The sequence below is a fragment of the Gossypium hirsutum genome, chromosome D11, assembly GCF_007990345.1.
Source record: "Gossypium hirsutum isolate 1008001.06 chromosome D11, Gossypium_hirsutum_v2.1, whole genome shotgun sequence".
Taxonomy (NCBI): domain Eukaryota; kingdom Viridiplantae; phylum Streptophyta; class Magnoliopsida; order Malvales; family Malvaceae; genus Gossypium; species Gossypium hirsutum.
In genome coordinates, this window is record NC_053447.1 from 45,082,962 (window position 1) to 45,227,140 (window position 144,179).

The 144,179-nt window shown below is 35.8% G+C and overlaps 1 protein-coding gene across 1 annotated transcript; it reads right to left on the bottom strand.

Moving 5' to 3' along the window:
- Positions 1-111,898: 111,898 nt before the first annotated feature.
- LOC107944199 (uncharacterized) lies at positions 111,899-114,535 on the bottom strand. The gene is made up of 2 exons (XM_016878025.1): positions 112,901-114,535; positions 111,899-112,573 (listed from the first exon to the last, which is right to left on the bottom strand). Exons 1-2 carry the CDS (start codon positions 114,533-114,535, stop codon positions 111,899-111,901), a joined length of 2,310 nt encoding a protein of 769 aa, XP_016733514.1.
- Positions 114,536-144,179: the final 29,644 nt, after the last annotated feature.

Here is a 144,179-nt window from a genome sequence, read left to right on the forward strand (position 1 = left end):
ACTCGATGCCACATTCAAGGCAAGGTATGTAGTATGATCATTGATGGTGGTAGCTGTACTAATGTAGCTAGTATTATGTTGGTGGAAAAGCTAGGTTTGGCTACAACTAAACATCCAACTCCATACAAGTTGCAATGGCTAAATGATGGAGGTGAGTTGAAAGTAACAAAACAAGCTGTGGTGGCATTTTCTATTGGAAAGTACCAAGATGAAGTGGTGTGCGATGTAGTTCCTATGCATGAGGGACATCTACTTTTGGGACGTCCATGGCAGTTTGATAGGCGCGTGATCTATGATGGTTATACAAATCACTATACATTCAAGCATCGAGGCAAGAATGTAACTTTAGCGCCATTGACTCCAAAGCAAGTGTACCAAGATCAATTGAAGTTGAAGGAAAAGATTGAAAAAGAGAGACACAAGAAAAATGAAAAAAAGAAAGAAAAAATTGAGGGAGTAGAGGTAAAAGTACGAGAGGAACAAGAAAGTCAAAAAGAAATTGAGAGTGGTAAAATGAGCGTATTTGCGAGAGAAAAAGAGATAAGAAAATCATTGTTTTTGCATCAACCCGTACTTGTACTTATGTACAAGGAATGCTTATTTGATGCTAACGAACTTGATAATTCTTTACCTTTGTCTATTGTTTCTTTGCTTCAGGAATTCAAAGACGTTTTCCCAGAAGATGTGCCAAGTGGATTGCCTCCTTTTCGAGGTATTGAACACCAAATAGACTTTATTCCCGGAGCTACAATTCCAAATCGACCAGCTTATCGAAGCAACCCAGAGGAAACTAAAGAGTTGCAACGACAAGTGGCAGAATTAATGGAAAAAGGCTATATACGGGAGAGTTTAAGTCCATGTGCAGTTCCCGTTCTGTTGGTGCCTAAAAAAGATGGTTCATGGAGGATGTGCGTAGATTGCCGAGCTATCAACAAAATTATTGTCAAATACCGACATCCCATTCCTAGACTTGATGATATGTTAGACGAGCTTAGTGGAGCAAAATTGTTCTCTAAGATTGATCTGAAAAGCGGGTATCATCAAATTCGTATGCGGGAGGGGGACGAGTGGAAGACTGCGTTTAAGACTAAATACGGTTTGTATGAGTGGTTAGTGATGCCTTTTGGCCTCACCAATGCACCGAGTACTTTCATGAGGTTGATGAACCACGTTTTGAGGTCATTCATTGGTCGTTTTTGCGTAGTTTATTTTGATGATATTTTAATTTACAGCAAATCATTAACTGAACATCTTGAACATTTGCATGCTATTTTGAAGGTTTTACGAAAGGAAGTATTGTATGCAAACCTTAAGAAATGTAACTTTTGTACTGACAAAGTTGTTTTGCTAGGTTTTGTTGTAAGTGCGAATGGATTAGAGGTGGACCAAGAGAAGATTAAAGCAATACAAGAATGGCCACGACCGAATAACATCAGCCAAGTTAGAAGCTTTCATGGCCTTGCAAGCTTCTATAGGAGGTTTGTACCGAATTTTAGCACTCTTGCTGCCCCATTAACCGGTATTATAAAAAAAATTTACCTTTTATTTGGTCTGATGAACAAGAATCTGCTTTTGTTAAAATCAAAGATTGCTTGACTAATGCTCCACTTTTATGTTTGCCGAATTTTAAAAAAATTTTCGAGGTAGAATGTGATGCTTCTGGAATAGGAATAGGTGCGGTTTTAACGCAAGATGGGCGACCGGTGGCTTATTTTAGCGAGAAACTTAATGGAGCTACGCTCAATTATCCCACATATGACAAAGAAACGTACGCATTGATACGTGCATTAGAAACATGGCAGCATTACCTTTGGCCTAAGGAGTTCGTTATACACACGGACCATGAGGCTTTGAAGCATTTGAGAGGGCAAACTAAGCTTAACAAACGACATGCAAAATGGGTAGAATTCTTAGAATCCTTTCCATATGTGATTAAGTATAAGCAAGGTAAGGAAAATATCGTTGCAGATGCTTTATCGCGAAGGTATGCTCTTTTAAATTATTTGGATGTTAAGTTACTTGGTTTTGCTTATTTAAAGGAATTATATGCTGATGATTCTGATTTTGGAGAAGTTTACAAGTTATGTGTGCAAGGTGCGTATGACAGGTACTATCAGCAAGATGGATTCCTATTTCGAGAAAATAAGTTGTGCATACCCCAAGGATCAACTAGAAATTTGCTGGTTCATGAAGCACATAGTGGGGGTTTAATGGGACATTTTGGTATTGCCAAAACTTTGGCTGTTCTTCAAGAACACTTTTATTGGCCAAAGATGAAACGAGATGTGGCTAAAGTGTGCAATCGCTGTATTGTTTGCAAGAAGGCGAAATCAAGGGTCCAGCCACATGGACTCTATACTCCATTACCGATTCCAGAAATGCCATGGATGGATATTTCTATGGACTTTGTTTTGGGCCTTCCTAGAACAAAGAATGGCAAAGATTCTGTGTTTGTTGTAGTTGATCGGTTTTCAAAAATGGCTCATTTCATTGCATGTAACAAAACTGATGATGCTTTAAATGTTGCCAATCTATTTTTTAGGGAGATTGTACGATTGCATGGAATTCCAAGAACCATTGTTTCGGATCGAGACACTAAATTTCTCAGCCACTTTTGGAGGACTTTATGGGGAAAGATTGGAACTAAGCTATTATTTTCCACAACAAGTCATCCCCAAACTGATGGCCAAACAGAGGTTGTTAATAGAGTTCTGTCAACACTACTGCGGGCCATTATACGTAAGAATTTAAAAACTTGGGAGGAGTGTCTACCTCACATTGAATTTGCATACAATCGATCGGTACATTCAGCTACCAAGTTTTCACCATTTGAGGTAGTGTATGGATTTAATCCCTTAACTCCATTGGATTTATTGCCTTTACCTTTTGATAAATTGGTGCATGTAGATGGAAAGAAAAAGGCAGATTTTGTGAAACAATTACATCAGCGAGTGGGACAGCCCAAAATTGACCCTAGTCGGGAAGTGGTTTCGGGACCGCTAAACCGAGTCATAAAAATAATTAGCTGTCATATTTGATGCTTATTATATGTATATATGCATGTGTGAAAATTTCATATTTGAATTTTGTTTAATTGTAGGTGAATTTTAGTAAATAGGACTTATGTGAGAAAATTTTGAAATGTGATAAGTTAATTTATAAGGACCTATTAAAGCATGTAGTGAGAATGATGGGTTTGCATGTCAAATTACCCAAAATTTGAGCTAGTGGCCGGCCATGCTATGAGTGGGAACATGTTGGGAACATGTTGGCTTAGTGAGGTATGTTAGAAAAAAATAAAATAGGGAGTATGGGTAATAAAGAAATAAAAACAAAAAAAATGTGTGGTTGTTTCCCCCCCCATGGCCGTGAGCTAAAGAAAAGAAAAAGAAAGGATAATAGAAAAACAAAAGAAAGACAAAATGTTGGTTTCATCTTCTCCCTTAGTAGCCGAACTTTAAAGAAGAAAAGGGATATAGCATTCGGCCATCTTAAGCTTAAAACAAGGTTAGTAATTCATGTTAGATTTTGAAATTTTAGCTTATTTTAAGTTAGTTACTAAGTTCCTTACTTTGCCCATGTTAAAAATTTGGATTTGGGTGGTGAATGGAGCATTCGGCCATGGTGGTTAATGAAGAGATTTGATTATTTTCTTTATGTTTTAATGAATAAATGTTGATGAGAGATGTTTGATCTAGTTAAAATTTTAATTTGATAGTATTTATATGTGTAATAGCCGAACTTGGACTTGCTTAGTTACTTGAATAAATGTTTTGTATTTAAATGCTAGAATGTGAGTGTTGCCGTTTAGATGATTTGAAAAGAATAGGGTAGATGTTTGAATGTCTAAAGGTTCGGTATTGTACATGAATTCTAATGGTATGATTTTGTGAATGCCGAATGAGCTATAGGAGGTGTGGATGACTTTTATGCATGTGAGTGTGTGTATGCCATTTAGTTGGTGACATTCGGCATTTCTTAATTAACATTAGAGATGAGTGAATGAAATCGGCATGTGTATTTGTGAAAATGCCGAATGTGAACTTGGATAATATTGAGTAATGTATGTGCTTTAAAATGATGGAATGGAGTGGATGCTTTAAATGTGTTATGAACAATTATAAGTTAAATTAAGGTTTGCTAAATTACCATTGTCATTGCCGAATATACAAACATACATATGCATGTGTAATTGAAGTATGAATGTTTAGCAAGAGGGTTAAACTAATTGATTTATTGATTAAGCACAAGGAGAATCAAGCAAAGGTAAAGAAAAGATCATCGAGTAGCCGAGTTGGAACCGTCTTACCCAACATAAAGTAAGTCATCAAGCATATATTTTGTATTGATCTAAATAGACATAATGTCTATGTAATTATGCCGAATGGAATGATAAATTTATATACATGTATGCATGTGGTGATGAAAGTGTTGAATGAAAAGAAAAGAGGTGAGAGGTATTGAGTTGTTGATCTCGGCACTAAGTGTGCGGGTATAAACATTTATGATCATGAGATTGGCACTAAGTGTGCGGGTTTAAATTGTTCAGCACTAAGTGTGCGAGTTTGATTATATAGCACTAAGTGTGCGAGTTGATTATATAGCACTGAGTGTGCGGACTTAATATATATATTTTTGAATCACTATGGGCACTAAGTGTGCGACATTATTGAGTTGATCACGGACGGCGGATCGGGTAAGTACCTTGAGTTCATGACTACTAGGCGCTATGTTTATATTTGAAGTTGAGCTTGGTAAGTTTGAACCTATGTGACAATTATAATTGAAGTCACGTACATAAGATTTATCGTGGAATAGGTGAAAGGTCGTTTAGTTGTATGATGGTAACGAAAATAAAATGATGTATGAAAATGCCTCAAATATCCTATTGATTAGTATATGGAATGTGAATGCATGACTTGGTATGAGATTGAACCGATAGGCCTGAGGAACTATGGTATGGTTCGGTGTGGATGGAGTAACTAGCCTCGTTCCATTTTGTTTCCTCTTGTGATAATGTTATTAATGTATGGTAGTGCGTTGCTTATGACTTACTGAGTTATATACTCACTCAGTGTTTGCTTGTCGCCTACTTTAGGTTTCTTGGACTCGTCATTTTGCGTGCTTGGGACCGTCATCGAAGCCATCACACCGGCTAGCAAGTTTTGGTACTTTCTTATTAGTCGGCTTAGGAGAACATTTCGGCATGTATAGGCTATTATGTTGTGTTGAACTTTGGTATGTAAACTTTTAGCCATGCGAAAATGGCATAAATGTCGGTTGGGTTTGGTTTTATAACGCTAGGTCGTAAGCCTTGATAATTCGACTTTTCTTTTTATGCCATATGTCATGGTTGATTATTTTGGTGTTAAAATTCATGATATGGCAATAGTGTAGTAGGGGGATGTTTGACAATGATTAGCCTTTGGCATGGCTAGTCATGATCATAATTTGTGATATGTATGATGAATTACTAGTTAGATCAAGGAGAAATCACGAAATGGGCATAGTTGCTTTCGTAACAGATGCTGGCAGCAGCAGTGACGTGAGATTGAAAAATCACTAAAAATAGTAGGAGTGGAATTAATTGATGAATAAATTATTTAATCGAAGCTCGATGAGTCTATTTTCATATAGAAGTAACGAAACGATCATATGGATAGTATGTTAAGAGATATTCAGGTTCTCGTGAGACAGGGCCAGAACGGTTTCTGGATTCCCTGTTCCGAATTTGGAAATTCATTATAAATTAACCAGAGATAATTAGGAGTCATGGCATATATGTACAGATTCCTCTCTGAGTCTAGTTTCTATAGAAACAAACGACATCAGTATTGAAGCTCTGTGCAGGGAGATATCCAATTCGTAATGCGCAAGGGTCAGTGTAGTCGATCCCTGTAACATGGGAGACTTTGACTAATAAACTGTACTAATTGGCCCGACCAAAAATTCTACAAAAATTCTAATATATAGTTATATGAGTCTAGTTCCAGGGAAAATTTACGGAACTGGATTTCGAGTTTCAGAACTCAAGATATGATTTTTAAAGCGACTAGTACGCAGATTGACAGCTTGTCTGGGAAATGTCAAATAAGTGGTTTGAAGTCTGTTAACACCTCGTGTTCGACTCTGGCGACGGTCTCGGGTTCGGGGTGTTACAGCGAGTTAGGGATAATATTGAATGAAGAATGGAGCAATATGCACATCAAGTTAACAAGGGCCGTAAACGAGTAATATTTGAACCTGGTGATTGGGTTTGGATTCACATGCGCAAGGAGAGATTTCCCGTTCAAAGACGATCCAAACTATTACCACGAGGAGATGGACCTTTTCAAGTCTTGGAGAGAATTAATGATAACGCTTATAAGTTAGATTTACCTGGTGAGTATGGGGTTAGTGCTACTTTTAATGTTGCTGATTTATCTCTTTTCGATGTAGGTGACGATTTGGGAGCAAATCGCCTCGAAGAGGGGGGGAATGATGCAACCTTAGCCCGGGAAATTACTACCAAATCCATTGAGCTGCCACGAGGACCAATAACTCGATCACGAGCTAAGAGATTTCGAAATGCAATAGCAAGCTATGTGGAACGAGCTTGGGAAGAGGGAGTGGCCGGATTTGATAGTCGTGCTTCAAACCGTTCAAAAGGCGTTACTTGCAATTTATTGCAAGCTGTATTTGTTTCTTTTAATTAACTTGTTTTAGTTTAATAAATAAGTTGCTGATCAATTAATTTAACTTATCTTAAAGTTTTAATACATGAGTTAGTTATTGAACTTTATTAAATAAGATGCTTCTTAATTGATCTAGTTCCTAGGATTATTTATTGATGCATAAATTAAGTTCTTTAAATTATGCTTCTTTAATTAAACTAGTTGCTGGAATAATTATTGCATATATGTTTTAGTTCATTTATTTAAGTAAGTTTAATATGTGTTATGATTAATAAGTGTTTTAATGTGTTTAATAAACTCATTTTAATGTGTTTATTGCAGGTGACTTTTTAGCTTATAGTGGTTACAATTCAAGGCTATTACACATTTAATAAGTGGCTGTTCAAGTTCTTTTGAGTTACAATTAAAGGGGCTGTTAAAAAAATGAGCTTAAAGATAATTAAAAGGAGTTTTTAAAAAGCATTTTATGCCCTTTAAAATTCAGCAGCAACTCTTCCACTTCCAGCCGTTTTTGGAGCTTTTAAGAGAAATTAATCAAGCCTTTGAATGTCATTAAGGAGCTGGTAAGAGATGGTGTCTATTCAACTAGCCAAGGACAACTCAAGAGTCATTTTCTAAGCCATTAAAGACATTCAAATCAGCTGAATTAAAGTGATTTTATGGAAAGAGTTATTTGGTTCAAAGAATAAGAAAAGACATCAGTTTTTTATGGCACATTAAGTGGATGTTTTTGACCATTCGGTTACCTTGTTCTAGCATTATAAATAGATGTAATCAGCCATAGAGGGAACAACTTTTTGCTGAATATAGATGAAATATTTGAATTGTGAGCTATCCAATTCTCTTTGTTCTTTCGGAATTGATTTGACTTATCAAGCATAGCTTGTGGCGTCCATCTTTTCTTTGTTGCTGAACTTATCACCTTTGGTGTGGCGTTCAATATACCTTTGGTTCCTATCATAGTTGATAGTGGGTCAAGGTTCCTTTCCTGTTTCCTTTAACCGAAAACACCTAAAGACCATTTTGAGATTCGGGTCAACAATTCGTTATTGTTGGTTCATTTTCGGTCTTAGCCAATTAATTTGTTATTGTTTCCTCTTTATTTTGTTTATTACCTTTGTTTGAAGCCATTATCTCTATTTTGTTTCATTTTAAAACCGAAACGAATCCATCCTTACTCAATTCACGATTGGGCAACACATACGACTCAAAACATCACGAGACGAGTTCGTATCAGTAATAAATCAAATGGTAAACATAATCGTCACAAGTAGGTATTTGAAAAGATTCACATTGTTCACAGAGTTGCATAATCATACCATGCATTAATCGACGGTCTATAGATTCACTCACACATGCATTATCAAAAACAAGAATCTTTTTATCAACCATCAAAACAGATAGATCATCAATAAATAAAATAGGACAGTCAAGCACGTTTCGATCTAAGTGTTCATCAACACGATCTTTATCACTATCCGAGGAGTACAAAAGTGTTTCAAAGGTTTCAAGCATTTTACCTTGATAAGCAGAAGAATAAGGGTCGATTTTATCTTTTTCATTTAAAACAAACCTTCACTCATCAGGGGCATAGTGTATTCGAAGCTCCGTTGTTGAGTTAACCTTTGTCAAATGGAACTCAAACTTCATGTACAACCACATAAACTGTTTAAGGCACGAATATAAATTGAAAACAAACTTGGCAAATTTCGTTACCTTATTCACCATAACAGATTTGCACAAATTCAAGGATTTTACATAAGGCAAATCAAGAGAATAACAACTCACGCTTCCTTTCGTAATGACTTTATCAACCACAATCGAAGAATAACAATTAATCGGATCAAAATGAAGGGATCTTTTAAGAACTAAGTCACCAAAAGTTTTATCAATAATTTTCAAATCTGCACGGGACTCAGTTGCTAAAAATTCCTTACCTCGCTTACCTTCTGATGTGATCTCAATCGCATCATGTTGTGGCACCACTCGTTGCTATCATTGATGTGATCCGGCCCAGGTTAATCGAGTCGTTTCACAAAGTTGCCCGATCGTCGACGAGAAGTTCGTTCGAAATTGTTTTAAGATGAAGATTGTTTTCAGTTTAAGCGGAAGACTTTTAAAAGGGTTCAAAAGATAGGCTAAATTCGGATATTTTGTAGGTTCGGTTTAATAAGAAAAGAAATAAAGTTTATATTTAATAAATAGGATGGAGATGAAAAAAATGAACTTAAGTATTAAGAACGATTCAATACTATGTAAAGTATTGCCCCGGGACTTATATTGCTTAAGGTGAAATTTGTGGAAGGATAGAAGCGAACCTTGACCCAATACCTATATAGAGGTAAGAACCAAAGGTATAAAAATATGGTTGAACGCCACACCGATTCGGTGATAAGTTCAATGGAGTTCGGATTGACACCACTAGCAAGCTAGATAAGTCGCTTCGAGACTCGAACGAAAGAAGAGAGGAGGTAACCTCACAAGAACAATAGTTCATTCAAAAATTTGACAAAAAGTCCTCTCACAAAATGAAATAGCAAACTATTTATAGACTAAGTACTAGCTAGCCGAATGGTCATCTTCATGGCTAAGCAAATTAAGCTAGAAAATTCTAGAATTGAAGCATTAAGTTGTTGTAGCTAAATTCAGCTGATTGAAGTCCAATAGGCAGCTTCTTGACTAAGCAAATGAACTTGGAATGCTTGGAAAGGTGCATGGCAGCAGCTAGGTTCGGCCAATGAGCTTAAATGAGCTCATTAAGATGCAACTCTTGGCTGAAAAAATACCAGCATTAAAGGAGAACGTGAATGGCCAAAATAAGTGTGAAAAGTCAGCCTTGAAGAGTCCTTTAGGTGTGAACATGGCCAACTGAATAGACATGGGTGTGAACTCCAAGTGTGAACGGCATTATGCTGTTTTGGGGAATGAATTCGGTCAGCTGAACATTCACTTGAAGATCCATGTATGTGTCATCAAGTTCATTGAATCTGATGTGAATGCACCTTGCTAAATGTCTCTTCCAAATTCGGCTCACTTGAGGGCTGATGAATGCATGGGATGCCAATAGCTTTGTCTAGATTTGGCCAAGGTGTGAATGGACACTTCAAAAGATATCTTTTGGCCGAATAGGTGCATAGGAAATTCAATGGTCAGCCACCGATGCATGTAGGTGGATATTCATGCACTCTTCCATTCATTGTATTGAACCATTCATGCATCATCTTTAAGGCAACCATTCGTTGTAGGTAGTCATGCATGTACCCGAACATACATTGAACCAGAAATGTTCATGAATCCTCATTAATTGTGTTCCCACATGTGGATGTACCTACAAAAGATATAAACAAATTAGATTCAAGGTACATTCAGCTTAAATTAAATAATATCAAGACATATTTAACAAATTAAAATAAAGACATAAATAAAATATAATTAATAATAAATTCGGCTAGCTCAATGATAGTCAAAATTCTTGATGAGCTGAATTGAGCTAGAAAATTCAGTTATGAGCTGTAGTAAAAATAATTAAAATAAAACTATCACTCAAATTATTCAAATAATAAAATTAACGAGCTGGAAAGAAGCTAAATTGAGCTCGATTGAGCTGACTTGAGCTCGAGTGAGCTGGAAACGAGCTAAACGTAGCTCAACGAAAAGAAATTGAACTATTTCAGCTTGCATGGATTTGCAAGCAATGCTTAGGGAGCTGGTCCAAAAGTGTGCCCGAGGCGTGGCCGTATCATCCCCTCCCTCTTTAAAGCGATTTGTCCCCAAATCGAGCCATTGGTTCATTCGATCGCAGCAACTTTTACTTAGCTTTCCTCGGTCGAACGGGATGGATTGGAATTGGGACAACTGAAAGGAATAACCATGAGTTAACAAAAATGGTTTCAAATAAATTTGTAATCCAAATGCAAGCAAAATAGAATAAGAAAATCCCATGGGAGTGGACGGATGCAAAACAACATGTTCACAACCATGCAAACAAACTAATGTACTCGTTAATGCCTCGTCAATTATTCGAAACGAAAATAAACATGTTCTAAGGCATTCAAATGTCTCAAATCGTTTCCACAAGTCATAACCAATATGTGAATAACGAATCAAATCAACAAAACAATCTTTGGCACCACCTAAAGAGAACAACGATGTTTCAAAAAGTTCATGAGCCTTACCTTTAAAAGTAGTAAAACAAAGATCATTTTTAAATAAAGCTGAACAGTTAAACACATCACAATTTAAATTCCTTGCAACAACCAATTCTTCAACAAAAATTTTATTACCAACCGAATAGGGCAGAGAAATTTTAAAGTTATCGTAAATCATACCTTGTTTACCTCGAGGGATGGAAAAACAAGGATCATTTTTACCTTTGTCAATCATCATAAATCTTCTCTCCTCGGAAATGTAGTCTAGTCGAATCTCTGTGGCTGAATTAACCTTAACGAAATGAAATGCGAACTTCAAATACAACCACAAAAATGGATTAAGGAATGAATTTAAATTGAAATCAAAATTTTCATACCTCAGTTCCTTATTCAACACCCAATTATCAAAACAATAGAAATTGTTCACACAAAATTGATGAAGCTTGACTTTCCCATAAAACGAATTTTTGCATACACAGGGACAAACAATTAAAACTTTTTACATTCATCAATTCATACTTGCACAAATTCATGGATTTTCCACAAAGCGTTAATTGGTGCACAAAATTGTCACAAATGAAGAATTTAATCGCCTTTCGTGAAAAACCGTCATCACGCAAAATTAAACCTTTGGTTTGTTGATTGGAACAAAAATCAACCACATTCAGGGAGTAGCAATTAATCAGACCAAAATAAGGAGAGCGTTTAGAAATTAAGTCACTAAAAAGTATTTCAACAATTTTCAAACCTGGGGGTCGTGACTCGATCGTTAACATTTCCTCACCTCTCTTACCTTTGAACTCTTGAGGCACGTTTTCATCTTCAACCTTACCTATACTGACCATATGAAAATGTCTTTCATCAGAAAGGTAGTGAAGTTGAAAATTATCGTTTGATATCTCGGGCACCTGGAAAGAAGAAACAGAACAAGAACAAGTTTCATATGGATTAGTCGAAATGCTCCTCACTTTTTCTGGTTCGTTTATCTCTTTTTCTCTCGTTTCTTTTCTAATCTCGACTTCTTTTTTTCTCTTTTCATTTCCTCTCTCATTTTCACTTTTATTTTCGACCTCACTCTCTTTTTGGATTTCTTTTTCTTTTTCAATCTCTTTTTCTTTTCTTTCGATTTCTTTTTCTCGCTCGTACTCTTGTACAATCTCAATTTCTTTTTCGAATTCTTTCTCTTCATTTTCTTTTTCTCTCGCTTTTTCGATTTCATTACAATGTGCAGTCGACACGAAAGAATCAAAAATATAATCATTTGCCCCGAAGGAAGAGAAAATATTTTCATAGGCTTCTCGTCCATTTCTTCGGGAATAATCCTCCGGGAAGGACTTATTTGAGTCATACGATGAATAACTCATCCTCTCTCGTTTGTCATGTCGAGAAGTTGCAAGCTCTAGGTTGTCGCGTCTTGAATTCCTTGACGAATAGGAATCCCGATAAGAATCTCTTAGCGAGTAGTCTTTGGACGCGTATCGCCGTGATGATCTCAACTCCGTTTCTCGACTTGGTGGATTTTGTTTTCGTCTGGCTCTTTCCTCCACTCGATCCAATCGATCATGCAATTTATCAAAATTTGATTTCACAATTCTACGTATCTCTTGCTTCAAATATTGGAAATCTAATTCAGAAAATTCTTGTGACATTTTTTTTAAAATGATTAAAATAAAATAGAAAGTAAATACCTCACCACAAAAAATCTCACGTTTCACTCACAATGAAAATTGGATAACACTCCACTCGTGTTTACACTCTTCTAGGCTTTTTCTTTGATGTAAAAACACACGTGCCTTTTACCTCTCGACCTCGTCTCACAATTTCGTAATTCGTCTCGATAGACTTAATTTGCTGCTTGAGGGTCGGTTTCAAAATAGGTTACAAAGGAATGATGTGGGTGTAGGGTAGGCTAAACAAAATAAAATCAAGGCTAAGTGTGGCGTTGGGATGGTAAATAATGGTAGGAAGGGAAACTTGATGATTGGAGAAAATAAGAGGAAAAAAAAATAAAAACTCGCAAGACTTTTCACTTTTTTTTAACTTGATTTTTTTTGCTCACCTTTTTTTTTGCTCGATTATTTTTTTCACTTTTTTTTTGAATTTTTTTTTTCAATCAATTTTTTTTTCGAATTTTTTTTGATTTTTTTTTGTTACTCCAATACAATAGTAAGCTAAATACAAGGGAAAAAAATTAAATTACAACTCAATTTTTTTTTTTTTGATTTTTTTTTCACGTTTCGAACCTACTTGCGGCCTTATTACGAACGTCGGCGCTCCTCGTTTTAGTAGCTCTGATACCAAATGATGTGATCCGGCCCAGGTTAATCGAGTCGTTTCACAAAGTTGCCCGATCGTCGACGAGAAGTTCGTTCGAAATTGTTTTAAGATGAAGATTGTTTTCAGTTTAAGCGGAAGACTTTTAAAAGGGTTCAAAAGATAGGCTAAATTCGGATATTTTGTAGGTTCGGTTTAATAAGAAAAGAAATAAAGTTTATATTTAATAAATAGGATGGAGATGAAAAAAATGAACTTAAGTATTAAGAACGATTCAATACTATGTAAAGTATTGCCCCGGGACTTATATTGCTTAAGGTGAAATTTGTGGAAGGATAGAAGCGAACCTTGACCCAATACCTATATAGAGGTAAGAACCAAAGGTATAAAAATATGGTTGAACGCCACATCGATTCGGTGATAAGTTCAATGGAGTTCGGATTGACACCACTAGCAAGCTAGATAAGTCGCTTCGAGACTCGAACGAAAGAAGAGAGGAGGTAACCTCACAAGAACAATAGTTCATTCAAAAATTTGACAAAAAGTCCTCTCGCAAAATGAAATAGCAAACTATTTATAGACTAAGTACTAGCTAGCCGAATGGTCATCTTCATGGCTAAGCAAATTAAGCTAGAAAATTCTAGAATTGAAGCATTAAGTTGTTGTAGCTAAATTCAGCTGATTGAAGTCCAATAGGCAGCTTCTTGACTAAGCAAATGAACTTGGAATGCTTGGAAAGGTGCATGGCAGCAGCTAGGTTCGGCCAATGAGCTTAAATGAGCTCATTAAGATGCAACTCTTGGCTGAAAAAATACCAGCATTAAAGGAGAACGTGAATGGCCAAAATAAGTGTGAAAAGTCAGCCTTGAAGAGTCCTTTAGGTGTGAACATGGCCAACTGAATAGACATGGGTGTGAACTCCAAGTGTGAACGGCATTATGCTGTTTTGGGGAATGAATTCGGTCAGCTGAACATTCACTTGAAGGTCCATGTATGTGTCATCAAGTTCATTGAATCTGATGTGAATGCACCTTGCTAAATGTCTCTTCCAAATTCGGCTCACTTGAGGGCTGATGAATGCATGGGATGCCAATAGCTTTGTCTAGATTCGGCCAAGGTGTGAATGGACACTTCAAAAGATATCTTTTGGCCGAATAGGTGCATAGGAAATTCAATGGTCAGCCACCGATGCATGTAGGTGGATATTCATGCACTCTTCCATTCATTGTATTGAATCATTCATGCATCATCTTTAAGGCAACCATTCGTTGTAGGTAGTCATGCATGTACCCGAACATACATTGAACCAGAAATGTTCATGAATCCTCATTAATTGTGTTCCCACATGTGGATGTACCTACAAAAGATATAAACAAATTAGATTCAAGGTACATTCAGCTTAAATTAAATAATATCAAGACATATTTAACAAATTAAAATAAAGACATAAATAAAATATAATTAATAATAAATTCGGCTAGCTCAATGATAGTCAAAATTCTTGATGAGCTGAATTGAGCTAGAAAATTCAGTTATGAGCTGTAGTAAAAATAATTAAAATAAAACTATCACTCAAATTATTCAAATAATAAAATTAACGAGCTGGAAAGAAGCTAAATTGAGCTCGATTGAGCTGACTTGAGCTCGAGTGAGCTGGAAACGAGCTAAACGGAGCTCAACGAAAAGAAATTGAACTATTTCAGCTTGCATGGATTTGCAAGCAATGCTTAGGGAGCTGGTCCAAAAGTGTGCCCGAGGCGTGGCCGTATCAATCATGATTGGCCTAAACACGAGGGTCCCAAGTGCAAGATGAAGCTCAATCTCAACTCAACAAGCTCAATCTTAGTTTTTCCCAGCTCGATTTAGCTCACATGAGCTTAATTTAGCTCGTTTGAGCTCAATTTAGCTTACTTTAGCTCGTTTGAGCTTGGCTTAAGTTTATTTCAACTCATTTATTTTAATGTCTGAATAAATTAAGTAATTTATTAATTTAGTTTAAATTACTACAGCTCATAATTATGTTTTGACTTATTACATGTTTTAAATGTGTCTTGGCCAAATTTAATATGTCTTGTTAAGACTTTATTAAATTTGTCTAATTTAATTTATGTTTAATTAGTGTGTCTAAATTATATTAATGTTTGTTCAGCTGAATTTTATGTGATTTAATTTTGGTTCATGTGTTTTTGTAGGTGAGCTGAATTTGGAGAGTAATTAAACAAGGTTCATGCATGATAGGTTCAATGTATGGGACGGTGCATGTAAGGCCTCTTTCAATGAATGGTGGCTTATCCATTTGGCTCCCCAAGGCACCTATTTGGCCAAAAGGTGTCCAGCAATTTAAAGCACAAGCTTGGCCGATCGTATTCCCAAGGCAGCATCTAAGCCATTCACACCTCAATTTGACCAATCAGCTCCTATACATGTATGGGTGGATTCATGAACGTCCAAAGGGAGGAAATATTACCTTAATTCATCACATTGAATGTATAATGTGCATGTACAAAGGGGAGAACGAATTTAGAAGGTACATGCTTCCATTCATGAACCAGCCCATCATTAAAGCTTTAATTAAGAGAGATACATGACCCATGCACCTAGCATTTGTCCAAGAGGGGTTGGATATGAATTGAAGATGCACATTCATGGAACAAGGAAGCTTTCTTATTGGTTAAGCATGCATGAACGGGTTTTGGGAAGAAACATGATTATTCAACCATGCATGAACTTACACTATCCATGAACAGAGATTTAATGCTTGAAGTGTGAACATTTTTAATTGTTGTGTGAACACATTAGTAGCTGAATTTTAATAGGCATTAGAGAGCCTATAAATAGTTTATTTTGTTTATTGTAAAAGGTTACAGAATTTGATTATTGAAAACTTGATTGTGAGGTTTCCTCCTATCCTATTTCGTTCGAGTCTCGAAGCGACTTATCTAGCTTGCTAGTGGTGTCAATCAGAACTCCATTGAACTTATCACCGAATCGGTGTGGCGTTCAACCATATTTTTATACCTTTGGTTCTTACCTCCATATAGGTATTGGGTCAAGGTTCGCTTCTATCCTTCCACAAATTTCACCTTAAGCAATATAAGACTCGGGCAATACTTTTTAGTATTGAACATTCTTGACGTTTAAGTTTTATTTTCCATCTCCATCAATTACCTTTTTCTAACCTACCTTGTTTCTATTCTAAACCGAATTTATCAACACCAAACCACTCATCTAAACCCTCTCAAAGCTTCCGCAACCCTTAGCCTAAATCACCCAATTTTGACAACTCCAACTACTCCTCGTAGACGATCGGGCAACTTTGTGAAACGACTCGATTAACCTGGGCCGGATCACATCATTTGGTATCAGAGCTACTAAAACGAGGAGCGCCGACGTTCGTAATAAGGCCGTAAGTAGGTTCGAAACGTGAAAAAAAAAATCAAAAAAAAGAAGTTTGAGTTGTAATTTAAATTTTTTTTTCCCTTGTATTTAGCTTACTATTGTATTGGAGTAACAAAAAAATCAAAAAAAAAAATTCGAAAAAAAAAATTGATTGAAAAAAAATTCAAAAAAAAAAGTGAAAAAAAAATCGAGCAAAAAAAAGGTGACCAAAAAAAATCAAGTTAAAAAAAAGTGAAAAGTCTTGCGAGTTTTTATTTTTATTTTTTCTCTCTTATTTGCTCCGATCATCAAGTTTCCCTTCCTACCATTATTTACCCATCCCAACGCCACACTTAGCCTTGATTTTATTTTGTTTAGCCTACCTTACACCCACATCATTCCTTTGTAACCTATTTTGAAACCGACCCTCAAGCAGCAAATTAAGTCTATCGAGACGAATTACGAAATTGTGAGATGAGGTCGAGAGGTAAAAGGCACGTGTGTTTTACATCAAAGAAAAAGCCTAGAAGAGTGTAAACACGAGTGGAGTGCTATCCAATTTCCATTGTGAGTGAAACGTGAGATTTTTGTGGTGAGGTATTTACTTTCTATTTTATTTTAATCATTTTTAAAAAAAAAAATCATGTCACAAGAATTTTCCGAATCAGATTTCCAATATTTGAAGCAAGAGATACGTAGAATTGTGAAATCAAATTTTGATAAATTGCATGATAGATTGGATCGAATAGAGACAAGAGCCCAACAAAAGCAAATTTCATCGAGTCATGAGACGGAGTTAAGATCATCCCGACGACACTACTCGACAAGAGACTCTTATCAAGACATTTATTCAACAAGGTGTTCGAGACCAAGAGAAGCAAACTCTGAGTTTGAGTCCTTCCGAGATGATAAACGAAAAAGTAAACGTGTCTCTACAAGTGCCTCAATTTATTCATCTACAAAGGATTATTTACGAAGAGGCGAACGTGCTTCAAGAGTGTCAAAGTACTCGGCTACGGAAGATCTATCACAAAGAGAAGATTGCCATTTGTGTGAAGAACCCTTTTCTTATTCTCAACAAAAGGTTTCTCTTTTTGATGATTTATACTTTTGTAATGAAATCGAAACATCATGTGAAAAAGAAAAAGAGTGTGAGCGAGAAAATGAAAAAGAAAAAGAAATGAAAGAAAAAGAAGATGAGTGTGAGATAGAAAAGAAAATTGAAAATGAGATTGAGAATAAAAACGAGTGCGAAAAAGAAAAGGAAACTGAAAAAGAGTGAGATTGAAGGAAGAAACGAGAGTGAAGAAGAAAGGAGTGTTGTTACTAACCATCCTATGAATTTTCCTTGTTTTGTTTCTACTTTTCAGGTTTCTCGAAATCCCATCGATCAATTTCAACTTCAATACTTTTCTAAGGAGAAACGATTTCGATTAGTCGAGAAAGGTAAGATCGTAGATGACCCTAGTTCACAAGTGCTTAAAGGTAAGCCATGTAAGGGAGCTACTGTATTTGAGTCTTCTCAATCTTACTTGATTCTTGATGACGAGATTAGCAAAGACTTAGTTTGTGAGAAAGTTTTTCATCTTGATCTGATTGGAAATCATAATTTGATTATTGATAAATGTGTTTTACATAGTAATGTGAAATATCTTTCTGCTCATGAGCCTATCATTGTCAAGATTGATCAAGAAGTAAGTCCAGGTAAGCCCAAACAAAATTTGGGATTGTGTGATGAAAAGTTGACATCTAATCTGTGTGCTTGTGATGATCATGTGAATTATCTAAATTGTGGTGTGAACTTTTCTTGTTTACGTGTGCGAATGAAATATGAAGGATTTGATTGCTCGAATGTATGTATGCCTAACTCCTATTTGCTTGACATGTGTGAAGTCTTGGTGAAGAAGAAATTTTTGTTGCGTTGCGAAACGACCAATGAAAATCGCGTTTTTAAACCCGGGATATACATTCCTAAGTTAACGTCAAGCCAAGCAAGAGGAAGCTTTATTTTTGACCCCGGAGATTATTATTCTTTGTTCTTGTTAAAAGGGTTTGGATTTTGCAATTTTGATTTTCGAGATTATGCTTTTCGACTGACTTGTGATTTAGGTTTGTGTCCATTGGAGAAAAAGGTAAGAACGGTTTTTACTTTTGATCCCGGCACTGGTTCATTGGTTCAATTTTTGCATAAGATCTTAAGAAGACCTTTTGAACTTATAAACCATGGTGTCACTAATCTATTTAATTTTTGTGTAGGTGACACTTCGAAGTGGTTCCCTCCTAAAGAGGGAGGGTATAAACATAAATTGTGTCCTACTCAAGGCATGTCTGATTTCCAGGTTTTTGGGAGCAACTATGCCAATTCCATCGACAAAGGGGCTGGTGACGATGTAAAATTTTTTTTGAGAAAATGGCCCGATTTGAGGACAAATCGTCTTCAAGAGGGAGGGTATGATGTGATCTCAATCGCATCATGTTGTGGCACCACTCGTTGCTATCATGATTGGCCTAAACACGAGGGCCCCAAGTGCAAGATGAAGCTTAATCTCAACTCAACAAGCTCAATCTTAGTTTTTCCCAGCTCGATTTAGCTCACATGAGCTTAATTTAGCTCGTTTGAGCTCAATTTAGCTTACTTTAGCTCGTTTGAGCTTGGCTTAAGTTTATTTCAACTCATTTATTTTAATGTCTGAATAAATTAAGTAATTTATTAATTTAGTTTAAATTACTACAGCTCATAATTATGTTTTGACTTATTACATGTTTTAAATGTGTCTTGGCCAAATTTAATATGTCTTGTTAAGACTTTATTAAATTTGTCTAATTTAATTTATGTTTAATTAGTGTGTCTAAATTATATTAATGTTTGTTCAGCTGAATTTTATGTGATTTAATTTTGGTTCATGTGTTTTTGTAGGTGAGCTGAATTTGGAGAGTAATTAAACAAGGTTCATGCATGATAGGTTCAATGTATGGGACGGTGCATGTAAGGCCTCTTTCAATGAATGGTGGCTTATCCATTTGGCTCCCCAAGGCACCTATTTGGCCAAAAGGTGTCCAGCAATTTAAAGCACAAGCTTGGCCGATCGTATTCCCAAGGCAGCATCTAAGCCATTCACACCTCAATTTGACCAATCAGCTCCTATACATGTATGGGTGGATTCATGAACGTCCAAAGGGAGGAAATATTACCTTAATTCATCACATTGAATGTATAATGTGCATGTACAAAGGGGAGAACGAATTTAGAAGGTACATGCTTCCATTCATGAACCAGCCCATCATTAAAGCTTTAATTAAGAGAGATACATGACCCATGCACCTAGCATTTGTCCAAGAGGGGTTGGATATGAATTGAAGATGCACATTCATGGAACAAGGAAGCTTTCTTATTGGTTAAGCATGCATGAACGGGTTTTGGGAAGAAACATGATTATTCAACCATGCATGAACTTACACTATCCATGAACAGAGATTTAATGCTTGAAGTGTGAACATTTTTAATTGTTGTGTGAACACATTAGTAGCTGAATTTTAATAGGCATTAGAGAGCCTATAAATAGTTTATTTTGTTTATTGTAAAAGGTTACAGAATTTGATTATTGAAAACTTGATTGTGAGGTTTCCTCCTATCCTATTTCGTTCGAGTCTCGAAGCGACTTATCTAGCTTGCTAGTGGTGTCAATCCGAACTCCATTGAACTTATCACCGAATCGGTGTGGCGTTCAACCATATTTTTATACCTTTGGTTCTTACCTCCATATAGGTATTGGGTCAAGGTTCGCTTCTATCCTTCCACAAATTTCACCTTAAGCAATATAAGACTCGGGCAATACTTTTTAGTATTGAACATTCTTGACGTTTAAGTTTTATTTTCCATCTCCATCAATTACCTTTTTCTAACCTACCTTGTTTCTATTCTAAACCGAATTTATCAACACCAAACCACTCATCTAAACCCTCTCAAAGCTTCCGCAACCCTTAGCCTAAATCACCCAATTTTGACAACTCCAACTACTCCTCGTAGACGATCGGGCAACTTTGTGAAACGACTCGATTAACCTGGGCCGGATCACATCACCTTCAGGCTCATGTAGTGTGATTTCATCTTCAACCTTGCCTATGTTGATCGTATGAAAGCGTCTTTCATCGAAAAGGTATTGAAGTTGAAAGTTATCTTTCGTATGTGGCCAATGGAAGTGTTCTATCCCACGTAAAGGTGGTAAACCTTTAGGGGTCTTACTAAAAACATTCTCATAATCCTGCAAAAAACATTGAAACACACTAGGCAAATTTTCGTTAATGTTAGATAAAGATAAATAGTTTTGCCTAAACCTCACAAGGATACAAGGCTGTTTATTGAGTAGGGCTCTCCGCACATCTTTTTTTGTTGCCATCAAATTTTTCACTCTCATTTTACCACTTGCGGATTCACTCACCTTTGGGCTATTTAGATTTTGACTTTTTTCACTACTAGCCTCTTTTCTCTCTGTCTTTTGTATTTGTCCTTTCTCCCTTACCCCCTCACAAAATTTCATCATTTTTAATTGATCTTTATATACATCACTGGGATTTAAAGGAGCAAGAGTGAATTTTCGGCCTTTAAACACAAGAGAGTATCTATTAAGCTTGCCTTGGTGTGTAACATCACGATCAAATTGCCAAGGCCGTCCAAGGAGCAAGTGTGCCGCATGCATTGGGACCACATCACACCATACCTCATCCTCATAATTCCCGAGCTTAAAAGTGATCAAGGACTGTTTTGTAACTTTAACTTCTGAGCATTCATTAAGCCATTGAAGGTGATACGGCTTAGGGTGCTCGATACAAGGTAACGTTAAGGAATCCACCAAATAACTGCTAACTAGATTCGAACAACTCCCACTATCAACAATAAGTGAATATAAGTTACCTTTCATAAAACACCTAGAATGGAAAATATTGGTCCTTTGGTTATCAAAATCGTCTCCCATTTGGCTATTAAGGGTTCGGCGGACTACCATCTTATTTTTTTCCTCTATTTTTTTTGAAATACCTGCAAAATAAACACTCAACACTCAAAAATAAAAGTTAGCAAATCTCACCGTTAATCACTCAAAAAGAAAATTCAAATTCTCAATGAGGTAGAATTCAATCTTTTGAGTTCTTTATCAGAGTTTATATCAACCAATTAGAGAGTGGATGAACCGATCTACCAAAGAATCCTAATTTGCACTAGGATGCCAAAAACTGACGAGACACCAATTGATTCGTGTTGCACTGAGGAAGAAGTTGTGCACACGTTTAAATCCTACTAACACAAGAAATAAGAAGGTGTTAGATAACGTAAAGGAAGAATAAAAGAAAACAAATGAAAACCTACAGCTAAGAATCAATAAAAATTGCTGAAAACAGAAAACTCGAAAAACTGCGGAGTAACTTGACAACTTTGTTTGAGGTGTTCCCGATCTCAAAAAATCATGAAATTAAATCTGGAATGTCCTTAAATATTTAATTTTTGATCTGGAAATTTTGGGCACCAAATTCAACCCGCTGAATCTTTTTTTAAATTTTTTATTGAATTTCATCTTTTTTGAGTTTTTTTACTTTTTTGACTGATTTTTTGCAGGATTAATTTTTTTATATTCAATCACAATGCCACAATTATGTATGTAAAATTTCAGATCAATTGGATAATGTTTACCCACTTAAATGAATTTTTTTCGAACAATTTTTGATACGAACTCGTTTTGTGATTGATTTGAGTCGTTAGTGTTTGGTCGATCGTGAATTTGAGTAAGGTTAAGTTTGTTTCAAAATAGAAGAAAGGCTACAAACAAATGTTTAAAAGGGAAATGGGTTTAACAACGAATGGAAAATTTTGGCTAAGGGCAGAGAATGAACCAACAATAGAGGTTGTTGACCCGAGACTCAAAGTAGCTCTTAGGTGAATGACAGTATAGGAAAACAACAAAGAAAAGACCTCGACCCACTATCAAGAATGATAGGAACCTTGGTATATGATGAACGCCACACTATGAAAGTGATAAGTTCGAAAACAAGAAATGGATAGACGCCACAAGCTAAGCTTGATAAGTCAAATCAATTCCGTAAGAACAAAGGGAATTGGATAGCTCACAATTCAAATATTTCATCTATACTCATCCAAAAGTTCTTTTTCTCTATGGCTGATTACATCTATTTATAATGCTAAAACAAGGTAACCGAATGGTCAAAAACATCCACTTAATGTGCCATAAAAACTGATGTCTTTTCTTATTCTTTGAACCAAATAACTCCTTCCATAAAATCACTTTAATTCAGCTGATTTGAATGTCTTTAATCGCTTAGAAAATGACTCTTGAGTTGTCCTTGGCTAGTTGAATAGACACCATCTCTTAACCAGCTCCTTAATGACATTCAAAGGCTTGATTAATTTCTCTTGAAAGCTCCAAAAACGGCTGGAAGTGGAAGAGTTGCTGCTGAATTTTAAAGGGCATAAAATGCTCTTTAAAAACTCCTTTAATGATTTTAAGCTCCCTTTATAACAGCCCCTTTAATTGTAACTCAAAAGAACTTGAACAACCACTTAATTAAATGTGTAACAGCCTTGATTGTAACCACTATAAGCTAAAAAGTCACCTGCAATAAACACATTAAAATGAGTTTATTAAACAAATGAAAACACTTATTAATCATAACAAACATTAAACTTACTTAAATAAATGAACTAAAACATATATGCAATAATGATTCCAGCAACTAGTTTAATTAAAGAAGCATAATTAAATGAACTTAACTCATGCATCAATAAATAATCCTAGGAACTAGATTAATTAAGAACAACACTTATTAAATAAAGTTCAACAAAAACACTTATTAATTAAAACTAAGATGAGTTGAATAAATGTCCAGCAACTCATTTATTAAACTAAGATGCTTAAATGCATGGTTTTGAAATGCAAATTTAACTAACATGAAAGTTACATAATTAAACTAACTTGACTTAATTTAATGATGCAAACTTAACTAACATGAAAGTTACATAATGCATGCCTTTATTAAATGCAGAACACATATTAATGATGTGCAAACTATGACATAATTAAAAAACACAAACTAAAATAACTAAAAATTAATGAATCAAAGTCCTTATTTTCCAGCTGCCAAATTGACAAACTGAAATTAAAAACTTCATTTTGCACTTGGGCCCCTCGAGTTTGGGCCAATCTCGGTAGCATCGAGTTGTGTTGTAACATGATGCGACCTGGATCGCATCATACCCTCCCTCTTGAAAACGATTTGTCCTCAAATCGGGCCATTTGCTCGCGACAAACCTCTCAAGGTCACAAACCTCGTTGGTCATAAACCTGACAAAGTCACTTTCAAGAACGTGTGAATCATATATGGCTCGACAAGAAAGTAGGTTATTTGCATGCCCTCCCTCTTTAGGAGGGTACCACCTAACAACGCCACCTACAAAACAATAAAACAAATTAGTGACACAATGAAGGTTAATGATAGAGGAATGCGCGCGGACCAAGATCGAGTCGTCAAGTCATGGGAAACTCCTACGAAAGCTCTAAACGAACAGATCTGAAATCAAACAAAGTACGAGATTAAATCTGGAAAATTAAAATCTGGAATAAGAACCCTAAAAATCAGCAAGATCTAATCAAGGAACGAAACACTTATGAAAGAGGTTTCTTGAAACCAAGAACACGAAATTGATTCCCAAGAATGAACTCCCACAAGCCGAATCTGTCAAAGAACACCAAATCAGCAAGCAAATTAGATCGACCAGAATTTCTTGAAACAAATTAGGGTTTATGCGTCAATGAGAAAGAAAGAAATTGAAGGCATAAAATGGCTATTGAGGCTGAGAAAGCGAGGGTGATCTGCTCAATTGACCACCACGAAAGTTTCCCCTAAGTTTCCACAACCAAATTCACCCAAGAAGAATAAGTGTGCATTCGGCAAGAACCCTAGAATTTGGGGATTTAGGGCTGATTGTCGAACTCCAGCAAAAAGTGAAATTGATCATGATACGGGGTTGCGCGCAGACCAAGATCGAGTTGCCAAGTCACGAGAAACTCCTACGAAAACCCTAAACAATTAGATCTGAAACGAAACAGAAAATTAAAAGATTAGATTTTTGAATTTTCAGATCTGAAATAAAATCCCCAAAACAGTAAAGAATCAAATAGAGAATAGAAATAAGTGTTAATAAGGAATCTTGAAACCCTAGACGAGATTGCGATTCTACCCAATTGAACACCCAGATAGTTTTCCCCAAATTTCGGCAATCTAATTTCTCCCAAAAAGAGTATGGATGAATCGGCAAGAACCCTAGAAATTGGAGATTTTTGGGCTAATTCCTTAAGATAGAAAAAGGCTGAAAACACAATAAGAACAGAAAATAAATTAGATAAAGATTCGGCACAAGCAGAAATAAAGAAAGAATTGACAGTAAGAAATTAAAAGATAAGTCCTAAGAAGCCTTGAAATCTCGAAAGATCTCACAACTCCCTTCAAACGGCTCTAATCTCCCCTCCAAAGAATATCAATGGCAAGAAGAAGGTTGAAGATGGCTCCCACAATCACAAGATTGTTAAAACAACTTCTAAAGAAAACTCAAGAGAGAAATCTTGGAGAAAACTCAAAGAAAATTCTGCTCTCAACAAATCTGAAATTTTAATAATAATGATAAGTGTTTAACAAGGTGGACAGCCATGCCTTTAAATAGGCCTTATAACTAGTCCTAATCTAATTAGAAAACTAAAATAAAAAAACTCCTAATTACTTTAATATGGAAATTCGGTCAAAGGTCATTTTATCTGGGACTCTTGGACTGAATATTGACATAAAAATTTAAACTAAGTAAATAAATAAATAAATAAATAAAAATAAAATAAAACTTTACAACTTGGGCCACTTTGACAATTTGGCCTGATTTTCAACTAAGTATGGATGGATTTCTTGATTGGGCTGGGAATTTGCTTATTGGGCCTCGCCTTCAAGAATTTGGGCTTTTGTGACTCGTATCATTCCCCCTTCCTCAAAAAGATTCGTCCTCGAATCTGAAAAATCAAATGAACTCGACTTTCCTCTATCGAACGGGACTAATGGCAATTGAGTCCACTGAGAAGAATAGCCATGAGATAGTAAATAGCAACGGAAATAAGCTTGTAGTCCAATCATAAGCATAATAGAACAGGTATAACGCATGTGAATGGACAGATTCAGATTACCATGCAAACAATCTAATTTACTCACCACTGCCTCGTCAAATATTTGAAACAAAGATGGACATGTTTTAAGGCATTCAGTCGTCTCACATTGTTCCCACAAACCATGAATAAATTGCGAGTAATAAATCAAATGGTAAACATAATCGTCACAAGTAGGTATTTGAAAAGATTCACATGGTTCACAGAGTTGCATAATCATACCATGCATTAATCGACGGTCTATAGATTCACTCACACATGCATTATCAAAAACAAGAATCTTTTTATCAACTATCAAAACAGATAGATCATCAATAAATAAAATAGGACAGTCAAGCACGTTTCGATCTAAGTGTTCATCAACACGATCTTTATCACTATCCGAGGAGTACAAAAGTGTTTCAAAGGTTTCAAGCATCTTACCTCGATAAGTAGAAGAATAAGGGTCGATTTTACCTTTTTCATTTAAAACAAACCTTCGCTCATCGGGGGCATAGTGTAGTCGAATCTTCGTTGTTGAGTTAACGTTTGTCAAATGGAACTCAAACTTCATGTACAACCACATAAACTGTTTAAGGCACGAATATAAATTGAAAACAAATTTGGAAATTTTCGTTACCTTATTCTCCAAAACAGATTTGGACAAATTCAAGGATTTTACACAAGGTAAATCAAGAGAATAACAAATCACGCTTCTTTTCGTAATGACTTTATCAACCACAATCGAAGAGTAACAATTAATCGGATCAAAATGAAGGGATCTTTTAAGAACTAAGTCACCAAAAGTTTTATCAATAATTTTCAAATCTGCACTGGACTCGGTTTCTAAAATTTCCTTACCTCGCTTACCTTCGGATCATGTAGTGTGATTTCATCTTTGCTTAAGTTGATCGTATGAAAGCGTCTTTCATTTGAGAGGTATTGAAGTTGAAAGTTATCTTTCGATCTTCCGGGAACTTGAAAAGTAGCAACACAAGAAAAATTCATATCTTGGTTAGTGGAAACATTCCTCACTACCCTTTCCACGTCTTTTTCTTTTGTTTCTTTTTCTAATTCATTTTCTATTCTTTCTTCAATTTCTTTTTCACTCTCAATCTCTTTTTCTCTTTTTCATTCTCTTTTTCTTTTTCCTCACTTGTTTTAACAGAATTTTTTAGTTTGATTTGGTCCTCATGGACTTGTTCCAGAGTGAGCGGCACTAAGGTGAGTTTCTTTCCTTGATGCTTGAAAGAATACCTATTGGTACGACCATCGTGAGTGACTTTTCGATCCAGTTGCCACGGTTCTCCTAGCAACAAATGGCAGGCTTGAATAGGCATTACGTCGCACACAACTTCGTCTTGATACTTACCGATAGAAAAGGCGATGCGCACTTGTTGAATGACCCTAAATTGGCCTTCGTTGCTAAGCCCTTGTAGTTGATAAGGTTGTGGATGCTTGGTAGTGGTTAAGCAAAGCTTTTCCACCATCGTCGTGCTGGCTATGTTCGAGCAACTTTCACCATCAATAATAACTCTACAAAGCTTACCTTGTACGTGGCAGTGAGTATGAAAGAGATGTTCTCGTTGCTGCTCGCTCTTTGGTTTTGCCAAAGATGATTGTCCATGATCATGACAATCATCATCCATTCTAGGGACACGTTGAGGGTTGCACCTATGGGGCTGGTTATCCCTATCTTCCTTAATTGGATCTCGATATTGATGTTTTTGATTCACTCGTACCTCATTCAAAGTAGTATTCAATGCTTGAAGTGTAGCATTTATTTGTGTGATTGCAGCAGTATGTCTGTCTAACTGTTGTTGGACTTTCATAAGTGCATCATTATTATCACCTTTAGACATCTTCAAAACCTGTAAAAAATAAACACTCAACACTCAAAAATAAAAGTTAGCAAACCTCACCATTAATCACTCAAAAAGAAAAATCAAATTCTCAATGAGGTCGAATTCAATCTTGTGAGTTCTTTATCAGAGTTTATATCAACCAATTAGAGAGTGTGAACCAAACTACCAAAGAATCCTAATTTGCACTAGGATGCCAAAAACTGACGAGACACCAATTGATTCGTGTTGCACCGAGGAAGAATTGGGCACACGTTTAAATCCTACTAACACAAAAAACAAGAAGGTGTTAGATATTGTAAAGGGAGAATAAAAAGCAAACAAATGAAAACCTACAGCTAAGAATCAATAAAAATTGTTGAAAACAGAAAACCCGAAAAACTGCGGAGTAACTTGACAACTTCGTTCGAGGTGTTCCCGATCTCAAAAAATCACAAAATTAAATCTGGAATGTCTTCAAATATTAAATTTTTGATCTGGAAAATTTGGGCACCAAATTCAACCCACTGAATATTTTTTAATTTTTTATTGGATTTCGTCTTTTTTCAATTTTTTGACTTTTTTGACTTATTTTTTTTGCGGGAAATATTTTTGTATATTCAATAACAGTGCCAAAAATATGTATGTAAAATTTCAGATCAATCAGAAAACGTTTACCCACTCAAATGAATTTTTTTTCGAAAATTTTTCTGGGTAAAACTGCTGTTTGTAATTTAAAAAATAGAGATCAGTTTAGAAATCAACCAAGAACACCCAAAACGCCCAAAATCTGATACCAAATGATACGGGGTTGCGCATGGACCAAGATCGAGTTGCCAAGTCACGAGAAACTCCTACGAAAACCCTAAACAATTAGATCTGAAATGAAACAGAAAATTAAAAGATTAGATTTTTAAATTTTCAGATCTGAAATAAAATCCCCAAAACAGTAAAGAATCAAATAGAGAATAGAAATAAGTGTTAATAAGGAATCTTGAAACCCTAGAAGAGATTGCGATTCTGCCCAATTGAACACCCAGATAGTTTTCCCCAAATTTCGGCAATCTAATTTCTCCCAAAAAGAGTATGAATCAATCGGCAAGAACCCTAGAAATTGGGGATTTTTGGGCTAATTCCTTAAGATAGAAAAAGGCTGAAAACACAATAAGAACAGAAAATAAATTAGATAAAGATTCGGCACAAGCAGAAATAAAGAAAGAATTGACAGTAAGAAATTAAAAGATAAGTCCTAAGAAGCCTTGAAATATCGAAAGATCTCACAACTCCCTTCAAACGGCTCTAATCTCCCCTCCAAAGAATATCAATGGCAAGAAGAAGGTTGAAGATGGCTCCCACAATCACAAGATTGTTAAAACAACTTCTAAAGAAAACTCAAGAGAGAAATCTTGGAGAAAACTCAAAGAAAATTCTGCTCTCAACAAATCTGAAATTTTAATAATAATGATAAGTATTTAACAAGGTAGACAGCCATGCCTTTAAATAGGCCTTATAACTAGTCCTAATCTAATTAGAAAACTAAAATAAAAAAAACTCCTAATTATTTGAATATGGAAATTCGGTCAAAGGTCATTTTATCTGGGACTCTTGGACTGAATATTGACATAAAAATTTAAACTAAGTAAATAAATAAATAAATAAATAAAAATAAAAATAAAACTTTACAACTTGGGCCACTTTGACAATTTGGCCTGATTTTCAACTAAGTATGGATGGATTTCTTGATTGGGCTGGGAATTTGCTTATTGGGCCTCGCCTTCAAGAATTTGGGCTTTTGTGACTCGTATCAGATCAATTCTTTAAGATAAACGAGGGCTGGAAACACAAATAAAACAGCAAACAGATTAGAATTGAGATTCGGCAGAAGTAGAATTAAATAAAAGAAATTGAACAGCAAAAATTAAAGGATAAGTCCTAAAGATCCTTGAAATCCCAAAAGATTTCACAAATCTCTTCAAACGGCTCTAATCTCCCCTCCAAAGAATATCGATGGCAAGAAGAAGGTTGAAGATGGCTCCCACAATCAAAAGATTGTTAAAACAACTTCTAAAGAAAGCTCAAGAGAGAATTTTTGGAGAAAACCCCAAAAAAAATTCTACACTCAACAAATCTAAAATTTGATAGAAAAATAATAATAAGATCTTTACAAAGGGTGGCTGGCCAATGCTTATATAGGCCTCCAACAAATCCTAATCTAATTAGAAAACTTAAAAAATTTAAACTTAATTAAAAAAACAAAGGAAAATTCGGCCATGCATCCTATTGGGCTGTTTTGGGCCGAATTTAACATGTGATATTCCTAAAACTTAAAAATTAACTTAAACAGCTAAAATGTTTACAAATTGGGCCCTTTGACATTTTGGCCTGATTTTCAACTAAATATGTATGGATTTCTTGATTGGGCTGGGAATTTGCTTATTGGGCCTCGCCTTTAAGAATTTGGGCTTGTGATCCATCTCCTACCGAAATTGGGTTGTTGACGCTCGTAATGGAGATCCAACGTGCTTTGGCTGCAAGATTTGGTTTCTTGGACCAAGATTTCCAAGATTTGAAATCTTGATTTTCTTGATTCTTCAAATCGCTCCGAACAGCAAAATTGGGCCAAGATTCGATTTCTTGATTTTCTTGAAAACAAGAAAGTGAATCTTGATTTTCTTGATTTGAGCCCATCACCTTCTTAAGCTTGGGTTGGGCCTTTGTGACTCGTATCAGTTAAACACAAAAGAACTTTCCAAGATTTTAGTCACAACTTGAGCAAATAAACTCAAAAGAACAACATATGAATCAATGCCGGGATCAAAAACAGAAATTGGTATTACTTTTTTCTTCAATGGAAACAAACCTGATTCACAAGATATTTGAAGATTATAGTTTCGAAAATTAGAATTCCATGGTCCAAATCCCTTGAACAATGATATGGAACAGCATTCACCGGGATCAAAGACAAAGTTTTTGTTCACCATTTCAGTTTGACCAGAAAAATTTATGGCTAGTAACTTATGAAGAACTTGAAGCACATTAAAGTTAAAATCATGCAACACATGTTCGAATCCATTAAGCAACAATATACAACAACCTCCAGAATCAAAAATTTGATTTTGACTTGGCAAGCCAACGAAATTCACATGTTTGGTTTTCGAACTAAATAAAGATAAAACTTGAAGCAAATAGAAGGGGTCAACACATTGATTCAAAATACAATTTTGATACTCACCTTCGCTTGACGTCAACTTAGGAATACAGGCTCCGGGTTTAAAAACATGGTTTTGATCGGTCGTTCCGTAACGTAACAAAAACTTCACTTTCACCAAGACATCACACATGCCAAATAAAGAAGATGTAGGCAAAAATAAATTCAAACAATCAAATCTCTCAAATCTCATGCAAATATACGAAGATCTCACACTAAGAGTTAAAAATTTTCATTACCATCATGATCAAACAGATTGAGCGTTTCACATGAAAGCTCTTTATCAAACATGATCAGATTTTGTATTTGTGGATTTAATCGAACAACATCAAAAGATTTTTCAACACAAAACTTATTGAGTGAACAACTCTTCATGCCTCCACTTAAAACGAATTTATCAACCACAAATAGCGAGTAACAATTAACCAAATCAAAATAAAGAGATCTTTTTAAAACTAAGTTATCGAAAATTTTATCAACAACTTTCATACCTGATTGCCATGATTCATTGACTAAAAACTTCTTACCTTGCTTATCTTTAAGCGCTTGAACCTTACCTTTTTCGATCAAATGGAATCGTCTCTCATCAGGAAGGTAATGAAGTTGAAACTTGTCATTTGAATCTCTAGAAACCTGGAAAGAAGAAACAATATGAGGACAACTTGCAGATTGGTTAGTAAAAACATTCCTCGCTTTTTCTTGTTGACTTTCATCTTTTCCACTCGTTTCTTTTTCAACTTCTCTTTCTTTTTCCACAATCTCTTTGTTTGTTGAAAACTCACTTTCACTCATCAATTCTCTTTCATTTTCAACAACACTTGTTTCTCGCACTCTTTCTTTTCTTTCTCGCACTCTTTTTCTCTTTTTCAATTTTTGTTTCTTTTTCGGTTTCTTTTTCTTTCGTCACTCTTTTTCTTCTCTCAACTTTATTACAAAATGGAGATAATACAAAAGAATTAGAACAATAGACTTTTCGTTGGAAAGAAGTGGAAGAATCTTCATAAGAGTCACGATCAACTCTTCGTGAATAAACCTCCATGGATGAGTTCTTATATGAAGCACATTCACTTCTTCGTAAGGATTTTTCCGTAGATGAATACTTTGATGCATACGAAGAATGACTTGTACTTTCTCGTTCGTTACCTTGATAGGCTTCAAACTCATAGCTGGATTTATTTCAGCCTAAATTCCTTGAAGAATAGGAATCTGGATAAATGTCTCTTTTCACATATTCGTCGAATGTTCATCTCCTTGATGATCTCATTTCCGTCCTTTCATTTGGATAAATTTTCTCCCACTGGGTTCTTGCTCGATGACTCCGCTCTTCGACACGATCCAATGGTTTCTTGATGGGTTTGAGTTTTCGATCAAATAGATGCTCCATTTCATGCGTAAAGGCTTGGAGTGTAAAATCTGGCAGACTTCCTCCAACAATTCTTACAGGACGGAATCCAACTCCCTTGTCTGAATTTTTTTCCAAACTTCGTGACATTTTTTTCTAAGAACTCACAACAAAGAATCTCACTATCTACTCACAATGAAATCTCACACACTTGGCTTTTTTCTCTTGAATAAACTCACTACTCTCTTGCCTCTTTCCACTCACTCCTCCTCTCTAAGTTCTTAGGAATTATTTAAACTTAAAAAGCAATTGTTGTGGGTCGGCTTACAAACTTGATGTTTGGGCTTGGTAAGATTATTGTAGGACAAAGGAAGGTAGGCTTGAAACAAAGAAATGAAAAGGTTGGGTGTGGCGAAATAGTAGAAGGTAATAATGACTAAAATTTGGGCAACAAACAAAAACTAAATTTCAAAACTAGCTCTCTTTTTTTCACAATTTTTTTTTTTCACAATTTTTTTTTTCAAAATTTTTTTTCACAACTTGATATCCAATCTTTTAAGTTTGAATGGAAACCAAAATTTTTTTTTTGAATTTTTTTTTCAAGTTTTTTTTCGAGAAACTACTATACCGTAATGCTGACAACGTCGATTCTTACTCCAAATTCGCTAGCTCTGATACCAATTTGATACGAACTCGTTTTGTGATTGATTTGAGTCGTTAGTGTTTGCTCGATCGTGAATTTGAGTAAGGCTAAGTTTGTTTCAAAATAGAAGAAAGGCTACAAACAAACGTTTAAAAGGGAAAAATGGGTTTAACAACGAATGGAAAAATTTGGCTAAGGGCAGAGAATGAACCAACAATAGAGGTTGTTGACCCGAGACTCAAAGTAGCTCTTAGGTGAATGACAGTATAGGAAAACAGCAAAGAAAAGACCTCGACCCACTATCAAGAATGATAGGAACCTTGGTATATGATGAACGCCACACTATGAAAGTGATAAGTTCGAAAACAAGAAATGGATAGACGCCACAAGCTAAGCTTGATAAGTCAAATCAATTCCGTAAGAACAAAGAGAATTGGATAGCTCACAATTCAAATATTTCATCTATATTCATCCAAAAGTTCTTTTTCTCTATGGCTGGTTACATCTATTTATAATGCTAAAACAAGGTAACCGAATGGTCAAAAACATCCACTTAATGTGCCATAAAAACTAATGTCTTTTCTTATTCTTTGAACCAAATAACTCCTTCCATAAAATCACTTTAATTCAGCTGATTTGAATGTCTTTAATTGCTTAGAAAATGACTCTTGAGTTGTCCTTGGCTAGTTGAATAGACACCATCTCTTAACCAGCTCCTTAATGACATTCAAAGGCTTGATTAATTTCTCTTTAAAGCTCCAAAAACGGCTGGAAGTGGAAGAGTTGCTGCTGAATTTTAAAGGGCATAAAATGCTCTTTAAAAACTCCTTTAATGATTTTAAGCTCCCTTTATAACAGCCCCTTTAATTGTAACTCAAAAGAACTTGAACAACCACTTAATTAAATGTGTAACAGCCTTGATTGTAACCACTATAAGCTAAAAAGTCACCTGCAATAAACACATTAAAATGAGTTTATTAAACAAATGAAAACACTTATTAATCATAACAAACATTAAACTTACTTAAATAAATGAACTAAAACATATATGCAATAATTATTCCAGCAACTAGTTTAATTAAAGAAGCATAATTAAATGAACTTAACTCATGCATCAATAAATAATCCTAGGAACTAGATTAATTAAGAACAACACTTATTAAATAAAGTTCAACAAAAACACTTATTAATTAAAACTAAGATGAGTTGAATAAATGTCCAGCAACTCATTTATTAAACTAAGATGCTTAAATGCATGGTTTTGAAATGCAAATTTAACTAACATGAAAGTTACATAATTAAACTAACTTGACTTAATTTAATGATGCAAACTTAACTAACATGAAAGTTACATAATGCATGACTTTATTAAATGCAGAACACATATTAATGATGTGCAAACTATGACATAATTAAAAAACACAAACTAAAATAACTAAAAATTAATGAATCAAAGTCCTTATTTTCCAGCTGCCAAATTGACAAACTGAAATTAAAAACTTCATTTTGCACTTGGGCCCCTCGAGTTTGGGCCAATCTCGGTAGCATCGAGTTGTGTCGTAACATGATGCGACCGGGATCGCATCAATTTTTCTGGGTAAAACTGATGTTTTTGCTTTAAAAAATTGACATCAGTTTAGAAATCAACCAAGAACACCCAAAACACCCAAAATCTGATACCAAATGATATAGAGGTGCGCGCGGACCAAGATCGAGTTGCCAAGTCACGGGAAACTCCTACGAAAGCTCTAAACGAACAGATCTGAAAATTAAAACAAAGAACAAGATTAAACTAATCAGATCTGAAATTAAATCCCCAAATTCAATTAAAGGAGCAGCAAGAAACAAAGAAATAGAATAGATGAATCAAACGAAATTGGAAGTATAAAAAGATTGCGAATCGGTCAACAAATTGATTCGGCCAAGAATGCCCAATTTCCAGCAATCAATTGATTCCCAAATTGAAAGAAATCCAATCGGCCAAACCCTAGGAATTTGGGATTTTTGGGTTCGAATGGGTGCTGCCAATAGGAGAACAACTTTAACGATGAGATCTTGAGTTTAATCAATGCTGGAAAACAAACAAGAACAGCAAAATATTAGATGAGAAATCGGCACAAGTATAAGCAAAGAAAAGTAAAGAAAGAAATCGAAAACAGCAAGAATTAAAGGATAAGTCCTAAAGATCCTTGAAATCCCGAAAGATCTCACAAATCTCTTCAAACGGCTCTAATCTCCCCTCCAAAGAATATCGATGGCAAGAAGAAGGTTGAAGATGGCTCCCACAATCAAAAGATTGTTAAAACAACTTCTAAAGAAAACTCAAGAGAGAAATCTTGGAGAAAACTCAAAGAAAATTCTGCTCTCTCAAATCTGAAATTTAAGAATGAATCTAAGTGTTATGTACAAGGTGATACAGCCACGCTTCAAGTCCAACCTAGCTCGAGCAAGGAGCCTTTGGAGCTGCCTCAAGGTCCAATCACCCGATCACGAGCTAAACAATTCAAGGAGGCTATTTCGGCCTTAGTAGATCAAGTTTGGGGCGAGACTTTGGTTGGACGCATTGACGAAGCTTGGACAAACTCGATGAGCCTTCCTTGCACTTTAATACGAGCTGAATTAACTTCCATTTCAGCTCAATAAGCTCGACTTAGCTCAACTTCAGCTCAAACATTTTCAATTCAGCTCAATATCAACTAGACATTAATTTAATAGCTGAATATTTATTTAAGTCGATTTAATTAGTTTATTACAGCTTATTAATATGTTTGTTGCATGTTTTTAATATGTCAAGTTTTATTACATGATTTAAAATTGCTTTAAAGCTGCCGAATTTAATGAACTGATTTTAGTGTCATTGTTGACCGAATTAATGTGTCTTGTTTTTATTCTTAATTTAGTTCAGCTAAATACCACATTAATCTTAGTTCTTCCTATTTTTGTAGGTTGGCCGAATGTGGGGGTTCATTTAGCAAGGTGAGCCGAATGTGGAGATTCATTTAGCTTGGTGCATGCACAATAGATTCAATGAACCTGGAGATACATGCATCAAATTGGTGAGCTGAATTTGGCATTCCTAGGTGACTATTCAGTCAAGAGAGCTAATGTTTCCAACTCCAAAGCTGTCAATTAATCCTTTCACATTTGCTGGATGCATCTTGGCTTTTCGGTTCCATGTGTTCACACTCCATGACTCTTCAATGTTGAGCTTTCACACTTAAATTGGCTGCTCATTACCCTCTTAATTGCTGGTCACTTTTCAGCCAAGAGTTGCAACATAAATGAGCTAATTTATGCCCATTGGCCGAACCTAGCTATCCATGCATCATCCAAATTTTTCCAAGTCCAATGCTTCATCTAGAAGGTGTCTAATGGAGCTCCATGTTCAGCCAAATTTAGCTAGTTCATTTAAGTGATTCATTTGCTTAATTTTTAAGGAATGTAAGTGACCATTCGGCTAGCTTAGGTGTTGCTTATAAATAGCTGAAATTTTACTTTGTAAAGGACTTTTTGACATTTTTAATTAGCGAATTGCTGCCAAATTTGTGAGGTATTTTCTCTCAAATTTCGTTCGAGACCCGTAAGACTTATCTAAGCTTTTAGTGGCGTCTTTCCGAGTCTTTTTCGAACTTATCACTCCTAAAACCCGAGTGTGGCGTTCACCTTTGATACCTTTGGTTCATACTTTACTAAGTATCGGGTCAAGGTCCTTATTAACCATTTCCAACTCAATTTGGTCCTATAAGTTTCGGGTCGACACTTTTCTTCAGTGTTGGTTCACTCTTGACCTTTTGAACCATTACCATTTCGTACCAAATCCTTTACCATTTAGTACCAATTCCCAAATACCAAAACGTACCAAAACCAAATACCATTTTCTAATTAATCTTAAACCGAACTCGACCATTCTAGTCATACCATTTCGACTTAAACCAAATCCATATCCAACTTTGCACGGACTTACTTTACTTCTTGAAACTCAATTATATTCTATCTTCTTCTCGTCTATTCTACTTCTTCGTTTATGATCGGGAACTAAACGACTCGGGTTCAACTACTAAACCGAGGTCGTATCATTTGGTATCAGAGCTGGTAAAAACGAGAAGTACGAGCACTCGAAGTCAATTTGAAATAGGTACGTAAAAAAAAAGTTCAAAAAAAAAATTGAAAAAAAAATTGAAAAGAAAAAAAAAATTGCATACGGTTTAGGTGCGGACGAAAAGAACGTGAAATATCCGTAAAAAAAAGAAAATTCAAAAAAAGAGAATGAAAAGAGAGCGATAAAAGAAAAAGAAGAAAAAGAAAAAGTGAGTGAAAAATTGAATGTCTTTGCAAAAGCAAGTGATGTTCGAAAAGCGTTTTTGGCAAAACAATCGATCCTTGTACTTATGTATAAGGAAAATTTGTTTAATACTAACGACTTATCCGGAGATCCCCCTTCTTCTATTTTGTCTCTCTTGCAGGATTTCAAAGACGTTTTTCCGGATGAAGTGCCAAGTGGTTTGCCACCACTTCGTGGGATTGAGCACTAAATCGATTTAATGCCCGGAGCTGTTATTCCTAATCGACCAGCATACCGAACCAATCCCGAAGAAACCAAAGAGCTTCAACGTCAAATCAACAAACTCATGGAAAAGGGCTATATTCGAGAGAGCCTTAGCCCATGCGCTGTACCGGTTTTGTTGGTACCAAAGAAGGACGGAACATGGCGCATGTGCGTCGATTGCCGTGCCGTAAATAAAATCACCATCAAGTATAGGCATCCCATACCGCGTTTAGATGATATGCTCGATGAGTTAAGTGGTGCCAAGTTATTCTCAAAAATTGATCTCAAAAGCGGATACCATCAGATTCGAATGCGCGAAGGTGACGAGTGGAAAACCACTTTTAAAACGAAACATGGTTTGTATGAATGGTTAGTAATGCCATTCGGCTTAACCAACGCCCCTAGCACTTTTATGAGACTTATGAACTATGTTTTACGGAATTTCATTGGTAAGTTTTGCGTTGTGTATTTTGATGATATCCTCATTTATAGCAAATCGATGGATGAGCATGTAATTCATTTGCGAGCTGTTTTGGAAGTTCTTAGAAAAGAGACTTTGTATGCTAATCTTAAAAAGTGTACATTTTGTTCTGACAAAGTTATTTTTTTAGGTTTCGTGGTTAGCTCGGAGGGCCTCGAAGTAGATAGCGAAAAGATTAAGGCGATTCAAGAATGGCCGAGACCGACGAGCATAAGTCAAGTGCGAAGCTTCCATGGCCTAGCAAGTTTCTATAGGCGATTTGTACCCAACTTTAGCACGTTGGCTGCACCGTTGACAAGCACTATCAAGAAGAATTCGACTTTTCATTGGGGCGAAGAGCAAGAAAATTCTTTTAATATTATTAAAGATTGTCTTACTAAAGCTCCGTTGTTAGCACTGCCTGATTTTTCTAAAACATTTGAAATTGAGTGTGATGCCTCAGGTGTTGGAATAGGTGCCGTGTTAACTCAAGACGGGAGGCCGATCGCTTACTTTAGTGAAAAGTTGAATGGTGCCGTGCTAAACTACCCCGTTTATGACAAGGAGATGTATGCACTTATCCGCGCTCTCGAGACTTGGCAACACTATTTGTGGCCGAAGGAGTTCATGATCCATTCGGATCATGAAGTGTTAAAGCACATTAAAGGACAACACAAATTAAACAAACGCCATGCTAAGTGGGTAGAGTATTTGGAGTCATTTCCCTATGTCATTAAGTATAAAAAGGGTAAGGAAAATATCGTAGCTGATGCTCTTTCAAGAAGGTATACCCTTTTGTCGTACTTGGACTCTAAACTGCTTGGTTTTGCATTGTTAAAAGACTTATATCCTGCTGATGATGATTTTGGAGAAATATTTGTTGCTTGTGAAAGTGTTGCTATTGATAAGTTTTATAGGAGCGACGGATTCCTTTTTAGAGAAGGAAAATTATGTGTGCCGCGGAGTTCCATACGAGACCTATTAGTACATGAGGCGCATGGTGGAGGCCTTATGGGCCATTTTGGCGTTGGGAAAACCTTAGCAACCCTCCAAGAGCATTTTTATTGGCCGAAAATGAAAAGGGACGTTGAACGAGTGTGTGCGCGATGTGTGACGTGCAAGAAGGCCAAATCCAAGATTAAGCCGCACGGGTTGTATACGCTGCTTCCTATACCCGATGCACCTTGGGAGGACATTTCCATGGATTTTGTCCTTGGATTGCCTAGGACTAAAACGGGGAAGGACTCTATTTTTGTTGTTGTTGATCGCTTTTCCAAAATGTCTCATTTTATTCCTTGTTCAAAAACTGATGATGCCATTCACATTGCTAATCTTTTCTTTAAGGAAATTGTTCGTTTACATGGCATCCCGAGGACGATTGTTTCTGATCGAGATGCGAAGTTTTTGAGCCATTTTTGGAGATCGCTTTGGGGAAAGCTTGGAACTAAGTTGTTGTTTTCAACCACTTGCCACCCCCAAACAGATGGACAAACGGAAGTGGTCAACCGGGTGCTATCAACTTTGTTACGAGCCATCATACAGAAAAATCTTAAGTCGTGGGAGGAGTGTTTGCCACATGTAGAATTTGCGTATAATCGATCCGTTCACTCGGCAACCAAACATTCTCCTTTTGAAATTGTTTATGGATTTAATCCGTTAACTCCTTTAGATTTAGTATCTTTACCTAACGATCAACTTATTCATGCAGATGCTAAAAAGAAGTCCGAGTATGTAAAGGAGTTACATCGGAAAGTTCGAGCCAACATTGAAGCAAGAACCGAAAGTTATGCTAGGAAAGCGAACAAGGGTCGTAAAAGAATTATCTTCGAACCTGGTGATTGGGTTTGGGTTCACATGAGAAAGGAACGTTTTCCCGCCCAACGAAGGTCAAAGCTACTACCGCGTGGTGATGGCCCTTTTCAAGTCTTGGAATGAATCAACTAGAATTCTTATCGACTTGATCTACCAGGTGAGTATAACATAAGTGCAAGTTTTAATGTCTCTGACTTATCCCCTTTTGATGCAGATTTCGATTTGAGGGCAAATCGCTTTGAAGAGGGGGAGGATGATACTGCCACGCTTCAAGTCCAACCTAGCTCGAGCAAGGAGCCTTTGGAGCTGCCTCAAGGTCCAATCACCCGATCACGAGCTAAACAATTCAAGGAGGCTATTTCGGCCTTAGTAGATCAAGTTTGGGGCGAGACTTTGGTTGGACGCATTGATGAAGCTTGGACAAACTCGATGAGCCTTCCTTGCACTTTAATACGAGCTGAATTAACTTCCATTTCAGCTCAATAAGCTCGACTTAGCTCAACTTCAGCTCAAACATTTTCAATTCAGCTCAATATCAACTAGACATTAATTTAATAGCTGAATATTTATTTAAGTCGTTTAATTAGTTTATTACAGCTTATTAATATGTTTGTTGCATGTTTTTAATATGTCAAGTTTTATTACATGATTTAAAATTGCTTTAAAGCTGCCGAATTTAATGAACTGATTTTAGTGTCATTGTTGACCGAATTAATGTGTCTTGTTTTTATTCTTAATTTAGTTCAGCTAAATACCACATTAATCTTAGTTCTTCCTATTTTTGTAGGTTGGCCGAATGTGGGGGTTCATTTAGCAAGGTGAGCCGAATGTGGAGATTCATTTAGCTTGGTGCATGCACAATAGATTCAATGAACCTGGAGATACATGCATCAAATTGGTGAGCTGAATTTGGCATTCCTAGGTGACTATTCAGTCAAGAGAGCTAATGTTTCCAACTCCAAAGCTGTCAATTAATCCTTTCACATTTGCTGGATGCATCTTGGCTTTTCGGTTCCATGTGTTCACACTCCATGACTCTTCAATGTTGAGCTTTCACACTTAAATTGGCTGCTCATTACCCTCTTAATTGCTGGTCACTTTTCAGCCAAGAGTTGCAACATAAATGAGCTAATTTATGCCCATTGGCCGAACCTAGCTATCCATGCATCATCCAAATTTTTCCAAGTCCAATGCTTCATCTAGAAGGTGTCTAATGGAGCTCCATGTTCAGCCGAATTTAGCTAGTTCATTTAAGTGATTCATTTGCTTAATTTTTAAGGAATGTAAGTGACCATTCGGCTAGCTTAGGTGTTGCTTATAAATAGCTGAAATTTTACTTTGTAAAGGACTTTTTGACATTTTTAATTAGCGAATTGCTGCCAAATTTGTGAGGCATTTTCTCTCAAATTTCGTTCGAGACCCGTAAGACTTATCTAAGCTTTTAGTGGCGTCTTTCCGTGTCTTTTTCGAACTTATCACTCCTAAAACCCGAGTGTGGCGTTCACCTTTGATACCTTTGGTTCATACTTTACTAAGTATCGGGTCAAGGTCCTTATTAACCATTTCCAACTCAATTTGGTCCTATAAGTTTCGGGTCGACACTTTTCTTCAGTGTTGGTTCACTCTTGACCTTTTGAACCATTACCATTTCGTACCAAATCCTTTACCATTTAGTACCAATTCCCAAATACCAAAACGTACCAAAACCAAATACCATTTTCTAATTAATCTTAAACCGAACTCGACCATTCTAGTCATACCATTTCGACTTAAACCAAATCCATATCCAACTTTGCACGGACTTACTTTACTTCTTGAAACTCAATTATATTCTATCTTCTTCTCGTCTATTCTACTTCTTCGTTTACGATCGGGAACTAAACGACTCGGGTTCAACTACTAAACCGAGGTCGTATCACAAGGGGTGGCCGTCCATGCCTTTAAATAGGCCTCAAGTAATCCTAATCTAACAAGTAACTAATAAAATTAAACCTAATTAATAGAACAAATAAAGGAAAATTCGGCCAAGCATATATATGGGCTGTTTTTGGGCCGAATTTTACATGTATGTTCCTAAAGCTTAAAAATTTAAATTAAACAATTAAAATGTTTATAAATTGGGCCCTTTGACATTTTGGCCTGATTTTCAACTAAGTATGAAAGAATTTCTTAATTGGGCTGGAATTTGGTTATTGGGCCTCGCCTTCAAGAATTTGGGCTCGTGATCCATCTCCTACCGAAATTGGGTCGTTGATGCTCATAACGGAGATCCAATGCACTTTGGTTGCAAGATTCGGTTTCTTGGACCAAGATTTCCAAGATTTGAAATCTTGACTTTCTTGATTCTTGAAATCGCTCCAAACAGCAAAATTGGGCCAAGATTCAGTTTCTTGACTTTCTTGAAAACAAGAAAGTGAATCTTGATTTTCTTGATTTGAGCCCATCACCTTCTTGAGCTTGGGTTGGGCCTTTGTGACTCGTATCAATTCTTCTACTTTTGAAACACCTTTGTACTCCGCAGATAGGGACAAAGATCGTGTTGATGATTTAATTTTTATAAAACACTCAGATCGAAACGTGCTTGACTATCCTATTTTATTTATTGATGATCTATCTGTTTTAATGATTGATAAAAAGATTATTGTTTTTGATGCATGTGTGAGTGAATCCATAGTCCGTCGATTAATGCATGGTATGATTATGCAACTCTGTGAACCGTGTGAATCTTTTCAAATACCTGCTTGTGACGATTATGTTTACCATTTGATTTATTACTCGCAATTTATTCATGGTTTGTGGAAACAATTTGAGACGACTGAATGCCTTAAAACATATCCATCTTTGTTTCGAATATTTGACGAGGCATTGGCGAGTAAATTAGCTTGTTTGCATGGTAATCTGAATCTGTCAATTCGCATGCATTATACTTGTTTTGTTATGCTTATGATTGGGCTACAATTTTGTTTGCGTTGCTATTTACTAACTCATGGCTATTCTTTTCAGTGGATTCAATTGCCATTAGTCCCATTCGATCGAGGAAAGTCGAGTCCATTTGATTTTTCAGATTCAACGACGAATCTTTTTGAGGAAGGGGGAATGATACAAGTCACAAAGGCCCAACCCAAGCCCAAACAAGAAGACAAACCATGCTTACTTGAAAATCAGGCCAAATTGTCAAAGTGACCCAATTTGTAAAGTTTTATTTTTTTTAAATACTTAGTTTAAATTTTTATGTAAAATTCAGTCCAAGAGGCCCAATTAAAAGCCCTTGGCCGAATTTCCATTTAAAATTAAAATAATTAGAAGTTTGTTTAGTTTTAGTTTTCTAATTAGATTAGGAAAATATTTGAAAAGCCTATATAAAGGCTTGGCCAGCCACCGTGTTAGATACTTCTCAATTATATCAAAAATTTCAGATTTGTTTAAAGTGCAGAATTCTCTTTGAGTTTTTCTCCAAGAATTCTATCTTGGGTTTTCTTTAGAAGTTGTTTTAACAATCTTTTGATTGTGGGAGCCATCTTCAGCCTTCTTCTTGCCATTGATATTCTTTGGAGGGGAGATTAGAGCCGTTTGAAGGGAGTTGTGAGATCTTTCGGGATTTCAAGGCTTCTTAGGACTTATCTTTTAATTTCTTGCTGTCAATTCTTTCTTTATTTCTGCTTGTGCCGAATCTTTATCTAATTTATTTGCTGTTCTTATTGTGTTTCCAGCCTTTTTTCTATCTTAAAGAATCAGCCAAAAATCCCCAATTTCTAGGGTTTTTGCTGATTCATCCTTACTCTTTTTGGGTGAAATTAGATTGCCGAAATTTGGGGAAAACTATCTTGGTGTTCAATTGGGCAGAATCGCAATCTCCTTTAGGGTTTCAAGAACCCGTATTAACACTTATTTCTATTCTCAATTTAATTCTTTGCTGATTTGGGGATTTTATTTCAGATCTAAAAATTCAAAGTTCTAATATTTTAATTTTCTGTTTCGTTTCAGATCTGATTGTTTAGGGTTTTCGTAGGAGTTTCCCGTGACTTGGCAACTCGATCTTGGTCCGCACGCAACCCCCGTATCAGAAGATTGATTTTCGGTTATCAAGAAGAGTTTTAAAAACTTCCCAAACGAATCTGAAACAAATTAAATTTCCAAAATAGTAAACCAATTTTAAATTCCAGCAAACCGATCTCAACCAGTATTTGAAGGGAAATTCGACAAGAATAATTGGGGAAGATGAATCAGAAATCGATTCTTGCGGCCAAAGGAAAGATGTCGATCAATCTTTAATGTCGAATAGGGCTAGAAACAAAACAAGAACAGCAAATAGATTAGATAAAGACTCGGCACAACCAGAATTAAAGGAAAGGAATTGAACAGCAAATAATTTAAAGATAAGTCCTAAGAAGCCTTGAAATCCCGAAAGATCTCATAACTCCCTTCAAACGGCTCTAATCTCCCCTCCAAAGAATATCAATGACAAGAAGAAGGCTGAAGATGGCTCCCACAATCAAAAGATTGTTAAAACAACTTCTAAAGAAAACTCAAGAGAGAATTCTTGGAAAACCCCTCAAAGAAAATTTTGCACTCAACAAATCTGAAATTTCAATAAAATTCTAAGTAGTGAATACGTGGCCGACCATGCCTTTAAATAGGCCTTAGACTAATCCTAATCTTATTAGAAAACTTAAAAATTAAACCTAATTAATAAAAATAATAGGCAAATTCGGCCATGCACTTAAATGGACTGTTTTGGGCCGAATTTTAATATGTAACATTCCTAAAGCCTAAAATTTAAATTAACAATTAAAATGTTTACAAATTGGGCCCTTTGACAATTTGGCCTGATTTTCAACTAAATATGGGTGTATTTCTTGATTGGGCTTGGAATATTCTTATTGGGCCTTGCCTTCAAGAACTTGGGCTTGTGATCCATCTTTTACCGAAATTGAGTCGTTGATGCTTGTGACGGAGATCCAATGTGCTTTGGCTGCAAGATTTGGTTTCTTGGACCAAGATTTCCAAGATTTGAAATCTTAATTTTCTTGATTCTTGAAATCACTCCAAACAGCAAAATTGGGCCAAGATTCGGTTTCTTGATTTTCTTGAAAACAAGAAAGTGAATCTTGATTTTCTTGTTCTTTTGTGTACGCATCTAAGGCTTTGCTAACGAACTCCTGAATGGTCCCATTTAGTTTGGAACGCATTTGTCGGGCCTTTGATCTCATTATTGGGCCTTGTGGTGATTTGAGCCGATCACGTTCTTGAACTTGGGTTGGGCCTTTGTGACTCGTATCAATCACCTTGACCAACCTTAGACATTTTCAAAAACCTGCAAAACAAACACTCAACACTCAAAAAGAAAAATTAGCAAACCTCACCGTTAATCACTCAAAAAGAAAAATTAAATTCTTAATGAGGTAGAATTCAGTCTTGTGAGTTCTTTAGAAGAGTCTATATCAACCAATTAGAAAGTGTATGAATCGAAACTACCAAAGAGTCCTAATTTGCACTAAGATGCCAAAAAAAACTGACGAGACACCAATTAATTTGTGTCGCACCAAGGAAGAATTGTGCACACCTTAAAATCCTATTGACACAAGAAACAAGAAGGTGTTAGATAATGTAAAGGAAAAATAAAGGCAAACAAATGAAAACCTACAGCTAAGAATCAATAAAAATTGCTGAAATCGAAAAACCTGAAAAATTGCGAGTAACTTGACAACTTCGTTCGAGGTGTTCCCGATCTCGAAAAATCATGAAATTAATCTGTAATGTCCTTAAATATTGAATTTTTTATCTGGAAAGTTTGGGCACCAAACTCAACCCGCTGACTCTTTTTTTAAATTTTTAATGGATTTCATCTTTTTCAATTTTTTTACTTTTTTGACTGAATTTTTTTCAGGAAATATTTTTTTATATTCAATAACAGTGCCAAAAATATGCATGTAAAATTTCAGATCAATCGGACAATGTTTACCTACTCAAATGAATTTTTTCGAAAAATTTTTCTGGGTAAAACTGCTGTTTGTAGTTAAAAAATAGAGATCAGTTTAGAAATCAACCAAGAACATCCAAAAGACCCAAAATCTGATACCAAATGATAGGGGGTTACGTGCGGACCAAGATCGAGTTGTTAAGTCACGGGAAACTCCTACGAAAATTCTAAATGCTTGGAGCTGCAATGAAACAGCAAAACTTAATTAGAATCAATTAGATCTGGAAACTAAAAATCCCCAAATCAATAAAGAACAGCCAAGAATCAAAGCACTTATGAATAGATGTTCTTGGAAGCCAAGCACACGAAATTAAGCCCCAATGATACGAGTCACAAAGGCCCAACCCAAGCTCAAGAATGTAATGGGCTCAAATTACCACAAGGCCCAATAACGATGTGAAAGGCCCGACAAATGCGTTCCAAACTAAATGGGACCATTTAAGAATTTTTTAGCAAGGCCTTAGATGCGTACATGAAAGAATAAGAAAATCAAGATTCACTTTCTTATTTTCAAGAAAATCAAGAAACCGAATCTTGGCCCAATCTTGCTGTTTGGAGCGATTTCAAGAATCAAGAAAATCAAGATTTCAAATCTTGGAAATCTTGGTCCAAGAATCCGAATCTTGCAGCCAAGGCGCATTGGATCTCTGTTACGAGCATCAACGAACCAATTTCGGTGGGAGATGGACTACAAGCCCAAGTTCTTGAAGGCAAGGCCCAATAAGACGATTCCAAGCCCAACCAAGAAGTCAAAATCATACTTAGTTGAAAATCAGGTCAAATCGTTAAAGTGGCCCAATTTGTAAAAATTTAACTCTTAGTTTCAATTTTAGACTTTCTAAATTAATTGTTATGTAATTATTCAGTCCAAGAGGCCCAATTTAAGGCCCTTGACCGAATTTCTCTTTAATATTTAATTAGGAGTTTTTTTAGTTTTAGTTTTCTAATAGGATTAGGAAAATATTAAGGCCTATAAATAGGCATGGCCGGCCACCCTTGTACACACATTAGAATACATTGAAATTTTAGATTTGCTGAGTAAAAAATTCTCTTTGAGTTTTCTCCAAGAATTCTCTCTTGAGTTTTCTTTAGAAGTTGTTTTAACAATCTTTTTGATTGTGGGAGCCATCTTCAGCCTTCTTCTTGCCATTGATCTTCATTGGAGGGGATATTAGAGCCGCTTGAAGGGAGTTGTGAAATCTTTCAGGATTTCAAGGCTTCTTAGGACTTTATCTTTAATTACTTGCTGTTCACTTTCTTTCTTTTAAATTCTGCTTGTTTCGATTTTTATTAACTAACTTGTTTGCTGTTCTTGTTGCGTTTCAACCTTTCCAAAACTCCAAGATCTCTTCATCATTCAAAATCGGATCGGCCCCCTTTGTTCTTGGCAGTAAAGATCGTTCAAGATCCCTAAATTCCATTGTTCTTGCTGATTTCTCCTTTTCAAATTTGGTTGAATTCGGTTGCTGGAATTTTGGGGAAAATGAATTTGCTGTTTCAATTTGGGCAAATCGACATCTCCTTGGGCTCCAGGAACCGTTTTCAATTCTTAAATCTTTCTTTTGTTCTTGTCGTCCATACCCTATCTTTTATTCCATCAATTTGCTGGACTTTTAAAATTAACTACTGTTTGTGATTGTTCTTTTCAGATTCGGCAGATTGGGGTTGAATTTGATTACCAATCCGTGTTCTTGACATCCAAGATTTGTTATTCTTTAGGGCATTTGTTTCTTGGTTGTTCTTTATTGTTTTGGATACTATCTATTTAGATCTAATCGAATCTAATCTTAGTTTTCTATTTCGTTTTCAGATCCGATCGTCTAGAGCCTCGTAAGAATTTTCCTGTGACTTGACAACTCGATCTTGGTCTGCGCGCAACCCTCTATCACCCAAGATTAACTTCCAATCAACCGAATCTATCAAAGAACACAAAATAGCAAATAAATTAAAACAGATTACGAAATCAATTAAAACTAATTCTAGGGATTGGACGGCAAGAAAAGAGGGGTTTTTGTGAAATCAAAAATGTTTCTTTATGTCCAAGGAAGTGCCGAATCAGATCTCGGAGTTTTAGAAAGGCTAAAATGCAACAAGAACAGCAAACAGATTAGCTAATAAAAATCGACACAAGAAAAAATTTAAAAGAGATTGAACAGCAAGAAAATAAAGATAAAGTCCTAAGAAGCCTTGAAATCCCGAAAGATTTCACAACTCCCTTCAAACGGCTCTAATCTCCCCTCTAATGAAGAACAATGGCAAAAAGAAGGCTGAAGATGGCTACCACAATCAAAAAGATTGTTAAAACTACTGCTAAAGAAAATCAAGAGAAAATTCTTGGAGAAAACTCTAAGAGAATTTTTTACTTAGCAAAAATCTGAAATTTTAATGTATTGTAATGTGTCTAACAAGGGTGGCCAGCCATGCCTATAAATAGGCCTTATAACTTGATAGAGGGTTGCGTGCGGACTAAGATCGAGTTGTCAAGTCACGGGAAACTCCTACGAAGCTCTAGACGATCAGATCTAAAAATGAAACAGCAACACTTAATTAGAATCAATTAGATTTGGAAACTAAAAATCCCCAAATCAATAAAGAACAACCAAGAATCAAAACACTTATGAATAGATGTTCTTGGAAGCCAAGAACACGAAATTAAGCCCCAAGATTAACTTCCAATCAGCCAAAACTATCAAAGAACACAAAACAGCAAGTAAATTAAAAATAGATTGTGAAATCAATGGACACTAGTTCTAGGGATTGGACGGCAAGAAAAGGGGGATTTTTGTGAATCAAAAATGTATCTTTATGTCCAAGGAAGTGCCGAATCGATCTTGAAGTTTGGAATGGCTGAAACGAAACAAGAACAATTAATCCCAAATTATTCAACAAAACGGCACAAGTAGAATTTAATAAAGAAGAATGAACAACAAAAGAAAAAAGAAAAGTCCTAAGAAGCCTTGAAATCGATAAATGATACGAACTCGTCTCGTGATGTTTTGAGTCGTATGTGTTGCCCAATCGTGAATTGAGTAAGGATGGATTCGTTTCGGTTTTAAAATGAAACAAAATAGAGATAATGGTTTAAAACAAAGGTAATAAACAAAATAAAGAGGAAACAATAACAAATTAATTGGCTAAGACCGAAAATGAACCAACAATAACTAATTGTTGACCCGAATCTCAAAATGGTCTTTAGGTGTTTTTCGGTTAAAGGAAACAGGAAAAGAACCTTGACCCACTATCAACTATGATAGGAACCAAAGGTATATTGAACGCCACACCAAAGGTGATAAGTTCAGCAACAAAGAAAAGATGGACGCCACAAGCAATGCTTGATAAGTCAAATCAATTCCGAAAGAACAAAGAGAATTGGATAGCTCACAATTCAAATATTTCATCTATATTCAGCAAAAAGTTCTCTCTCTATGGCTGATTACATCTATTTATAATGCTAAAACAAGGTAACCGAATGGTCAAAAACATCCACTTAATGTGCCATAAAATGATGTGATCCGGCTCGGTTGATGGAGTCGAGTTCACTTAAGTTGCCCGATCGTCGACGAGAAGTATTGGTTGATGTCGAATGGAGATAACTTTATGGAGTTGTTTTAAGCGGAAGTAATTAAAAGGGTTCAAAAATGGCTTGGTTTGGAGAATGGATAGGTTCGGTTTAACAAAGAAAATAAAGTTTAAGTAGATAGATAAAATGGAATGGAAATTGAACTCAAGCGAAGAACGATTCAATACCATGTAAAGTATTGCCCCGGGACTTATATTGCTTAAGGTGGGTTTAATGGAAGTCGAAGATGGACCTTGAACCGTTACCTATAGAGAGGTAGGAACCAAAGGTATAAAAAGGTGGATGAGCGCCACACCAGGATGGTGATAAGTTCAAGGAGTCGGGTTGACGCCACTAGCGAGCTAGATAAGTCAGAACGAGACTCGTACGAAATAGGATAGGAGGAAACCTCACAATCAAGTTTAATAATCAGAATTGTCTAACCTTTTTACAAAGAGAAATGAACTATTTATAGAGTTCAGATGATAGCCAAATAGTCATACTAAACAAGCTTAAAGACTAAGTAATTCGGCTTTAAATGTGTAAAACTAAACTAGAAATGTATCCATTAAAAGTGATGTCCAAATTCGGCTGTATGGATGTTCAATGGCCAACTTCATGAGTAAGGAAATGTACTTGAGGGCTGATGAATGCATGGGATGCCAATAGCTTTGTCTAGATTCGGCCAAGGTGTGAATGGACACTTCAAAAGATGTCTTTTGGCCGAATAGGTGCATAGGAAATTCAATGGTCAGCAACCGATGCATGTAGGTGGATATTCATGCACTCTTCCATTCATTGTATTGAATCATTCATGCATCATCTTTAAGGCAACCATTCGTTGTAGGTAGTCATGCATGTACCCGAACATACATTGAACCAGAAATGTTCATGAATCCTCATTAATTGTGTTCCCACATGTGGATGTACCTACAAAAGATATAAACAAATTAGATTCAAGGTACATTCAGCTTAAATTAAATAATATCAAGACATATTTAACAAATTAAAATAAAGACATAAATAAAATATAATTAATAATAAATTCGGCTAGCTCAATGATAGTCAAAATTCTTGATGAGCTGAATTGAGCTAGAAAATTCGGTTATGAGCTGTAGTAAAAATAATTAAAATAAAACTCACTCAAATTATTCAAATAATAAAATTAACGAGCTGGAAAGAAGCTAAATTGAGCTCATATAGGTGGAATTGAGCTCAAGTGAGCTGATTGAAGTCGAATTGAGCTAAGGGAGCTAGAATTGAGCTGAAATTAGCTTGCACTAAGGTGCATGGTTTCTTCAAGGAGTTGGATCGAGCTTCCCCATCTTCAACGAGCTGATTCTCCTTCCAAAACTTGAACAATAAAGCTAAAATAGCTTCATGAATTTGCTTGGACCTAACTCGAGTCATTGGTCCCTTTGGGAGCTCGAGGGAAACAAGATTCAAGCTTGGTGGTGCTTGGGACGTGGTCACATCATAAAAAAACTGATGTCTTTTCTTATTCTTTGAACCAAATAACTCCTTCCATAAAATCACTTTAATTCAGCTGATTTGAATGTCTTTAATGGCTTAGAAAATGACTCTTGAGTTGTCCTTGGCTAGTTGAATAGACACCATCTCTTAACCAGCTCCTTAATGACATTTAAAGGCTTGAATAATTTCTCTTGAAAGCTCCAAAAACGGTTGGAAGTGGAAGAGTTGCTGCTGAATTTTAAAGGGCATAAAATGCTCTTTAAAAACTCCTTTTAATGACCTTTAAGCTCCTTTTTTAACAGCCCCTTTAATTGTAACTCAAAAGAACTTGAACAGCCACTTAATTAAATGTGTAACAGCCTTGAATTGTAACCACTATAAGCTAAAAAGTCACCTGCAATAAACACATTAAAATGAGTTTATTAAACAAATGAAAACACTTGTTAATCATAACAAACATTAAACTTACTTAAATAAATGAACTAAAACATATATACAATAATTATTCCAGCAACTAGTTTAATTAAAGAAGCATAATTTAAAAAAACTTAATTTATGCATCAATAAATAATCCTAGGAACTAGATCAATTAAGAACAACACTTATTAAATAAAGTTCAGCAAAAAACACTTATTAATTAAAACTAAGATGAGTTGAATAAATGTCTAGCAACTCATTTATTAAACTAAGATGCTTAAATGCATGGTTTTGAAATGCAAATTTAACTAACATGAAAGTTACATAATTAAACTAACTTGACTTAATTTAATGATGCAAACTTAACTAACATGAAAGTTACATAATGCATGACTTTATTAAATGCAGAACACATATTAATGATGTGCAAACTATGACATAATTAAAAACACAAACTAAAATAACTAAAAATTAATGAATCATAGTCCTTATTTTCCAGCAGCCAAATTGACAAACTAAAATTAAAAACTTCATTTTGCACTTGGGCCCCTCGAGTTTGGACCAATCTCGGTAGCATTGAGTTGTGTCGTAACATGATGCGACCGGGATCGCATCAATAAATATTTCACAACTCCCTTCAAACGGCTCTAATCTCCCCTCCAATGAAGAACAATGGTAAGAAGAAGGCTGAAGATGGCTCCCACAATCAAAAAGATTGTTAAAACTACTTCTAAAGAAAACTCAAGAGAAAATTCTTGAAGAACTCAAAGAGAATTTTCACTCAAAGCAAATCTGAAATTTTCAAAGTAATTGTAATGTGTGTGTCAAGGGTGGCCGGCCATGCCTATAACTAGGCCTTATAACTATTTCCTAATCTCATTAGGAAAACTTAAAAAAACCTAATTAACAAATTTAAGAGGGAAATTCAGTCAAATGGGTTGCTTGAGCCTAATTTTTACATATAATACTCCTAAAGTCTAAAAATTAAATTAAACAATTAAAATTTTTACAAATTGGGCCACTTTAACAATTTGGCCTGATTTTTAACTAAGTATGGTTTGACTTCTTGGTTGGGTTTGGAATCCTCTTATTGGGCCTTGCCTTCAAGAACTTGGGCTTGTAGTCCATCTCCTACCGAAATTAGTTCGTTGATGCTCGTAACGGAGATCCAATGCGCTTTGGCTGCAAGATTCGGTTTCTTGGACCAAGATTTCCAAGATTTGAAATCTTAATTTTCTTGAGTCTTGAAATCTCTCCAAATAGCAAAATTGGGCCAAGATTCGGTTTCTTGATTTTCTTGAAAACAAGAAAGTGAATCTTGATTTTCTCTTTCTTTCGTGTACGCATCTAAGGCCTTTGTGACTCGTATCATTCCCCCTTCCTCAAAAAGATTCGTCCTCGAATCTAAAAAATCAAATGGAGATAAGTCAACCACATTGAATAAATCGCGAGTAATCATCTCAAACTGTTTCCACAAACCATGAATAAATTGCGAGTAATAAATCAAATGGTAAACGTAATCGTCACAAGTAGGTATTTGAAAAGGTTCACACGGTTCATAGAGTTGCACAATCATACCATGCATTAATCGATGGACTATAGATTCACTCACACATGCATCAAAAACAATAATATTTTTATCAACCATTAAAACAGATAGATCATCAAGAAATAAAATAGGATAGTCAAGCACATTTCGATCTAAGTGTTTTACAAAAATTAAATCATCAATACGATCTTGGTCACTATCAGAGGAGTACAAAGGTGTTTCAAAAGTTTGAAGCATCTTACCTTTATAAGCAGAAGAATAAGGGTCGATTTTACCTTTTTCATTTAATACAAACCTTCGCTCATCGGGGGCATAGTGTAGTCGAAGCTCCATTGTTGAGTTAAGCTTTGTCAAATGGAACTCAAATTTTATGTATAACCACAGAAATTGTTTAAGGTACAAATATAAATTGAAAACAAACTTGGCAAATTTCGTTACCTTATTCAAAAACCAAGTATCAAAACAATAGAGAGTATTTGCCAAAACAGATTTGCACAAATTCGAGAATTTTACACAAGGCAAATTAAGAGAATAACAACTCATGCTTCCTTTTGTAATGATTTTATCAACCACAATCGAAGAATAACAATTAATCGGATCAAAATGAAGGGATCTTTTAAGAACTAAGTCACCAATAATTTTCAAATCTGCACGGGACTCTGTTGCTAAAATTTCCTTACCTCGCTTACCTTCGGGCTCATGTAGTGTGATTTCATCTTCAACCTTGCCTATGTTGATCGTATGAAAGCATCTTTCATTGGAAAGGTATTGAAGTTGAAAGTTATCTTTCGGTATTTCGGGAACCTGAAAAGTAGCAACACAAGAAAAATTCATATATTGGTTAGTGGAAACATTCCTCACTACCCTTTCCTCGTCTTTTTCTTTTGTTTCTTCAATTTCCTTTTCAATTTTCTTGTCTGTATCACATTCCTTTCCATTCTCAATCCCTTTTTGCTCTTTTTCATTCTCTTTTTCTTTTTTGATTTCTTTTTCAGTCTTTATTTCATTACAAGATAGAGATGTTACAAATGAATCAGAACGAAAAGACTCTCGTTGGGTATGTACGGAATGACTTGCATACGAACAATGATCCCCTTGAAAAACTTCACTCTCGAAACTTGCTTTGCATCGTCTTGAATTCCTCGTTGAATAGGAGTCATGATATGAATCTCTTCTCGAATATTCATTGGATGTTCGCCTTCTTGGCACACTTATTTCTACCCTTTCACTTGAATTAAGTTGTCCTCGTTGGGCTCTTTTCTCCACTCGCATCTCATTGATAGTAGCACTCAATGTTCGAAGTATGGCAGCCCATTCGTCTAACTATTGTTGGATCATTTTCAATTTATTATGGACATCATTCTCACCTTGACCAACCTTAGACATTTTGATACGAGTCATAAAGGCCCAATCCAAGTTCAAGAACGTGATGGGCTCAAATTGCCACAAGGCCCAATAACGAGATCAAAGGCCCGACAAATGCGGTCCAAACTAAATGGGACCATTCAAGAGCTTGTTAGCAAGGCCTTAGATGCATACACGAGAGAACAAGAAAATCAAGATTCACTTTCTTGTTTTCAAGAAAATCAAGAAATCGAATCTTGGCCCAATTTTGCTGTTCGAAGAGATTTCAAGAATCAAGAAAATCAAGATTTCAAATCTTGGAAATCTTGGTCCAAGAAACCAAATCTTGCAGCCAAAATGCATTGGATCTCCATTACGAGCGTCAACGACCCAATTTTGGTAGGAGATGGATCACGAGCCCAAATTCTTGAAGGTGAGGCCCAATAACCAAAATCCAGCCCAATCAAGAAATTTCTTCATACTTAGTTGAAAATCAGGCCAAAATGTCAAATGGCCCAATTTGTAAACATCTTACTTGTTTAATTTAATTTTTTTTTTATCTTTAGGAGCATTACATGTAAAATTCAGCCCAAAACAGCCCATATAAGTGCATGGCTGAATTTACCTTGTTATTTTATTAATTAGGTTTAATTTTTATTAGTTACTTGTGAGATTAGGATTTGTTGGAGGCCTATATAAGCCTTGGCCAGCCACCATTTGTAAAAACATCTTATTATCATTCAATATATTAAATTTCAGTTTGTTAGAGTGCAGAATTTTCTTTGGGGTTTTCTCCAAGAATTCTCTCTTGAGCTTTCTTTAGAAGTTGTTTTAACAATCTTTTGATTGTGGGAGCCATCTTCAACCTTCTTCTTGCCATCGATATTCTTTGGAGGGGAGATTAGAGCCGTTTGAAGAGATTTGTGAAATCTTTCGGGATTTCAAGGATCTTTAGGACTTATCCTTTAATTTTTGTTGTTCAATTTCTTTTCTTTATTTCTGTTGATGCCGAATCTATATCTAATATTTTGCTGTTCTTGTTTGTTTTCCAGCATTGATTAAACTCAAGATCTCATCGTTTAAGTTGTTCTCCTATTGGCAGCACCCATTCGAACCCAAAAATCCCCAATTCCTAGGGTTTGGCCGATTGGATTTCTTTCAATTTGGGAATCAATTGATTGCTGGAAATTGGGCATTCTTGGCCGAATCAATCCCTTGGCAGATTCGCATCTTTTCTTTCTTCTCAATTTCGTTTGATTCATCGATTCTATTTCTTTTCTTCTTGCTGCTCTTTTAATTGAATTTGGGAATTTTAAATTCAAATCTGATTCGGTTTAATCTTGTTCTTTGTTTTTGATTTCAGATCTGTTCGTCTAGGATCTTTCGTAGGAGTTTCTTGTGACTTGGCAACTCGATCTTGGTCCGCGTGCAACCCTTTATCACATTTTCAAAAACCTGCAAAATAAACACTCAATCACTCAAAAAGAAAGTTAGCAAACCTCACCGTTAATCACTCAAAAAGAAAAATCAAATTCTCAATGAGGTAGAATTCAGTCTTGTGAGTTCTTTAGTAGAGTCTATATCAACCAATTAGAAAGTGTATGAACCAAACTACCAAAGAATCCTAATTTGCACTAGGAGTCCAAAAATTAACGAGACACCAATTGATTCGTGTTGCACCGAGGAAGAATTGTGCACACGTTTAAATCCTACTAACACAATAAACAAGAAGGTGTTAGATATTGTAAAGGAATAATAAAAAGAAAACAAATGAAAACCTACAGCTAAGAATCAATAAAAATTGCTGAAATCCAAAAACCTGAAAAACTGCGGAGTAACTTGACAACTTCGTCCGAGGTGTTCCTGATCTCCAAAATTCACAAAATTAAATTTGGAAAGTCCTTAAATATTTAATTTTTGATCTGGAAAGTTTGGGCACCAAAATCAACCCGCTGAATCTTTTCTAAATTTTTATTGGATTTCATCTTTTTCAATTTTTTGACTTTTTTGCGGGAAATATTTTTTTATATTCAATAACAATGCCAAAAATATGTATGTAAAATTTTAGATCAATCAGACAACGTTTACCCACTCAAATGATTTTTTTTCAAAAAAAATTTCTGGGTAAAACTGCTGTTTGTAGTTTAAAAAATAGATATCAGTTTGTGAATTCTAATTTTCAAAACTATAATCTTCAAATACCTTGTGAATCAGGTTTGTTTCCATCAAAGAAAAAGGTAAAACCAATTTCTGTTTTTGATCCCGGTATTGATTCATGTGTTGTTCTTTTGAGTTTATTTGTTCAAGTTGTGACTAAAATCCTGGAAAGTTCTTTTGTGTTTAACCTTCATTGTGTAACTAATTTGTTTTATTGTTTTGTAGGTGACGATGTTAGGTGGTACCCTTCTAAAGAGGGATGGCATGCAAATGACCTTCTTTCTTGCCGAGCCATTTGTGGTTCTTAGAATTTTGAAAATAATTCTTTCCGGATCATGAACAAAGGGGGTCATGATCTTGAAAACTTTTTCTCGAGCAAGTGGCCCGATTTGAGGACAAATTATTTTCAAGAGGGAGGGTATGATGCGATCCCGGTCGCATCATGTTACGACACAACTCGACGCTACCGAGATTGGTCCAAACTCGAGGGGCCCAAGTGCAAAATGAAGTTTTTAATTTTAGTTTGTCAATTTGGCTGCTGGAAAATAAGGACTTTGATTCATTAATTTTTAGTTATTTTAGTTTGTGTTTTTAATTATGTCATAGTTTGCACATCATTAATATGTGTTCTGCAATTAATAAAGTCATGCATTATGTAACTTTCATGTTAGTTAAGTTTGCATCATTAAATTAAGTCAAGTTAGTTTAATTATGTAACTTTCATGTTAGTTAAATTTGCATTTCAAAACCATGCATTTAAGCATCTTAGTTTAATAAATGAGTTGCTGGACATTTATTCAACTCATCTTAGTTTTAATTAATAAGTGTTTTTGTTGAACTTTATTTAATAAGTGTTGTTCTTAATTGATCTAGTTCCTAGGATTATTTATTGATGCATAAATTAAGTTTTTTTTAAATTATGCTTCTTTAATTAAACTAGTTGCTGGAATAATTATTGCATATATGTTTTAGTTCATTTATTTAAGTAAGTTTAATGTTCGTTATGATTAATAAGTGTTTTCATTTGTTTAATAAACTCATTTTAATGTGTTTATTACAGGTGACTTTTTAGCTTATAGTGGTTACAATTCAAGGCTGTTACACATTTAATTAAGTGGCTGTTCAAGTTCTTTTGAGTTACAATTAAAGGGGCTGTTATAAAGGGAGCTTAAAAATCATTAAAGGAGTTTTTAAAGAGCATTTTATGCCCTTTAAAATTCAGCAGCAACTCTTCCACTTCCAGCCGTTTTTGGAGCTTTCAAGAGAAATTAATCAAGCCTTTGGATGTCATTAAGGAGCTGGTTAAGAGATGGTGTCTATTCAACTAGCCAAGGACAACTCAAGAGTCATTTTCTAAGCCATTAAAGACATTCAAATCAGCTGAATTAAACTGATTTTATGGAAGGAGTTATTTGGTTCAAAGAATAAGAAAAGACATCAGTTTTTATGTCACATTAAGTGGATGTTTTTGACCATTCGGTTACCTTGTTTTAGCATTATAAATAGATGTAATCAGCCATAGAGAGAGAACTTTTTTGGTGAATATAGATGAAATATTTGAATTGTGAGCTATCCAATTCTCTTTGTTCTTTCGGAATTGATTTGACTTATCAAGCATTGCTTGTGGCGTCCATCTTTTCTTTGTTGCTGAACTTATCACCTTTGGTGTGGCATTCAATATGCCTTTGGTTCCTATCATAGTTGATAGTGGGTCAAGGTTCCTTTCCTGATTCCTTTAACTGAAAAACACCTAAAGACCATTTTGAGATTCGGGTCAACAATTCGTTATTGTTGGTTCATTTTCGGTCTTAGCCAATTAATTTGTTATTGTTTCCTCTTTATTTTGTTTATTACCTTTGTTTGAAGCCATTATCTCTATTTTGTTTCATTTTAAAACCGAAACGAATCCATCCTTACTCAATTCAGGATTGGGCAACACATACGACTCAAAACATCACGAGACGAGTTCGTATCAAATTGGTATCAGAGCTAGCGAATTTGGAGTAAGAATCGATGTTGTCGGCATTACGGTATAGTAGTTTCTCGAAAAAAACTCAAAAAAAATTCAAAAAAAAATTCGAAAAAAACTAGTTTCCATTCAAACTTAAAAGATTGGATATCAAGTTGTGAAAAAAAAAATTTAAAAAAAAATCGTAAAAAAAATTTCGTGAAAAAAAGAAGAAGCTAGTTTTGAAATTTTGTTGTTGTTTACTGCCCAAATTTTAGTCATTACTACCTTCTACTATTTCACCACACCCAAACATTTACATTTCTTTATTTCAAGCCTACTTTCCTTTGTCCTATAATATTCTTTCCAAGCCCAAACATCAAGTTTGTAAGCCGACCCGCATCAACTGCCTATTAAGTTTAAATAATTCCTAAGAACTTAGAGAGGAGGAGTGAGTGGAAAGAGGCAAGAGAGTAGTGAGTTTATTCGAGAGAAAAAAAAGCCAAGGAAGTGAGATTTCTTTGTGAGTGGATAGTGAGATTTTCTTTGTTGTGAGTTCTTTAAAAAATGTCACGAAGTCTGGAAAAAAATTCAGACAAGGGAGTTGGATTCCATCCTGTAAGAATTGTTGGAGGAAGTGTGCCAGATTTTACACTGCAAGCCTTTACACATGAAATGGAGCATCTATTTGATCGAAAACTCAAACCCATCAAGAAACGATTGGATCGTGTCAAAGAGCGGAGTCATCGAGCAAGAACCCAACGGGAGAAAATTTATCCAAATGAAAGGACGAAAATGAGATCATCAAGGAGACAAACATTCGACGAATATGTGAAAAGAGACCCTTATCTAGATTCCTATTCTTCAAGGAATTTAGGCCGAAATAAATCCAGCTACAAGTTTGAAGCCTATCAAGGTAACGAACGAGAAATCACAAGTCACTCTTCGTATGCAACAAAGTATTCATCTACGGAAAAATCCTTACGAAGAAGTGAATGTGTTTCGTATAAGAACTCATCCATGGAGGTTTATTCACGAAGAGTTGATCGTGACTCTTATGAAGATTCTTCCACTTCTTTCCAACGAAAAGTCTATTGTTCTGATTCTTTTGTATTATCGCCATTTTGTAATAAAGTTGAGAGAAGAAAAAGAGTGATGAGAGAAAAAGAAACCGAAAAAGAAACAAAAATTGAAAAAGAGAAAAAGATTGGAGAAAGAAAAGAAAGAGTGCGAGAAACAAGTGTTGTTGAAAATGAAAGAGAATTGATGAGTGAAAGTGAGTTTTCAACAAACAAAGAGATTGTGGAAAAAGAAAGAGAAGTTGAAAAAGAAACGAGTGAAAAAGATGAAAGTCAACAAGAAAAAGCGAGGAATGTTTTTACTAACCAATCTGCAAGTTGTCCTCATATTGTTTCTTCTTTCCAGGTTTCTAGAAATTCAAATGACAAGTTTCAACTTCATTACCTTCTTGATGAGAGACGATTCCATTTGATCGAAAAAGGTAAGGTTCAAGCGCTTAAAGGTAAGCAAGGTAAGGAGTTTTTAGTCAATGAATCATGGCAATCAGGTTTGAAAGTTGTTGATAAAATCTCCGATAACTTAGTTTTAAAAACATCTCCTTATTTTGATTTGGTTAATTGTTACTCGCTATTTGTGGTTGATAAATTCGTTTTAAGTGGAGGCATGAAGAGTTGTTCACTCAATAAGTTTTGTGTTGAAAAATCTTTTGATGTTGTTCGATTAAATCCACAAATACAAAATCTGATCATGTTTGATAAAGAGCTTTCATGTGAAACGCTCAATCTGTTTGATCGTGATGGTAATGAAAATTTTTTAACTCTTAGTGTGAGATCTTCGTATATTTGCATGAGATTTGAGAGATTTGATTGTGTGAATTTATTTTTGCCTACATCTTCTTTATTTGGCATGTGTGATGTCTTGGTGAAAGTGAAGTTTTTGTTACGTTACGGAACGACCGATCAAAACCATGTTTTTAAACCCGGAGCCTGTATTCCTAAGTTGACCTCAAGCGAAGGTGAGTATCAAAATTGTATTTTGAATCAATGTGTTGACCCCTTCTATTTGCTTCAACTTTTATCTTTATTTAGTTCGAAAACCAAACATGTTAATTTCGTTGGCTTGCCAAGTCAAAATCAAATTTTTTATTCTAGAGGTTGTTGTATATTGTTGCTTAATGGATTCGAACATGTGTTGCATGATTTTAACTTTAATGTGCTTCAAGTTCTTCATAAGTTACTAGCCATAAATTTTTCTGGTCAAATTGAAATGGTGAACAAAAATTTTGTCTTTGATCCCGGTGAATGTTGTTTCATATCATTGTTAAAGGGATTTGGACCATGGAATTCTAATTTTCAAAACTATAATCTTCAAATACCTTGTGAATCAGGTTTGTTTCCATCAAAGAAAAAGGTAAAACCAATTTCTGTTTTTGATCCCGGTATTGATTCATGTGTTGTTCTTTTGAGTTTATTTGTTCAAGTTGTGACTAAAATCCTGGAAAGTTCTTTTGTGTTTAACCTTCATTGTGTAACTAATTTGTTTTATTGTTTTGTAGGTGACGATGTTAGGTGGTACCCTTCTAAAGAGGGATGGCATGCAAATGACCTTCTTTCTTGCCGAGCCATTTGTGGTTCTTAGAATTTTGAAAATAATTCTTTCCGGATCATGAACAAAGGGGGTCATGATCTTGAAAACTTTTTCTCGAGCAAGTGGCCCGATTTGAGGACAAATTATTTTCAAGAGGGAGGGTATGATGCGATCCCGGTCGCATCATGTTACGACACAACTCGACGCTACCGAGATTGGTCCAAACTCGAGGGGCCCAAGTGCAAAATGAAGTTTTTAATTTTAGTTTGTCAATTTGGCTGCTGGAAAATAAGGACTTTGATTCATTAATTTTTAGTTATTTTAGTTTGTGTTTTTAATTATGTCATAGTTTGCACATCATTAATATGTGTTCTGCAATTAATAAAGTCATGCATTATGTAACTTTCATGTTAGTTAAGTTTGCATCATTAAATTAAGTCAAGTTAGTTTAATTATGTAACTTTCATGTTAGTTAAATTTGCATTTCAAAACCATGCATTTAAGCATCTTAGTTTAATAAATGAGTTGCTGGACATTTATTCAACTCATCTTAGTTTTAATTAATAAGTGTTTTTGTTGAACTTTATTTAATAAGTGTTGTTCTTAATTGATCTAGTTCCTAGGATTATTTATTGATGCATAAATTAAGTTTTTTTTTAAATTATGCTTCTTTAATTAAACTAGTTGCTGGAATAATTATTGCATATATGTTTTAGTTCATTTATTTAAGTAAGTTTAATGTTTGTTATGATTAATAAGTGTTTTCATTTGTTTAATAAACTCATTTTTTAATTGTTTATTACATGTGACTTTTTAGCTTATAGTGGTTACAATTCAAGGCTGTTACACATTTAATTAAGTGGCTGTTCAAGTTCTTTTGAGTTACAATTAAAGGGGCTGTTATAAAGGGAGCTTAAAAATCATTAAAGGAGTTTTTAAAGAGCATTTTATGCCCTTTAAAATTCAGCAGCAACTCTTCCACTTCCAGCCATTTTTGGAGCTTTCAAGAGAAATTAATCAAGCCTTTGAATGTCATTAAGGAGCTGGTTAAGAGATGGTGTCTATTCAACTAGCCAAGGACAACTCAAGAGTCATTTTCTAAGCCATTAAAGACATTCAAATCAGCTGAATTAAACTGATTTTATGGAAGGAGTTATTTGGTTCAAAGAATAAGAAAAGACATCAGTTTTTATGTCACATTAAGTGGATGTTTTTGACCATTCGGTTACCTTGTTTTAGCATTATAAATAGATGTAATCAGCCATAGAGAGAGAACTTTTTTGGTGAATATAGATGAAATATTTGAATTGTGAGCTATCCAATTCTCTTTGTTCTTTCGGAATTGATTTGACTTATCAAGCATTGCTTGTGGCGTCCATCTTTTCTTTGTTGCTGAACTTATCACCTTTGGTGTGGCATTCAATATGCCTTTGGTTCCTATCATAGTTGATAGTGGGTCAAGGTTCCTTTCCTGATTCCTTTAACTGAAAAACACCTAAAGACCATTTTGAGATTCGGGTCAACAATTCGTTATTGTTGGTTCATTTTCGGTCTTAGCCAATTAATTTGTTATTGTTTCCTCTTTATTTTGTTTATTACCTTTGTTTGAAGCCATTATCTCTATTTTGTTTCATTTTAAAACCGAAACGAATCCATCCTTACTCAATTCACGATTGGGCAACACATACGACTTAAAACATCACGAGACGAGTTCGTATCATAGTAACAAAAGGGGATTTTGAACTTTTAAAATCAGAATTGGAATTGTTACCTCGGTAATATTGTGAAGTAGAGAAGGAACCAAACCTTTGTTCCTTTAATTGTTGCTTGATCTCAATGGCTTTGTGAACTGCTTCTTCCAAATCAATGTAAGTTTGTAGCCTCAATGTATTAGCTATCGGTCTATTCAAACCATCAATAAATCGAACCATAGTTATTTCCTCATCCTCCTCCACATTAGCTCTTTGAATGAGCATCTCCATTTCCTTAAAATATTCATCCACCGTCCTACTACATTGAACAAGTCTTCTAAGCTTTGTTTTAATCTCTCTATAGTAGTGAGGTGGAATAAATCTTTTACGCATTATCTATTTCAACTCATCCCATGTCGAAATCTCACCTTCATAATTCCGATGACGATTAACCCCAAGTTGAGTCCACCAACTTAATGCATAATCTGAAAATTCCAGCATTGCTAATGCTACCTTTTCATTATCTGAACATTTATAATATCGAAACATAAGTTCAATTTTAGATTCCCATTCACAATAAGCTTCTGGATCATTCTTACCACGAAATTGGGGAATTGTGAACTTCGGTTTTGCCAAAGAGGGTTGCCCACGATCATGAAAATCAGAATCAGTTCTAGGGACACGTCGAGGATCGTGCCTATGAGCAGGAGGCTGGTTATCCATATCTTCTTTAATTGGATCTCGATATTGAGGTTCTTGATTCAATCTCACCTCATTGATAGTAGCACTCAAAGTTCGAAGTGTGGCAGCCTGTTCGTCTAACTATTGTTGGAATTTTTTAAATGTGTCATAGACATCATTATGGTCATTATCACCTTGACCAACCTTAGACATTTTCAAAAACCTGCAAAACAAACACTCAACACTCAAAAATAAAAATTAGCAAACCTCACCTTTAATCACTGAAAAAGAAAAATTAAATTCTCAATGAGGTAGAATTCAGTCTTTTGAGTTCTTTAGTAGAGTCTATATCAACCAATTAGAAAGTGTATGAACTGAAACTACCAAAGAGTCCTAATTTGCACTAAGATGCCAAAAAAAAAAACTGACGAGATACCAATTAATTTGTGTTGCACCGAGGAAGAATTGTGCACACCTTAAAATCCTACTAACACAAGAAACAAGAAGGTGTTAGATAGTGTAAAGGAAAAATAAAGGCAAAAAAATGAAAACCTACAGCTAAGAATCAATAAAAATTGTTGAAATCGAAAAACCTGAAAACTGCGGAGTAACTTGACAACTTTGTTTGAGGTGTTCCCGATCTCCAAAAATCATGAAATTAAATTTGGAATGTCCTTAAATATTTAATTTTTGATCTGGAAAGTTTCGGCACCAAACTCAACCCGCTGAATCTTTTTTTAAAATTTTTATTGGATTTCGTCTTTTTCAATTTTTTTTGACTTTTTTGACTGAATTTTTTGTGGGAAATATTTTTCATATTCAATTACAGTGCCACAAATATGTATGTAAAATTTCAGACCAATCAGAAAATTTTTACCCACTCAAATGAATTTTTTTCCAAAAATTTTTCTGGGTAAAAACTGCTGTTTGTTGTTTAAAAAAAAGAGATCAATTTAGAAATCAACCAAGAATACCCAAAACGCCCAAAATCTGATACCAAATGATAGACGGTTGTGCGCGGACCAAGATCGAGTTATCAAGTCACGGGAAACTCCTACGAAAACTCTAAACGCTTGGATCTGACGAAACAAAAAATTCGGCTTAGAATCAATTAGATCTGAAATAGAAATACCCAAATCAATAAATGATCAGCCAAGAATTAAAAACACTTATGAATAGCTAATCTTGGAAGCCAAGAACACGGAATTAAATTCAAGATAGGTTCCACACAGCCAAATTTGAAAAGAAGAACACAAAACAGCAAGTTAATTTCAAAAAAACTCAGTAGATCATGAAATCAACTAGATTTAGGGTTTGGACGGCAATAAAGCGAGTTTTTATGAAATCAAAACGTTTCTTGTTGTCCAAGGTTGGTGCCGAATAGTTTCTTGAAGGTTGAACGGGGCCGGAGACGCAACAAGAGAGTTTAAACAAGTTAGATAATGAAATCGACACAAACAGAAAATTAAAAATATTGAACAGCAAGAAAAATAAAGATAAAGTCCTGAGAAGCCTTGAAATCAAGAAAGATTTCACAACTCCCTTCAAACGGCTCTAATCTTCCCTCCAATGAAGAACAATGGTAAGAAGAAGGCTGAAGATGGCTCCCACAATCAAAAAGATTGTTAAAACTACTTCTAAAGAAAACTCAAGATAAAATTCTTGAAGAACTCAAAGACAATTTTCACTCAAAGCAAATCTGAAATTTTCAATGTAATTGTAATGTGTTCAATAAGGTGGCCGGCAATGCCTATTAATAGGCCTTCTATCTATTTCCTAATCTCATTAGGAAAACTTAAAAAAGACCTAATTAATAAATTAAGAGGGAAATTAGGCCAAGGCATTTTAATGGGCTGCTTGGGCCGAATTTTTACATATAATAATCCTAAAGTCTAAAAATTAAACTTAGATATTTAAACAATTAAAATTTTTACAAATTGGGCCACTTTAACAATTTGGCCTAATTTCAACTAAGTATGGTTTGACTTCTTGGTTGGGCTTGGAATCATCTTATTGGGCCTTGCCTTCAAGAACTTGGGCTTGTAGTCCATCTCCTACCGGAATTGGTTCGTTGATGCTCGTAACGGAATCCAATGCGCTTTGGCTGCAAGATTTGGTTTCTTGGACGAAGATTTCCAAGATTTGAAATCTTGATTTTCTTGATTCTTGAAATCGCTCCAAACAGCAAAATTGGGCCAAGATTCGGTTTCTTGATTTTCTTGAAAACAAGAAACTGAATCTTGATTTTCTCTTTCTTTCGTGTACGCATCTAAGGCCTTGCTAACAAATTCCTGAATGGTCCCATTTAGTTTTGAAAGCATTTGTCTGGCCTTTGACCTCGTTACTAGGCCTTGTGGTAATTTGAGCCGATCACGTTCTTGAGCTTGGGTTGGGCCTTTGTGACTTGTATCAACATCAGTATGGTCATCATCGACTTGACCTATTCTATGCATTTTTTTCTATTTTTTTTCTTTTCTTTTTTTTTGTTCTTTATTTTCTTTTTTTATACCTGTAAAACAAACACTAAAAAAAACAAAATTAACAAATCTCACCGTTAATCACTCAAAAAGAAAAATCAAATTCTCAAAGAGGTAGAATTCAGTCTTGTGAGTTCTTTAGTAGAGTCTATATCAATCAATTAGAAAGTGTATGAACCGAAACCACCAAAGAATCCTAATTTGCATTAGGAGTCCAAAAAGTGACGAGACACCAATTGATTTGTGTCGCACCGAGGAAGAATTGTGCACACTTTTAAATCCTACTAGCACAAGAAACAAGAAGGTGTTAGATAGTGTAAAGGAAGAATAAAAGAAAAACAAATGAAAACCTACAGCTAAGAATCAATAAAAATTGCTGACACCCGAAAGCCTGAAAAACTGCGGAGTAACTTGACAACTTTGTTTGAGGTGTTCCTGATCTCAAAAAATCACGAAATTTAAACTGGAATGTCCTTAAATATTTTATATTTGATATGGAAAGTTTCGGCATTAAACTCAACCTGCTGAATATTTTTTTTAATTTTTTTCTAATTTTGTATTTTTTCTATTTTTTGTCATTTTTGACTGATTTTTTTTCGGGAAATATTTTTTTATATTCTATCACAGTGCCACAAATATGTATATAAAATTTAAGATCAATCGGATGACGGTTACCTGCTCAAATGAATTTTTTTCGAAAAAATTTTCTAGGTAAAAAACTGTGATATGCTGATTTTAAAGGAAATCAGTTTAGAAATCAACCAAGAACACCCAAAACACCCAAAATTTGATACCAAATGATAGACGGTTGCGAGCGGACCAAGATCGAGTTGTCAAGTCACGGAAAACTCTTACGAAAACTCTAAACGAATGGATCTGAAACGAAACAGAGAATTAATATTAGATTCGATTAGATCTGAAAATGAAAATTTCCAAATCAATAAATGAACAGCAAGGATCAAAGGCCCTTAGGGATGACTAATCTTGGAAGCCAAGAACACAGGATTGCGTTCAAGGTCGGCTCCAATCTGCCGAATCTGAAAAGAATAACACAAAACAGCAAGTTAATTTTAAAAATCCAGCAAATCGATTGAATCAGAAAATAAGGAATTGGGGTGGCAAGATCAATTGAAATTGAAGATTGGAGAACGTTTTCTTGATGCCAAAGATTGTTGCAAGATAGATTTTTGAACTTTGGGAATCGCTGAAATGAAACAAGAACATCAAACAAGTTAGCTAACAAAACCGACACAATCAGAAAAAAAACTAAGAAGATTGAACAGCAAGAAAATTAAAGATAAAGTCCTAAGAAGCCTTGAAATCCCGAAAGATCTCACAACTCCCTTCAAACGGCTTTAATCTTCCCTCCAATGAAGAACAATGGCAAGAAGAAGGCTGAAGATGGCTCCCACAATCAAAAAGATTGTTAAAACAACTTCTAAAGAAAACTCAAGAGAAAATTCTTGAAAACAAGAAAGTGAATCTTGATTTTATTTTTCCTTCGTGTACGCATCTAAGGCCTTGCTAATAAATTCTTGAATGGTTCATTTAGTTTTGAACGCATTTGTCTAGCCTTTGACCTCGTTATTGGGCCTTGTGGTAATTTGAGCCCATCACTTTCTTGAGCTTAAGTTGGGCCTTTGTGACTCGTATCACGTGGCCAATGGATGTGTTCTATCCCATGTAAAGGTGGTAAACCTTTAGGGGCCTCACTAAAAACATCCTCATAATCCTGCAAAAGACATTGAAACACACTAGGCAAATTTTCATTAATGTTAGATAGAGAATAAATAGTTTTGCCTAAACCTCACAAGGATACAAGGCTGTTTATTGAGTAGGGCTCTCCACACATCTTTTTGTGTTGCAATGAAATTTTTCCCTCTAGTTTTACCACTTGCGGATTCACTCACCTTTGGGGCATTTAAATTTTGACTTTTTTCACTACTAGCCTCTTTTCTCTCTGTCTTTTTTATTTGTCTTTTCTCCCTCACCCCTCACAAAATTTCATCATCTTTAATTGATCTTTATATACATCATTGGGATTTAATGGAGCAAAAGTGAATTTTCGGCCTTTAAACACAAGAGAGTATCTATTGAGCTTTCCTTGGTGTGTAACATCACGATCAAATTGCCAAGGCCGTCCAAGGAGCAAGTGTGTCGCATGCATTGGGAGCACATCACACCATACCTCATTCTCGTAATTCTTGAGCTTAAAAGTGATCAACGCCTGTTTTGTAACTTTAACTTCTGAGCATTCATTAAGCCACTGAAGGTGATACAGCTTAGGGTGCTCGGTACAAGGTAACTTTAAAGAATCCACCAAATAACTGCTCACTACATTCGAACAACTCCTACTATCAATAATAAGTGAACATAATTACCTTTTATAAAACACCTAGAATGGAAAATATTGGTCCTTTGATTATCAACATCGTCTCTCATTTGGATGTTAAGCGTGCGGTGGACTACAAGGACCTCATTATGGTCATTATTCTCATCATCGACTTGACCAATTCTAGACATCTTATTTTAAAACCTGCAAAACAAACACTCAACACTCAAAAAAAATTTAACAAACCTCACCGTTAATCACTCAAAAAGAAAAATCAAATTCTTAAAGAGGTAGAATTCAGTCTTGTGAGTTCTTTAGTAGAGTCTATATCAATCAATTAGAAAGTGTATGAACCGAAACTACCAAAGAATCGTAATTTGCACCAGGAGTCCAAAAAGTGACGAGACACCAATTGATTTGTGTCGCACCGAGGAAGAATTGTGCACACTTTTAAATCCTACTAACACAAGAAACAAGAAGGTGTTAGATAGTGTAAAGGAAGAATAAAAGCAAAATAAATGAAAACCTACAGCTAAGAATCAATAAAAATTGCTGACACCTGAAAGCCCGAAAAACTGCAGAGTAACTTGACAACTTCGTTTGAGGTGTTCCTGATCTCCAAAAATCATGAAATTGAAAATGGAATGTCCTTAAATATTGTATATTTGATCTGGAAATTTTTGGCACTAAAATCAACTCGCTGAATATTTTTTTTAATTTTTACTTGATTTCATATTTTTCAATTTTTTTTACTTTTTCTACTAATTTTTTTTGTGGGAAATATTTTTTAATATTCTAGCACAGTTCCAAAAGTATGCATGTAAAATTTCAGACCAATCGAAAAACATTTACCCACTCAAATGAATTTTTTTCCAAAAATTTTTCTGGGTAAAAATTGCTGTTTAATGTTTTTAAAAGGAGATCAGTTTAGAAATTACCCAAGAACACCCAAAACACCCAAAATCTAATACCAAATGATAGGGGGTTACGTGCAGACCAAGATCGAGTTGTCAAGTCACGGGAAAATCCTACGAAAGCTTTAGACGCTTAGATCTGAAACGAATCAGAAAAAATTAAATCTTAGAATTCCAGGTCTGAAACAAAAACCCCAAAACAATAAAAGATCAGCCAAGAATTAAAAACACTTAGGAATAGCTAATATTGGAAGCCAAGAACACGGAATTGAATTCAAGATAGGTTCCAAACAACCGAATCTGAAAAGAAGAACACAAAACAGCAAGTTAATTTCAAAAAAAAACTCAGCAGATCACGAAATCAATTGGATCTAGGGTTTGGACGGTAATAAAGTGGGGTTTTGTGAAATCAAAACGTTTCTTGTTGTCCAAGTGATACGAGTCACAAAGGCCCAACCTAAGCTCAAGAACGTGATGGGCTCAAATTACCACAAGGCCTAATAATGAGGTTAAAGGCCCGACAAATGCGTTCCAAACTAAATGGGACCATTCAGGAATTTGTTAGCAAGGCCTTAGATGGGTACACGAAAGAAAGAGAAAATCAAGATTCACTTTCTTGTTTTCAAGAAAATCAAGAAACCGAATCTTGGCCCAATCTTGCTGTTTGGAGCGATTTCAAGAATAAAAAAAATCAAGATTTCAAATCTTGTAAATCTTGGTCCAAGACACCGAATCTTGCAGCCAAAGCGCATTGGATCTCCGTTATGAGCATCAACGAACCAATTTCGGTAGGAGATGGACTACAAGCCCAAGTTCTTGAAGGCAAGGCCCAATAAGAGGATTCCAAGCCCAACATAGAAGTCAAACTATACTTAGTTGAAAATCAGGCCAAATTGTTAAAGTGGCCCAATTTGTAAAAAATTAATTGTTTAATTTAATTTTTAGACTTTAGGAGTATTATATGTAAAAATTCGGCCCAAGCAACCTATTAAAATGACTTGGCCGAATTTCCCTCTTAAATTTGTTAATTAGGTTTTTTTTAAGTTTTCCTGATGAGATTAGGAAATAGTTATAAGGCCTATTTATAGGCATGGCCGGCCACCCTTGTTACAGACATTACAATTACATTGAAAATTTCAGATTTGCTTTGAGTGAAAATTCTCTTTGAGTTCTCCAAGAATTTTCTCTTGAGTTTTCTTTAGAAGTTGTTTTAACAATCTTTTTGATTATGGGAGCCATCTTCACCGTTCTTCTTGCCATTGATCTTCATTGGAGGGGAGATTAGAGCCGTTTGAAGGGAGTTGTGAAATCTTTTGAGATTTCCAGGCTTCTTAGGACTTTTCTTTATTCTATTGCTGTTCATTCTTCTTTATTAAATTCTGCTTGTGCCGATTTGTTGAATAATTTGGGATTAATTGTTCTTGTTTTGTTTCAGCCATTCCAAACTTCAAGATCTGATTCGACACTTCGTTGGACATAAAGAAATGTTTTTGATTCACAAAAATCCCCCTTTTCTTGCCATCCAATCCCTAGAATTAGTTTCGATTGATTTCGCAATCTATTTTTAATTTATTTGCTATTTAGTGCTCTTTGACAGTTTCGGCTGATTGGAAGTTAATCTTGGGGCTTAATTTTGTGTTCTTGGCTTCCAAGAACATCTATTCATAAGTGTTTTGATCCTTGGTTGTTCTTTATTGATTTGGGGATTTTTAGTTTTCAGATCTAATTGATTCTAATTAAGTTTTGCTATTTTGTTTCAGATCTTATCGTCTAGAGTTTCTTAGGGAGTTTCCCGTGACTTGACAACTCGATCTTGGTCCGCGCACAACTCTCTATCATTTGGTATCTGATTTTGGGCATTTGGGTGTTCTTGGTTGATTTTTAAACTGATCTCTTTTTTTTTAAAACAACAAATAGCAGTTTTACCCAGAAAATTTTTGGGAAAAAAATTCATTTGAGTGGGTAAACATTTTCCGATTGATCTGAAATTTTACATGAATATTTTTGGAACTATTATTGAATATTAAAAAATATTTACCGCAAAAAAATCAGTCGAAAAAGTGAAAAAAAATTGAAAAATATGAAATCCAATAAAAATTAATAACAATATTCAGCGGGTTGATTTTAGTGCCCAAGCTTTCCAGATCAAAAATTAAATATTTAAGGACATTCAAAATTTAATTTTGTGATTTTTGGAGGTCGGGAACACTTCGAACGAAGTTGTCAAGTTACTCCGCAGTTTTTTGGGTTTTTCGATTTCAGCAATTTTTATTGATTCTTAGCTATAGGTTTTCATTTGTTTGCCTTTATTTTTCCTTTACACTATCTAACACCTTCTTGTTTCTTGTGTTAGTAGGATTTTAAGGTGTGCACAATTCTTCCTCGGTGCGACACAAATCAATTGGTGTCTCGTCAGTTTTTGGCATCCTAGTGCAAATTAGGACTCTTTGGTAGTTTAGGTTCATACAATTTCTAATTGGTTGATATAGACTCTACTAAAGAACTCACAAGTCTGAATTCTACCTCATTGAGAGTTTGATTTTCCTTTTTGAGTGTTGAGTGTTTGTTTTGCAGGTTGTTGAAAATGTCTAGGATTGGTCAAGGTGATAATGATCATAATGATGTCTACGACACATTTGCAAAATTCCAACAACAGTTAGACGAATACGCTGCCTTACTCAGAACTTTGAGTGCTACTTTAAATGAGGTGCGATTGAATCAAGAACCTCAGTATCGAGATCCAATTAAAGATGATGTGCATAACCAGCCTCGTGCTCATAGGCACGCTTCTAGACGTGTCCCTAGAACTGACTATGACGTTCATGATCGCGGACAACCCTCTTTGGCAAAACCAAAGAGCGAGTAGCAATGAGAACATCTCTTTCATACTCGCTGCCATGTACAAGGTAAGCTTTGTGGAGTTATTATTGATGGTGAAAGTTGCTCGAACGTAGCCAGCATGACGATGGTGGAAAAGCTTTGCTTAACCACTACCAAGCATCCACGACTGATATAAGGACGCACGCGGACCAAGATCGAGTTGCCAAGTCACGGGAAACTCCTACGAAAGCTCTAAACGAACAGATCTGAAATCAAACAAAGAACGAGATTAAATCTGGAAAATTAAAATCTGGAATAAGAACCCTAAAAATCAGCAAGATCTAATCAAGGAACGAAACACTTATGAAAGAGGTTTCTTGAAACCAAGAACACGAAATTGATTCCCAAGAATGAACTCCCACAAGCCGAATCTGTCAAAGAACACCAAATCAGCAAGCAAATTAGATCGATCAGAATTTCTTGAAACAAATTAGGTGCGTCAATGAGAAAGAAAGAAATTGAAGGCATAAAACGGATATTGAGGCTGAGAAAGCGAGGGCGATCTGCTCAATTGACCACCACGAAAGTTTCCCCTAAGTTTCCACAACCAAATTCACCCAAGAAGAATAAGTGTGCATTCGGCAAGAACCCTAGAATTTGGGGATTTAGGGCTGATTGTCGAACTCCAGCAAAAAGTGAAATTGATCAATTCTTTAAGATAAACGAGGGCTGGAAACACAAATAAAACAGCAAATAGATTAGAATTGAGATTCAGCACAAGTAGAATTAAATAAAAGAAATTGAACAGCAAAAATTAAAGGATAAGTCCTGAATATCGATGGCAAGAAGAAGGTTGAAGATGGCTCCCACAATCAAAAGATTGTTAAAACAACTTCTAAAGAAAGCTCAAGAGAGAATTCTTGGAGAAAACCCCAAAGAAAATTCTGCACTCAACAAATCTGAAATTTGATAGAAAAAATAATAATAAGCTGTTTTTACAAAGGGTGGCTGGCCAATGCTTATATAGGCCGCCAACAAATCCTAATCTCACAAGTAACTAATAAAAAATTAAACCTAATTAATAAAATAACAAGGTAAATTCGGCCATGCACTTATATGGGCTGTTTTGGGCCGAATTTTACATGTAATGCTCCTAAAGATTAAAAAATTAAATTAAACAAGTAAGATGTTTACAAATTGGGCCCTTTGACATTTTGGCCTGATTTTCAACTAAGTATGAAGAAATTTCTTGATTGGGCTGGATTTTGGTTATTGGGCCTCGCCTTCAAGAATTTGGGCTCGTGATCCATCTCCTACCAAAATTGGGTCGTTGACGCTCGTAATGGAGATCCAATGCGTTTTGGCTGCAATATTTGGTTTCTTGGACCAAGATTTCCAAGATTTGAAATCTTGATTTTCTTGATTCTTCAAATCTCTTCGAACAGCAAAATTGGGCCAAGATTCGATTTCTTGATTTTCTTGAAAACAAGAAAGTGAATCTTGATTTTCTTGTTCTCTCGTGTATGCATCTAAGGCCTTGCTAACAAGCTCTTGAATGGTCCCATTTAGTTTGGACCGCATTTGTCGTGCCTTTGATCTCGTTATTGGGCCTTGTGGAATTTGAGCCCATCACGCTCTTGAACTTGGATTGGGCCTTTATGACTCGTATCAACGACCTTATCAACTACAAGGGCTTAGCAACGAAGGCCAATTTAAGGTCACTCAACAAGTGCGCATCGCCTTTTCTATCGGCAAGTATCAAGACGAAGTCATGTGCGACGTAGTGCCTATTAAAGTCTGCCATTTGTTGCTAAGAGAACCATGGTAAAGGGATCGAAAGGTCACCCACGATGGTCGTACCAATAGGTATTCTTTCAAGCATCAAGAAGGAAAGTCACCTTAGTCCGCTCACTCCGGAACAAGTCCATGAGGACCAAATCAAACTGAAAATTTCTGTTGTTAAAACAAGTGAAAGAAAAAGAAAAAGGAGAAGAGAAAAATAAAAGTGAAAAAGAAGAAAATGAAAATGAAAAAGACGAAAAGGAAAGCGAGAGAGAAAAAAAGAAAATGTGAATGAAGTGAGTGAAAAAGAGAGAGAGCTTAAATAAGGAATGAGTGAAGAAGAAGAGAGTGCTCAAACACAAGGGAGAAATATTTTTGCTAATCCCCATTCGAAATCGCCTTGTGATTTCTCTTTGTTTTAGGTTTGCAAGATTCCACCCATGGACAGGTTCCAGCTTCATTACCCTTCTACCAAGAGATGTTTTCAATTGATTGAACAAGGTAAAACTGATCCTCATTTTCCCACCTCTAATGGTAAGCAAGGTGAAGTTTCTCTATTCTCTAAACAACTTCATTCAACTCGTATTAATGACTTTGCTCATGACTTGAATTTTGAAAGGGTACTGTATGTTATTGTCGATAATTTCCATTCTTTTAATTTACTCAACAACATTAAATGATCATGTTTTCCATGTTAGAACGATTTTAGACATTCTAAGAGCTGAAAAATTGTTTGCCAAACTTGATAAATGCACATTTTGTTGTGATAAGCTAATATTTTTAGGTTTCATAATTAGTGCTCAAGGTATTCATGTCGATGAGGACAAAGTTAAGGCAATCAAGGAGTGGCCAACTCCTAAATCAAAAACTGAGGTGAGATCTTTCCATGGTTTAGCTAGTTTTTATAGACGATTTGTGAAAGATTTCTCCACTATTGCTGAGTTGGTGAAATCCTTACATGAGAAGGCTAGGCAGCGAATAGCCAAAACAAATGACATCAACACCAACAAAGCAAACAAGAGGCGCAAACAGGTTGTCTTTAAACCCGGAGATTGGGTTTGGGTCCATATGAGGAAAGAACGATTTTCTACAAAAAGAAAGACCAAGTCAGACCCAAGGGCGATGGGCCTTTCCAAGTACTCGAGTGGATCAACGACAATGCCTATAAAATTGATCTACCTGGTGAGTACAATGTAAGTTCTACTTTTAATGTGGCTGTGATAGAGGGTTACGCGTGGACCAAGATCGAGTTGCCAAGTCACGAGGAAAACTCCTACGATGCTCTAAATGAATAGATCTGAAATCAAAATAAAGAATAAGATGAACACAAATCAGTTCGGGAATTAAAATCCCCAAAACAACTAAGAACAACCAAGAATGAAAGAACTTATGAATAGATGTTTTTGAGAATGCAAGAATTCGAAATCGATCTCCAAGATTGATTCCCCACAAGCCGAATCTATCCAAGAACACCAAAACAGTAAGCAAATTAAAACAATCAGAATTTTTAATGGAACCTAAGGGTTGGTGTGGCAAGAAGACAAGAAAGAAATCAATGGAATAGAACGATTCAGGAAGTGAACAAAAGATTGCGATGCTACCCAATTGAACACCCAAGATGGTTTCCCCAAATTTCAGCAATCAAATCCAAACAGAATATGTAAAAATCGGCAAGAACCCTTGAAATTGGGGATTTTATGACCGATTCTTTGCTGCCAATAAGAAGAGTGTTATTCGATTCTTTAAGATGGAAGAGGGCTGGAAACACAAAAAGAACATCAAATAGATTAGTTAAAGATTCGACACAAGCAGAAATAAAAATTCGGCACAAACATACCTTTTCAACATCCGTCTTCATATGTGGCCAATGGAAGTGTTCTTGCAAGATGTCTAGTGTTTTGGCCACTCCAAAATGTCCTATTAAACCCCCACTATGGGCCTCATGAATCAATAAGTCTCTCATGGAACACTTTGGTATGCATAACCTATTAATACGAAAAAGAAAGCCATCTACAAGATAAAACTTTTCAAAAGTAGTATGTCCACTGATGTGAGCACGCCCGGGGCATCCTCGAGTGCAAACCAAGATCTAAACGAGCTGCCTAAAGGACCTATAACTCAAGCTTATGCTAAACATTTCCTAGAAGCTATTTTAGCTTCTAATGCAAAACCTTGGTTCGAACCAAGGGCCAAAGCTCACAAAATCAGCTTGAAGCAACTATCCAAAGGGCCCGTGCATTGTTGGCAAGCTGATCCTAGCTCATTTCTAGCTCCTCGAGCACCGTCCAGCTCAACTCAGCTCATTTGAGCTTGTTTCAGCTCGTTGAGCTCAACCGAGCTTACTTTCAGCTCCTTCTTTCTTTCTTTCAATAAACTAAGTCTTAATTTAGTTTATAATTAAGTTTATTACAGCTCATAATTATGTTTTGATTTATTTCTTGTTTTTAAAGTTGTCTTAGCCGAATTTAAGATGTTTAGTTTAAGACTTTATTAAATTTGTCTATTTAAATTTATGTGTTAATTAATATATCTATTTTAATTAATTTGTTCATGTTTCATGTAGGTACAGCCGAATGTGGAGATTCATTCAAGCTAGGTGCATGAACGTCTACTTACAATGCATGATGTGGGAACACAATTAAAGATGATTCATGAATGGGCTGGTTCAATGAATGTAAGGATGATGCATGAATGAGTTAATACAATGAATGGAAGAATGCATGAATATTCACTTACATGCATCGGTTGCTGTCCATTGATCTCCTAAGTACCTATTCGGCCAAAAGGCATCTCTTGGAGTGTCCATTCACACCTTGGCCGAACCTAGACATGTCCATTGCTCTCCCATACATTCACCAAGCCTTCAAGTTTATTTCCTTAGCCATGAAGCTGCCCATTGAAGTTCCATTCAGCCGAATTTGGACATAGCCTTTAAAGATACATTTCTAGATTAGTTTTACACATTTAAAGCCGAATTACTTAGTCTTTAAGCTTGTTTAGTATGACTATTCGGCTATCACCTGAACTCTATAAATAGTTCATTTCTCTTTGTAAAAAGGTTACAGAATTTGATCAATTAAACTTAATAGAACTTTGTTCTTGTGAGGTTACCTCCTCTCTTCTTTCGTTCGAGTCTCGAAGCGACTTATCTAGCTTGCTAGTGGTGTCAATCCGAACTCCATTGAACTTATCATCGAATCGGTGTGGCGTTCAACCATCTTCCTATACCTTTGGTTCTTACCTCCATATAGGTAACGGGTCAAGGTCCGCTTCTATCCTTCATCAAAATTCACCTTAAGCAATATAAGACTCGGGGCAATACTTTACATAGTATTGAATCGTTCTTAATACTTAAGTTCATTTTTTCATCTCCATCCTATTTATTAAATATAAACTTTATTTCTTTTCTTATTAAACCGAACCTACAAAATATCCGAATTTAGCCTATCTTTTGAACCCTTTTAAAAGTCTTCCGCTTAAACTGAAAACAATCTTCATCTTAAAACAATTTCGAACGAACTTCTCGTCGACGATCGGGCAACTTTGTGAAACGACTCGATTAACCTGGGCCGGATCACATCATTTGGTATCAGAGCTACTAAAACGAGGAGCGCCGACGTTCGTAATAAGGCCGCAAGTAGGTTCGAAACGTGAAAAAAAATCAAAAAAAAAAAGTTTGAGTTGTAATTTAATTTTTTTTCCCTTGTATTTAGCTTACTATTATATTGGAGTAACAAAAAAAATCAAAAAAAATTCGAAAAAAAAAATTTGATTGAAAAAAAAATTCAAAAAAAAGTGAAAAAAATCCAGCAAAAAAAAAAGGTGACAAAAAAAATCAAGTTAAAAAAAAGTGAAAAGTCTTGCGAGTTTTTATTTTATTTTCTCTCTTATTTGCTCCGATCATCAAGTTTCCCTTCCTACCATTATTTACCCATCCCAACGCCACACTTAGCCTTGATTTATTTGTTTAGCCTACCCTACACCCACATCATTCCTTTGTAACCTATTTTGAAACCGACCCTCAAGTAGCAAATTAAGTCTATCGAGACGAATTACGAAATTGTGAGACGAGGTCGAGAGGTAAAAGGCACGTGTGTTTTTACATCAAAGAAAAAGCCTAGAAGAGTGTAAACACGAGTGGAGTGTTATCCACTTTTCATTGTGAGTGAAACGTGAGATTTTTGTGGTGAGGTATTTACTTTCTATTTTATTTTAATCATTTTTAAAAAAAAAAAACATGTCACAAGAATTTTCCGAATCAGATTTCCAATATTTGAAGCAAGAGATACGTAGAATTGTGAAATCAAATTTTGATAAATTGCATGATAGATTGGATCGAATAGAGACAAGAGCCCAACAAAAGCAAATTTCATCGAGTCATGAGAAGGAGTTAAGATCATCCCGACGACACTACTCGACAAGAAACTCTTATCAAGACGTTTATTCAACAAGGCGTTCGAGACCAAGAGAAGCAAACTCCGAGTTTGAGTCCTTCCGAGATGATAAACGAAAAAGTAAACGTGTCTCTACAAGTGCCTCAATTTATTCATCTACAAAGGATTATTTACGAAGAGGCGAACGTGCTTCAAGAGTGTCAAAGTACTCGGCTACGGAAGATCTATCACAAAGAGAAGATTGCCATTTGTGTGAAGAACCCTTTTCTTATTCTCAACAAAAGGTTTCTCTTTTTGATGATTTATACTTTTGTAATGAAATCGAAACATCATGTGAGAAAGAAAAAGAGTGTGAGCGAGAAAATGAAAAAGAAAAAGAAATGAAAGAAAAAGAAGATGAGTGTGAGATAGAAAAGAAAATTGAAAATGAGATTGAGAATAAAAACGAGTGCGAAAAAGAAAAGGAAACCGAAAAAGAGAGTGAGATTGAAGGAAGAAACGAGAGTGAAGAAGAAAGGAGTGTTGTTACTAACCATCCTATGAATTTTCCTTGTTTTGTTTCTACTTTTCAGGTTTCTCAAAATCCCATCGATCAATTTCAACTTCAATATTTTTCTAAGGAGAAACGATTTCGATTAGTCGAGAAAGGTAAGATCGTAGATGACCCTAGTCCACAAGTGCTTAAAGGTAAGCCATGTAAGGGATCTACTGTATTTGAGTCTTCCCAATCTTACTTGATTCTTGATGACGAGATTAGCAAAGACTTAGTTTGTGAGAAAGTTTTTCATCTTGATCTGATTGGAAATCATAATTTGATTGTTGATAAATGTGTTTTACATAGTAATGTGAAATATCTTTCTGCTCATGAGCCTATCATTGTCAAGATTGATCAAGAAGTAAGTCCAGGTAAGCCCGAACAAAATTTGGGATTGTGTGATGAAAAGTTGACATCTAATCTGTGTGCTTGTGATGATCATGTGAATTATCTAAATTGTGGTGTGAACTTTTCTTGTTTACGTGTGCGAATGAAATATGAAGGGTTTGATTGCTCCAATGTATGTATGCCTAACTCCTATTTGCTTGACATGTGTGAAGTCTTGGTGAAGAAGAAATTTTTGTTGCGTTGCGAAACGACCAATGAAAATCGCGTTTTTAAACCCGGGATATACATTCCTAAGTTAACGTCAAGCCAAGCAAGAGGAAGCTTTGTTTTTGACCCCGGAGATTATTATTCTTTGTTCTTGTTAAAAGGGTTTGGATTTTGCAATTTTGATTTTCGAGATTATGTTTTTCGACTGACTTGTGATTTAGGTTTGTGTCCATTGGAGAAAAAGGTAAGAACGGTTTTTACTTTTGATCCCGGCACTGGTTCATTGGTTCAATTTTTGCATAAGATCTTAAGAAGACCTTTTGAACTTATAAACCATGGTGTCACTAATCTATTTAATTTTTGTGTAGGTGACACTTCGAAGTGGTTCCCTCCTAAAGAGGGAGGGTATAAACATAAATTGTGTCCTACTCAAGGCATGTCTGATTTGCAGGTTTTTGGGAGCAACTATGCCAATTCCATCGACACAGGGGCTGGTGACGATGTAAAAATTTTTTTTTCGAGAAAATGGCCCGATTTGGGGACAAATCGCTTTAAAGAGGGAGGGAATGATGTGAGCACGCCCGGGGCATCCTCGAGTGCAAACCAAGATCTAAACGAGCTGCCTAAAGGACCTATAACTCAAGCTTATGCTAAACATTTCCTAGAAGCTATTTTAGCTTCTAATGCAAAACCTTGGTTCGAACCAAGGGCCAAAGCTCACAAAATCAGCTTGAAGCAACTATCCAAAGGGCCCGTGCATTGTTGGCAAGCTGATCCTAGCTCATTTCTAGCTCCTCGAGCACCGTCCAGCTCAACTCAGCTCATTTGAGCTTGTTTCAGCTCGTTTGAGCTCAACCGAGCTTACTTTCAGCTCCTTCTTTCTTTCTTTCAATAAACTAAGTCTTAATTTAGTTTATAATTAAGTTTATTACAGCTCATAATTATGTTTTGATTTATTTCTTGTTTTAAAGTTGTCTTAGCCGAATTTAAGATGTTTAGTTTAAGACTTTATTAAATTTGTCTATTTTAAATTTATGTGTTAATTAATATATCTATTTTAATTAATTTGTTCATGTTTCATGTAGGTACAGCCGAATGTGGAGATTCATTCAAGCTAGGTGCATGAACGTCTACTTACAATGCATGATGTGGGAACACAATTAAAGATGATTCATGAATGGGCTGGTTCAATGAACGTAAGGATGATGCATGAATGAGTTAATACAATGAATGGAAGAATGCATGAATATTCACTTACATGCATCGGTTGCTGTCCATTGATCTCCTAAGTACCTATTCGGCCAAAAGGCATCTCTTGGAGTGTCCATTCACACCTTGGCCGAACCTAGACATGTCCATTGCTCTCCCATACATTCACCAAGCCTTCAAGTTTATTTCCTTAGCCATGAAGCTGCCCATTGAAGTTCCATTCAGCCGAATTTGGACATAGCCTTTAAAGATACATTTCTAGATTAGTTTTACACATTTAAAGCAGAATTACTTAGTCTTTAAGCTTGTTTAGTATGACTATTCGGCTATCACCTGAACTCTATAAATAGTTCATTTCTCTTTGTAATAAGGTTACAGAATTTGATCAATTAAACTTAATAGAACTTTTGTTCTTGTGAGGTTACCTCCTCTCTTCTTTCGTTCGAGTCTCGAAGCGACTTATCTAGCTTGCTAGTGGTGTCAATCCGAACTCCATTGAACTTATCATCGAATCGGTGTGGCGTTCAACCATCTTCCTATACCTTTGGTTCTTACCTCCATATAGGTAACGGGTCAAGGTCCGCTTCTATCCTTCATCAAAATTCACCTTAAGCAATATAAGACTCGGGGCAATACTTTACATAGTATTGAATCGTTCTTAATACTTAAGTTCATTTTTTTCATCTCCATCCTATTTATTAAATATAAACTTTATTTCTTTTCTTATTAAACCGAACCTACAAAATATCCGAATTTAGCCTATCTTTTGAACCCTTTTAAAAGTCTTCCGCTTAAACTGAAAACAATCTTCATCTTAAAACAATTTCGAACGAACTTCTCGTCGACGATCGGGCAACTTTGTGAAACGACTCGATTAACCTGGGCCGGATCACATCATCCACAATTCTTATAGATATGGCCGAAATCATCATCATCATCATATAGCTCCTTAATATGTTCAAACCCTCCCTAAGACTTTAGCATTCAATGTAGTTATTAAAGCATATCATCTAGACAAAGCATCTGCAACTACATTATTGATACGAGTCACAAAGGCCCAACCCAAGCTCAAGAAGGTGATGGGCTCAAATCAAGAAAATCAAGATTCACTTTCTTGTTTTCAAGAAAGTAAAAAAACCGAATCTTGGCCCAATTTTGCTGTTTGGAGCGATTTCAAGAATCAAGAAAATCAAGATTTCAAATCTTGGAAATCTTGGTCCAAGAAACCGAATCTTGCAGCCAAAGCGCATTGGATCTCCGTTACGAGCATCAACGACCCAATTTCGGTAGGAGATGGATCACGAGCCCAAATTCTTGAAGGCGAGGCCCAATAACCAAATTCCAGCCCAATCAAGAAGTTCCTTCATACTTAGTTGAAAATCAGGCCAAAATGTCAAAGGGCCCAATTTATAAACATTTTAATTGTTTAATTTAATTTTTTAAGCTTTAGGAACATACATGTAAAATTCGGCCCAAAAACAGCCCATATATATGTTTGGCCGAATTTTCCCTTTTTATTTTATTAATTAGGTTTAATTTTATTAGTTACTTGTTAGATTAGGATTACTTGAGGCCTATTTAAAGGCATGGCAGGCCACCCCTTGTATATAACACTTAGATTCATTCTTAAATTTCAGATTTGAGAGAGTAGAATTTTCTTTGAGTTTTCTCCAAGATTTCTCTCTTGAGTTTTCTTTAGAAGTTGTTTTAACAATCTTTTGATTATGGGAGCCATCTTCAACCTTCTTCTTGCCATCGATATTCTTTGGAGGGGAGATTAGAGCCGTTTGAAGAGATTTGTGAGATCTTTCGGGATTTCAAGGATCTTTAGGACTTTTCTTTATTTCTTGCTGTTTCGTTTTATTTCTTTATTCCTACTTGTGCCGATTCTTTATCTCATTTGTTTGCTGTTCTTCTTGTGTTTTTCTAGCCATATTCAACTCAAAGAATCGAATTAAATCATCATTCATTGGCAGCAAAGAGTCGTTCTCAAAAATCCCCAATTCCTAGGGTTTGGCCGATTGGACCTCTTTCAATTTGGGGATCAATTGATTGATGGAAATTAGGCATTCTTGGCCGAATCAATCCCTTGGTAGATTCGCATCCTTTCCATACTTTCAATTCCGTTTGATTCGCTTATTCTATTTCTTTGTTTCTTGCTGCTCTTTTAATTGAATTTGGGGAATTTCAATCCAATTCTGATTTGTTTTTTAATCTTGTTCTTTGTTTTGATTTCAGATCTGATTCGTCTAGAGCTTTCATAGGAGTTTCTCGTGACTTGGCAACTCGATCTTGGTCCGCGCACAACCCCGTATCATTTGGTATCAGATTTTTGGCATTTTGGGTGTTCTTGGTTGATTTCTAAACTGATCTCTATTTTTAAAGCACAAACAGCAGTTTTACCCAGAAAAATTATTTGAAAAAAATTCATTTGATTGGGTAAACGTTGTCTGATTGATTAGAAATTTTACATAAATATTTTTGGCACTGTGATAGAATAGAAAAAAATTAATCCCACAAAAAAATCAGTCAAAAAAGTCAAAAAAATCAAAAAATACGAAATTCAATAAAAATTTTAAAAAAGATTCAGCGGTTTGAATTTGGTTCCCAAAATTTCCAGATCAAAAATTCAATATATAAAGACACTCCAGATTTAATTTCGTGATTTTTGGAGATTGGGAACACCTCGAACGAAGTTGTCAAGTTACTCCGCAGTTTTTTGGGTTTTCTGTTTTCAGCAATTTTTATTGATTCTTTGATACGACCCTGGCCAAGGATGCCCTTGATTTCAGCTTGAATTCAGCTCCTCAAGCTCCATTTAGCTTGGTTCAGCTCACCAAATTTTATTTTAGCTCACATGAGCTTAATTCAGCTCGTTTGAGCTTGGTTTAAATTCAATTCAGCTCATTATTAGCTCTTTAGCTAAATTAATTTTATTTGCTGGAATAAATTAATTATTTAAGTTAATTAGTTAATTTAGTTACAGCTCTTAATTACTTGTCAGCTTATTACATGTTATAATTATGTTGTGTTAGCCGAATTTAATTAGGTGGCTGGATTATATTTAATTTGTCTTAATACCATTTAGTTCAGCCGAATATACATTTGCACTTAATTTAGTTCATGTTTTTTTCTTGTAGGATGGCTGAATGCATGAAGGAGCATTAAAGTCCAAGTGCATGAATGGTTCAATACAACGTATGGGATTATACATGAATGGCTGAATACATGAATGGTTGGATTCATGGATATGGCTCATTTTATGATAATTCAAGGTGTTAATTCAGCCAAGAAGAGCAACTAAATTCATTCTCCAAAAGCTGGCCGATGCACTTCCCAAAACAGCACCTATGCGTTCACATTTGGAGTTCACACCAAAGACCATTTGGCTGATCATTGTTCACACTTCCAAAGACTTTTCCAACTCCTTTTTCACACCTTCAAGGCTGTTCACGTTCACCTTTAATGCTGGTCTCTTTTCAGCCAAGAATTACATTTTAATGAGCTCATTTAAGCTCAATTGGCTGAACCTAGCTGCTGTCATTTCTCCAAGTGCATTTGCTCTTCTAGAAATCGTCCCTTGAGCTTCAAATTCAGTTGAATTTAGCTCCAGCAATTAGGTTTTTTATTTCCAAAATTTTCTACCATTTTTCTAGCCTAATTAATTACTTAGACATTAAGTCTTTGTTTTGGCCATTCGGCTACCTAGCTGAACACTATAAATAGTTGTTCATTTTCATTGTAAAAGGACTTTTGACTTTTGATCATTTGAATGAACTTTGTTCAAAGAGTGAGTTTTCTCCTCTCTAAATTCGTACGAGTTTCGATCTGACTTATCTAGCGTGCTAGTGGCGTCTATCGTTCTCTTTTGAACTTATCACCTTGCTTTGGTGTGGCGTTCAACCCTTCTACAATTCCGCAATCCCACCTTGAACCGAATAGAAATCGGGGTGACACTTTTTAGTGTTGAATCGTTTCTGGCGTTTAAGCTCATTATCCATTCCACCGACTATCCTAGATTTTACCCAACTATAATATCTTTTTACAAAACTGAGCCTTCATTTATCAACTTCCATTTTTCTTATTTTTATCCTTAAATCGAGCCTACTACCCTTATAAATTTACCATCACCTTAGCCAACCTTTAAAACCATTTGAAAGCTTCCGCATCTTTAGCCTTATTTCATCCTATTTCCGATAACTCAACTATTCCTCGTCGACGATCGGGCAATCAAGTGAATCGACTCAATTAACCCGGGCCGGATCACATCATTCTTAGCTGTAGGTTTTCATTTGTTCGCCTTTATTCTTCCTTTACGTTATCTAACACCTTCTTGTTTCTTGTGTTAGTAGGATTTAAACGTGTGCACAACTTCTTCCTCGGTGTAACACGAATCAATTGGTGTCTCGTCAGTTTTTGGCATCCTAGTGCAAATTAGGATTCTTTGGTAGATCGGTTCATCCACTCTCTAATTGGTTGATATAAACTCTAATAAAGAACTCACAAGATTGAATTCTACCTCATTGAGAATTTGAATTTTCTTTTTGAGCGATTAACGGTGAGGTTTGCTAACTTTTATTTTTGAGTGTTGAGTGTTTATTATGCAGGTATTTCAAAAAAAAGAGGAAAAATATAAGATGGTAGTCCGCCGAACCCTTAATAGCCAAATGGGAGACAATTTTGATAACCAAAGGACCAATATTTTCTATTCTAGGTATTTTATAAAAGGTAACTTATATTCACTTATTATTGATAGTGGGAATTGTTCGAATCTAGTTAGCAGTTATTTGGTGGATTCCTTAAAGTTACCTTGTATCGAGCACCCTAAGCCGTATCACCTTCAGTGGCTTAATGAATGCTCAGAAGTTAAAGTTACAAAACAGTCATTGATCACTTTTAAGCTCGGGAATTACGAGGATGAGGTATTGATACGAGGGTTGTGCGCGGACCAAGATCGAGTTGCCAAGTCACGGGAAACTCCTACGAAAGCTCTAAAATGAACAGATCTAAAAATTAAAATAAAGAACAAGATTAAACTAATCAGATCTGAAATTAAATCCCCAAATTCAATTAAATGAGCAGCAAGGAACAAAGAACGAATGAATAGATGTCTTCGAAGTTCAAGAAGATGAAATCGAACTCCAATAGTGAAATCACACAAGCCGAATCTTCCCAAGAACACCAAAATAGTAAGTAAATTAAAACAATCAGATTTTTAATGGAAGAATAGGAATTTGGGGCGGCAAAAAGAACAGAAAGAAATTGATGAAATTGAACGATTCAAGAAGTGAATTTAAAATGCGATTCGGTCCAATTAAACACCCAAGATGAATTGCCCAAATTTTAGCAACCAAAAGAACTCCAAACAGATTATGACCCAATCGGCCAAACCCTAAATTTTGGGGATTTTGAGAACGACTCCTTGCTGCCAATGAATGATGATTTAAATCGATTCTTTGAGTTGAATATGGCTGGAAAACACAAGAAGAACAGCAAACAAATGAGATAAAGAATCGACACAAGAGAAATTAAATAAAGAAAACGAAAAAGCAAGAAATAAAAGATAAGTCCTAAAGATCCTTGAAATCCCGAAAGACTTCACAAATCTCTTCAAACGGCTCTAATCTCCCCTCCAAAGAATATCGATGGCAAGAAGAAGGTTGAAGATGGCTTCCACAATCAAAAATTGTTAAAACAACTTCTAAAGAAAACTCAAGAGAGAAATCTTGGAGAAAACTCAAAGAAAATTCTGCTCTCAACAAATCTGAAATTTAGGAATAATTCTAAGTGTTATGTACAAGGGGTGGCCGGCCATGCCTTTAAATAGGCCTCAAGTAATCCTAATCTAACAAGTAACTAATAAAATTAAACCTAATTAATAGAATAAATAAATGAAAATTCGGCCAAGCATATATATGGGCTGTTTTTGGGCTGAATTTTACATGTATGTTCCTAAAGCTTAAAAAATTAAATTAAACAATTAAAATGTTTATAAATTGGGCCCTTTGACATTTTGGCCTGATTTTCAACTAAGTATGAAGGAATTTCTTGATTGGGCTGGAATTTGGTTATTGGGCCTCGCCTTCAAGAATTTGGGCTCGTGATCCATCTCCTACCGAAATTGGGTCGTTGATGCTCGTAACGGAGATCCAATGCGCTTTGGCAGCAAGATTCGGTTTCTTGGACCAAGATTTCCAAGATTTGAAATCTTGATTTTCTTGATTCTTGAAATCGCTCCAAACAGCAAAATTGGGCCAAGATTCGGTTTCTTGATTTTCTTGAAAACAAGAAAGTGAATCTTGATTTTCTTGATTTGAGCCCATCACCTTCTTGAGCTTGGGTTGGGCCTTTGTGACTCGTATCATTCCCCCTTCCTCAAAAAGATTCGTCCTCGAATCTGAAAAATCAAATGAACTCGACTTTCCTCTATCGAACGGGACTAATGGCAATTGAGTCCACTGAAAGGAATAGCCATGAGATAGTAAATAGTAATGGAAACAAGCTTGTAGTCCAATCATAACCATAACAGAACAGGTATAACGCATGTGAATGGACAGATTCAGATTACCATGCAAACAATCTAATTTACTTGCCACTACCTCGTCAAATATTCGAAACAAAGATGGACATGTTTTAAGGCATTCAGTCGTCTCAAATTTGTCCCACAAACCATGAATAAATTGCGAGTAATAAATCAAATGGTAAACATAATCGTCACAAGTAGGTATTTGAAAAGATTCACATGGTTCACAGAGTTGCATAATCATACCATGCATTAATCGACGGTCTATAGATTCACTCACACATGCATTATCAAAAACAAGAATCTTTTTATCAACCATCAAAACAGATAGATCATCAATAAATAAAATAGGACAGTCAAGCACGTTTCGATCTAAGTGTTCATCAACACGATTTTTATCACTATCCGAGGAGTACAAAAGTGTTTCAAAGGTTTCAAGCATCTTACCTTGATAAGCAAAAGAATAAGGGTCGATTTTACCTTTTTCATTTAAAACAAACCTTCGCTCATCGGGGGCATAGTGTATTCGAAGCTCCGTTGTTGAGTTAACCTTTGTCAAATGGAACTCAAACTTCATGTACAACCACATAAACTGTTTAAGGCACAAATATAAATTGAAAACAAACTTGGCAAATTTCGTTACCTTATTCACCATAACAGATTTGCACAAATTTGAGGATTTTACATAAGGCAAATCAAGAGAATAACAACTCACGCTTCCTTTCGTAATGACTTTATCAACCACAATCGAAGAATAACAATTAATCGGATCAAAATGAAGGGATCTTTTAAGAACTAAGTCACCAAAAGTTTTATCAATAATTTTCAAATCTGCACAGGACTCAGTTGCTAAAAATTCCTTACCTCGCTTACCTTCAGGCTCATGTAGTGTGATTTCATCTTCAACATTGCCTATGTTGATCGTATGAAAGCGTCTTTCATCGAAAAGGTATTGAAGTTGAAAGTTATCTTTCGTATGTGGCCAATGGAAGTGTTCTATCCCATGTAGAGGTGGTAAACCTTTAGGGGTCTTACTAAAAACATCCTCATAATCCTGCAAAAAACATTGAAACACACTAGGAAAATTTTCTTTAATGTTTGATAAAGATAAATAGTTTTGCCTAAACCTCACAAGGATACAAGGCTGTTTATTGAATAGGGCTCTCCGCACATCTTTTTTTGTTGCCATCAAATTTTTCACTCTCATTTTACCACTTGCGGATTCACTCAACTTTGGGCTATTTAGATTTTGACTTTTTTCACTACTAGCCTCTTTTCTCTCTGTCTTTTGTATTTGTCCTTTCTCCCTTACCCCCTCACAAAATTTCATCATTTTTAATTGATATTTATATACATCACTGGGATTTAAAGGAGCAAGAGTGAATTTTCGGCCTTTAAACACAAGAGAGTATCTATTAAGCTTTGCCTTGGTGTGTAACATCACAATCAAATTGCCAAGGCCGTCTGATGCGATCCCGGTCGCATCATGTTACGACACAACTCGACGCTACCGAGATTGGTCCAAACTCGAGGGGCCCAAGTGCAAAATGAAGTTTTTAATTTTAGTTTGTCAATTTGGCTGCTGGAAAATAAGGACTTTGATTCATTAATTTTTAGTTATTTTAGTTTGTGTTTTTAATTATGTCATAGTTTGCACATCATTAATATGTGTTCTGCATTTAATAAAGTCATGCATTATGTAACTTTCATGTTAGTTAAATTTGCATCATTAAATTAAGTCAAGTTAGTTTAATTATGTAACTTTCATGTTAGTTAAATTGCATTTCAAAACCATGCATTTAAGCATCTTAGTTTAATAAATGAGTTGCTGGACATTTATTCAACTCATCTTAGTTTTAATTAATAAGTGTTTTTGTTGAACTTTATTTAATAAGTGTTGTTCTTAATTGATCTAGTTCCTAGGATTATTTATTGATGCATAAATTAAGTTTTTTATATTATGCTTCTTTAATTAAACTAGTTGCTGAAATAATTATTGCATATATGTTTTAGTTCATTTATTTAAGTAAGTTTAATGTTTGTTATGATTAATAAGTGTTTTCATTTGTTTAATAAACTCATTTTAATGTGTTTGTTGCAGGTGACTTTTTTAGCTTATAGTGGTTACAATTCAAGGCTGTTACACATTTAAATTAAGTGGCTGTTCAAGTTCTTTTGAGTTACAATTAAAGGGGCTGTTATAAAGGGAGCTTAAAATCATTAAAGGAGTTTTTAAAGAGCATTTTATGCCCTTTAAAATTCAGCAGCAACTCTTCTACTTCCAGCCGTTTTTGGAGTTTTCAAGAGAAATTAATCAAGCCTTTGAATGTCATTTAGGAGCTGGTTAAGAGATGGTGTCTATTCAACTAGCCAAGGACAACTCAAGAGTCATTTTCTAAGCCATTAAAGACATTCAAATCAGCTGAATTAAACTGATTTTATGGAAGGAGTTATTTGGTTCAAAGAATAAGAAAAGACATCAGTTTTTATGGCACATTAAGTGGATGTTTTTGACCATTCGGTTACCTTTGTTTTAGCATTATAAATAGATGTAATCAGCCATAGAGAGGGGGAACTTTTTGCTGAATATAGATGAAATATTTGAATTGTGAGCTATCCAATTCTCTTTGTTCTTTTGGAATTGATTTGACTTATCAAGCATAGCTTGTGGCGTCCATCTTTTCTTTGTTGCTGAACTTATCACCTTTGGTGTGGCGTTCAATATACCTTTGGTTCCTATCATAGTTGATAGTGGGTCAAGGTTCCTTTCCTGTTTCCTTTAACCAAAAACACCTAAAGACCATTTTGAGATTCGGGTCAACAATTCGTTATTGTTGGTTCATTTTCGGTCTTAGCCAATTAATTTGTTATTGTTTCCTCTTTATTTTGTTTATTACCTTTGTTTGAAGCCATTATCTCTATTTTGTTTCATTTTAAAACCGAAACGAATCCATCCTTACTCAATTCACGATTGGGCAACACATACGACTCAAAACATCACGAGACGAGTTCGTATCAAATTGGTATCAGAGCTAGTGAATTTGGAGTAAGAATCGACGTTGTCGGCATTACGGTATAGCAGTTTCTCGAAAAAAACTTGAAAAAAAATTCAAAAAAAAAAATTCGAAAATAAAAAGTTTCCATTCAAACTTAAAAGATTGGATATCAAGTTGTGAAAAAAAAATTTTGAAAAAAAAATTGTGAAAAAAGAATTGTAAAAAAAGAGCTAGTTCTGAAATTTAGTTTTTGTTTGCTGCCCAAATTTTAGTCATTATTACCTTCTACTATTTCGCCACACCCAAACATTTACATTTCTTTATTTCAAGCCTACTTTCCTTTGTCCTACAATATTCTTTCCAAGCCCAAACATCAAGTTTGTAAGCCGACCCACAACAACTGCCTATTAAGTTTAAATAATTCCTAAGAACTTAGAGAGGAGGAGTGAGTGGAAAGAGGCAAGAGAGTAGTGAGTTTATTCGAGAGAAAAAAAAGCCAAGGAAGTGAGATTTCTTTGTGAGTGGATAGTGAGATTTTCTTTGTTGTGAGTTCTTTAGAAAAATGTCACAAAGTCTAGAAAAAAATTCAGACAAGGGAGTTGGATTCCGTCCTGTAAGAATTGTTGGAGGAAGTGTGCCAAATTTTACACTCCAAGCCTTTACGCATGAAATGGAGCATCTATTTGATCAAAAACTCAAACCCATCAAGAAACGATTGGATCGTGTCGAAGAGCGGAGTCATCGAGCAAGAACCCAATGGGAGCAAATTTATCCAAATGAAAGGACGGAAATGAGATCATCAAGGAGACGAACATTTGACGAATATGTGAAAAGAGACCTTTATCCAGATTCCTATTCTTCAAGGAATTTAGGCCGAAATAAATCCAGCTATGAGTTTGAAGCCTATCAAGGTAACGAACGAGAAAGTACAAGTCATTCTTCGTATGCATCAAAGTATTCATCTACGGAAAAATCCTTACGAAGAAGTGAATTTGTTTCATATAAGAACTCATCCATGGAGGTTTATTCACGAAGAGTTGATCGTGACTCTTATGAAGATTCTTCCATTTCTTTCCAACGAAAAGTCTATTATTCTGATTCTTTTGTATTATCTCCATTTTGTAATAAAGTTCAGAGAAGAAAAAGAGTGACAAGAGAAAAAGAAACCGAAAAAGAAACAAAAATTGAAAAGAGAAAAAGATTGGAGAAAGAAAAGAAAGAGCGCGAGAAACAAGTGTTGCTGAAAATGAAAGAGAATTGATGAGTGAAAGTGAGTTTTCAACAAACAAAGAGATTGTGGAAAAAGAAAGAGAAGTTGAAAAAGAAACGAGTGGAAAAGATGAAAGTCAACAAGAAAAAGCGAGGAATGTTTTACTAACCAATCTGCAAGTTGTCCTCATATTGTTTCTTCTTTCCAGGTTTCTAGAGATTCAAATGACAAGTTTCAACTTCATTACCTTCCTGATGAGAGACGATTCCATTTGATCGAAAAAGGTAAGGTTCAAGCGCTTAAAGGTAAGCAAGGTAAGGAGTTTTTAGTCAATGAATCATGGCAATCAGGTTTGAAAGTTGTTGATAAAATTTTCGATAACCTAGTTTTAAAAAGATCTCCTTATTTTGATTTGGTTAATTGTTACTCGCTATTTATGGTTGATAAATTCGTTTTAAGTGGAGGCATGAAGAGTTGTTCACTCAATAAGTTTTGTGTTGAAAAATCTTTTTGATACGCCCTCACCTCGAGATCAAATTGAGTCGTAAAGATCGCCCGATCGTGAATTAGGAGTAAATTGAGGCTTTACAAATAGGCTAGAAGAAAGAGGTTTATTTAGGCTCAAAAGGGTTTTGTTGGTTTAGGAAATGAATTAGAAAACAATGGAAGCAATTTGGCTAAGGATTCGAAAGCTGAACTAACACAATAGGAATGTGTTAACCCGTAACTTAGGAGAATGCTTAGGTTGGTAAGGATGGATGGAAGGTTTGTTAAATGGATAGAAACTTTGACCCACTATCAATGATGATAGGAACCTTAGTATGAATCGAACGCCACACTTTTGGGATTAAAGTGATAAGTTCGGGAAGAAACAAAAACAAGTTTGACGCCACAAAGATGTTTGATAAGTCTCACAAGTTTTTGGAGAATAACGAGAGTTGAAAACAACATCACAATTTAGCAAAGCTATCAAATTGTTCATTACCCTCAAAATGTGAATTACATGACCTATTTATAGCTTGACTAAGGCAGCCGAATAGCCTATCTACTCAGATCCTTATGCCTTAAGTTTCTTGAGGAAACTTCCTAGAAATTTCCTAGTTACATTCATGTGATAAAATTCTGAAAATTAACCTTCTAGAAAAAGATGATTCGGCTGCCCCCTTTAATGGAGAAAATTCACATTCAGTTAATGTTTTAAAAGAGCTTAATTGCTGCTATGGAGAAGAGAAATGGACAGCTTCAAAAATTATGCTTCTTTGGCCGAATATGAATAGCCTCCACATGAATTGGCTGCTGGAATTTATGAGGCACTCTTTGGCCATTGCTCTCCACGAAATTGGCCCTTGGAGAAGCTCAAAACAGCAGCTAGAAGTCCATTGAGCTGCACGAAAAGTCAGCTGGAAACACAAGGCAGCTGCACTTTAAATGCCGTCCATGCATGTGCCCAAATACATGCTCCTTCTTTATGAGCTTTCTTTGCCATTAAGCTAGCTGAAAAACATCAAATAAATGTGGTTAAGACAAGTTTAATACTCATGAAATTAGCAGCTGGACATATTAAAATTCTGCACATTAATTCGGCTAAGACAAATTAATTAGCAGCCACTAATAAATTTGTCTTAGTCAAGACACATTAAAACTTTGTAATTAAACTAAACACATTTAATTTATGACTTAATATGGACATATTAAAGGCATGTACTAATATAAAACATATTTAATAAGCTGAATTAAAAAAATGTCCAGATTAAGACACATTTATTTAATTAAATGATTTGAGCTGATTCTAAACTAACACAACTAATTAAATTTATTGAAAATAAATTTAATCAGCTCCTTGAACTAATTAAGTGCCGAATTGAGCTAAATTGAGCTGACACAAGCTAAAATCAGCTTGTAGGAAATTGCGAATCAAGTTAGTTGAGCTGGGCGTTTTATGGGCAATCAACCCATCACTCCACAATCGAGCAATATAGCTTGCTACAGCATCTTGGAACTTCTTGGCACGTGCTCGAGTAATTGGCCCCAAAGGCAACTCCATGGATTCGGCACCTATCTTCATGGGCGAGCTCATATCACTTTTGATGTTGTTCGATTAAATCCACAAATACAAAATCTGATCATGTTTGATAAAGAGCTTTCATGTGAAACGCTCAATCTGTTTGATCGTGATGGTAATGAAAATTTTTTAACTCTTAGCGTGAGATCTTCGTATACTTGCATGAGATTTGAGAGATTTGATTGTTTGAATTTATTTTTGCCTACATCTTCTTTATTTGGCATGTGTGATGTCTTGGTGAAAGTGAAGTTTTTGTTACGTTACGGAACAACCGATCAAAACCATGTTTTTAAACTCGGAGCCTGTATTCCTAAGTTGACCTCAAGCAAAGGTGAGTATCAAAATTGTATTTTCAATCAATGTGTTGACCCCTTCTATTTGCTTCAACTTTTATCTTTATTTAGTTCGAAAACCAAACATGTTAATTTCGTTGGCTTGCCAAGTCAAAATCAAATTTTTTATTCTAGAGGTTGTTGTATATTGTTACTTCATGGATTCGAACATGTGTTGCATGATTTTAACTTTAATGTGCTTCAAGTTCATCATAAGTTACTAGCCATAAATTTTTCTGGTCAAATTGAAATGGTGAACAAAATTTTTGTCTTTGATCCCGGTGAATGTTGTTCCATATCATTGTTCAAGGGATTTGGACCATGGAATTCTAATTTTCAAAACTATAATTTTCAAATACCTTGTGAATCAGGTTTGTTTCCATCGAAGAAAAAGGTAAAACCAATTTCTATTTTTGATCCCGGTATTGATTCATGTGTTGTTCTTTTGAGTTTATTTGTTCAAGTTGTGACTAAAATCCCGGAAAGTTCTTTTGTGTTTAACCTTCATTGTGTAACTAATTTGTTTTATTGTTTTGTAGGTGACGATGTTAGGTGGTACCCTCCTAAAGAGGGATGGCATGCAAATGACCTTCTTTCTAGCCGAGCCATTTGTGGTTCTCAAAATTTTGAAAATAATTCTGTCCGGATCATGAACAAAGGGGGTCATGATCTTGAAAATTTTTTCTCGAGCTAGTGGCCCGATTTGAGGACAAATCGTTTTCAAGAGGGAGGGTATGATGCGATCCCGGTCGCATCATGTTACGACACAACTCGACGCTACCGAGATTGGTCCAAACTCGAGGGGCCCAAGTGCAAAATGAAGTTTTTAATTTTAGTTTGTCAATTTGGCTGCTGGAAAATAAGGACTTTGATTCATTAATTTTTAGTTATTTTAGTTTGTGTTTTTAATTATGTCATAGTTTGCACATCATTAATATGTGTTCTGCATTTAATAAAGTCATGCATTATGTAACTTTCATGTTAGTTAAATTTGCATCATTAAATTAAGTCAAGTTAGTTTAATTATGTAACTTTCATGTTAGTTAAATTGCATTTCAAAACCATGCATTTAAGCATCTTAGTTTAATAAATGAGTTGCTGGACATTTATTCAACTCATCTTAGTTTTAATTAATAAGTTTTTTTGTTGAACTTTATTTAATAAGTGTTGTTCTTAATTGATCTAGTTCCTAGGATTATTTATTGATGCATAAATTAAGTTTTTTATATTATGCTTCTTTAATTAAACTAGTTGCTGAAATAATTATTGCATATATGTTTTAGTTCATTTATTTAAGTAAGTTTAATGTTTGTTATGATTAATAAGTGTTTTCATTTGTTTAATAAACTCATTTTAATGTGTTTATTGCAGGTGAATTTTTTAGCTTATAGTGGTTACAATTCAAGGCTGTTACACATTTAATTAAGTGGCTGTTCAAGTTCTTTTGAGTTACAATTAAAGGGGCTGTTATAAAGGGAGCTTAAAATCATTAAAGGAGTTTTTAAAGAGCATTTTATGCCCTTTAAAATTCAGCAGCAACTCTTCTACTTCCAGCCGTTTTTGGAGTTTTCAAGAGAAATTAATCAAGCCTTTGAATGTCATTTAGGAGCTGGTTAAGAGATGGTGTCTATTCAACTAGCCAAGGACAACTCAAGAGTCATTTTCTAAGCCATTAAAGACATTCAAATCAGCTGAATTAAACTGATTTTATGGAAGGAGTTATTTGGTTCAAAGAATAAGAAAAGACATCAGTTTTTATGGCACATTAAGTGGATGTTTTTGACCATTCGGTTACCTTTGTTTTAGCATTATAAATAGATGTAATCAGCCATAGAGAGGGGGAACTTTTTGCTGAATATAGATGAAATATTTGAATTGTGAGCTATCCAATTCTCTTTGTTCTTTCGGAATTGATTTGACTTATCAAGCATAGCTTGTGGCGTCCATCTTTTCTTTGTTGCTGAACTTATCACCTTTGGTGTGGCATTCAATATACCTTTGGTTCCTATCATAGTTGATAGTGGGTCAAGGTTCCTTTCCTGTTTCCTTTAACCAAAAACACCTAAAGACCATTTTGAGATTCGGGTCAACAATTCGTTATTGTTGGTTCATTTTCGGTCTTAGCCAATTAATTTGTTATTGTTTCCTCTTTATTTTGTTTATTACCTTTGTTTGAAGCCATTATCTTTATTTTGTTTCATTTTAAAACCGAAACGAATCCATCCTTACTCAATTCACGATTGGGCAACACATACGACTCAAAACATCACGAGACGAGTTCGTATCACCGTCCAAGGAGCAAGTGTGCCGCATGCATTGGGACCACATCACACATACCTCATCCTCATAATTCCCGAGCTTAAAAGTGATCAAGGACTGTTTTGTAACTTTAACTTCTGAGCATTCATTAAGCCACTAAAGGTGATACGACATAGGGTGCTCGATACAAGGTAACATTAAGGAATCCACCAAATAACTGCTAACTAGATTCAAACAACTCCCACTATCAATAAGTAAATATAAGTTACCTTTTATAAAACACCTAGAATGGAAAATATTGGTCCTTTGGTTATCAAAATCGTCTCCCATTTGGCTATTAAGGGTTCGGCGGACTACCATCTTATTTTTTTCCTCTTTTTTTTTGAAATATCTGCAAAATAAACACTCAACACTCAAAAATAAAAGTTAGCAAACCTCACCGTTAATCACTCAAAAAGAAAATTCAAATTCTCAATGAGGTAGAATTCAATCTTGTGAGTTCTTTATCAGAGTTTATATCAACCAATTAGAGAGTGGATGAACCGATCTACCAAAGAATCCTAATTTGCACTAGGATGCCAAAAACTGACGAGACACCAATTGATTCGTGTTCCACCGAGGAAGAAGTTGTGCACACGTTTAAATCCTACTAACACAAGAAACAAGAAGGCGTTAGATAACGTAAAGGAAGAATAAAGGCAAACAAATGAAAACCTACAGCTAAGAATCAATAAAAATTGCTGAAAATAGAAAACCCGAAAAACTGCGGAGTAACTTGACAACTTCGTTTGAGGTGTTCCCGATCTCAAAAAATCATGAAATTAAATCTGGAATGTCCTTAAATGTTTAATTTTTTATCTGGAAAGTTTGGGCACCAAATTCAACCCGCTGAGTCTTTTTTTAAATTTTTATTGAATTTTGTCTTTTTTGATTTTTTGACTTTTTTGACTGATTTTTTTGCGGGATTAATTTTTTTATATTTAGTCACAGTGCCACAAATATGTATGTAAAATTTTAGATCAACTGGACAACGTTTACCCACTTTTAAGCTCGAGAATTACGAGGATGAGGTATTGATACGAGGGTTGTGTGCGGACCAAGATCGAGTTGCCAAGTCACGGGAAACTCCTACGAAAGCTCTAAAATGAACAGATCTAAAAATTAAAACAAAGAACAAGATTAAACTAATCAGATCTGAAATTAAATCCCCAAATTCAATTAAATGAGCAGCAAGGAACAAAGAACGAATGAATAGATGTCTTCGAAGTTCAAGAAGATGAAATCGAACTCCAATAGTGAAATCACACAAGCCGAATCTTCCCAAGAACACCAAAACAGTAAGTAAATTAAAACAATCAGATTTTTAATGGAAGAATAGGAATTTGGGGCGGCAAAAAGAACAGAAAGAAATTGATGAAGTTGAACGGTTCAAGAAGTGAATTTAAAATGCGGTTCGGTCCAATTAAACACCCAAGATGAATTGCCCAAATTTTAGCAACCAAAAGAACTCCAAACAGATTATGACCCAATCGGCCAAACCCTAAATTTTGGGGATTTTGAGAACGACTCCTTGCTGCCAATGAATGATGATTTAAATCGATTCTTTGAGTTGAATATGGCTGGAAAAACACAAGAAGAACAGCAAACAAATGAGATAAAGAATCGACACAAGAGAAATTAAATAAAGAAAACGAAAAAGCAAGAAATAAAAGATAAGTCCTAAAGATCCTTGAAATCCCGAAAGACTTCACAAATCTCTTCAAACGGCTCTAATCTCCCCTCCAAAGAATATCGATGGCAAGAAGAAGGTTGAAGATGGCTTCCACAATCAAAAGATTGTTAAAACAACTTCTAAAGAAAACTCAAGAGAGAAATCTTGGAGAAAACTCAAAGAAAATTTTGCTCTCAACAAATTTGAAATTTAAGAATAATTCTAAGTGTTATGTACAAGGGGTGGCCGGCCATGCCTTTAAATAGGCCTCAAGTAATCCTAATCTAACAAGTAACTAATAAAATTAAACCTAATTAATAGAATAAATAAAGGAAAATTCGGCCAAGCATATATATGGGTTGTTTTTGGGCCGAATTTTACATGTATGTTCCTAAAGCTTAAAAAATTAAATTAAACAATTAAAATGTTTATAAATTGGGCCCTTTGACATTTTGGCCTAATTTTCAACTAAGTATGAAGGAATTTCTTGATTGGGCTGGAATTTGGTTATTGGGCCTCGCCTTCAAGAATTTGGGTTCGTGATCCATCTCCTACCGAAATTGGGTCGTTGATGCTCGTAACGGATATCCAATGCGCTTTGGCAGTAAGATTCGGTTTCTTGGACCAAGATTTCCAAGATTTGAAATCTTGATTTTCTTGATTCTTGAAATCGCTCCAAACAGCAAAATTGGGCCAAAATTCGGTTTCTTGATTTTCTTGAAAACAAGAAAGTGAATCTTGATTTTCTTGATTTGAGCCCATCACCTTCTTGAGCTTGGGTTGGGCCTTTGTGACTCGTATCAGGTATGGTGTGATGTGGTCCCAATGCATGCGACACACTTGCTCCTTGGACGACCTTGGCAGTTTGATCGTGATGCTACACACCAAGGCAAGCTCAATAGGTACTCTCTTGTGTTTAAAGGCCGAAAATTCACTTTTGCTCCTTTAGATACCAATGATGTATATAAGGATTAATTAAAAATGATGAAATTGTCTTAGGCACTCCATGTAAGCGTACTACGTCCCTGAAAAACAAATTAGCAATATGAGAAGCGTCATCAGTTTTATTGCAAGCAGTAAAGTGTGCCATTTTGGAAAACCGATCTACAACCACAAATATTGAATCTTTGCCATTTTTAGTTCTAGGAAGGCCTAGAACAAAGTCCATTGATATGTCGATCCAAGGCCCTTCGGGAATGGGTAGAGGAGTGTACAACCCGTGTGGCTTGACTTTCGACTTGGCCCTTTTGCAGGTGATACATCGGTCACAAACTCGCTCCACGTCACTTTTCATCTTTGGCCAATAGAAATGCTCACGCAAAGTGGCTAATGTCTTTGTAACTCCGAAATGACCCATGAGGCCTCCGCTATGCGCCTCATTCACTAAAACACTCCGTATAGAGCCTTGAGGAATACAGAGTTTTCCTTCTCGAAAAAGATAATCATTTAAGCGATAAAATTTCTCATACAATCCAGTTTCACAAGCTTTGTACATTTCAGCAAAGTCAGGATCATTTTCATATAAGTCTTTCAAATACGAAAATCCCATTAATTTTGATTCAAGCGAATTTAAAAAAGCATACCTTCTAGACAACGCATCTGCTACGACATTGTCTTTGATACGAGCTCGTTTCGGATGTAAAGACGAGTCGTAATCTTTCCCGATCGAAATTAGGTAGTGTCGGAATTGAATCAAATTCAAGTCTTGGTGTTTGAAGTTGGATGGCTTTAGGAACAAAGGAGTTTGATGGGTTGTTGTTTGCTGGGTAATTCGATGAAACAAGATCGAACCCTTATTATCAAATAAGGACTCGGGCTTAAGGTTTCAAAGAAAGAAATGGAAATAGGATAAAAAACCGAGACCCTCTATTTAGCAAAATAGGAACCTACGGTATGAAGAACGCCACACCAATGGGTGATAAGTTCGAACAAAGTCAGATTGACGCCACTCGTTGAAGATAAGTCAATTTGAGCTTTGGAGAATAAAGAGAGTGAATTTCTCACTAAAATTATGTTTCATTCAGAAATTTGGCAAAAAGTCCTTTTACAAGAAATTCAGCAACTATTTATAGCTTGAGTGACTAGTAGCCGAATAGACAAGTTCAAGACTTAATATCTAAGCAAACATTGAAATAAATTCAGCTTAAATCCATGTATATTGGCCAATGTAGATTCGGCTGAATGGTGACCAAAAATTAAAGCTTCCAAATTGATCAAATGAATTTCGGAGATTCATGTAGCAGCCAAGTTCACCTAATGAGTTTAATTGACTCATTCATTAGGCAACTCTTGATGAAAAACGACCAGCATTAAAAGAGGAATTGAGCAGCCTTTTTGGGGTGTGAATGGAAGGTTTTGAAGAGTCCCCATGGTGTGAACATGGCTGAACCGAACAGCCATGGTGTGAATAGCCTTTATGCTCCCTTGAGAAGAGAATCGGCCAAGCTTGGAGGGATGAACAACTTGGACACTTTTGGCCGAATAGTTGCCTTGAAAAACACTAAAATTAATCAACTTTAATGCATTAAACCAGCTGCACATGCACCTTCACATTCATTGAATCTACATGCATGAATCTGCCCAATGTATCTTCAAATTCGGGTGCACCTACATAACACAAATGAACTTAATTAAAAACATAATGTGAACATCCTAATTATCATTGTGACAACTTGAATATTAATAAACATGACACATAAATTCGGCTGGACAGATTTAATGCATGTATAAATTTAGACAAACTAAATAAAATCAAGACATCTTTAATTTAACTAGATCAAGACAAATTAATTAACTCAACTTATTAATGCCGAAAATAATAAGACACATTAAATGACTTAAAGGCACAATTAACACCTAGTTAAATTAGTTAATTAGCTTAAACTAAATTAACTAAAATTTATTCCAGCAAAATAATAAAAAAAATGCAAAACTAAAAGAAACTAAAATGAGTTTATTGAGCTAGTTCGAGCTCATTGAGGTTGTAAAGAGCTGGAAATAAGCTAATTGAAGCTCCACAAAATAAAATTGAGCTACGTCCAGCTTGCAAACACGATGAGCCTCGCTTGTAGGCTGAAACAATAGCCGTTCCCGGGGGCGGGTCGTATCATCCCCTCCCTCTTTAAAGCGATTTGTCCCCAAATCGGGCCATTTGCTCGCGAAATATCCTTCCTTAACAAAGCCCCCTTGGTTGTTAAATTTAACAAACTTATGCCCAACAACCTGAAATTCATGAATAGATTGAAAATAACACCGATTAGTTACTTGCCCTCCCTCTTTAGGGCAAAGCCACTTCAAGGTGTCACCTACACAATAAAGAAAATTATAAATGACACGATGAACTAAAAACTTGCAAACTCTTACCAAATTTTCAATCACAATTGGAGCAGATAAGCTATTGTCGAATTCAAGAATATAGATAAGCCTTACCTTTCCAAATGGATTTTCCAATTTCATCAATGACCTAGTCATGGGAAATAATTCTTCAAATATGAACAGTTCATTCAAATAAACACATATCCCAACCCACACTTGATCAAAAGGATTCAAACACTCGTGATTCAAACAATTAAATTGATTTATCACACCTTTACCATGCAAAGTCTCATCCAATGAAGAAAATGATTTTAAAGAGTAACCACAAGTCGACAATAATTCATTTGAGCCAATATGTAGGACAAGTATTAGTCGGCCCAAACAAACAAGATCACTAAATAGAATCAAGTTTTGCACATTTAAATTTAACAATGGCCAACAACCTTTCACTTCTTCATCAAACTCATCATAGTCACGAACATCATCACTTCTTGAGCAAAACAGAGATGTTTTTAGTTTTTCAGAAATCAAACCTTGTTTATCCTTGAAATTAGGGATTTGAAGATCGATTTTACCATTCTCTCGCAATATGAACCTTCTCTTCTCAGGAATATAATGTAATCGTAATTCCTTGCTTGGTTTAACCTGAAAAAATGAAGAGATAGGAAGACAACGATTAATCAAAACATTTTTCTTTCTCTCACTCAAATTTCTTTCACTTTCTTTTTCTTTGATCTTGTTTTTCTCACAATCTAGATTCTTTTCTTTTTCACTCTCTCTCAATTTCTTTTTTTGTTCATTCAATTCTTCCAAAGATTGCTTTAATCGTTGTTGATCTTCCATCACTTGTTGTGGAGACAATGGGGCCAAAGTGATATTTTTGCCCTTGTGCTTGAACGAATATTGGTTAGAAAACCCATCGTGCTTGACTCACCGATCAAATTGCCACGGCCTCCCAAGCAGTAAATGGCCCGCATGCATGGGCACAACGTCGCACAAAATCTCGTCTTGGTACTTTCCAATTGAAAAGGAAATCAAGGCTTGTTTGGTTACCTTAAGTTCGACTCCTTCATTGAGCCATTGCATCTTATAGGGACTTGGGTGCTTAAGGGTCGGCAAAGACAACTTCTTGATCATAAGTGTGCTTGCAACATTTGTGCAACTCCCGCCATCGATCACAACGCTACAAACCCTTCCATTAACATAACATCGGGTATGAAACAAATTCTCGCGTTGCGGTTCACCTATAGAGCTTTGTGCACTAAGACTTCTTTTAACAATGAGCATTTCACCTTAAACAGCAAATTCTACTTCATCTTCATTTTCGGATGGATGTTGAGCTTCTTCTTCGTTTTTGTCTACTTCATCCTCCGATTCAATCTCACCATTGGGAAGCATGATCATTGTGTTACGATTTGGGCATTGGCTTGCGATGTGCCCTCTCCCTTGGCACTTAAAACACTTAATATCACGTGTTCGGGATTGAGTATTTTCAATGGCCTTACCTTTGCTAGATTCAGCCACAGACTTGTTGGACTTCATGGGCACCACAGTTTCTTTTGATTGATTTGTTGAAACATTCTTACTTGCCCCTTGGTTCCACTTAGATGCATTCGAAGAGGAATAACCACGTACGGCTCCTTTCATTTTGAGTTGCTTTTCGACCTTGATCGCCATGTGAACCATATCGACGATCTCTACGTAGTGTTGCAACTCAACTATGTTGGCAATTTCACGGTTAAGTCCGGCTAAGAAACGAGCCATAGTTGCCTCTCGATCTTCCTCCACATCCGCTCGAATCATGGCCACTTCCATCTCCTTGAAGTAATCCTCCACGCTTCTCGTCCCTTGTGTAAGATTTTGAAGTTTTTGGTACAACTCCCGATGGTAGTACGAAGGGATGAAACGTCGTCGCATTACAGCCTTCATCTCGGACCATGTTTGGATAGGACGCTCGCCATTTCGCCTTCGGCTAGTTGTAAGTTGGTCCCACCACACCATTGCGTAGTCCGAAAATTCGATAGCAGCCAACTTAACTTTCTTGGCCTCAGAATAGTTATGGCATTCAAATATAAGCTCGATCTTTTTCTCCCACTCGAGATAAGCTTCGGGATCCGATCGGCCTTGGAATGAAGGGATTGACAACTTAATGCTTTTCAAGTCATCATCGAACCTCCCTCGATTTCGTTGGCCTCGGTTGCGTTGGCCTCTTCGTTGAACATTCGCATTGGACCCTTGATCACTTTCGTGTTCAATCGACTCGAAAGATTCATCATCTAAATCAGATTGTCGTCCTCGATTTCTTGGAGGGCTTAAGGGAGTTCTCCTTCGTTGGGCTCTTCCTTCCACACGATCAAGTCTATCTTGAATCGGTTCTAACTTTTGATTGAACAATCGTTCCACCTCGCGTAGCAATGCTTACAAATTCAAGTCCGGCACATTTCGAACAGGTTGCCTTTCTGCCATGTTTTTTTGTAGGATTTCTTGATATATGAAATTATAACCTCTCAACAAAAACTCACAATTCACTCAAAAAGAAAAAATAATTCGGCACTCCACTCGTGTTTACACTCTTTAATGGCTTTTTCTTAATGTACTCTCTTGCCTTTTACCTCTCAAATCCAACTCTCAATATTCTAAAAAGCTACCTTAGACTTATCCCACTTGTGGGTCGGCTTCAAAGGCTAAACAAGGGAAAATCGTATGGTTTAGGGTAGGCTCGAAAGAAAGAAAGGTTTAAAGATGTGGCGTATAAAATGAATTCACGAATTGAATTTTTTTTTTAATAGTGTGAAATTTCACTCAAAGGGGTATAAAAGGGTGTCTAATATGATTTTGGAAAAATTTTTGTTGAAGTGTTTCCAGACTTTTTTTTTTTTTTTTACGGATATTTCACGTTCTTTTCGTACGCACCTAGACCGTATGCAATTTTTTTTTTTTGCAATTTTTTTTCCTTCTTTTTTTTTCGGATTTTTTTTTTCGAAACCTTTTTTTAACTTTTTTTTTTCCGAAGCTACGATTTACGTACCTAATTTAGCTAGCTCTGATACCAACTGATACGAGCTCGTTTCGGATGTAAAGACGAGTCGTAATCTTTCCCGATCGAAATTAGGTAGTGTCGGAATTGAATCAAATTCAAGTCTTGGTGTTTGAAGTTGGATGGCTTTAGGAACAAAGGAGTTTGATGGGTTGTTGTTTGCTGGGTAATTCGATGAAACAAGATCGAACCCTTATTATCAAATAAGGACCCGGGCTTAAGGTTTCAAAGAAAGAAATGGAAATAGGATAAAAAACCGAGACCCTCTATTTAGCAAAATAGGAACCTACGGTATGAAGAACGCCACACCAATGGGTGATAAGTTCGAACAAAGTCAGATTGACGCCACTCGTTGAAGATAAGTCAATTTGAGCTTTGGAGAATAAAGAGAGTGAATTTCTCACTAAAATTATGTTTCATTCAGAAATTTGGCAAAAAGTCCTTTTACAAGAAATTCAGCAACTATTTATAGCTTGAGTGACTAGTAGCCGAATAGACAAGTTCAAGACTTAATATCTAAGCAAACATTGAAATAAATTCAGCTTAAATCCATGTATATTGGCCAATGTAGATTCGGCTGAATGGTGACCAAAAATTAAAGCTTCCAAATTGATCAAATGAATTTCGGAGATTCATGTAGCAGCCAAGTTCACCTAATGAGTTTAATTGACTCATTCATTAGGCAACTCTTGATGAAAAACGACCAGCATTAAAAGAGGAATTGAGCAGCCTTTTTGGGGTGTGAATGGAAGGTTTTGAAGAGTCCCCATGGTGTGAACATGGCTGAACCGAACAGCCATGGTGTGAATAGCCTTTATGCTCCCTTGAGAAGAGAATCGGCCAAGCTTGGAGGGATGAACAACTTGGACACTTTTGGCCGAATAGTTGCCTTGAAAAACACTAAAATTAATCAACTTTAATGCATTAAACCAGCTGCACATGCACCTTCACATTCATTGAATCTACATGCATGAATCTGCCCAATGTATCTTCAAATTCGGGTGCACCTACATAACACAAATGAACTTAATTAAAAACATAATGTGAACATCCTAATTATCATTGTGACAACTTGAATATTAATAAACATGACACATAAATTCGGCTGGACAGATTTAATGCATGTATAAATTTAGACAAACTAAATAAAATCAAGACATCTTTAATTTAACTAGATCAAGACAAATTAATTAACTCAACTTATTAATGCCGAAAATAATAAGACACATTAAATGACTTAAAGGCACAATTAACACCTAGTTAAATTAGTTAATTAGCTTAAACTAAATTAACTAAAATTTATTCCAGCAAAATAATAAAAAAAATGCAAAACTAAAAGAAACTAAAATGAGTTTATTGAGCTAGTTCGAGCTCATTGAGGTTGTAAAGAGCTGGAAATAAGCTAATTGAAGCTCCACAAAATAAAATTGAGCTACGTCCAGCTTGCAAACACGATGAGCCTCGCTTGTAGGCTGAAACAATAGCCGTTCCCGGGGGCGGGTCGTATCAGTCTTTACCTTGCTTGTATTTGATAACATGCGGAAAAGATTCCAAGAACTCCATCCACTTGGCATGTCGTTTATTTAACTTGTGTTGTCCCTTGAGATGCTTTAACGCCTCGTGGTCCGTATGAATAACGAATTCTTTCAGCCACAGATAATGCTGCCACGTTTCCAAGGCTCGAATCAATGCGTACATCTCCTTGTCTTAGGTAGGATAATTAAGTGTTGCCCCGTTCAACTTTTCACTAAAATAGGCTACCGGACGACCTTCTTGCATTAACACATCTCCAATGCCTAAACCCGAGGCATCGCACCCTATTTCAAAAGTCTTGTTGAAATCTGGCAAAACAAGTAATGGGGCGTTAGTTAAAAGATCTTTAAGTAAATTAAAAGAACGCTCTTGTTCATCACTCCAAAAGAAAGCTGAATTTTTCTTAATAACACTAGTTAATGGAGCAGCGACGGTGCTGAAATTTGGAACAAAACGCCTATAAAAGGTTGCCAAGCCGTGGAAGCTTCGAACTTGACTAATGCTCGTGGGCCTTGGCCATTCGCGAATTGCCTTAACCTTCTCTTGATCAACTTCGAGTCCCCTCGAGCTGACAACAAATCCTAAGAAAACAACCTGATCAGAATAGAAAGTACATTTCTTAATGTTTGATGTGATCTCAATCGCATCATGTTGTGGCACCACTCGTTGCTATCATGATTGGCCTAAACACGAGGGCCCCAAGTGCAAGATGAAGCTCAATCTCAGCTCAACAAGCTCAATCTTAGTTTTTCCCAGCTCGATTTAGCTCACATGAGCTTAATTTAGCTCGTTTGAGCTCAATTTAGCTTACTTTAGCTCGTTTGAGCTTGGCTTAAGTTTATTTCAACTCATTTATTTTAATGTCTGAATAAATTAAGTAATTTATTAATTTAGCTTAAATTACTACAGCTCATAATTATGTTTTGACTTATTACATGTTTTAAATGTGTCTTGGCCGAATTTAATATGTCTTGTTAAGACTTTATTAAATTTGTCTAATTTAATTTATGTTTAATTAGTGTGTCTAAATTATATTAATGTTTGTTCAGCTAAATTTTATGTGATTTAATTTTGGTTCATGTGTTTTTGTAGGTGAGTTGAATTTGGAGAGTAATTAAACAAGGTTCATGCATGATAGGTTCAATGTATGGGACGGTGCATGTAAGGCCTCTTTCAATGAATGGTGGCTGATCCATTTGGCTCCCCAAGGCACCTATTTGGCCAAAAGGTGTCCAGCAACTTAAAGCACAAGCTTGGCCGATCGTATTCCCAAGGCAGCATCTAAGCCATTCACACCTCAATTTGACCAATCAGCTCCTATACATGTATGGGTGGATTCATGAACGTCCAAAGGGAGGGAATATTACCTTAATTCATCACATTGAATGTATAATGTGCATGTACAAAGGGGAGAACGAATTTACAAGGTACATGCTTCCATTCATGAACCAGCCCATCATTAAAGTTTTAATTAAGAGAGATGCATGACCCATGCACCTAGCATTCGTCCAAGAGGGGTTGGATATGAATTGAAGATGCACATTCATGGAACAAGGAAGCTTTCTTATTGGTTAAGCATGCATGAACGGGTTTTGGGAAGAAACATGATTATTCAACCATGCATGAACTTACACTATCCATGAACAGAGATTTAATGCTTGAAGTGTGAACACTTTTAATTGTTGTGTGAACACATTAGTAGCTGAATTTTAATAGGCATTAGAGAGCCTATAAATAGTTTATTTTGTTTATTGTAAAAGGTTACAGAATTTGATCAATTAAACTTAATAGAACTTTTGTTCTTGTGAGGTTACCTCCTCTCTTCTTTCGTTCGAGTCTCGAAGGGACTTATCTAGCTTGCTAGTGGTGTCAATCCGAACTCCATTGAACTTATCACCGAATCGGTGTGGCGTTCAACCATCTTCCTATACCTTTGGTTCTTACCTCCATATAGGTAACGGGTCAAGGTCCGCTTCTATCCTTCATCAAAATTCACCTTAAGCAATATAAGACTCGGGGCAATACTTTTTAGTATTGAATCATTCTTCGCTTGAGTTCTATTTTTCCATTCCATTTTAACTATTAAATTATAAACAATATTTCTTTATTTCACCGAGCCTATCAAACATCTATCCAAACCATCTTTTGAACCCATTTTCTCAACTTCCGCTATAAAAAAATCATCTAACTCCATCTATCTACAAAATCGAACAAACTTCTCGTCGACGATCGGGCAATCAAGTGAATCGACTCAATCAATCGGGCCGAATCACATCATTTGGTATCAGAGCTACTAAAACGAGGAGTACCGATGTTCGTATCAGGCTGCAAGTAGGTTCGAAACGTGAAAAAAAATCAAAAAAAAAATTGAGTTGTAATTTAATTTTTTTCCCTTGTATTTAGCTTACTATTGTATTGGAGTAACAAAAAAATCAAAAAAAATTTGAAAAAAAATTTGATTGAAAAAAAAATTCAAAAAAAAAGTGAAAAAAAAATCGAGCAAAAAAAAAGAAAAGAAAAAAAAGGTGAGCAAAAAAAATCAAGTTTAAAAAAAGTGAAAAGTCTTGCGAGTTTTTATTTTCTTCTCTTATTTACTCCGATCATCAAGTTTCCCTTCCTACCATTATTTACCATCCCAACGCCACATTTTAAACCAATTTTCTTCTTTATTCAGCCTACCCTACACCCGACATTATTCCTTGTAACCCATTTTGAAACCGACCCTCAAGCAGCAAATTAAGTCTATCGAGACGAATACGAATTTGTGAGACGAGGTCGAGTGGTAAAAGGCAAGAGAGCGTGAGTTCATTCGAAAAAAAAGCCTAAAAGACAGTTCAAACACGAGTGAGTGAATTTTTCTTTTTGAGCAAACTTGAGAGATTTGTGGTGAGAATTATTTTTCTTTCTAATTTAACTTTTGTTTTCTAATATTTTGTTGAAGCATGTCTGAAGAATTTTCTGAATTTGAATTCCAAATGTGGAGACAAGAAATGCAAAGGATAATGCAATCTGAATTTCGACAATTCGACAAAGATAAAGAAGATTTGACACCTACTATCGTTGACATCAAGATTAGTGCAATCCTTCAAAGATTGGCAAATGAACCACAATGTGAATATATGTTTCACACGCGTTGCCGTGTCCACGATAAAGTTTGTTGCCTCATTATTGATGGTGGAAGTAGGTCAAACATGGCTAGTATTCGAACGGTAAAAAAGCTTGGCTTGGCCACTACCAAGCATCCATGACCCTATCAACTGCAAGTACTTGGTGTTGAAGGCAAATTTGAAGTTACTCAACAAGTGCGTGTTGCATTTTCCATCGGAAGATACCAAGACGAAGTCCTTTGTGATGTTGTGCCTATTCAAGTCTGCCATTTGTTGCTAGGAGAACCATGGCAATCGGATCGCAAGGTCATTCACGATGAACGTACCAATAGGTATTCCTTCAAGCATCAAGGAAGGAAAATCACTTTAGCGCCGCTCACACCGGAACAAGTGCAAGAAGACCAATTCAAAATGAAGCAATCCATTGAGCGAGAAAAAGAAAAAGAAATTGCAAAAGAAAAAGAAATCGAAAAAGTGAGAGAAAAAGAAAATGAAGAAAAGAAAATTGAAAAAGAAAAAGCGAAAAAAGAAATTGAAAGAGAGCTTGAAAAGAAATCAAGTGAAAAAGAAAGAGAGTCTATAAAAGAAACGAGTGAAGTGAGTAATCACGAAAAGAGAGGAATTCTTTTGCTAACCCCCTTTCGAAATTACCTTGTGATTTTTCTTTGTTTCAGGTTTGCAAGATTCCATCCACGGATTGGTTCCAACTTCATTACCTTTCTACCGAGAGACGTTTTCAATTGATTGAAAGAGGTAAGTTGGAAGATAAAAATGATTGTCACATTTCCAATGGTAAGCAAGGTAAGGGTTCCTTGTTGAGCGAGTTTCAACTCATTTACTCACATGTTTATGACAAGATTGCTGAAAATTGTTTTTGCGAAATTGTTTTCCCCATTGAATTGGTTAATTTTCGTTCATCTATTATTTATGATTTTGTTTCATCTAGTGCTTTGAAAAGTTTTTTCTATGATAAGTTTGTTGCTGGCAATTTTATTGAAGGCGTTCGATTAGATCAGCATGAACAAAGTGTGATAGTGTGCGATAAAGATTATTCACATACAAAGTTCGATTTGTTTGATTATCATATTCTGAATGATGGTGATTACACCTTCCATAGTGGTAAGAAGTGTTTTCCTATTGATGAGTATGGTATTGGCAAGAATTTTACTAAAGTACGAATAAATCCGCACAAATAAATTTTGAACTCTTGTGATAAAAAGTTGGCATGTGAAACGCCTAGTCTACTTGTGTGTGGTGATAATTTGAATTTTCTATTTTTTTGCGCAAATTCCCCATGTTTGAACAAGTCTATTCGAATGAGATTTACGATGTATGAATGTTTGAACATATGCATGCTCAAATTCTTTTTGTTCCACTTGTGTGAATTGTTGGTAATTAAGAAATTCACACTGCATTTTGGAACGAGTGAACAATATCGTGTGTTCAACCCTGGAGTTCGCTATTCTAGTTCATCTTTGAGAGAAGGCAAGCATTGTAAATTTTGTTTGAATGACCAAGTAAACAATCGTTGCTTGTATGATGCTTTGTCACTAAGTTTGAAAACGAGATGTGTGAACCTTGTTGGCTTGTTAAGACAAAATCAAATTTTTGATTGTAGAGAATGTTGTTTATTTTTGTTTAACAGAATCAAGACATATGAATGTTTAAAGGCATGCTTGTTTAATTTTCTTTTGATCCGAATATGTGATAAGACGATGGCATGTAAAATGGTTAGTGCATTTGAATTTGAAGATGGTGTCTCAAATCTGCCTTAATATATAAATTATGCATGTTTAAGTAAGATTGATCGAGTGGAACTTAGATTACATGATCATTTGGAGGACTCCTTGATAAATTTTGATTATAAATTTGATTTGATTCTGATGCATCCTTTATTACCAAGTATGGAAAACCATTGTGAACAGGTAAGATCCACTTCTACATTTGATCCCGGCATTGGATTATGCATTCTAATTTTGAATAAGATTCTGAAAAGATCGTTTGAGTTTATAAATTTTAGTGCCACTAATTCGTTCCATTTCTATGTAGGTGACACTTTGGAATGGTTTCCTCCTAAAGAGGGAGGGCATGGAACTAAATCATTTTCTTTTCAAACCATTTGTGGTTCCTGGAGTTTTAAAAACAATACTTTTCGGATCATGAACAAAAGGGCTTGTGATCTCGAAAAATTTTTCACGAGCAAGTGGCCCGATTTGAGGACAAATCGTCTTCAAGAGGGAGGGTATGATGTGATCTCAATCGCATCATGTTGTGGCACCACTCGTTGCTATCATGATTGGCCTAAACACGAGGGCCCCAAGTGCAAGATGAAGCTCAATCTCAGCTCAACAAGCTCAATCTTAGTTTTTCCCAGCTCGATTTAGCTCACATGAGCTTAATTTAGCTCGTTTGAGCTCAATTTAGCTTACTTTAGCTCGTTTGAGCTTGGCTTAAGTTTATTTCAACTCATTTATTTTAATGTCTGAATAAATTAAGTAATTTATTAATTTAGCTTAAATTACTACAGCTCATAATTATGTTTTGACTTATTACATGTTTTAAATGTGTCTTGGCCGAATTTAATATGTCTTGTTAAGACTTTATTAAATTTGTCTAATTTAATTTATGTTTAATTAGTGTGTCTAAATTATATTAATGTTTGTTCAGCTGAATTTTATGTGATTTAATTTTGGTTCATGTGTTTTTGTAGGTGAGTTGAATTTGGAGAGTAATTAAACAAGGTTCATGCATGATAGGTTCAATGTATGGGACGGTGCATGTAAGGCCTCTTTCAATGAATGGTGGCTGATCCATTTGGCTCCCCAAGGCACCTATTTGGCCAAAAGGTGTCCAGCAACTTAAAGCACAAGCTTGGCCGATCGTATTCCCAAGGCAGCATCTAAGCCATTCACATCTCAATTTGACCAATCAGCTCCTATACATGTATGGGTGGATTCATGAACGTCCAAAGGGAGGGAATATTACCTTAATTCATCACATTGAATGTATAATGTGCATGTACAAAGGGGAGAACGAATTTACAAGGTACATGCTTCCATTCATGAACCAGCCCATCATTAAAGTTTTAATTAAGAGAGATGCATGACCCATGCACCTAGCATTCGTCCAAGAGGGGTTGGATATGAATTGAAGATGCACATTCATGGAACAAGGAAGCTTTCTTATTGGTTAAGCATGCATGAACGGGTTTTGGGAAGAAACATGATTATTCAACCATGCATGAACTTACACTATCCATGAACAGAGATTTAATGCTTGAAGTGTGAACATTTTTAATTGTTGTGTGAACACATTAGTAGCTGAATTTTAATAGGCATTAGAGAGCCTATAAATAGTTTATTTTGTTTATTGTAAAAGGTTACAGAATTTGATCAATTAAACTTAATAGAACTTTTGTTCTTGTGAGGTTACCTCCTCTCTTCTTTCGTTCGAGTCTCGAAGTGACTTATCTAGCTTGCTAGTGGTGTCAATCCGAACTCCATTGAACTTATCACTGAATCGGTGTGGCGTTCAACCATCTTCCTATACCTTTGGTTCTTACCTCCATATAGGTAACGGGTCAAGGTCCGCTTCTATCCTTCATCAAAATTCACCTTAAGCAATATAAGACTCGGGGCAATACTTTTTAGTATTGAATCATTCTTAAAGTTTGAGTTCTTTATCCATTTCCATTTATTTATCATCTTTGTAACTTAATTCTTTGTTAAACCGAACCTATCTTTCATCAAACCAAAACCCATCCTTTGAACCCATTTTGCCTACCTTCCGCTTATAAAACATTCAAACTCCATCTATCTACAAATTTGAACGAGCTTCTCGTCGACGATCGGGCATCTTAAGTGAACCCGACTCAATCAATCGGGCCAGATCACATCAATGTTGGCATATAACGTTTCCTTACGTAATACTTCCAACACAGCTCGCAAATGTGTTATGTGATCTTCTAATGGCCTGCTATAGACAAGAATATCGTCAAAATAGACAACACAAAATTTTCCAATAAAAGCTCGTAATACATAATTCATTAAACGCATAAATGTGCTAGGTGCGTTCGTTAGACCGAATGGCATGACAAGCCACTCGTATAAACCTTGCTTGGTCTTAAAAGCCGTTTTCCACTCGTCTCCTTCCCACATCCGGATTTGATGATATCCGCTCTTAAGGTCGATTTTGGAGAAGAGTTGCGCCCCGCTAAGTTCATCCAGCATGTCATCAAGGCGCGGAATGGGATGCCTATACTTGATGGTGATCTTATTAACCGCTCGGCAATCCATGCACATTCGCCAAGTGCCATCTTTTTTTGGCACCAAAAGTATGGGCACAGCACATGGACTTAGACTTTCCCGTATGTAGCCTTTTTCCATCAATTCGGCCACTTGTCGTTGCAACTTCTTGGTCTCTTCAGGGTTACTACGATATGCAGGGCGATTCGGTATTGTTGCTCCGGAAATGAAGTCGATTTGGTGTTCAATACCTCGAAGAGGGGGTAAGCCACTAGGGACATCTTCCGGGAACACGTCTTCAAAGTCCTACAACAAGGAAACAATAGAAGATGGAAGTGTAGCTTCCAATTCGTTAGTGTTAAAGAAACTTTCTTTATACATAAGAAAAAGCATCGGTTGACGAAGAAGCAAAGATTTCCTAATCTCTCGCTCCTTAGCAAAAACACTCAATTTTTCAATTCTTCGCTCTTCTTGCTCTTTTTGAATATCACTCACTTTCACCTCATTTTCTTTGCTTTTATCTCTCAATTTCAACTCACTTTTTCTTTTTGTTTTCTCCCTCTTTTTTTCTTTTCCCATCTTTTCTTTTTGTTCCTTTGCCTTCATTTGCTGAACAGAATTTTTCAATTGTACTTGATCCTCGTACACTTGTTTGGGAGTCATGGGAGCCAAAGTCACATTCTTGCCATGGTACTCAAAAGTATATCGGTTGGTGTAGCCGTTGTGAATGGCTCGTCGATCAAATTGCCATGGCCTTCCCAAGAGGAGATGACCCGCATGCATCGGAACTACGTCGCAAACAACTTCATCGCCATATTTGCCTATAGAGAAAGAGATGGCGGCTTGTTTGGTGACCTTCAATTCACCACCATCATTTAGCCATTGTAGTTTATAAGGTTGAGGGTGTTTCGTCGTCGGTAATCCGAGTTTTTCTATAAGCATGCTGCTAACGACGTTTGTGCAACTCCCCCCATCAATAATCAAACTACAGACCTTACCTTGAATTAGGCATCTCGAATGGAAGATGTTCTCGCGTTGTTGTTCATCTTTGATGCTTTGAATGCTCAAACTTCGTTTTACCACGAATAACTCTCCTTCAATAGCAAATTCAAGTTCTTCCTCCCTTTCTTCATCGGTAGGATGATCGAGATCATTCTCTTCCTCATCTTCAGATTCGATTTCACCATTAAACTTTAAGGTCATCACCCGGTGATTTGGGCATTGACTTGCTATATGGCCTCGCCCGAGACATTTGAAACACTTAATGTCTCGAGTAGAATTACGCCCAGCTTCATTATTGCTTTTGCTCGCCTCTCCACTTGGTTTAGGGGCTTTTGGAATCGGCAATGGATCTCGTGCTCGAATAGAATTCTCTTTCCTACCAGGTCCTTGACTCCATTTTGGGGTAGGAGATGAATTTGGATAAGCTCCACGCATAGGACCTTTTCTTTTAAGTTGTTTTTCTACCTTGACGGCCATATGCACCATTTCTTCGATTTCAACATAATGATGAAGTTCAACTACGTTGGCAATATCTTTGTTTAATCCAGCCAAAAACCTTGCCATGGTAGCCTCCTGGTCCTCTTCGATGTTGGCTCGAATCATGGCCACCTCTATTTCTTTAAAATAATCATCCACGCTTCGATTTCCTTGAGAAAGGTGTTGTAGTTTTTGGTGCAACTCTCGATGATAGTATGAAGGAATGAACCTTTTGCGCATCAAGGCTTTCATTTCGGCCCATGTGTTGATTGGCCGCTCCCTGTTCCTTCTTTGGCTCGAGATTAGTTGATCCCACCAGATCATTGCATAATCAGAGAATTCAATGGCCGCCAACTTCACCTTCTTGCTTTCCGAGTAGTTATGACATTCGAAAACTAACTCGATCTTCTTTTGCCATTCTAAGTACACCTCCGGATCAGATTTGCCTTGGAATGGGGGAATGGACATTTTTATGTTCCTCAAATCGTCATCTATTCGGCCTCGTTCTCGTTGAGGATAATTTTGTTGGACTCTTCGTTGTCCACTTGCATTGGACCCATGTTCACTTTCAGTGTCACTTTGCTCGGGAGATTCATCCTCTAAATCAGCTTGCCGTCTTCGATTTCTCGGAGGGCTTAAGAGGGTTCTTCTTCGTTGGACTCTTCCTTCTACACGATCAATTCTTTCTTGAATTGGTTCCAGTTTTTGATCGAGTAGTCGTTCCATCTCACGTAACATTGCTTGCAAATTCAAGTCCGGCACATTCCGATCAGGTTGCCTTTCCGCCATGCTTCTCGTAGGGCTTCTTGACATACAAAATTATAACCTCACAACAAAAACTCACAAGTCACTCAAAAAGAAAGATAATTCGGCACTCCACTCGTGTTTACACTCTTTAATGACTTTTACCTCCCCTCTATTGAGCTCACACACTCAAGCCTTTTTCTGCTCGTATCTTCTCTTGTGATTTCGTATAAAACTCCGTAAAACTTAATCTTCTAGTTTAGGGGTCGGTTTCAAAAGTGTTGCAAAGGAAAATATGTAAAGGATGTAGGGTAGGCTGAAAGAACGATTTGTTGGCTATTAAATGTGGCGTAAGTGAATGGGGATGGAAAAGAAATTTTGATCGGGAATGACTAGAATGAAATGAATCGAAAAACAAAAAAAAAATTTTAATAGCGTGAAATTTCACCAAGAGGGATATCAAAGAGTGTAGAATGTGATTTTGGAAAAAATTTTGTTGAAGCCTCTCCAGACTCTTTTTTTTACAGATCTTTCACGTTCTTTTCATCCGCACCTAAACCGTATACAATTTTTTTTCAATTAATTTTTCTTTGATTTTTTTTTGATTTTTTTTTCAATTTTTTTTTTCACGAATCTACTTACTCCGGCTCTTCTCGAACGTTCGTTCTTCTCGTTTTAACCAGCTCTGATACCAGATGATACGCCCCGACCTCGTTGATTATTCGGAGTCGTATAGTTGCCCGATCGTTAAATCAAAGAAGAATCGTTGGAGTTTGAATTGAAGTCGGATATGGGCTAAATAGGGTTTATAGGTGTCAAAGGATAGGTTTATGAAAGAAGGCTAATTATTTGTATGAGGTTCGGCTATGAAAGAAAAGGAAACTCGGTGTTTGAATTTAGAATGATAACTTGAGAACAAGAGTGAACCAATACTTCGTTTGAAGATTGACCCAAAACTTATAGGTTCTTAAGTTGATAGGAGATGGATTGGAAAACCTCGACCCACTATCTATAATAGATAGGAACCTTGGTATATTTTAGAATGAACGCCACACGATATCGTGATGAGTTCGGTTGAACAAAAACGGGTTGACGCCACTAACTAATTAGATAAGTCAACGAAGTTTTTGGACGAAATTTAAGAGAAGAGTTCTCTCAACAATTTGACAGCAATTCGATAATGTTCAAAAGTTCCTTACAAAATAAAATCAACACAATTTATAGGAAAATGATACCTGAAATCTTAAAAACTAAGTAAATGAATCTATTTAATTAGTGAATAAGATTCAGCCGAATGGGAGCTTGAATGGGCAGCTTCTAGAGCAAACATTGGACTTGGAAACTTGGAGATGTGCATGGTAGCAGCTTGATTCATTTAACATGCTTAATGAGCTCATTTATAATGCAACTATTGCTGAAAAGTGACCAGCAATTAAGGAGCTACTGATCAGCCTTTTTGTAATGTGAAAACCTTGAAACGACCAGCCTCCATGTGTGAACACTCGGTCTTGAAAAGTCCCTAATGTGTGAACACTTAGAACGAATAGCTTCAACATGTGAAAGGAATTTAACTAGCTGAAAAGTTAGGTTGGGAAAAGAAATCAGCAGCACAATTGCCGAATAGTCATCTTGAAAAATTGGCAAACTTTAGCTGAATGGTCACTTTGGAGTCTTCAAAAGTCAGCACATCTTCTTTAAGTTTTTCATGCACCTAGGACGTCCCAATTTAGTGTACCTGCAGCAAATTCATTCAACAAATTAAATGCAATTTAGACACATTAATATGGTAGCAATTAACACTAAAAATCCATGCATTAAATTCGGCAGCCCCTAGGACAAATTAAAAACATGTTCAAGAATTGGACAACTTAATTATTTAATCATTAATTTGGCTGGACTTAGGACACCATTAATTCCTGTAATAAACTTGGACATATTAAGAACATGCATTAAAAAATAAAACACATCAATATTTAATATGTCCAGATTTTTAATTAACCTTAAACTAATTAATTATTTAACTAATCAGCAACTAAATTTATTTATTCGAACAAATCAACAAACTAAAAGGTGAGCTCCTCGAGCTAAATTTGAGCTAGTTGAACTTAAAGTATATTGCATGGTTTGCTCGGTTCATTGATCTCAAGTTGTCCAGCCACGATATTGCACCAAATTCCATTGATGAATGCCGAAATTCCTTCCTTAAATCTTTTAGCTAGAGCACGGGTTATAGGACCCGTTGGAAGCACCAAGGGCTCGTTGGCATCCTTAGTTGATTCCTTAGCCACGGCCGTATCAAATAAGACAGGAACGACACAAGGACTTAGGCTCTCACGAATGTACACTTTTTCTAGTAACTCATCAACTTGCCTTTGCAATTCCTTTGTCTTCTCGGGATTGCATCTATATGTTGGTCGATTTGGGATTGAAGCTCCGGGTACTAAGTCAATTTGATTTTCTATCCCTCGTAAAGGTGGTAAACCTTTAGGGGCCTCACTAAAAACATCCTCATAATCCTGCAAAAGAGACTGAAACATACTAGGCAAATTTTCGTTAACGTTAGATAAAGATAAATAAGTTTTCCTAAACCTCACAAGGATACAAGGCTGTTTATTGAGTAGGGCTCTCCTCACATCTTTTTTTGTTGCCAACATATTTTTTTCTCTCATTTTACCACTTGTGGATTCACTCACCTTTGGGCTTTTTAAATTTTAACTTTTCCAACTACTAGCCTCTTTTCTCTCTGTCTTTTGTACTTGTCCTTTCTCCCTTACCCCCTCACAAAATTTCATCATCTTCAATTGATCTTTATATACATCAGTGGGATTTAAAGGAGCAAAAGTGAATTTCCTACCTTTAAACACAAGAGAGTATCGATTAAGTTTACCTTGGTGTGTAACATCACGATCAAATTGCCAAGGCCGTGCAAGAAGCAAGTGTGCCGCACGCATTGGGACCACATCACACCATACTTCATCGTCATAATTCCCGAGCTTAAAAGTGACCAAGGACTGTTTCGTAACTTTAACTTCGGAACATTCATTAAGCCACTGAAGGTGATATGGCTTAGGGTGTTTGGTACAAGGCAACTTTAAAGAATCCACCAAATAGCTACTCACTACATTCGAGCAACTCCCACTATCAATAATGAGTGAACATAAGTTACCTTTAATAAAACACCGAGAATGGAAAATATTGGTCCTTTGGTTGTCATCATCTTTCATCTGGATGTTAAGGGTTCGACGAACTACAAGGCATTGAAAATCAGCAAAGTCCCCTTCTTTTGGTGGTTCGACCAACTCTTCGCCATTATCACTGTCATCCACAAGTTCTGGCATGTCTGGATCTGTTTTATCAGAGTCGGAAGTATACTCACCATTATCTTTCAGAAGAAATAATCTCGTGTTATGGCATTCCCTACTATAATGACCATGCCCTTTGCACTTAAAGCATTCAATCTCACGAGTCATCTTCACACTCGAATCACCTAAATTGGGCTGCTTAGAAGGTGTTTGCGTTTTAACAGGAGCCCCTTTTTTTCCAATCTGATTGCTTACTTCCATTACTCAAAGAAGACATATTAGTAACAAAAGGTGACTTTGAACTCTTAAAATCAGTATTGGAATTGTTACATCGGAAATATTATGAAGTAGAGAAGGAACCAAACCTTTGTTCCTTTAATTATTGCTCGATCTCAATGGCTTTATGAACTGCTTCTTCCAAATCAATGTAAGTTTGTAGCCTCAATGTATTAGCTATCGGCCTATTCAAACCATCAAAAAATCGAACCATCATTGTTTCCTCATCCTCCTTTACATTAGCTCTCTGAATGAGCATCTCCATCTCCTTAAAATATTCATCCACCGTCCTATTACCTTGAATAAGTCTTCTCAGCTTTGTTTTAATCTCTCAATTGTAGTGAGGTGTAATAAACCTTTTGCGCATAATCTGTTTCAACTCATCCCATGTCAAAATCTTACCTTCATAATTCCGATGACGATTTACCCCAAGTTGAGTCCACCAACTTAATGCATAATGATACGAGTCATAAAGGCCCAACCCAAGTTCAAGAAAGTGATGGGCTCAAATTGCCACAAGGCCTAAAACGAGATCAAAGGCCCGACAAATGCAGTCCAAACTAAATGGGACAATTCAAGAGTTTGTTAGCAAGGCCTTAGATGCATACACGAGAGAACAAGAAAATCAAGATTCACTTTCTTGTTTTCAAGAAAATCAAGAAACCGAACCTTGGCCCAATTATGCTGTTCGAAGAGATTTAAAGAATCAAGAAAATCAAGATTTCAAATCTTGGAAATCTTGGTCCAAGAAACCAAATCTTGCAGCAAACACGCATTGGATCTTCGTTACGAGCATCAACGACCCAATTTCAGAAGGAGATGGATCACGAGCCCAAATTCTTGAAGGCGAGGCCAATAACCAAATTCCAGCCCAATCAAGAAATTCCTTCATACTTAGTTGAAAATCAGGCCAAAATGTCAAAGGGCCCAATTTATAAACATTTTAATTGTTTAATTTAATTTTTTTAAGCTGTAGGAACATACATGTAAAATTCGGCCCAAAAATAGCCCATATATATGCTTGGCCAAATTTTTTCTTTATTTTATTCTATTAATTAGGTTTAATTTTATTAGTTACTTGTTAGATTAGGATTACTTGAGGCCTATTTAAAGGCATGGCCAGCCACCCCTTGTACATAACACTTAGATTCATTCTTAAATTTCAGATTTGAGAGAGCAGAATTTTCTTTGAGTTTTCTCCAAGATTTCTCTCTTGAGTTTTCTTTAGAAGTTGTTTTAACAATCTTTTGATTGTGGGAGCCATCTTCAACCTTCTTCTTGCCATCGATATTAGAGCCGTTTGAAGAGATTTGTGAGATCTTTCGGGATTTCAAGGATCTTTAGGACTTATCTTTTATTCTTGCTGTTCAATTTCTTTTCTTTATTTCTGTTGATGCCGAATCTATATCTAATTTCTTTTCTGTTTTTGTTTGTGTTTCAGCCTTGATTCAAACTCCAAGAACTCTTCATTTAATCGGTTCTTTTATTGGAAGCATCTAATCGATTCAAAATTCCCCAAAATTTAGGGTTCTTGCCGTTTTCTATTTCTTCTTGTTGGGTGAAATTCGGCTGCTGAAATTTGGGCAATTCATCTTGGGTGTTCAATTGGACTAAATCGCAACTTAAATTCACTTCTTGAACCGTTCAATTTAATCTATTTCTTTCTTTTCTTTTTGCCGCCCAAATCCCTAATCTTCCAATTAAAAATCTGATTGTTTCAATCTACTTACTGTTTTGGTGTTCTTGGCAGATTCGGCTTGTGGAATTTCACTATTGGAGTTCGATTTCATCTTCTTGAACTCCGAATACATTTATTCATTCGTTCTTTGTTCCTTGCTGCTCATTTAATTGAATTTAGGGATTTTAATTTCAGATCTGATTAGTTTAATCTTGTTCTTTGTTTTAATTTTCAGATCTATTCGTTTAGAGCTTTCGTAGGAGTTTCCCATGACTTGGTAACTCGATCTTGGTCCGCGCGCAACCCCCGTATCATTTGGTATCAGATTTTGGGCGTTTTGGGTGTTCCTGGTTGATTTCTAAACTGATCTCTATTTTTTAAAGCACAAACAGCAGTTTTACCCAGAAAAATTGTTCGGAAAAATTCATTTGATTGGGAAAAATTGTTCAATTGTTCTGAAAATTCTAGTGTTGCTAATGCTACCTTTTCATCATCCGGACATTTATAGTACCGAAACATAAGTTCAATCTTAGATTCCCATTCACAATAAGCTTCTGGATCATTCTTACCACGAAATTGGGGAATTATGAACTTCGGTTTTGCCAAAGAAGGTTGCCCACGATCATGAAAATCAAAATCAGTTCTAGTGACACGTCGAGGACCGCGCATATGAGCAGGAGGCTGGTTATCCATATCTTCTTTAATTGGATCTCGATATTGAGACTCTTGATTCAATCGCACCTCATTGATGGTAGCAGTCAAAGCTCGAAGTGCAGTAGCCTGTTCGTCCAACTGTTGGAATTTTTTAAATGTTTCTGATACGGAGGTTGCGCGCTGACCAAGATCGAGTTGCCAAGACACGAGAAACTCCTACGAAAGGTCCTAGACGAACAGATAATGGAATTGAATGATTCAAGAAGTGAATAAAGGATGCGATTTGGTCTAATTGAACACCCAAGATGATTTTCCCAAATTAACGCAGCCGAATTTCACCCAACAAGAAGAAATAAAAAACGGCAAGAACCCTAAATTTTGGGGAATTTTGAATCAATTATGTAACACCCCGAACCCGAAACCGACACCGGAGTCGAACACGAGGTGTTAACTGACTTTAACCCCTTATAAAATTTATTTTCCAGACACTGCCCAATCTGTGTACTAGTCGTTTTAAAAATCATATCTTGAGTTTCGTAACTCAAAAATCAGTTTCGTAATTTTTCCCAGAAACTAGACTCATGTGCCCATCTATGTATTTTTTTCTAGAATTTTTGGTTGGGCCAATTAGTACATTTTATTAGTCAAAGTCTCCCATGTTGCAGGGGTCGACTACACTGACCTTTTCCCATTACGACTTGGATATCTCCCTGCACGGGGCTTCAATACTGATGCCGTTTGTTTCTATGAAAACTAGACTCAGAGAGGAATCTATACATATATGGTACGACCCCTAATTATCTCTGGTTAATTTATAATGAATTTCCAAAGTCGGAGCAGGGAATCCAGAAACCGTTCTGGCCCTGTCCCACAAAAATCTGATTATCTCTTAATATACTGCCCATATGATCTTTTCGTTACTTCCTCATGAAAACAGACTCATCGAGCTTCGATTACATAATTTATTCATCAATTAATTCCACTCCTACTATTTTTAGTGATTTTTCAATCTCATGACACTGCTGCTGCCAGCATCTGTTACGAAAGTAACTAGGTCCATTTCATGCCTACCCTTGATCCAACTCAATCGAACATTCGTGCCATTTTCGCATGGCTTAAAGTTTACATGCCAAAGTTCAAACACAACGTAATAGCTTATACATGCCAAAATGTTCTTCTAAGCCAACTAAGAAGAAAGTACCAAAACTTGCTATCCGGTGTGATGACTTCGATGACGGCCCGATCACGCAAAAAGAGATGTGTCCAAGAAACCTAGAATAGGTGACAAGGAAACACCGAGTGAGTTTATAACTCAGTAAGTCATAAGCTATGCACTACCATCCATCAATAACATTATCACAAGAGAAAACAAAATGGAACGAGGCTAATTACTCCATCCATTCCGAACCATACCATAGTTCCTCCAACCTATCGATTCAATTTCATATCAATTCATGCATTCACATTCCATATACTCATCAATAGGACATTGAAGCATTTTCATAAATCAATTTATTTTCGTTACAATCAAACGACTAAACGGCCTTTCACCCATCCTACGATAAATTTTATGTACGTGACTTCAAGTATAGTTGTCACATAGGTTCAAACTTACCGAGCTCAACACCAAGTATAAGCATAGCACCTATTAGCCATGTACTCAAGACACTTACCCGATCCTCTGTCCGCGATCGACTCAATAGTGTCGCACACATAGTGTCCATAATGATTCACGAATGTATATTGAGTCCGCACACTCAGTGCTATATAATCAACTCGCACACTTAGTGCTACGTAATCAAATCGCACACTTAGTGCTACATAGTCAAACTCGCACACTTAGTGCCGCATGGTCAATTCGCACACTTAGTGCATCATATTCATTTCGCACACTTAGTGCAACATAGTCAAATCGCACACTTAGTGCTGTACAATTTAATCCCGCGCACTTAGCGCCAATCTCATGGTCATAAATGGTTATACCCGCACGTTTAGTGCCGAGATCAACAACTCAGTACATCTTACCTCTTTTCTTTTCATTCAACAATTTCATCATCACATACGTACATGCATATATATATGTATATTTATTCATTCCATTCAGCATCAATACATAAACATTATGACCATTTGAAATAATACCAACTACATGCTTAATGACTTACCTTGTGTTGGGTAAGACGGTTCCAACTCGACTACTCAGTGATCTTTTCTTTGCCTTTATCGGATCTAGTTCCCTTTTGCTCTTGAGCTTAAGTTCAACAAAATTTAAAATAGTCATTAATCGACTATTCAAGTATTACTTTCAGAATAATATATATATTGATTTGACCTTCACACACATAGATTATAGTAAGCTTTATAATAGTCAATAAATAACTCATTGGCAAATTTTCATTAATGTTTACAACAAAATCACATATTCACTACGAGCTGTTTTCCTGAGCAGTAGTCACTAAATTGTTTATAACTGGAGCTACAAAACTCCAAATCACTAGCCGTTAATTTTCCCTGAATATAGACTCGTATATCTTCCATCCATAAAATTTTCAGAATTTTTGGCTTGGCCAATCAATACCAGATTTTTCTTAAAGTTTCCCCTGTTTCACTGTTTGACTATTCTGACCACTCTTCACTACGAATCAAATTTCTCATTTTACAGAATTCAAAATGTGTTGTATTTGATCTCATTTGAAACTAGACTCATTAAGGAGTCTAAGCATATAAATTTTATCTTATAATCATTTTTGTACAATTTATAATGATTTCCTAAAAACAGAACAGGGAATCTAGTAGTCATTTTGACTCAGCCCCACAATACTTCAAATATCTCAAGATCGGTAACTCTTTTGTTTTTATAGACTCTTCAAGCTTTAATGGCATAATTCACTCAGCTTCTAATTCAACTCCTACAAATTATGGCGATTTTCCAAAATCACCTTACTGCTGCTGTCCCCAAACAGATTATTACCAAATCAAATACTAACATTAGCATTTCACCTTAATAGCTAGCTTACCAAGCCTTAATTTAACATATTAATCTTTAACATATCTTTCACTTTTCATCAACAACTATCAAAAAGCTCAAGCACTCATCAATGTCAAAACACAAAATCATCATCAATCCACAAAATTGAACCATGGGTTTTTAGAACTCAAGTCAACTACTAAAACATGCATGCATCTCAAGAACAACATCAAACATACCTTAGTCTAGCAAACCACCATAGCCGATTTTCTCAAGCTCTTCCCCTTCCTTTCTTTCCTCTATTCGGCCAAAGGTGTTCAAGAATGAACACATTTTTTTTTGTTTTCTTTCCTCAACTCACGGCAACAAGGGGGGGTATGGATGAGACCATTTTTTTTTTCATCACCCTTCCTTTTCATTATTTAATTACCATGCTCTTTATTTTATTTTTCTTAGCATACATCACTAGCATAACATGTTGGTGACATGTTTCCACCCATAGCATGGCCAGCCACTATGCTTTAATTTGGCTAATTTGACATGCAAGGACAAACACTTTCCCACATATATTAATGGGCCACTTGAACACTTGCCTAGCATATTTCTAAATTGTCTCACATAAGTCCCTACTAATAAATTCCACATACACTGACCAAATTAAAGTATGGAACTATCACACAAGCATTTACGCACATCATAAACACAGAATATAATCTTTAATTATTTATAAGACTCGGTTTTGTGGTCCCGAAACCACTTCCCGACTAGGGTCAATTTTGGGCTGTCACAAATTAGATGCTGCCAATAAAAGAACCGATTAAATGAAGAGTTCTTGGAGTTTGAATCAAGGTTGAAACACAAACAAAAACAGCAAAGAAATTAGATATAGATTCGGCATCAACAGAAATAAAGAAAAGAAATTGAACAGCAAGAATAAAAGATAAGTCCTAAAGATCCTTGAAATCCCGAAAGATCTCACAAATCTCTTCAAACGGCTCTAATATCGATGGCAAGAAGAAGGTTGAAGATGGCTCCCACAATCAAAAGATTGTTAAAACAACTTCTAAAGAAAACTCAAGAGAGAAATCTTGGAGAAAACTCAAAGAAAATTCTGCTCTCTCAAATCTGAAATTTAAGAATGAATCTAAGTGTTATGTACAAGGGGTCGCCGGCCATGCCTTTAAATAGGCCTCAAGTAATCCTAATCTAACAAGTAACTAATAAAATTAAACCTAATTAATAGAATAAATAAAGGAAAATTCGGCCAAGCATATATATGGGCTGTTTTTGGGCCGAATTTTACATGTATGTTCCTAAAGCTTAAAAAATTAAATTAAACAATTAAAATGTTTATAAATTGGGCCCTTTGACATTTTGGCCTGATTTTCAACTAACTATGAAGGAATTTCTTGATTCGGCTGGAATTTGGTCATTGGGCCTCGCCTTCAAGAATTTAGGCTCGTGATCCATCTCCTACCGAAATTGGGTCGTTGATGCTCGTAACGGAGATCCAATGCGCTTTGGCTACAAGATTCGGTTTCTTGGACCAAGATTTCCAAGATTTGAAATCTTTATTTTCTTGATTCTTGAAATCGCTTCAAACAGCAAAATTGGGCCAAGATTCAGTTTCTTGACTTTCTTGAAAACAAGAAAGTGAATCTTGATTTTCTTGATTTGAGCCCATCACCTTCTTGAGCTTGGGTTGGGCCTTTGTGACTCGTATCAGTTTCATCATTATTATCACCTTTAGACATTTTCCAAAAACCTGCAAAAAATAAACACTCAACACTCAAAAATAAAAATTAGCAAACGTCACAGTTAATCACTCAAAAAGAAAAATTAAATTCTCAATGAGGTAGAATTCAGTTTTGTGAGTTCTTTAGTAGAGTTTATATCAACCAATTAGAAAGTATATGAACCGAACTACCAAAGAGTCCTAATTTGCACAATGATGCCAAAAACTGACGCGACACCAATTGGTTTGTGTCGCACCGAGGAAGAATTGTGCACACTTTAAAAATCCTACTAACACAATAAACAATAAGGTGTTAGATAATGTAAAGGGAGAATAAAGGCAAACAAATGAAAACCTACAGCTAAGAATCAATAAAATTTGCTGAAACTAGAAAACCCGAAAAATTGCGGAGTAACTTGACAACTTCGTTTGAGGTGTTCCTGATCTCCAAAAATCACAAAATTAAATTTGGAATGTCCTTAAATATTTAATTTTTGATCTGGAAATTTTGGGCACCAAATTCAACCCGCTTAATATTTTTTAAAATTTTTATTGGATTTTGTATTTTTTGATTTTTTTGACTTTTTCGACTGATTTTTTTGTGGGATTAATTTTTTATATTCAATAACAGTGCCAAAAATATGTATGTAAAATTTCAGATCAATCGGACAATGTTCACCCAATCAAATGAATTTTTTTCGAAAAATTTTTCTGGGTAAAACTGCTATTTGTAATTTTAAAAATAGATATCAGTTTAGAAATCAACCAAGAACACCCAAAACGCCCAAAATCTGATACCAAATGATAGAGGGTTGCGCGCGGACCAAGATCAAGTTGTCAAGTCACGAGGAAAACTCCTACGAGGCTCTAAACGAATAGATCTGAAATCAAAACAAAGAATAAGATTAACACAAATCAGATCTGGAATTAAAATCCCCAAAACAACTAAGAACAACATAGAATGAAAGAACTTATGAATAGATGTTTTTGAGAATGGAAGAATAGAAATTAATCTCCAAGATTGATTCCCCACAAGCCGAATCTGTCCAAGAACACCAAAACAGTAAGCAAATTAAAACAATCAGAATTTTTAATGGAATCTAAGGGTTGGTGCGGCAAGAAGACAAGAAAGAAATCGATGGAATAGAATGATTCAGGAAGTGAAAAAAGATTGCGATGCTGCCCAATTGAACACCCAAGATGGTTTCCCTAAATTTTAGCAATCAAATGGCCCCCAAACAGAATATGTAAAAATCAGCAAGAACCCTAGAAATTGGGGATTTTATGACCAATTCTTTGCTGCCAACAAGAAGAGTGTTATTCGATTCTTTAAGATGGAAGAGGGTTGGAAACACAAAAAGAATAGAAAATAGATTAGTTAAAGATTCGACACAAGCAGAAATAAAGAAAAGAAATTGTACAGAAAATAAACCCAAGATAAGTCCTAAGAAGCCTTGAAATCCCGAAAGATTTCACAACTCCCTTCAAACGGCTCTAATCTCCCCTCCAAAGAATATCGATGGCAAGAAGAAGGTTGAAGATGGCTCCCACAATCACAAGATTGTTAAAACAACTTCTAAAGAACACTCAAGAGAGAATTATTGGAGAAAATCCCAAAGAAAATTCTGCACTTAACAAATCTGAAATTTTGATATATCTAAGTAGTGAGTACAAGGGGTGGCCGGCCATCCTTTAAATAGGCCTTAAAATAATCCTAATCTCATTAGGAAACTTAAAAATTAAACCTAATTAATAAAAATAATTAAGGAAATTCGGCCATGCACTTAAATGGACTGTTTTGGGCCGAATTTAACATGTAATATTCCTAGAGCCTAAAAATTAAATTAACAATTAAAAATGTTTACAAATTGGGCCCTTTGACAATTTGGCCTGATTTTCAACTAAGTATGTGTGGATTTCTTGATTGGGTTGGAATCTTCTTATTGGGCCTCGCCTTCAAGAATTTGGGTTTGTGATCCATCTCCTATCGAAATTGGGTCGTTGATGCTCGTAATGGAGATCCAATGCGTTTTGGCTGCAAGATTCGATTTCTTGGACCAAGATTTCCAAGATTTGAAGTCTTGATTTTCTGGATTCTTGAAATCGCTCCAAACAGCAAAATTGGACCAAGATTCGGTTTCTTGATTTTCTTAAAAACAAGAAAGTGAATCTTGATTTTCTCGTTCCATCGTGTACGCATCTAAGGCCTTGCTAACAAACTCCTGAATGGTCTCATTTAGTTTGGAATGCATTTGTCTGGCCTTTGATCTCGTTATTGGGCCTTGTGGTAATTTGAGCCCATCACGTTCATGAACTTAAGTTGGGCCTTTATTGATACGGGGTTACGCACGGACCAAGATCGAGTTGCCAAGTCACGAGAAACTCCTATGAAAGCTCTAGACAAATCAGATCTGAAATCAAAATAAAGAACAAGATTAAAAACAAATCAGAATTGAATTGAAATTCCCCAAATTCAATTAAAAGAGCAGCAAGAAACAAAGAAATAGAAAAAAATGAATCAAACGGAATTGAAAGTATGGAAAGGATGCGAATCTGCCAAGGGATTGATTCGGCCAAGAATGCCTAATTTCCAGCAATCAATTGATCCCCAAATTGAAAGAGATCCAATCGGCCAAACCCTAGGAATTGGGGATTTTTGGGTTCGAATGGGTGCTGCCAATAGGAGAACAACTTAAACGATTAGATCTTGAGTTTAATCAATGCTGGAAAACAAACAAGAATAGCAAAATATTAGATGAGAAATTGGCACAAGTATAAGCAAAGAAAAGTAAAGAAAGAAATCAAAAACAGCAAGAATTAAAGGATAAGTCCTAAAGATCCTTGAAATCCCGAAAGATTTCACAAATTTCTTCAAACGGCTCTAATCTCCCCTCCAAAGAATATCGATGGCAAGAAGAAGGTTGAAGATGGCTCCCACAATCAAAAGATTGTTAAAACAACTTCTAAAGAAAAATCAAGAGATAATTCTTGGAGAAAACCCCAAAGAAAATTCTGCACTCAACAAATCTGAAATTTGATAGAAAAAATAATAATAAGATGTCTTTACAAAGGGTGGCTGGCCAATGCTTATATAGGCCTCCAACAAATCCTAATCTCACAAGTAACTAATAAAAAATTAAACCTAATTAATAAAATAACAAGGTAAATTCGGCCATGCACTTATATGGGCTGTTTTGGGCCGAATTTTACATGTAATGCTCCTAAAGATTAAAAAAATTAAATTAAACAAGTAAGATGTTTACAAATTGGGCCCTTTGACATTTTGGCCTGATTTTCAACTAAGTATGAAGAAATTTCTTGATTGGCTGGATTTTGGTTATTGGGCCTCGCCTTCAAGAATTTGGGCTCGTGATCCATCTCCTACCAAAATTGGGTCGTTGACGCTCGTAATAGAGATCCAATGCGTTTTGGCTGCAAGATTTGGTTTCTTGGACCAAGATTTCCAAGATTTGAAATCTTGATTTTCTTGATTCTTGAAATCTCTTCGAACAGCAAAATTGGGCCAAGATTCGGTTTCTTGATTTTCTTGAAAGCAAGAAAGTGAATCTTGATTTTCTTGTTCTCTCGTGTATGCATCTAAGGCCTTGCTAACAAGCTCTTGAATGGTCCCATTTAGTTTGGATCGCATTTGTTGGGCCTTTGATCTCGTTATTGGGCCTTATGGCAATTTGAGCCCATCACGTTCTTGAACTTGGATTGGGCCTTTATGACTCGTATCACTCCCCCTTCCTCAAAAAGATTCGTCCTCGAATCTGAAAAATCAAATGGACTCGACTTTCCTCGATCGAACGGGACTAATGGCAATTGAGTCCACTTTATAAGCAGAATAATAAGGGTCGATTTACCTTTTCCATTGAATACAAACGTTCGCTCATCGAGGGCATAGTGTAGTCGAAGCTTTTCGGGCTCATGTATTGTGATTTTATCTTTGCCTATGTTGATCGTTTGAAAGCTTCTTTCATTTGAGAGGTATTGAAGTTGAAAGTTATCTTTCGGTCCTTCGGGAACCTGAAAAGTAGCAACACAAGAAAAATTCATATCTTGGTTAGTGAAAACATTCCTCACTAGCCTTTCCTTGTCTTTTTCTTTTGTTTCTTTTTCTAACTCATTTTCTCTTCTTTCTTCAACTTCTTTTTCAATTTTCTTTTCTGTTTCACATTCCTTTTCACTCTCAATCTCTTTTTGCTCTTTTTCATTCTCTTTTTCTTTTTCCTCACTTGTTTTAACAACAGAATTTTTCAGTTTGATTTGGTCCTCATGGACTTGTTCCGGAGTGAGCGGCACTAAGGTGATTTTCCTTCCTTGATGCTTGAAAGAATACCTATTTGTACAACCATCGTGAGTGGCCTTTCGATCCAGTTGCCATGGTTCTCCTAGCAACAAATGGCAGGCTTGAATAGGCATTACGTCGCACACAACTTCGTCTTGATACTTACCGATAGAAAAGGCGATGCGCACTTGTTAAGTGACCTTAAATCGGCCTTCGTTGCTAAGCTCTTGTAGTTGATAAGGTGTGGATGCTTGGTAGTGGTTAAGCAAAGCTTTTCCACCATCGTCGTGCTGGCTACGTTCGTGCAACTTTCACCATCAATAATAACTCTACAAAGCTTCCCTTGTACATGGCAGCGAGTATGAAAGAGATGTTCTCGTTGCTGCTCACTCTTTGGTTTTGCCAAAGAAGGTTGCCCACGATCATGAAAATCATCATCCATTCTAGGGACACGTTGAGGGTCGCGCCTATGGGGCTGGTTATCCCTATCTTCCTTGATTGGATATCGATATTGAGGTTCTTGATTCAATCGCACCTCATTGATGGTAGCAGTCAAAGCTCGAAGAGCAGTAGCCTGTTCATCCAACTGTTGTTGGAATTTTTTAAATATGTCACCATTATTATCACCTGTAGACATTTTTTTTAAAACCTGCAAAACACTCAACACTCAAAAATAAAAGTTATCAAACCTCACCGTTAATCACTCAAAAAGAAAATTCAAATTTTCAATGAGGTAGAATTCAATCTTGTGAGTTCTTTATCAGAGTTTATATCAACCAATTAGAGAGTATGAACCAAACTATCAAAGAATCCTAATTTGCACTAGGATGCCAAAAACTGACGAGACACCAATTGATTCGTGTTGCACCGAGGAAGAATTGTGCACACGTGTAAATCCTACTAACACAAGAAACAAGAAGGTGTTAGATAACGTAAAGGAAGAATAAAGGCAAACAAATGAAAACCTACAGCTAAGAATCAATAAAAATTGTTGAAAATAGAAAACCCGAAAAACTGCGGAGTAACTTGACAACTTCGTTTGAGGTGTTCCCGATCTCAAAAAATCACGAAATTAAATCTGGAATGTCTTTAAATATTGAATTTTTGATCTGAAAAGTTTGGGCCCCAAATTCAACCCGCTAAATATTTTTTAAAATTTTTATTAGATTTCATCTTTTTTCGATTTTTTGACTTTTTCGACTGATTTTTTGTGGGAAATATTTTTTTATATTCAATAACAGTGCCAAAAATATGTACGTAAAATTTCAGATCAATCGGAAAATGTTTACCCACTCAAATTAATTTTTTTTCAAAAAATTTTCTGGGCAAAACTGCTGTTTGTGCTTTAAAAAATTGAGATCAGTTTAGAAATCAACCAAGAACACCCAAAACGCCCAAAATCTGATACCAAATGATACGGGGTTGCGCGCGGACCAAGATCGAGTTGCCAAGTCACGAGAAACTCCTATGAAAGCTCTAGACAAATCAGATCTGAAATCAAAACAAAGAACAAGATTAAAAACAAATCAGAATTGAATTGAAATCCCCCAAATTCAATTAAAAGAGCAGCAAGAAACAAAGAAATAGAAAAAAACGAATCAAACGGAATTGAAAGTATGGAAAGGATGCGAATCTGCCAAGGGATTGATTCGGCCAAGAATGCCTAATTTCCAGCAATCAATTGATCCCCAAATTGAAAGAGATCCAATCGGCCAAACCCTAGGAATTGGGGATTTTTGGGTTCGAATGGGTGCTGCCAATAGGAGAACCACTTAAATGATTAGATCTTGAGTTTAATCAATGCTGGAAAACAAACAAGAACAGCAAAATATTAGATGAGAAATCGGCACAAGTATAAGCAAAGAAAAGTAAAGAAAGAAATCGAAAACAGCAAGAATTAAAGGATAAGTCCTAAAGATCCTTGAAATCCCGAAAGATTTCACAAATCTCTTCAAACGGCTCTAATCTCCCTTCCAAAGAATATCGATGGCAAGAAGAAGGTTGAAGATGGCTCCCACAATCAAAAGATTGTTAAAACAACTTCTAAAGAAAACTCAAGAGAGAATTCTTGGAGAAAACCCCAAAGAAAATTCTGCACTCAACAAATCTGAAATTTGATAGAAAAAATAATAATAAGATGTCTTTACAAAGGGTGGCTGGCCAATGCTTATATAGGCCTCCAACAAATCCTAATCTCACAAGTAACTAATAAAAAATTAAACCTAATTAATAAAATAACAAGGTAAATTCGGCCATGCACTTATATGGGCTGTTTTTGGCCAAATTTTACATGTAATGCTCCTAAAGATTAAAAAAATTAAATTAAACAAGTAAGATGTTTACAAATTGGGCCCTTTGACATTTTGGCCTGATTTTCAACTAAGTATGAAGAAATTTCTTGATTGGCTGGATTTTGGTTATTGGGCCTCGCCTTCAAGAATTTGGGCTCGTGATCCATCTCCTACCAAAATTGGGTCGTTGACGCTCGTAATGGAGATCCAATGCATTTTGGTTGCAAGATTTGGTTTCTTGGACCAAGATTTCCAAGATTTGAAATCTTGATTTTCTTGATTCTTGAAATCTCTTCGAACAACAAAATTGGGCCAAGATTCGGTTTCTTGATTTTCTTGAAAACAAGAAAGTGAATCTTGATTTTCTTGTTCTCTCGTGTATGCATCTAAGGCCTTGCTAACAAGCTCTTGAATGGTCCCATTTAGTTTGGACCGCATTTGTCAGGCCTTTGATCTCGTTATTGGGCCTTATGGCAATTTGAGCCCATCACGTTCTTGAACTTGGATTGGGCCTTTATGACTCGTATCATTTATAACCCGTATTAGGCTTACTTGTCCCCATTTGATTTTTCAGATTTGAGGACAAATCTTTTTGAGGAAGGGGGGAATGATACGAGTCACAAAGGCCCAACCCAAGCTCAAGAACTTGATGGGCTCAAATTACCACAAGGCCCAATAACGAGGTCAAAGGCTTGACAAATGCATTACAAACTAAATGGGACCATTCAGGAATTTGTTAGGAAGGCCTTAGATGCATACACGAAAGAAAGAGAAAATCAAGATTCACTTTCTTATTTTCAAGAAAATCAAGAAACCGAATCTTGGCCCAATCTTGCTGTTTGGAGCGATTTCAAGAATAAAAAAATCAAGATTTCAAATCTTGTAAATCTTGGTCCAAGAAACCGAATCTTGCATCCAAAGCGCATTGGATCTCCGTTACGAGCATCAACGAACCAATTTTAGTAGGAGATGGACTACAAGCCCAAGTTCTTGAAGGCAAGGCCCAATAAGAGGATTCCAAGCCCAACATAGACTTTAGGAGTGTTATATGTAAAAATTCGGCCCAAGCAGCCCATTAAAATGACTTGGCTGAATTTCCCTATTAAATTTGTTAATTAGGTTTTTTTTTAAGTTTTCCTAATGAGATTAGGAAATAGTTATAAGGCCTATTTATAGGCATGGTCGGCCACCCTTGTTACAGATATTACAATTACATTGAAAATTTCAGATTTGCTTCGAGTGAAAAATTCTCTTTGAGTTCTTCTAGAATTTTCTCTTGAGTTTTCTTTAGAAGTAGTTTTAACAATCTTTTTGATTGTGGGTGCCATCTTCAGCCTTCTTGATGTGATCCGGCTCGGTTGATTGAGTCGATTCACGTAATTGCCCGATCGTCGACGAGGAATAGTTGAGTTATCGAAAATAGGATGAAATAAGGCTAAAGATGCGGAAGCTTTCAAATGGTTTTAAAGGTTGGCTAAGGTGATGGTAAATTTATAAGGGTAGTAGGCTCGATTTAAGGATAAAAATAAGAAAAATGGAAGTTGATAAATGAAGGCTCGGTTTTGTAAAAAGATATTATAGTTGGGTAAAATCTAGGATAGTCGGTGGAATGGATAAATGAGCTTAAACGCCAGAAACGATTCAACACTAAAAAGTGTCACCCCGATTTCTATTCGGTTCAAGGTGGGATTGCAGAATTGTAGAAGGGTTGAACGCCACACCAAAGCAAGGTGATAAGTTCAAAAGAGAACGATAGACGCCACTAGCACGCTAGATAAGTCAGATCGAAACTCGTACGAATTTAGAGAGGAGAAAACTCACTCTTTGAACAAAGTTCATTCAAATGATCAAAAGTCAAAAGTTCTTTTACAATGAAAATGAACAACTATTTATAGTGTTCAGCTAGGTAGCCGAATGGCCAAAACAAAGACTTAATGTCTAAGTAATTAATTAGGCTAGAAAAATGCTAGAAAATTTTGGAAATAAAAAACTAAATTGCTGGAGCTAAATTCAGCTGAATTTGAAGCTCAAGGGACGATTTCTAGAAGAGCAAATGACTTGGAGAAATGGCAGCAGCTAGGTTCAGCCAATTGAGCTTAAATGAGCTCATTAAAATGTAATTCTTGGCTGAAAAGAGACCAGCATTAAAGGTGAACGTGAACAGCCTTGAAGGTGTGAAAAAGGAGTTGGAAAAGTCTTTGGAAGTGTGAACAATGATCAGCCAAATGGTCCTTGGTGTGAACTCCAAATGTGAATGCATAGGTGCTGTTTTGGGAAGTGCATCGGCCAGCTTTTGGAGAATGAATTTAGTTGCTCTTCTTGGCTGAATTAACACCTTGAATTATCATAAAATGAGCCATATCAATGAATCCAACCATTCATGTATTCAGCCATTCATGTATACTCCCATACGTTGTATTGAACCATTCATGCACTTGGACTTTAATGCTCCTTCATGCATTCAGCCATCCTACAAGAAAAAAACATGAACTAAATTAAGTGCAATGTATATTCGGCTGAACTAAATGGTATTAAGACAAATTAAATATAATCCAGCCACCTAATTAAATTCGGCTAACACAACATAATTATAACATGTAATAAGCTGACAAGTAATTAAGAGCTGTAACTAAATTAACTAATTAACTTAAATAATTAATTTATTCCAGCAAATAAAATTAATTTAGCTAAAAAGCTAATAATGAGCTGAATTGAATTTAAACCAAGCTCAAACGAGCTGAATTAAGCTCATGTGAGCTAAAATAAAATTCGGTGAGCTAAATTAAGCTAAATGGAGCTTGAGGAGCTGAATTCAAGCTGAAATCAAGGGCATCCTTGGCCAGGGTCGTATCATTCCCCCCTTCTTTAGAACGACTTATCCTCAAGTCGAGCCGTTGGGTCACTCGATCATAGCTCCGCTTACTCATCTTTCCTCGATCAAACGGAATCGAACACAAATAAAATAAACCACCAAACTGTTTTGTTACATCTTCACCATACAAAGTCTCATCAAACGAAGGAATTATTTTAAATGAATAATCACAAATCATCAAGAATTCATTTGAGCAAATATGTGGCCCAAGTACCATTTGGGTAGAACATTCATAATCCTTGCAAGAAGGTATTTTCCAAATTTCATACCCACAATCGATTGAACAAAGCTTTTTGCAAGTTATGATTTTACCACTTAATCGGCTTAAATCTTGCATAGTTAAGCTTAACAGTGGCCATTGATCTTTCACCTTTTCAACAAACTTGTCATCAAGGAGAATCTTACCAAAAATTTTCAAGAGACATGTGGACACATTCAACTTAATCCGTTCATCGATCAAGCAGATAAACTCCTCACCACAACTTATTGAACACAAATTTTTATCACAAACAGATGAATGCACAGTAAAACCTTGCAATGGAAATTGAACGATTGGTTCTTCCAAAATCGCATCATCAGCATCAATAAAAACAGATGATTTATTTTTAAATAAAGCTGAACAGTTAAACACATCACAATTTAAATTCCTTGCAACAACCAATTCTTCAACAAAAATTTTATTACCAACCGAATATGGCAGAGAAATTTTAAAGTTATCGTAAGTCATACCTTGTTTACCTCGAGGGATGGAAAAGCAAGGATCATTTTTACCTTTGTCGATCATCATAAATCTTCTCTCCTCGGAAATGTAGTCTAGTCGAATCTCTGTGGTTGAATTAACCTTAACGAAATGAAATACGAACTTCAAATACAACCACAAAAATGGATTAAGGAATGAATTTAAATTGAAATCAAATTTTTCATACCTCAGTTCCTTATTCAACACCCAATTATCAAAACAATAGAAATTGTTCACACAAAATTGATGAAGCTTGACTTTCCCATAAAACGAACCAAAATAGATTCCGGGTTTAAAAATTGATTTTGAGTATTCATGCCAAAATGTAGCAAAAATTTCATTAAACCAAACACGTTAAACCAATGGGATTTTTGCATACACAGGGACAAACAATTAAAACCTTTGACATTCATCAATTCATATTTGCACAAATTCATGGATTTTCCACAAAGTGTTAATTGGTGCACAAAATTGTCACAAATGGAAAATTTAATCGCCTTTCGTGAAAAACCGTCATCACGCAAAATTAAATCTTTGGTTTGTTGATTGGAACAAAAATCAACCACATTCAGGGAGTAGCAATTAATCAGACCAAAATAAGGAGAGCGTTTAGAAATTAAGTCACTAAAAAGTATTTCAACAATTTTCAAACCTGGTGGTCGTGACTCGATCATTAACATTTCCTCACCTCTCTTACCTTTGAACTCTTGGGGCACGTTTTCATCTTCAACCTTACCTATACTGACCATATGAAAATGTCTTTCATCGGAAAGGTAGTGAAGTTGAAAATTATCGTTTGATATCTCGGGCACCTGGAAAGAAGAAACAGAACAAGAACAAGTTTCATATGGATTAGTCGAAATGCTCCTCACTTTTTCTGGTTCATTTATCTCTTTTTCTCTCATTTCTTTTCTAATCTCAACTTCTTTTTTTCTCTTTTCATTTCCTCTCTCATTTTCAATTTTATTTTTGACCTCACTCTCTTTTTGGATTTCTTTTTCTTTTTCAATCTTTTCTTCTTTTCTTTCGATTTCTCTTTCTCGCTCGCACTCTTGTACAATCTCAATTTCTTTTTCGAATTCTTTCTCTTCATTTTCTTTTTCTCTCACTTTTTCGATTTCATTACAATGTGCAGTCGACATGAAAGAATCAAAAAGATAATCATTTGCCCCAAAGGAAGAGAAAATATTTTCATAGGCTTCTCGTCCATTTCTTCGGGAACAATCCTCCGGGAAGGACTTCTTTAAATCATACGATGAATAACTCATCCTCTCTCGTTCGTCATGTCGAGAAGTTGCAAGCTCTAGGCTGTCGCGTCTTGAATTCCTTGACGGATAGGAATCCCGATAAGAATCTCTTAGAGAGTAGTCTTTGGACGCGTATCGCCGCAATGATCTCGACTCCATTTCTCGATTTGGTAGATTTTGTTTTCGTCTGGCTCTTTCCTCCACTCGATCCAATCGATCATGCAATTTATCAAAATTTGATTTCACCATTCTACGTATCTCTTGCTTCAAATATTGGAAATCTGATTCGGAAAATTCTTGTGACATGATTTTTTTTTTGCTAAAAAAATGATTAAAATAAAATAGAAAGTAAATACCTCACCACAAAAATCTCACGTTTCACTCACAAAGAAAATTGGATAACACTCCACTCGTGTTTACACTTGTTTAATGGCTTTTGCTCGCTCTAATGTACTCACCACTCGTGCCTTTTTCCGCTCGTCTCACTCTCGTGAATTCGTATTTTGTTTCAAGAAGACTTTTGCGGCTTAGAGGGTCGGCTTCAAATGGGTTACAAGGGATAACGTCGGGTGTAGGGTAGGCTAAACAAAGAAAATAAAAATCAAAGTATGTGTGGCGTTTTGGGGGTAGAGGGAATGGTAGAATGAATGGATGCTCGGAAGCAACAAGAAATAATAACAAAATAAAACTCACAAGACTTTTCACTCTTTTTTTTATATACTTCGATTTTTTTTTTAAATTTTTTTTTCGATTTTTTTTTCAATTTTTTTTCAAATTTCTTCTCGTTTTTTTTAAATCCAATACAATAGTAAACAAAATACAAGGAAGAGAAAAAAAAAATTAAATTCCAACTCAATTTTTTTTTTTTTGATTTTTTTTTGACTTCTTTTTTTTTCGTTACGAACCTACTCCGAGCTTGATACGAATGTCGGCACTCCTCGTTTTAGTAGCTCTGATACCAAATGATGTGATCCAGCTCTGTTGATTGAGTCGATTCACGTAATTGCCCGATCGTCGACGAGGAATAGTTGAGTTATCAAAAATAGGATGAAATAAGGCTAAAGATGCGGAAGCTTTCAAATGGTTTTAAAGGTTGGCTAAGGTGATGGTAAATTTATAAGGGTAGTAGGCTCGATTAAGGATAAAAATAAGAAAAATGGAAGTTGATAAATGAAGGCTCGGTTTTGTAAAAAGATATTATAGTTGGGTAAAATCTAGGATAGTCGGTGGAATGGATAAATGAGCTTAAACGCCAGAAACGATTCAACACTAAAAAGTGTCACCCCGATTTCTATTCAGTTCAAGGTGGGATTGCGGAATTGTAGAAGGGTTGAACGCCACACCAAAGCAAGGTGATAAGTTCAAAAGAGAACGATAGACGCCACTAGCACGCTAGATAAGTCAGATCGAAACTCGTACGAATTTAGAGAGGAGAAAACTCACTCTTTGAACAAAGTTCATTCAAATGATCAAAAGTCAAAAGTTCTTTTACAATGAAAATGAACAACTATTTATAGTGTTCAGCTAGGTAGCCGAATGGCCAAAACAAAGACTTAATGTCTAAGTAATTAATTAGGCTAGAAAAATGCTAGAAAATTTTGGAAATAAAAAACTAAACTGCTGGAGCTAAATTCAGCTGAATTTGAAGCTCAAGGGACGATTTCTAGAAGAGCAAATGCACTTAGAGAAATGGTAGCAGCTAGGTTCAGCCAATTGAGCTTAAATGAGCTCACTAAAATGTAATTCTTGGCTAAAAGAGACCAGCATTAAAGGTGAACGTGAACAGCCTTGAAGGTGTGAAAAGGAGTTGGAAAAGTCTTTGGAAGTGTGAGCAATGATCAGCCAAATGGTCCTTGGTGTGAACTCCAAATGTGAACGCATAGGTGCTGTTTTGGGAAGTGCATCGGCCAGCTTTTGGAGAATGAATTTAGTTGCTCTTCTTGGCTGAATTAACACCTTGAATTATCATAAAATGAGCCATATCCATGAATCCAACCATTCATGTATTCAGCCATTCATGTATACTCCCATACGTTGTATTGAACCATTCATGCACTTGGACTTTAATGCTCCTTCATGCATTCAGTCATCCTACAAGAAAAAAACATGAACTAAATTAAGTGCAATGTATATTCGGCTGAATTAAATGGTATTAAGACAAATTAAATATAATCCAGCCACCTAATTAAATTCGGCTAACACAACATAATTATAACATGTAATAAGCTGACAAGTAATTAAGAGCTGTAACTAAATTAACTAATTAACTTAAATAATTAATTTATTCCAGCAAATAAAATTAATTTAGCTAAAAAGCTAATAATGAGCTGAATTGAATTTAAACCAAGCTCAAATGAGCCGAATTAAGCTCATGTGAGCTAAAATAAAATTCAGTGAGCTGAACCAAGCTAAATGGAGCTTAAGGAGCTGAATTCAAGCTGAAATCAAGGGCATCCTTGGCCAGGGTCGTATCACTTCTTCTTGCCATTGATCTTCATTGGAGGGGAGATTAAAGCCGTTTGAAGGGAGTTGTGAAATCTTTTGGGGTTTCAAGCTTCTTAGGACTTTATCTTTTTTTTGCTTGCTGTTCGTTTTCCTTTTAACTCTTGTTTGGGGCCGATTTCATCATCTAACTTATTTACAGTTTCTTGTTGCGTTTCCAGTTTTCTTCAACATTAAAGAGGCTGATCGACATTCTTTTTGCAGCAAGAACCATTCGTTCATTCATCTTTTCTATTGATCTTGTCAACTTTTCATCTCAATTCTGATTAAATTCGATTTACTGGAATTTAGAGTTTGATTTTCTATTTTGGAATTTAATCTTTTTAGATTCGGCTTGGAAAGTTCATAAACATCCTTGATTATCGAAGATCATTCTTAATCCATAAGTTTCCTCTTTCTTGCTGCAAGATTCCTCATTCTAATTCAATTTTCCTTTTTTTGTTGTGATCTACTGAATTAATTTTCTGTTTTGGTTCAATTGACAGAATCGACTGAATTGGTGACTTCTTTGAAGCTTATTCACGAGTTCTTGACGTTCGAATTCCTTAATAATAAGTGTTTTGATTCTTGGTTTATTGTTTGCTATTTTAGGGTTCTTTGATTTTAGATCTGGCAATTCTAAAAGTTAATCTTTCTGCTTCATTTCAGATCTGATCATCTAGAGTTTTCGTAGGAGTTTTCCGTGACTTGACAACTCGATCTTGGTCCGCGCGCAACCCTCTATCACCAAGGTTGGTGCCGAACAGATTCTTGAAGGTTGAACGGGGCTGGAGATGCAACAAGAGAGTTTAAACAAGTTAGATAATGAAATCGACACAAGCAGAAAATTAAAAAGATTGAACAGCAAGAAAAAATAAAGATAAAGTCCTAAGAAGCCTTGAAATCGAAAAAAAAAGATTTCACAACTCCCTTCAAACGGCTCTAATCTCCCCTCCGATGTAAGCACATGATGCAACCTTAGCTCGGGAAATTACTACCGAATCCATTGAGCTGCCACGAGGACCAATAACTCGATCACGAGCTAAGAGATTTCGAAATGCAATAGCAAGCTATGTGGAACGAGCTTGGGAAGAGGGAGTGACCGGATTTGATAGTCGTGCTTCAAACCGTTCAAAAGGCGTTACTTGCAATTTATTGCAAGCTAAATTTGTTTCTTTTAATTAACTTGTTTTAGTTTGATAAATAAGTTGCTAATCAATTAATTTAACTTATCTTAAAGTTTTAATACATGAGTTAGTTATTGAACTTTATTAAATAAGATGCTTCTTAATTGATCTAGTTCCTAGGATTATTTATTGATGCATAAATTAAGTTCTTTAAATTATGCTTCTTTAATTAAACTAGTTGCTGGAATAATTATTGCATATATGTTTTAGTTCATTTATTTAAGTAAGTTTAATATGTGTTATGATTAATAAGTGTTTTAATGTGTTTAATAAACTCATTTTAATGTGTTTCTTGCAGGTGACTTTTTAGCTTATAGTGGTTACAATTCAAGGCTGTTACACATTTAATAAGTGGCTGTTCAAGTTCTTTTGAGTTACAATTAAAGGGGCTGTTAAAAAAAGGAGCATAAAGATCATTAAAAGGAGTTTTTAAAGAGCATTTTATGCCCTTTAAAATTCAGCAGCAACTTTTCCACTTCCAGCCGTTTTTAGAGCTTTTAAGAGAAATTAATCAAGCCTTTGAATGTCATTAAGGAGCTGGTAAGAGATGGTGTCTATTCAACTAGCCAAGGACAACTCAAGAGTCATTTTCTAAGCCATTAAAGACATTCAAATCAGCTGAATTAAAGTGATTTTATGGAAGGAGTTATTTTGTTCAAAGAATAAGAAAAGACATCAGTTTTGTATGGCACATTAAGTGGATGTTTTTGACCATTCGGTTACCTTGTTCTAGCATTATAAATAGATGTAATCAGCCATAGAGGGAACAACTTTTTGCTGAATATAGATGAAATATTTGAATTGTGAGCTATCCAATTCTCTTTGTTCTTTCGGAATTGATTTGACTTATCAAGCATAGCTTGTGGCGTCCATCTTTTCTTTGTTGCTGAACTTATCACCTTTGGTGTGGCGTTCAATATACCTTTGGTTCCTATCATAGTTGATAGTGGGTCAAGGTTCCTTTCCTGTTTCCTTTAACCGAAAACACCTAAAGACCATTTTGAGATTCGGGTCAACAATTCGTTATTGTTGGTTCATTTTCGGTCTTAGCCAATTAATTTGTTATTGTTTCCTCTTTATTTTGTTTATTACCTTTGTTTGAAGCCATTATCTCTATTTTGTTTCATTTTAAAACCGAAACGAATCTATCCTTACTCAATTCACGATTGGGCAACACATACGACTCAAAACATCACGAGACGAGTTCGTATCAAATTGGTATCAGAGCTAGCGAATTTGGAGTAAGAATCGACATTGTCGGCAATATGGTATAGTAGTTTCTTCAAAAAAATTCAAAAAAATTTCAAAAAAAAATTCAAAAAAATTCAAAAAAAAATTTGGTTTCCATTCAAACTCAAGAGATTGGATATCAAGTTGAAAACAAAAATCGTGAAAAAAAATTCGTGAAAAAAAAATTCGTGAAAAAAAAAGAAGAAGCTAGTTTTGAAATTTTGTTGTTGTTTGCTGCCCAAATTATAGTTATTACTACCTTCTACTATTTCGCCACATCCAACCTTTCATTTCTTGATTCAAGCCTACTTTCCTTTGTCCTACAATATTCTTACCAAGCCCAAACATCAAGGTTGTAAGCCGACCCACAACAACTACTTTTTAAGTTTAAATAATTCCTAAGAACTTAGAGAGGAGGAGTGAGTGGAAAGAGGCAAGAGAGTGGTGAGTTTATTCGAGAGTATAAAGCCAAGGAAGTGAGATTTCTTTGTGAGTGGATAGTGAGATTCTTTGTTGTGAGTTCATTTTAAAAAAAATATGTCACGAAGTCCAGAAAGAAATCAAAATGTGGAAGGAGGGTTCCGTCCCGTAAGAAATGTTGGAGGAGGAGTGCCAGATCTTACCCTTCAAGCAATTATGCGAGAGATGGAGCGATTATTTGATAGAAAACTTGAACCAATTGAAGATCGATTATATCGAGTCGAGAGACGAGAACAACGTGAGATGACTCCGGAAGATGCAAGACAAGAGCGAGAACGTCCAATTCAAGATCCTTATGAAGCAAGTGGACAAGAAAGTGATCACTCATCTGCCAAAGTGTACGACGTCGAGGCCGTCAACGACAACGAGGTCCTAGAGATCGTGAACGACCAGATGACAATCTTAAGAATATCAAGATGACAATTCCACCATTCCAAGGTAAGAATGACCCTGAAGCTTATTTGGAGTGGGAAAGAAGATTGAGCTTGTTTTTGATTGCCACAACTATTCGGAGAGTAAAAAGGTGAAACTCGCGGCAATTGAGTTTTCTGATTATGCCATAGTGTGGTGGGACCAGCTGTAACTAGTCGACGACGAAATGGTGAAAGACCCATCTCTACTTGGGGAGAAATGAAATCAGTCATGCGGAAAAGATTTATTCCATCATACTACCATCGAGATCTTTATCAACGACTTCAAAACCTTACTCAAGGAAATAGAAGTGTTGAAGATTATTATAAGGAGATGGAGATAGCAATGATTCGAGCTGATATCGAGGAGGATCGAGAGGCAACCATGGCTAGGTTCCTTGCGGGTTTAAACCGTGACATTGCCAACATAGTTGAACTACAACACTATGTTGAAGTGATGGACATGGTTCACATGGCGATTAAGGTTGAAAAGCAACTTAAGCGAAAAGGAGTTAGTAGACCCTATGCCAATTCTTCAACCAACAAATGGAATCAAGGAGTCAACAAACCCCCTGTTAGAACAAAAGAGCCGACTGTAGCAGTTAAATCAAATCAACCCATTGAGAGACAAGTCGAAATAAAAATGAGCAAGCGCCAAATCGCACGAGAGACATAAGATGTTTCAAGTGTCAAGGCCGAGGGCACATAGCTAGTCAATGTCCCAATCGACGAATTATGGTGATAAGAGCTGATGGAGAAGTTGAGTCGGAGGAAGAGGATGAAAATGAACCTGAAATGCCATCCGATGATGAAGATTTAGAGTTACCCGTTGAAGGAGAAATTCTTGTGGTGAAGCGTAGCCTCAGTATTCAAAGTGTTGAAACTGATCAACAAAGGAGAATATTTTTCACACTCGATGCCACATTCAAGGCAAGGTATGTAGTATGATCATTGATGGTGGTAGCTGTACTAAAGTAGCTAGTATTATGTTGGTGGAAAAGCTAGGTTTGGCTACAACTAAACATCCAACTCTATACAAGTTGCAATGGCTAAATGATGGAGGTGAGCTGAAAGTAACAAAACAAGCTGTGGTGGCATTTTCTATTGGAAAGTACCAAGATGAAGTGGTGTGCGATGTAGTTCCTATGCATGCGGGACATCTACTTTTGGGACGTCCATGGCAGTTTGATAGGCGCGTGATCTATGATGGTTATACAAATCGCTATACATTCAAGCATCGAGGCAAGAATGTAACTTTAGCGCCATTGACTCCAAAGCAAGTGTACCAAGATCAATTGAAGTTGAAGGAAAAGATTGAAAAAGAGAGAGACAAGAAAAATGAAAAAAAGAAAGAAAAATTGAGGGAGTGGAGGTAAAAGTACGAGAGGAACAAGAAAGTCAAAAGAAATTGAGAGTGGTAAAATGAGCGTATTTGCGAGAGAAAAAGAGATAAGAAATCATTGTTGTTGCATCAACCCGTACTTGTACTTATGTACAAGGAATGCTTATTGATGCTAACGAACTTGATAATTCTTTACCTTTGTCTATTGTTTCTTTGCTTCAGGAATTCAAAGACGTTTTCCCGGAAGATGTGCCAAGTGGATTGCCTCCTTTCGAGGTATTGAACACCAAATAGACTTTATTCCCGGAGCTACAATTCCAAATCGACCAGCTATCGAAGCAACCCAGAGGAAACTAAAGAGTTGCAACGACCAGTGGCGGAATTAATGGAAAAAGGCTATATACGGGAGAGTTTAAGTCCATGTGCGGTTCCCATTCTGTTGGTGCCTAAAAAAGATGGTTCATGGAGGATGTGCGTAGATTGCCGAGCTATCAACAAAATTACCG

Bases quoted from the DNA above. Each gene is read 5' to 3' on its own strand.
- LOC107944199 (XM_016878025.1), bottom strand. From the start codon at position 114,535: ATGGCGGAAAGGCAACCTGATCGGAATGTGCCGGACTTGAATTTGCAA. The intron at 112,574-112,900 runs GTACAATTGAAA...TCCTTGTTGTAG, and splicing joins AACAAGTGTACGAGGATCAA to GACTTTGAAGACGTGTTCCC.